We start from the raw sequence: 115097 nt of genomic DNA, 5'->3' as shown, positions 1-115097 counted from the left end.
TCGCTGCGGCCCCAGAATCGACAAAGGCTTGTCCTGTACGAGAGAAAGAACCAAACTCTAAAGTGCAGGGCAAGAGCATTTTAGACACTGCGGGGAGTACCTTAGCTCCTAGACCGTCCTCCCGACAACTGACTAGGAGCTGAAGATCTTCCGGCTGGGACTTCTTCCCGCAGTTAGCGACCCGATGACCAGGTTCTCCGCAGTACAGACAGAGGTTCTTTCTTAGTCGGTATTCCCTTCGCTGTTGAGATGACATAGTACCCAAATCCATGGGTTCAGCGAGGGAAAGTGGAGTGGACTGACCTGCAGATGAAGTAGTCGGACTGGTCCTAGCGGGTTGCCTGGCCCTCAGTCAGCGATCAGCTCGAATAGATAGCGACATCGCTTGTTCCAGAGTCCTCGGCTCCGGATGCGCAACCAGCAGATCCTTAAGATCTTCAGATAGGCCGGACAAGAACACATCCTTGAGGGCTGACTCGTTCCATCCCGACTCCATACAGTATTGCCTGAACTGAGAACAATAGTCCTCCGCCAACCTCCAACCCTGGCGCAAGGACAAAAGTTTTGAAACCGCGTAAGTGGCCCGGTCAGGTTCGTCGTAGATCTGCCCTAGAGCAGAGAAAAAGGCTTCTAGCGACAGTCGTGTGGGGGAGTCTGGGGATAAGGAGAAGGCCCAATTTTGAGGGTCTCCTCTCAGGCGTGAAATCACGATGCCAACTCTCTGGTACTCGGTGCCAGAAGAGTGGGGTCGCAGGTCGAAGTACAGTCTACAGCCTTCCCGAAAGGCAAAAAACTGTCTCCTCTCTCCCGTGAAAAAAATCAGGCAGCGTAGCCGGAGGTTCGGACACTGTCACTAGAACAGTGGGAGGCGTAGATAATGCCCGTTCCTGTAGCTGTATGCGAGAAGCCAAGTCTTGTACCAGGCCTGTCAGGGTCAGGACCTGGTTAGTCAAAGTTGATACAGCATCCATAGAAGGAACAAACGTGGCTGGTCAGATGAAAAAGTCTGACTTTTTTTTTCTCTCTTTTGTATGGCCAGTGTAACTGTCAGGGATCTGGGGTCTGGGTACGGGATTCCCTGAAAACAACCCACTACCACTGTCCCTACCTACTTGCCCCCCTGGGCTAAGCCCCAGGGCGACAACTGGGCGACGGTCCCTACACTCACTAGGGAAGCGGGGCACCGGGACCGATACAGACAAACACTGGAAACAAACTAACACAGAGGAGAGTCAGACAGTCCGAGTCGGCAACTGGAGGGTACAAAGTACAAAGGGGTCAGGCAAAGCAAAGTCAAGTCCAAAGTCCGAGGGTCAAAAGCCGGGAGCACAATCCAAATATGCGGGTGTAGCCTGGGGACAAACATACACTGGCAATGCTAGGAGGAAACAGGCACCTTTAAATGCTGTCAGAACTCCCGCCCCAGCAGCTAATTAGGGCGGGGCCCTGCCAGCAACGAGACCCAGACATAAGGCAACGAGTGCGGAGATCCAGACATCCAGCAGCAAGTGCAGATCATCCTAGTCAGGATGTCATGGCAACAGGGACGGCATCAGCCACATGCCCAGCAACTTGATTACCCAGGCACCGCCCCCTGAGCACAGGAGCATGCGCTCGGTGCCAGTGTCTGGGACCCCGACGGCCAGGGGAGATCACCAAGACCGGAGCTCCCCTGCGCCGCACCTGATCAGCTCGGGTAATAGGACCCGTGGTGTGGACACGGAGACCCCGAGAGCCGCCGGTCCTAACACTCACAGTACTAATACTCACACCTAACATCATCCAGTACACTGATAGGAAACCTCCTGGTAATGATACCCATCACCACCGTTATAGAGTACACTCATAGAAAACCTCCTAGTAATGATACTCATCACCATCATCATCCAGTACACTCCGAATAATGATATTTATCACCAAAATCATCCAGTACTCACATAAAACATCATAGTAATGATACTCATCACTACCATCATCCAGTACACTAATTGGAAATGTCCTTTTCATGATACTTATCACCACCATCATCTAGTACACTCATAAAAACCTCCTAGTGATGATACTCATCACCATCATTATCTAGTATACTGATAGGAAACCTCCTAGTACTGATACTCATCACCATCATCATCCAGTACACTTATAGGAAACCTCCTAGTAATGATACTCATCACCACCATCATCCAGTACACTGAGACAAAACCTCATTGTAATGATACTCATCACCAACATCATCCAGTACACTGATAGAAAACCTCCTAGTAATGATACTCATCACCATCATCCAGTACACTGATATAAAACCTCCTAGTATGGTTGGGACATCGAAAACCGATATATCGAAATATCGATATATCGCTAATGCTTTGGCGATACTTTTCATCGATATTGTTATCTCCGATATATCGGTAACATCGATAGTTCAAGGCGATAAAATATTGAATTTTGTAAAGAAGAGACGTGTCTTGTGGTCCGGTGACTATATATTCTTTCTTTACATTCCGCCCTTTCCTTTGTGTTGTACAGGATGTAGTTTTGCTCCTGGCACTAATGAACTTATAAACAAGTTCTAGAAACTTTTGGAAAGTGTGAGGCGACTCTTTATCACCAATAAGGTTTGCTCCAGGCAAAGCGACTCTTAGAAAAAGTGGGGTCTTAGGCCCCTTGTCCACATGCTTTTGTTCATCGCGTTAGACGCAGGCTGTGAACGCTTGCATCTAACGCGATGGCTGTGGGAAATGCTTTCTACATGAAAGATGGAGGGCTACGCTGAACGCACGAAAGTCATGTCCAGAAAAGGAGACGCGACATGTCGTGCGTTCAGCATCTACCGCGATTGCAGTGCCCATAGAAAAGATAGGATACCCATCTAACGCAATTACAATTGCGTTCGGGGCACTGTGTTAGCGTTACCAGGTCCTACATTGTTTACAAGTTGCCATGGAGACCGTTGGTCCCTCAGCAGCAACTTGAAAAAATGCAGGGCACGCAGCCCGACACACACACACACTGCTCGAAGGAGCATTGTGAAGGGAGAGCATGCAAGCAAATTAATATTTCTTGGCTCATTAGATAACGATTATTGGGGCCAATGATAAAAAACTTCTTTTCATATACCTAATTTTAATTATATGTTTCATCTGTAATTTCTTATTTTCATTTGTAACTCTCATATATTTTCATGCTATTAATAGTTAGAAGTTAATAATAAATTCAACTGTTTAAAGTTTTTAAAAAAAACTATAATTTTTTTTGTTGATTGTGTTGCCTTATTAACCCTAGACCTGTTTTATTTTTATACAGCATTTTAAAAAGTCGATATATCGAAATATCAATAGTTTTCCACCGATATTTTACAATAATCGATAGTTTGTTCAGCGATAGTCAATACAATCGACTATCGATATTTTTCTTTCCCCTTGAATTCCCACTTGAATTCCACAGGGATGGGTTTGGTAGAGAATCTTCGAAAAAAGGTTATTGGGTCATCTGAAGGGCCTAGCCCAATACAAATTATATTTTCAGAATCGGACTGGCCAGCTGAACAAAACGCATCTACACATGTTGCGCTAGGGAACTCAGTAACACCCCGAAATTGCATATCTGCATACCAGGGCATAATCTACGTGTCACGCTTGATATCAGTAAATAGCTAAATAACATTACTAAAAATATGCCAGGCCTATAATCACGATCGGAGGGTGTCCTGACGAGATCTGGCCAAAATGGGGAACAATGATTTTTCAGGGCCCCTAGGAATCCAACCCTCCCTTCTCTATATGATCTCAGAGGGGACAGGGAGAAGGTGTGTTCTAGGGGATTTTTTAAAATTCGGGGTTACACAAATCCCAGTTGTCAATCCACAAAGATATGCTGAGGCATATGGACTGTCCCTTTGTTTCTGTAACTCCACCATTCAGAACATAGGACCGATATCCCAGTCTGGTAGCTTTCGTTTAATTTCTCTTTTTTACTGCCTTGTGTGTATACCTGTATTTCATTATACTACCGTGTTACACGCCTTTTTGTATATCTTTTTTACATATCTATATTTGCACTGCTAGACCTTTTCTAGAATAAATCTACAATTTATTAGTTAAGTCCTGTCCATTTTCTATGAGTGCTCTGGATGATAACGGTTATGAATATTATTACTATGATGATTTCTATGAGTGTACTGGATAATGGGGATGATTAGTATCATTACTAGGAGGTTCTCTATCAGTGTACTGGATGACAGGAAAATCTGATACTAAGGACTCTTTCCCACGAGCGCAAATACGTCGCCGGCATTTTATGTTTTCACGCCTGATTCGTATAAGCGCCTGAATGGGCTTTTTTTCTGCAATCACGGCCAGCGTTTTGTCGTCCATTCACACGACCGCAAGCGTTGTTTTTAACGAAAAAATACGCCGCACCCCGGAAAACCCTGGCTCTGCCAAAATTCTAGGGATGCCTTCCAGTGCCTATGTAGAGGCACCTGTAAGCTTTTCGAAGCGTTGGACGCTGCAAAAATGCCTCCCCCTTCAGGACGAGGGAAAGAAGAAGCCCCGCAGGACATCAGGATTTCCTCATAGCAGGGAGAGAGAGAACGGGGCTATGGGAGATTAACCCATTGCCCTGCTCTCTCTCTCTGCTAGGGGTTTCCCTGAGGAAAATCCCCATAGTGCAGAGAGAGGGGGCGTGGCTACAGGGGATTCCTGAGGGATATCCCCATAGCAGAGAGGGAGGGTTGGGGCAGGGCAAGAGGGTGGATCCCTCTAGCTCTGCCTCGTTCTCAGGGAAACCCTCAGACCCATCCCCCCCTCTCTCCCTGCTAAGGGAAAATCCCTTGGGATTCCTATGCTGGGGGAAGAGGTGGAGGGAGTCCCTAGCTGTTCCCCGCTGCTGAGGAATTGCTCAGCAGTGGGGTTGGAGGAAGACATTAAAGGAAACCCCGGGGAGATGAATGGAAGCCTCTCTTTCCCACAGGGACTAACAGGAGTCTACAGCAGGATATTTAAAATGTGCTTCTGGGCTGTTTTAAAGTTTTAAATATCCTGCTGTAATCCTCCCAATGACTTCTAATCTTTTTTTTGCGCAGGAGTTTCCATAGACTCCTGCTCCCTTAGGAATCAATGGAAACTCCTGCGCAGCACGCACCAAAGATAGGTCAGGTCCTATCCTTACTCGCAGCAGGGAGCACAGATGCGGGCATTGTAGCCACGCATGTTCTATCTTTGGCAGCTACGAGGATTTTGAGTGTCTAAAAATCCTTCATATGAGCGCTTCTATAGGAAACTATTGGTTCCTATAGGAGTGCTTTCTGTGTGCACCTCTAATGCGCGCCCACAGCGCTCGTGTGAACCAGCCTACATACTAATAATACTAGTGATAAAAAAACCTCTACTGCTAATTCTACTGATACTAATACACTTCAGGGCTCTTTCACACAAGCATATATCGGCCGCCGTTTTCATGGATTCCAATGCATCAGATCACATGACCGTATTCTCGCGGCATAAAAGCGCCTGGCTGGGCCAATATAGCGGCGGGCGCTTTTATGTCGGGCCTAAAAAATAGTCCTGGAACTATCTTTCCGGCCATAATATGTCGGACACTGCATGGGATCCTATGAGAGCCAATCACAGTGGCTGGAGAAGGGAGGTGGGGGGGATTTTAGCAGCGTGACCAAAGATTGTAGTGTATATTGGCCGGTCGTGAAAATAGCAGCCGATATATGCTCGTGTGAATAAACCCTAATGCGAATAATACTGATAACAACCAACCAATAGCAATAACACTACTGATAACCACCTCCTAATATGAATACTCATAATCCTACTGATAATAATCCACCTAATATTTATAATACTGATAGCTTCTTCAACCTCAAATCATACTACTGATATTAATCCACCTAATATTAATACTACTACTTATACTTATCTTTCCAATATTACTGATAACAAACCCTAATACTAATGATACTTCTGTTACTAGCCCACCTAATACTGCTGATGCTAATCCACCACTGATAACAATCCCCCAATACTAATATTACTATTCATAAGAAACCCCAAATACTAATATTACGGATAATAATCCCACTAATATCTTTAATACTACTTTTAACAGCCCCCAATAGCAATAATACTAATAATACCTACAATACCACAGATACCAACCCCCTAATACTAAAAGTACTACTGATAACTATCCCATAATACAAATATTACTACAGTTACCAATCCACCTAATACTAATAACACTACCCTAATACTAAAAATGCTATTAATAAATATTCCATAATACTAATATTATTACGGATATCAATCCACCTAATACTAATAATACTACTGATAGTATCCCTCTTAATACTAATAATACTGCTATTACTAATCTACCTACTACTAATAATGCTATTCATACTAATCCATCTAATAATAATAATACTACTGATAATTATCCCTCAATACTAATAATAAAACTAATAACTACGCCAAAATACAAATAAAACTAATGATACTAATACATCTAAAATTAATACTACTGATACTAATCCCATTATTAATAATATAACTAATATAAAAACCCTAATACTAATAATACTGCTGTTCCTAATCTACCTAATACTAATGATGCTACTGATACTAATTCTTCTAATCGTATTGATAACAACCCCCTATAAATACTAATCACCCTATTACTAATAATACTATTGATACTAATCCTCCTAATACTAATAATACTACTCATACTAATTCACCTAATACTATGGATACTAATCTCCCTAATACTAATACTATTGATAACAACCACCTAATAATACTACTGACAACAATCCCCAAATACTAATATTACTATTGATAAGAACTCCCAAATACTAATAGCACTGATACTAATCCTGCTAATACCAATAATATTACTGATAACAACCCTCTAATACCAACGATACCACCCCCTTAAAATACTAACAATACTACTGAGAACTATCCTATAATACTAATAATACTGATAACATCCTAATACTAATAATAATACTAATAGTAATAATACGATTGCAGAGAAGTGGTACCATACAGTGTATATGCACAGGACAGGAGAAGATGCACAGTGTCCATATACAGACTACAGCTTATAAAGAGATGTGAGCCTTTCCTCCAGGTTGTACTACTATAGAATCGGAGCTGCAGCTGTAATCTGTGATCTACACTGGGCTGTTGCACAGCTTCACTGGTAACAGTTTGTCTTTTATCTGCTGTTCCTGATACGGATTGGTCGCAGTGTGACCACAATGTGCCAGTTGGGTAGAGTGACCTCTAGTGAATACCCAGGCAGCTGCAGGTCTCCTCATTGTTACCAGCTCTGGGTGATGCCAGCTGCACAGAGTCAGGGGAGGCAGCTGCTGTATCTGTTACTTTGTGACACTGACCCACTTTACTCAGGATAAAATGTAGCCAAGGTCTAACAGACGATTTAACCCTTTCGTCAAACTCCCATGTTTATCACTTGCTTTTTATACAACAAGGCATCTCACAAGTAGTCGGTAATATACAGTATCAGAATGTTCAAAGAAAATGGGGTTTCTCTGAGTAGGGGCTAATCATTGCATAATGAAAAGTCCTGCAACTTTCTTACAACTTTTATTCTTTGGTTCTTCACAACTTTCAGTATCTAAAAGTCTTCTAAAATATTACATTTCTTGTTGAAAAATTACTATATGGTTCCTTTTTAGTTTATCTCCAAAGATATCAGACCAAAATCAATAGTAAAAAACGTGTCTTATTCTCTGCTGGCTTTAACTTCTAGGGCACTGCTGCCCCCTTGTGTCTGCAGATTAAACCTACATCTTAGTAAACCAATCACAAACACAAAGTAAAGGCTTTGTAGCTATCACATGAGCGATCACAAGCAACGAGTATAAATCATACACTTCATCTCACCTAGATAAGCAATGAGACTGCAAACAGAGATATGTGCAAGACAGAAGAAACCTAATAAACACTGAGAAATCCAGAGAGTCCTCATTTGGAGTCTGTTATTAAACATTTATTAGTCGTAATTTTATAACTATTCATGTTACTGAGCAAGACGATGTAGTAATGCTATAATTATTAGATTACTGTACAGTGAATCCTATTGTTATCAAAACAGAGTACACGAATACAACATTCATACAAGCAACTGCTCTGATACAGAAGTGTCTTCTGCAACCCCATGAGTCTGTTATGCAATACTGCTGACCCTGTAACATACTAGTTAAATTCTTGTACAGAGAAGGAAGAATTATAGTAGTAATAACCTTGTACATAAAAAAACAGTATTCAGTACTTATATTCTTGTACATAGGGGGCAGGATTATAGTAGTTATATTCTTGTACATAGGGGGCAGGATGATAGTAGTTATATTCTTGTATATAGGGGCAGTATTATAGTAGTTATATTCTTATACATAAGAAACACTATTATTATAGTTATATTCTTGTACATAGGGGGCAGTATTATAGTAGTTATATTCTTGTACATAGGAGGCAGTATTATAGTAGTTATATTCTTGTACATAGTGGGCAGGATTATAGTAGTTATATTCTTGACCATAGGAGGCACTATTATAGTAGTTATATTCTTGTACATAGCGGGTAGTATTTTATAGTAGTTATATTCTTGTACATAGCGGGTAGTATTATAGTAGTTATATTCTTGTAAATAGGAAGCAGTATTAAAGTAGTTATATTTTTGTACATAGTAGGCAGTATTATAGTAGCTACATTCTTGTACATAGGGGGCAGTATTATAGTAGATACATTCTTGTGCTTAGGGGCAGTATTATAGTAACTATATTTTGTACATAGGAGCAGTATTACAGTAATTATATTCTTGTACATAGGGGCAGTATTATAGCAGTTATATTCTTGTACATAGGGGGCAGTATTATAGTAGCTATATTCTTGTACATAGGGGGCAGTATTACAGTAGTTAAATGCTTGTACATAGGGGGCAGTATTATAGTAGTTATATTCTTGTACATAGGGGGCAGTATTATAGCAGTTAATTTCTTGTACATGGGGGGCAGTATTGTAGTAGTTATATAGTTGTACATAGGGGGCAGTATTATAGCAGTTATATTCTTGTACATAGGGGGCGGTATTATAGTAGGTATATTCTTGTACATAGGGGGCAGTAATATAGTAGCTATATTCTTGTACTTTGGGGCAGTATTATAGTTAGAGATGAGCGAACCTACTCGTTTCGAGTAATTACTCGATCGAGCACTGCGATTTTCGAGTACTTCAGTACTCGGGTGAAAAGATTCGGGGGGCACCAGGGGGCGGCGCGGGGGGTAGCAGCGGGGAACAGGGGGCAGCCCTCTCTCTTTCCCTCTCCCCCCCACTCCCGCTGCAACCCCTCACTCACCCACGGCGTCCCCCGAATCTTTTCGCCCGAGTACTGAAGTACTCGAAAATCGCGGTACTCGGGCGAAAAAGGGGTGTGGCCGAGTAGGCTCGCTCATCTCTAATTATAGTAGTTATATTCTTGTACATAGGGGGCAGTATTATAGCAGTTAACTTCTTGTAGATAGGGGCAGTATTATAGTAGATATATTCTTGTACATAGAAGGCGGTAATATAGTAGTTATATTCATGTGTATATAGGAGTCGTATTATAGTAGTTATATTCTTGTACATAGCGGTAGTATTATAGTAGTTATATCCTTGTTCATAGGGGCAGTATTATATTAGTTATATTCTTGCACATAGGGGGCAGTATTATTGTAGTTATATTCTTGCACATAGGGGGCGGTATTATAGTAGATATATTCTTGTGCATAGAAGGCAGTAATACAGTAGTTATATTCGTGTACATAGGGGGCAGTATTATAGTAGCTATATTTTTCTACAAAGGAGGCAGTATTATAGTAGATATATTCTTGTGAATAGGGGCAGTATTATAGTAGTTATATTCTTCTACATAGGGGCAGTATTATAGTAGTTAAAATCTTGTACATAGGGGGCAGTATTATAGTAGCTATATAGTTGTACATAGGGAGCAGTATAATAGTAGTTATATTCTTGTACATAGGGGGCAGTATTATAGCAGTTAAATTCTTGTACATGGGGGGCAGTATTGTAGTAGTTATATAGTTGTACATAGGGGGCAGTATTATAGTAGTTATATTCTTGTACATAGGGGGTGGTATTATAATAGATATATTCTTGTACATAGGAAGCAGTAATATAGTAGCTATATTCTTGTACTTGGGGGCAGTATTATTGTAGTTATATTCTTCTACATAAGAGGCAGTATTATAGTAGATATATTCTTTTGCATAGGTGCAGTATTATTGTAGCTTTATTTTGTACATAGGAAGCAGTATTATAGTAGTTATATTCTTGTACATAGGGGGCAGTATTATAGCAATTAAATTCTTGTACATAGGGGCAGTATTATGATAGATATATTCTTGTTCATAGGGGCAGTATTATATTAGTTATCTTCATGTATATAGGGGGTAGTATTATTGTAGTTATATTCTTGCACATAGGGGGCGGTATTATGGTAGATATATTCTTGTACATAGAAGGCAGTAATACAGTAGTTATATTCTTGTACATAGGGGGCAGTATTATAGTAGCTATATTTTTCTACATAGGAGGCAGTATTATAGTAGATATATTCTTGTGAATAGGGGCAGTATTATAGTAGCTATATTTTGTACATAACGAGCAGTATTATAATAGTTATATTCTTGTACATAGGGGCAGTATTATAGTAGATATATTCTTATACATAGGAGGCAGTAATATAGTAGTTATATTCTTGCATATAGGAGTAGTATTATAGTAGTTATATTCTTGTACATAGAGGGTTAGTTATATTCCTCTACATACAAGTAGTATTATAGTAGTTCTATTTCTGTATGTAGGGGGCAGTGTTATAGGAGCTATATTTTTTCCATAGCAAGCAAAATTATAGTACTTATATTCTTAACATAGGAGTAGTATCATAGTAGTTATATTCCTGTACATAGCAACAGTATTATAGTGGTTATATTCTTGTACATAGTGGGCAGTTTTATAATAAATTGTATTCTTGTACATTCCGGTAGGAGCAGTATTATAGCAGTAATATTCTTGTACATAGAGGCAGTATTATAGTACTCATATTCTTGTACATAGGAAGTTGTATTGTAGTAGTTATATTCTTCTAGCTAGAAGGTAGTATTATAGTAGCTATATTCTTGTACATAGGAGGCAGTATTATAGAAGTTATATTCTTGTACAAAGGGCACAGTATTAAAATAGTTATATTCTTGTACATAGGAGCACTATTATAGTAGTTATATCCTTGTATAGGGAGCAGTGTTATAGTAGTTATATTCTTGTATATAAGAGCAGTATTATAGTAGCTACATTCTCTTACATAAGGGGCAGAATTATGGTAGTTATATAATTGCACACAGGGGGTAGTATTATAGAAGTTGTATTCTTGTACATAGGGTCAGTATTGTAGTTGTTATATTCTTGCTTATTTGAAGCAGTATTATAGTAGTTATATTCTTGTACCTAACTGCTTCGAAAAATCTCATCGCCTTTTTTCGACCCTTTTGGCAGGTCAGGCAATGTTCCTATGCAGGGGGTGACACTGAACACAGGAAAATGTTATATCCTTGTACCTAGCGGGTAGTATTATAGTAGTTATATTCTTGTAAATAGGAAGCAATAATAAAGTAGTTATATTCTTGTAGATAAGGAGCAGTATTATAGTAGTTATATTCTTGTACATAGGGACAGTATTATAGCAGTTATATTCTTGTACAAAGGGGTAGTATTATAGTAGTTATATTCTTATACATAGGGGGCAGTATTATAGTAGTTATATTTTTGTACATAGGGGGCAGTATTATAGTATATAGTTGTACATAGGGGGTGGTATTATAATAGATATATTCTTGTACATAGGAAGCAGTAATATAGTAGCTATATTCTTGTACTTGGGGGCAGTATTATAGTAGTTACATTCTTCTACATAAGAGGCAGTATTATAGTAGTTATATTTTTCTACATAAGAGGCAATATTATAGTAGATATATTCTTGTGCATAGGTGCAGTATTATTGTAGCTATATTTTGTACATAGGAAACAGTATTAATGTAGTTACATTCTTGTACATAGGGGCAGTATTATAGCAGTTAAATTCTTGTACATAGGGGCAGTATTATAGTAGATATATTCTTGTACATAGGGGGCAGTATTATAATAGTTATATTTTTCTACATAAGAGGCAATATTATAGTAGATATATTCTTGTGCATAGGTGCAGTATTATTGTAGCTATATTTTGTACATAGGAAACAGTATTAATGTAGTTACATTCTTGTACATAGGGGCAGTATTATAGCAGTTAAATTCTTGTACATAGGGGCAGTATTATAGTAGATATATTCTTGTACATAGGGGGTGGTAATATAGTAGTTATATTCATGTATATAGGAGTAGTATTATAGTAGTCATATTCTTGTACATAGCGGGTAGTATTATAGTAGTTATATTCTTGTTCATAGGGGCAATATTATATTAGTTCTATTCTTGCACATAGGGGGCAGTATTATAGGAGTTATATTCTTGTACATAGGAGGCAGTATTATAGTAGTTATATTCTTGTACATAGGGGGCGGTATTACAGTAGTTATATTCTTGTTCATAGGGGGCAGTATTATAGTAGTTGTATTTTTCTACATAGGAGGCAGTATTATAGTAAATATATTCTTGTGAATAGGGGCAGTATTATAGTACATATATTCTTGTACATAGGGAGTAGTATTGTAGTAGTTATGTTCTTCTAGATAGAGGGTAGTATTATAGTAGCTATATTCTTTTACATAGGAGGCAGTATTATAGAGGTTATATTCTTGTACAAAGGGCACAGTATTACAATAGTTATATTCTTGTACATAGAAGAACTATTATAGTAGGTATATCCTTGTATAGGGGGCAGTATTATGGTTATATTCTTGTACACAGGGGCAGTATTATAGTAGTTACATTCTTTTACATAAGGGGCAGAATTATGGTAGTTATATAATTGCACACAGGGGGTAGTATTATAGAAGTTGTATTCTTGTACATAGGGTCAGTATTGTAGTTGTTATATTCTTGCTTATTTGAAGCAGTATTATAGTAGTTATATTCTTGTACCTAACTGCTTCGAAAAATCTCATCGCCTTTTTTCGACCCTTTTGGCAGGTCAGGCAATGTTCCTATGCAGGGGGTGACACTGAACACAGGAAAATGTTATATCCTTGTACCTAGCGGGTAGTATTATAGTAGTTATATTCTTGTAAATAGGAAGCAATAATAAAGTAGTTATATTCTTGTAGATAAGGAGCAGTATTATAGTAGTTATATTCTTGTACATAGGGACAGTATTATAGCAGTTATATTCTTGTACAAAGGGGTAGTATTATAGTAGTTATATTCTTATACATAGGGGGCAGTATTATAGTAGTTATATTTTTGTACATAGGGGGCAGTATTATAGTATATAGTTGTACATAGGGGGTGGTATTATAATAGATATATTCTTGTACATAGGAAGCAGTAATATAGTAGCTATATTCTTGTACTTGGGGGCAGTATTATAGTAGTTACATTCTTCTACATAAGAGGCAGTATTATAGTAGTTATATTTTTCTACATAAGAGGCAATATTATAGTAGATATATTCTTGTGCATAGGTGCAGTATTATTGTAGCTATATTTTGTACATAGGAAACAGTATTAATGTAGTTACATTCTTGTACATAGGGGCAGTATTATAGCAGTTAAATTCTTGTACATAGGGGCAGTATTATAGTAGATATATTCTTGTACATAGGGGGCAGTATTATAATAGTTATATTTTTCTACATAAGAGGCAATATTATAGTAGATATATTCTTGTGCATAGGTGCAGTATTATTGTAGCTATATTTTGTACATAGGAAACAGTATTAATGTAGTTACATTCTTGTACATAGGGGCAGTATTATAGCAGTTAAATTCTTGTACATAGGGGCAGTATTATAGTAGATATATTCTTGTACATAGGGGGTGGTAATATAGTAGTTATATTCATGTATATAGGAGTAGTATTATAGTAGTCATATTCTTGTACATAGCGGGTAGTATTATAGTAGTTATATTCTTGTTCATAGGGGCAATATTATATTAGTTCTATTCTTGCACATAGGGGGCAGTATTATAGGAGTTATATTCTTGTACATAGGAGGCAGTATTATAGTAGTTATATTCTTGTACATAGGGGGCGGTATTACAGTAGTTATATTCTTGTTCATAGGGGGCAGTATTATAGTAGTTGTATTTTTCTACATAGGAGGCAGTATTATAGTAAATATATTCTTGTGAATAGGGGCAGTATTATAGTACATATATTCTTGTACATAGGGAGTAGTATTGTAGTAGTTATGTTCTTCTAGATAGAGGGTAGTATTATAGTAGCTATATTCTTTTACATAGGAGGCAGTATTATAGAGGTTATATTCTTGTACAAAGGGCACAGTATTACAATAGTTATATTCTTGTACATAGAAGAACTATTATAGTAGGTATATCCTTGTATAGGGGGCAGTATTATGGTTATATTCTTGTACACAGGGGCAGTATTATAGTAGTTACATTCTTGTATATAAGAGCAGTATTATAGTAGTTATATTCTTCTACATAAGGGGCAGTATTATGGTAGTTATATTATTGCACACAAGGAGTAGTATTATGGAAGTTGTATTCTTGTACATAGGATCAGTATTATAGTTGTTATATTCTTGTATATTTGGAGCAGTATTATAGTAGTTATATTCTTGTACCTAGCTACTTCAAAAAATGTCATTGCCTTTTTTTGCCCATTTTTGCTGGTCATGCAATGTTTCTATGCAGGGGGTGACACAGGTAAATAAAATATAGTATATTTGGATAGTGAAGAACGAGGGACATTTCTAAAATCATTAGCTTAGACTGGATTCTGAGACAGTTAATATGCAGGATGATCACCCTCCTTAACCTAGGAGTCGCCTATAGCCCAGGCCCCCAACGTGAATTCAGGCTGAAATCTTGGAAAGTAAATCATATTTCAATATGTTGACTTTCTGGAATGTTATAAAGTGACAAAATGAAATCCCTTACAGTTCAAGGATATATAAATACACACAGTGCTTCCACTGCTCTCCTTGTGGCCGTAAACTCCCTCACCTCGCTTCCCGCAGGATAACACCTAACAGAGTGGGACAGCCTGTGGGCTGGCCCTGGTTTGCTGTCCATTGGTAGATCTAGCAGAGTCTGTGACGCTGGGGATGGGGGAGGGCAACAGATGGCTGTTGTTGTGATCGTGCTGAAAGTCTAGGACTTCTTCCATAAAGGTCAGGAAGGATCAGACACCAAACACCTCACAGGTCTGTGATTGCTGCCTGTATACTGCTCCCTACTTTACCCCCTCTATATACTAATAACTGTGCACTATCCCTTCTCCAACCCTATATCCTGGGTGTTACTCTTAGTACCTGTATATATAGATGCTGCATAGTACCACTTCTACTGCCTTGTATATACATACTTATATATATATGTATATATATACATGCACAACTCTTTTGTACATACACTCTTTGTCAAAAACAATCCTCAACCCCAGAAGAAGTTGTCGTTTTGCTGCAAAACCCAACAGGCAGATATACAAATGATGAGAGTTGTTGTGTGATTAGATGAATGGTCTTGTCACCAGAGGCCTTAAGGTCTTATGTCCACAGAAGATTCGCAATTTAAAGTGCCCATAGGGAAGAATTGGCATCCTCAACTGAATCTAAGCAAGCAGATTTGATTTGCGGACCCTTTGGTTCAGAAAACAAATCGCAGCATGCTCCTTTTCCGTGCTCAATAGAAGTAAATGGGTGCAGGCGATCCACAGTTCACCTGCAAATACAATTGTGAATGCACAGCAGATTTGAAGGTTAAAATCAATTATGGAGGTGGGGAAAAGGCTGGGAGGTGAGGTTGCAGATTTTTTTCTGTGCAGATGATCCACAGTACATCTGTGTACATCCGCATGGAAGAACCATTACATCCGCGATCTCCTGCAAATGGTTTCCTCAGGTCTCCTGCTGCGGAAATCCGGATGCAGAATCCGATCTGCCTGTGGACATGAAGCCTAAAAGTGGTTCCCCCCTTGGCCTGTAAAAGTGTCCTTGTGTGTAGTGACCTCTTCTTCCACTTGTGTAGAGCTTGTTGACCACTAGACGCCTCTACAATGCAGAGAAAAGATTTCACCCTGTTTCCAGAGTCTTAAAGGGGGCGCATTATTGGAATGGGAGAAGCTGGATGGTTGTATCCATGAATTGTCCCCCACCAGGGTGTTGTGATCAGTGGATGTGTGAGGGCACACAAGGTGACCAGGCTCAGGACGCCCCCTACAGATCACCAGTAAAGGGTAGTGTCTGATCGTCCGACAAGCTCTAACTGTTCCGTTGTCCGCCATCCAGAGCCATCGTTACACCCTTGTGATGTTGGAACCATTTCCAGGCACTTGGCTGAAGGACATGGCAGCCGATATCTGATTTTTGACAATGAGTGTATATACAGTGCACAGTACCATATATATATATATATATATATATATATATATATATATACATACATACATACATATGTTTTAGGCAGTCGTGAAAAGAAAATGCTGCACAGTAAGGCCTCCTGCACACGGACAGATTTGAATTGAGAAATCTGGAGCAGGATTCCGCAGCAAATCCAGCCCATACCATGCTATGAGAAGGTGCGATTTCCTACCCACTAGTGGAAATCAAATGCGATTTTTCGCTTTTAGGGGAGAAATTGCAGAATGCTGCGATTTTGTGCGGACTACGCACAGCCAGCTTCCATTGAATTAATGGAAGTCGTCCGTCCCGCCGCCATTCTGCAATCATCATTGCAGAATGGTCGCAGGAGCCGCGTTGTCACCATGGCAATGGTGCAGCGTCCTCTGTACTGCGCATGTGCCAGCCGGCACATATGCAGCAGAGGAGAAGACGGCAAAAAAGGTAAGCTGGGGTCACCGGCCGCGGGGTCCAACCTTACCGTGTGCAGGCATCCTAATACTTTTAGAGATAGAACTGCTAGGTATTAGTGTACCTTGACGCCACCAGGCACTGCTGGTGGATTCAACATTCACAGGGGGTGACGCCCCCTGAACGTGATTGACTGCACAGTTGCTTGCGTTGTAGGTCCTGGAAGGGCACTCAAGGATTGGCAGCAGCGTAGCGTAGAGCGGGGTTGATGGGGGTGTGGAGCTGACATAATGGAGCCCCGAGCCGGCGGCCAGCACAAATAATGTTAGGACGGATAGCGGGACGCAGCCCGGATCATCAGCAGCAAAGCACATGCACATCTTGTGGCCAGCAATTGGGACCGTAGAGCGGGGGAGCTGATGTTATGGAGCCCTGAGGCGGCAGTCCGCATGGAGGTGACAGGGGGATGCTGGGACGCAGCGGACAGACAGCAGGCGGCTGTCCTGGCAGTGAAGCACATGCGTGGCTTTCTGCTGCTGTGGAAAGAATAAGTAGCGGTGAGCAGGGGAAAGGGCATCAAGGAGCACAGAGGTGGCAATCGCGCGGGGCACGGACCTGACAGCCGGAATCGCTGCGGCGCCTGTGTGTGTATTGATTAGTGCTTGGGCCTCAGCTCGAGTGTTACTTTTCTTCGAAACCTTACATTATTAGATGTCAGTGCTGACCTAAAAACAGCAACATTAACATCTAATAATGTACGCCTACGAAGACAAGTAAGCCTGTGACACTGTGCAGCTAGGACCTTCCTGTCTTGAAGCTAGGACCTTCCTGTCTTGAGCCAATCGAGAGCTAGGGGTGGGGGAGGGGCATTCTCCCTGTCAAACCCCTAGCTTCTGTTGGCGTCAAGATACACTAATACCGAACTGCTAATAGTCTGTTTCTGTCAAATAACAAAATGCAAAGTGAGTTAACAAACGAGAAATGGGTCATTCCATGCCAACTGGCCTAATGGTTCCTGCTCGACCACCTTCAATTTTACTGAAATTTTTAGACTGTTTATCCAATACCTGTATTAAGTTCTACTTGGTGGATAGCTTGGTTGAGGCACTAGAGCCATTTGCATAAAAGTTGCTCTTGCCTCGCAGGTCATTTCGAAAAAATATCCAAGTTTGTGTTGCCACTATTCTTGATCTAAGCAAGCTAACTCACTGAAACTTGGTGCACTTTGTTAAAGGGGTTGTCCCGCGCCGAAACGGGTTTTTTTTTTTTTTCAACCCCCCCCCCCCTGTTCGGCGCGAGACAACCCCGATGCAGGGGTTAAAAAAGAACACCGCACAGCGCTTACCTGAATCCCCGCGCTCCGGTGACTTCTTACTTACCGGTTGAAGATGGCCGCCGGGATCTTCTCCCTCCGTGGACCGCAGCTCTTCTGTGCGGTCCATTGCCGATTTCAGCCTCCTGATTGGCTGGAATCGGCACGTGATGGGGCGGAGCTACACGGAGCCCCATTGAGAAGATAAGAAGACCCGGACTGCGCAAGCGCGTCTAATTTGGCCATTAGACGGCGAAAATTAGACGGCAACCATGGAGACGAGGACGCCAGCAACGGAACAGGTAAGTGAATAACTTTTGATAACTTCTGTATGGCTCATAATTAATGCACAATGTACATTACAAAGTGCATTAATATGGCCATACAGAAGTGTATAGACCCACTTGCTTTCGCGGGACAACCCCTTTAACTTTTAGCATACAATTCGAAAATTTTACAAGCAGGACTCCCTAAGCATTGGTTTGATGACTAATAAGGCCCAAAGTGGCTGCTACATGTTTTCACAACAAAATTGTCCACAAGTTTAGGAACCTATAATTTATCAACGAATAGATTAAATAAACTGGGATTTGACGAGTGAAAAGTACAAGTGCCGATCAAAACACTGTTAAACTGGCTTGTTTTTTGCTTGCATACTTACTGTTTTATCCCCCACTGATATTGGTAAATAAATTCATTTTTGCAAATTATACAACTTTTTTCAACACGTGTAACTCAAAAAAGACATTTCCAATTTTATTTTGCTTTGTGTTAATAGAAAGAGCACATTTTAATCTATCTGTTCCTCTAGTTTCATGTTGGTGTCTTTCCACTTAAGGGGAAAAATTCAGTTAAAACTCCTTATGCTTACTGACTAGATAGTTCAAAGACAGTAAGACAATAAGACAATATAAGACAAGTTTTTATTGTACCGCTCTCCACCATGCTTCACTGCTGCCTTAAGACACTGATTATTGTACTGCTCCCCCCCATGCTTCACTGCTGCCTGCAGAAAGTGATCATTGTACCGCTTTTTCCCATGCTTCACTGGTGTCTGCAGATGCTCATTATTGTACCGCTCTCCACCATGCTTCACTGCTGCCTGCAGACACTCATTACTGTACCGCTCTCCACCATGCATCACTGCTGCCTGCAGACACTCATTATTGTACCGCTCTCCCCCATGCTTCACTGCTGCCTGCAGACACTCATTATTGTACCGCTTTTCCCCATGCTTCACTGCTGCCCGCAGACACTCATTATTTTACCGCTTTCCACCATGCTTCACTGCTGCGTGCAGACACTGACTACATTGTGTATTGTTGCCGTAGCGAGTCTTGCCATGGTGTACGACCTGTGACATGAAACTGTCTTCTACAACCTCTCCTTTCTAGCAAAGTTTGGCTGTTCCTCACCCAGTTTAAAGCCTCCTACACAGCTGTTTGTTTCAGCTAATGACTGTGTTTCAATCTATAAATGAAGATGATGATCATTATCACCTGTTTGGTATGATAGGTTAATCATACAACGTACTGTAATCCTACAAAATCCCTGACTGTGTACAAGTGTCCCTAGAAGAACTGATGCTGAAGGTGAAGAGAGTCACACCAAAAAATGATGGGACTTACATTTCGCTTTTGTTCAGTCACTTTGTATTTTAATTGACAAAAATAAACTATTAACTCTTCTATTTCTGGAAGTGTTCTTACCTAAAACCGGCCTAAAACTTAAAACTTTTGCATATATATGCACAGTACCATTTCTCTTGTCATATATATATATATATATATATATATATATATATATATATATATACATACACACACACACAATGCATATACATATTCTCCCAGTATCACTTCTGTATATACTGCACAGTACTTGCATATACTGAGTGTAATCAGATTATTACTGTATATAAATGCTGTACAGCCTGCAACCTGAATCTACAACTCCTGGCTTGTGACTGCAAGATTGTAAACGCAGCTCTGGGAGTGACTGCAGTATATCATTATAAGTACTCACACCCTGGCTCTATTACCTCTTGACCATGTGAATTCCAAACAGGTTTCAAATAATAGATGACAAACTGCACAGTAGGCCAGGAAGGGTTAGATGGCACTTGTGTAACTTTCTGGTCAGGTTCATTTATGACTCAGAAAGTTCCTCATTTCTCTCATGTATTTTCGGTTCTGCCGTGAACACAGCTGCTTTACTTCCTGTCCCAATACCTCGATCTATGTTTGTATATAACCGCCCAGCGTCTACACTACAGGCAGACCTCAGTGACAATGCTCAGTGACTTATCCCCTTGTATGACATTTCTATTGACCATTACGAAAATGCGATTGAAGCGTGGGATGTTCACACATACGTTAAAAGAGCATTACGGGGTAAACTTTTAGGGGAATGTCTGTTCAGTGATGCTAGTTTTCAAATTCTGAACTCTGAATGCAGCTATGGATATGAGCGGAGTAGAGGACATTTATGTACAAGATATGGTAGTGGCTGGAGTGGTTACTTGCTGGGGTCATGCAGGGTTTGTGTTGTACTCTGTCAGCAGACAATTGAGGACAAAGCTCTAGCCGCGGGCAATGAGAGGCTCTGCCGCTCAATCCTGTAACTTCATATACCGTAACTTTGCTCCGGCTGTGACCGCAGATATTTATCAATGTGGACATTAAATAGTTAAGCCTTTTTAGAGGGATGCTAGACCTGCATATTTCTGCCTTTCCCTTGCACATTGCTTACTGTTATCAGCCATATCTGGGTGTGATGCAGTCTATTGTTCCCTATGTTTTTCTGCCTCCTTCCAAGTTGCCTCAAACAGAATTTGGAACTTAGCTTTGGATGTGACCGGAGTAGAGGCCAGTGAGCTTTATTTATATGGATGGTTTTTTTTAATGATTTGTTTTTATATTTTTTCCTTTACAGATTAAGATACCCTAGAAGAAATCTCCTGAGGGAGCAGAACCAAAGGGGAAAGGTGCTGGGGATTGGTATAAAAACCCAAGGAAAAGAAGACAGCCTTAACGGATTTCTGATGTCTGATTGTTTAGATATAGAATATAACACCTATTAATGGTCCATTCAGGTGAGGTCACTACTTTAAGAGCTACTACGCCTCCCCCTTGTGAAGTAATGATATTCCTGTCCAATCTGTGGCATGACCATACAATTTCTAGTCTGATCCCGCTACATACACTGAACGATCACTGCATTAGCGACACTTACTCAATAACGGTTGATCCAGCTTTTTGGGCAATCACGGCTTTCAGACGTCGGAAAACAGATTCCACGGTGAACATCCTCCATGCTTGGCTCGCCCCATGCCCGCTGCAGCACCTCTATCACGGCAGATCTCACAGCCCTTTCCAGCAGATCCCAAGCATCTACAATGGGGTCACAGTCCGGTGAGTTTAAGGGCCAAGAAGGAGAAGTCATTGTGTTCCTCCAATCACTCCATAGTGACGTGAGCTCGAGCTGGAGACAGTGCAGTGGTCAGTGTAGGCTGTAAGGAGAATTTATGTGTTTATCAAAGAGAAGACGATCCCAGATCCCGTGCAGAAGTCTGGGCCCAGGAGAAATTCAAATCAAAACCCTATGTGGTATCAAGTGATTTCTAATTTATTCCAAGGCGTATTTGGTTCTTATACTGTAAATGACATCACAGCAAAAGTATATACCTCCAAGATTAATAATAATACATGATAGGTTAAACCAAAAATGATTAACATAAGTTACACCTCCTTAAGTGTATCTATTACATACAATAAGACCGTCATAAATTCAGGAGAAAGGAAGGCCTGGGAAGGTGCCATACAGTCTACCCCGTCTTCCTGTATACATTATCTATAAACATACATGGGTGATTTAGTAGACTGGCTGATCTTCTAATCTTTCTTCCTCAGAAGACATGCAGGCCTATAGAAGAGTTTCGTTTAACCCTTTCACTGCTATATATTCCTAGTCTACAATGCAATATAGAATAATTAACTGATACATTGATCTACAATTTTCTTAACATAGGCATTTAAAGGGTGAAGTTGTGGATGGAGTATACCTCCCTCCCAGGCTTTTAGTCTGGACTGGGTGGCGCTCCAGTCCACAACTTCACCCTAGCTCTCAGGAAATGCAGCTGTAGGCCCTGACCTCATTACTGGAGCATAAGAGACTGCAGCTCCAGGAAGTCAGGGCCTGACAGCCTGAGAAGGAAACCTCTAAGCACTTGGTATGGTGCAAACTGCGTTTTTGTTGTATGGACTTGAGCACTCTGCGCGGCGGTGCCTATGCTACGTTGAAGGACACTATTTTGTTTGCTGTGCTGAAAAAATAAAGCTTGACATCAGTTTATCTTTTTTTTTTTTTAAATTTAAATACTTTTTTATTGGTCGTGAGTTCATCTACTGTTTTGGAGTCCAGTGTGTCGCTGTTGCCCCTCCCCTGAAGGATACTATATCACAATTGGTGTTTCGGATGCGGGCAGCAATCCTGGCTGCTGAGGGCAACAGCGCGGCACCTGGATGTCCTGGATAAAGCCGGCGACCGCGATGCAAGCGCCAACTCCGGCTATGGAGGAACTATTGGCACAAATGGACCGGCTGACGGACGTCCTGCTGAAACACCCAGCCTTGAGGAAGGACGGAGCCCCAACTACAGCCAGGCCCAGGGAGACGGCGTAGAAGTTTCTGCTGAAGATGACTCCCGATGATGATGTTGAGGCCTATCTGACCGTCTTCGAAAGAACCGCCGAACGAGAGAACCTCCCCAAGGCTGAGTGGGTCGAGGTTTTGGCACCATTCCTCATAGCAGAACCTCAGAAAGCATACCATGATCTCAGTGCCCACGAGGTAAGCGACTACTCCAGATTAAAGGCAGAGATTCTGGCTCGTCTGGGTGTTACAGCGGCGGTCCGAGCCTTAAGGGCGCCCACCCACTTGCGATTTTTTTTTCTTTGCGTTTTGCGTTTTTCCTGCAGAGCAATTAGAATTGAATGTACTCCTGTCCACTGGCGTTTTGCGTTGCGTTGCGTTTTTTAACATAGGAACTGTCAGTTGCATATGTGTCCTTATTTTTCTCCTAATGCACCCATGAAAGTCAATGGAAATTAATGGAAAAGCCGCGAAAACGCGGGAAAAAACGCGGGAAAAACGCCGCGAAAACGCGGCGTTTTTCACGCACGAAAATCGCAAACGCCAGTGGGTGGGCGCCCTAAGAGTGCATAATTGGAGCTACACGGCCGACCAGTCAGCCAGATCGCAGATGTTTGACCTTTATCATCTGTTAAAAAATTGGCTGGAGCCAGATGGTTGACAAGTTCGTGGTTGACTGTTATACGCATGCCCTGCCAGCAGATCTGCATCGCTGGGTTGGCCATGGGGGGCCTAAGGACGCTAACCAGCTGGTGGAAATGGTCAATCGCTATACCGCAACAGAAAACTACCTCCGGGGCGTCCATTCTGTCCAGCCCCCTGTTACAAATTCGAGAACTGCAAGAGGTAAGAGACCACCGGTTGCCGGAGGGAAGCAGCGTCCTGGCGGGAAGGAGGTCGGGCCACCAGACAGGGCTCCATTGGAGTTGAAAGACTTGGATAGCCCCAACCAGTCTCCTAAGCAGAGGAAACCAGGGCCTTTGAGGTGCTGGAGATGCCAGGGGCTTGGGCATGTGTTGGCTCAGTTCCCCCGTGACCAATGAGCCTATGGAGTGTGATGGTGCTTGGCACCGGTCCTTGTTTGCATGACAGTGCCTCACAGAGACTGGAGACTGAGCTGCAGCTGTGTCGTATAAGTATAAACCACCATTCTGTGGAGGCTCTACTGGACTCGGGTAGCCTGGTCACCTTAGTGCATGCTAGCCTGACAGCAGAAGGCTTCATGCTGGGCAAGCACATTAGTGTGGTATGTATACACGGTGACACAAGGGTATATCCTATGGCACACTGTAACTTAGAGACCCATGTCGGAACTGTGACCTATGATGTAGGTGTGGTCAAAGGGTTAATGCACAGTGTGATTTTGGGTCGTGATTTTCCTGTGTTCTGGGATTTGTGGCGGAAAATGACAACCGCTTCTAAAGAGGCTGGCGCAAACCCAGCTGACCTTACACCTCTCCAGGAGAGCGGACATTGAACCTGGAAATATAACTTTTCCTTTACAGGTCTTGGCTGGAGACGATACTGAAGAGGAAGTCTACCCCTCGGTTCAGGATGTGTCCGATCTGGAGGATGCGCCTGAGAACTTTGGGACAGCCCAATTAAAGGACCCCACTCTTGTTAAGGCAAAAGAGAATGTCGCGATAATAAATGGTGTGTTACAGGAACCGGGTTTCCCCATTTTGCCATGAATAATAACTTGCTGTATAAAGTAACAAAAATAGGCGAGAAAGTGGTGGAATGCATTAGGGGGACATTTAGGAATTGATAAAATGCAGGATAGAATTCTTCAAAGGTTCTTCTGGCCAGGGGTGTACAAGGACATAAAGGAGTACTGTGAGTTGTGCCCCACCTGTCAGATCACCGCTCCTGTGTCGCACTTCCGCAGTCCCTTAATGCCTCTCCCGATTATAGAGGTTACCTTTAAAAGAATTGGAATGGATTTAGTGGGTCCCATAGTCAAGTCAGCTAGAGGACATCAATACATTTTGGTTGTGTTGGATTATGCCACCCGTTACCCTGAGGCAATTCCTTTGAGAAGCCCTACTGCCTAAAACATTGTAAGAGAATTGTCCCTTATGTTCTCCAGAGTAGGTCTTCCCAAGGAAATTCTCACGGACCAGGGGACCCCTTTCACGTCCAAAGTAACAAAAGAATTGTGTCTACTCTTTAAAACTGATCACATACGAACCTCAGTATACCACCCTCAGACAGATGGGTTGGTAGAGAGGTTCAATAAAACCCTGAAGCAAATGCTAAAGCAGGTAGTGGAGAAAGATGGTCGGGACTGGGAGCATCTACTACCTTATCTCATGTTTGCCATACAGAAGGTACCACAGGCTTCTCGCCATTTGAGTTGCTATATGGTCGGCACCTGAGAGGCTTGTTGGATATAGCCAGAGAAACCTGGGAGACCAAGTCTACTCCCTATAGGAGTTTCATAGAGCACGTGGCTCAGATGCAGGACTGCATTAATACTGTAATGCCCATTGTCAGGGAACACTTGCAGAGGGCCCAGGAAGCCCAAAGCAGAGTGTACAATCGTTCTGCCAGGGAGAGAACTTTTAGTCCCGGTGACCGAGTTCTCATCTTGGTACCTACAGTAGAGAGTAAATTCCTCGCTAGGTGGCAGCGGCCCTACAAAATCGTTGAGAAGGTAGGTGACGTAAACTATAGAGTGCACCAGCCGGGGAAAAGGAAGCCATATCAAGTGTACCATGTTAATTTAATAAAACTTTGGAAGGATAGAGAAGCTTTGGCTACCTCAAGCATTAAGAGGCATGGGCCGCAGCCCTCCCTGCCCGATGTTAAAATAGGTGAGGCCCTCTCGGTATGCCAACGGCAGGAGACAAAAGAGTTCCTGCAGAGAAACAGAGACAAATTCTCTGACCTGCCAGGTCGTACACATGTCATAAAACATGATATCGTAACTGAACCCGGGAAGAAGGTAAACTTAAAACCGTACAGGATTCCAGAAGCCCGTCGGGAAGCGGTTTCTGACGAGGTTAAGCACATGCTGGAACTAGGGGTGATAGAGGAATCTAAAAGCGAGTGGTCAAGCCCCATTGTGTTAGTTCCCAAACCGGACGGTACTTGGAGGTTTTGTAATGATTTCAGGAAGTTAAACGAAATCTCCAAATTTGATGCCTATCCCATGCCCAGGGTTGATGAATTAATTGATAGATTGGGTAATGCCAGATATGTCACCACACTTGACCTTACCAAAGGGTACTGGCAAATACCTCTGACTGACAAGGCCAAAGAGAAAACGGCCTTCTCAACCCCAGAGGGCTTGTTTCAGTATAAAGACATGCCGTTTGGGTTACATGGTGTGCCTGCTACCTTCCAAAGGTTAATGGATCGGATTTTGAGGCCTCACCAGAATTATTCGGCCGCTTACCTTGACGATGTCGTAATCTATAGTACCGATTGGGAGAGTCACCTTGGGAAGGTACAGGCCGTCATGGATGCCATAAAAGGGGCAGGTTTAACCTTGAACCCTGGAAAATGTGCAGTAGCCCTGGAAGACGCTAAGTACCTTGGCTATGTTATTGGTCATGGTGTCATTAAACCCCAGGTCAACAAGGTAGAGGCCATACAGGCATGGCCTAGACCGATGACAAAAAAAACAGGTCAGGGCTTTTTTAGGAATGACCGGGTGCTACCGTAGGTTTGTGCCTAACTTTGCCTCCATTGCAGCACCACTTACGGACTTGACGAAAGGGGGCAAGTTGGTAATGGTAGCATGGACAGCCGAGGCTGTGCAGGCCTTTCAAAATTTCAAGTCTGCTCTTTGCCAACAGCCAGTGTTGGTAACGGCCGACTTATTGAAAGAGTTTATTGTGCAGACAGATGCCTCTAATGTAGGGTTGGGTGCAGTGTTGTCACAGTCCATAAATGGGGAAGAACATCCAGTACTGTACTTAAGCCGGAAACTGTCTCCTGCGAAGAAGAATTATGCTATTGTTGAACGGGAATGTTTAGCGGTAAAATGGGCACTGGAAACATTGAGATACTATCTCTTGGGAAGAGAGTTCAGATTGGTATCGGACCACGCCCCCTTGACCTGGATGACGCAAAATAAGGAAAAGAATGTGAGGGTGACGAGATGGTTCCTCTCGCTTCAGAATTTCAAGTTTACCCTCGAGTATAGACCAGGCAAGTCACAAGGTAACGCTGATGCCATGTCTAGGGTGCATTGTCTGATCACCAAGAAGACGCAGCCCTCCGATCTGGAGAAGAGTGGGGGGATATGTAGGCATTTAAGGGGTAAAGTTGTGGATGGAGTATACCTCCCTCCCAGGCTTTTAGTCTGGACTGGGTGGCGCTCCAGTCCACAACTTCACCCTAGCTCTCAGGAAACGCAGCTGTAGGCCCTGACCTCATTACTGGAGCATAAAAGACGCAGCTCCAGAAGTCAGGCCCTGACAGCCTGAGGAGGAAACCTCTGAGCACTTGGTATGGTGCAAACTGCGTTTTTGTTGTATGGACTTGAGCACTCTGCGCGGTGCCTATGCTACGTTGAAGGACACTATTTTGTTTGTTGTGCTGGAAAAATAAAGCGTGATGTGAGTTCATTTACTGTTTAAGAGTCCAGTGTGTCGCTGCCGCCCCTCCCCTGGAGGACACTATATCACATCAGGAAAGACTTCCTGGATTTATGGGTACAGATGGTCAGCTAAAAGGTCCCTGTAGCGTTCACCAGTTATGGATTGTAGTATGCATCCCAACGGTCCTAGACCATGCCAGGGAAACGTTCCGCAGACCATGATACTGCCATCACCTGCTGAACTCCAACGGTGCGCCTATGGGATGCAGCTTCATGCTGTTAACACTAGATGTGGACCCGGGCATCCGTAAGGTTTAACAGGAAACGGGACTTGTCACTCAAAACGACTTTCTGCCACATGTTCAATAGGTCCACAGATGTCTTTCCTGGGCCTATGCGAGGTCATCAGCATCACCTTTGTCGGTCTTTGGCTATTGAAACTGAGTCGACACAAGGTACGCTGCATGGTGGTTGTGGAGATTTGTCTGACTTCCCCCTGATGGTACTGCTGGGTCGGTTGGTCAACTGTGGCACATTGTTGCTGAGATACCAGACATGCCACCCGATGCTTGCCTCTAGGATCAACCACACCTGGCCTGCCGCTGTGTGATCTTCTCTTGAATGTCTATCCATTGTTCAACCAGTCTTGGTACACTCTTGATACCGCGGTTAAGAAAAAGTCAACACAGATGACTATTTAAAAAATACTGACACCACACCTCCGGGTACCCACTATCTGCCCGCGGCCAAAGTCACTCAAGTCACTACACTTACCCACGACTGTCAATTGTTGCCTTCTACTGCGCTTAGGAGATGTCAGCGCATTATCTGAGAGCAGATTGTGATGTGCAATTCACGCAGTACCGTGTTACTGATCACAAGATGTCAAACATCAGCTGTTCCTAATTCAGCGATCGTTCAGTGCATATAGACTGTGACATCAAGATCGAATCATAGATTGATGCACCAACATATATAGATGGATTGTGACATCATCATCCAATCATAGACTGATGCACCAACATATATAGATGGACTGTGACATCATTATCATCCAATTACATAGACTGATGCGCCAACATATATAGATGGAGTGTGACATCATTATCATCCAATTACATAGACCTATGCGCCAACATATTTAGATGGACTGTGACATCATCATCCAATCATAGACTGATGCTCCAACATACATAGATGCACTGTGACATCATCATCCAATCATAGAGTGATGCTCCAACATATATAGATGGATTTTGACATCATCATCCAATTATAGACTGATGTGCCAACATAAATAGTTGGACTGTTACATCATCATACAATCATAGACTGATGCTCCAACATATATCGATGGACTGTGACATCATCATCCAATCATAGACTGATGCTCCAACATACATATATGGACTGTGACATTATTATCCAATCATATACTGCAATATCACCATTTAATCACATATATACAAGTGGTGCTTGAAAGTTTGGTAACTCTTCAGAATTTGCCATATCTCTACTTATATTTGACCTATAACTACATCAGATTTTCAAACAAGTCCTAAGAGTACTCAAATCTGAGGACTCAAATCTAACAAATAAGGGCTCATGCCCACGGTCGGGTCAGATTCCATCTGCGAAATCTCGCAGCGGAATCAGACCCGGCGCAACCCAAATACCCTATACTCACCTCTCCTGGTCCGCCATGAGTTTCTTGTCCGGTGAGCAGGCGCACATGCACAGTGCAGTGCATGACACGCCAGTGCTGGGCGGTGACGCGGATTCCCACAATACTTCCGCTGTGATTTCCACTCGTGAGCAGGGAAGAATCATTAAACACAGCATGTCTATGGACGGTTATTGCTGCGGAATTCGCCGTGGGTGTCTGGCCGCGATTTCCGCAGCGATAATCTGTCCATGGGCATTGGGCCTACGTCAAAAATATTCCAATTCTTTATTTATTTATTGAGGAAAATGATCCAATATCCCATGTCTGTGAGTGGCAAAAGTATGTGAACCTTTAGGGTTAGCAGCTAATTTGAAGGTGAAATTAGAGTCAAATATTCTCAGTCAGTGGGATGACAATCGGGTGTGAGTGGCAACCTGTTTTAAGGCCCTTTTACAGGAAATGATTATTCAAAAAATTGTTTAAACGAGCGATAATAGTTCAGTGTCAACATGGCTAACGATTGAACGATGAATGATAATTCGTTCGCTTAATGTTCATTTTATGCAAGCATAAAAATCATCTTTGGCTAATTGTTCAGTTGTTCTCATTCACCAGTAGTACAGAGAACTGAAAGATCCTTCGTGTCTAAACTGACCACTCGATAGAACGAGCAAACTGTGACATCGTTAATCTGTTCGCACGGGTTAATACTAATTCGTCCGTGTAAAAGATCTTCACAACGCAAACAAGGGAGAATTCTGAAGATCTCAGAAGAGTCGCTGATGCTCATCAGGCTGGAGAAGGTTACAAAACCATCTGTAAAGAGTTTGGACTCCACCAATTCACAATCAGACTGTGTATAAATGGAGGACATTCAAGACCATTATTACCCTGCCCAGAAGTGGTCGATCGACAAAGATCACGCCAAGAGCAATGAGAATAAAAGTCCGTGAGGCTACAAAGGAGACCCGGGGTAACCTCTAGGCAGCTAAAGTGATTTCTCACATTAGCTAATGCTAACGTACATGAGTCCACCATGAGGAGGACACTAAACAACAATGGTGTGCAGGATTACAAGGAGAAAGCGGCTGCTCTCCAAAAAAATCACTCAGATAAGCCAGAATGCTATTGGAACAAAGTTTTGTGGACAGATGAAACCAAAATAGAGCTTTTTGGCTTAAATAAGAAGTGTTATGTTTGAAGAAAGAAAAACATTGAATTACAGTATAAAGACCTCATACCATCCATGAAACACGGTAGTGGTAGTATCATGGTTTGGGCCTGTTTTGCTGCATCTGGGCCAAGAAGGCTTCTCATCATGGATGGAAATATGAATTCTACCAGCAAATTCTAAAGGAAAATGCCAGGACATCTTTCCGTGAATCTCAGAGTACGTGGGTCATGCAGCAAGACAACGACCCAAAGCACAAGTCCTTCTATTAAAGAATGCTTAAAGAAGAATAAAGTAAAAATTTTGTATTGGCCTGGCCTCAATCCTATAGAAATGCTGTGGAAGGACCTGATGCGAGCAATTCATGAGAGGAAACCCACCAATTTAACAAAGTTTACCATAAAAATATGCAAGCAGCACACAGGAAAGTCACTGAATAAACTATCGCATCATCAGATGCCTCTTTATTGTGTCCAGAGAAGCGACATTTCGGCCCACCGCAGGCCTTTGTCAAGCTTGCAGGACTAATCATCAATTACCGAAATCGTTTAGATTAAGATATTACTGCACAATTAGGTCTACTTGTGTAAAAATCTGATATAGATTTAGGTCAAATATAAGCCGAAATATGGATAATTATGAAGGGTTCACAAACTTTCAAGCATCACTGTATCCTGTAATATCACTATCTAATTTGAAATAAAACAGCAGGATTTATAACTGAGATATGTGATTTAAAGTAGTTATCACCTGGCAGTGAGATTTCTAAACCTCTGTCACTCATCCCATTGCAGATCACTACAGTCAGCCCCTTCCCGGCCTGCAATGGCTGATAACAGAGAGTAATAGTTTGTATTTAGCTGCACAGTAAATGTTGGAAAGACAGGGTATGTGTTTGGTGACCGTGAAGTTATTATTTCTGTAGTTCCTTCTTTCTCAGCTCAGGTTGGGTTTAGCCGCAGTGTGGCACAGAGGAAGTGTTCCTGCATCATATGACTGGGGGCAGCACTTTCAGGCTCATTGATACACAAAACCCGGCCATTCGTGCACAAAAAGGCATGTGCTGACTCAGCTGGTCTGGCCCTAAATCCCTGGTGTAAACCCTGTAATCGCACTCAAGGATCCACATTGGGTACGGTAGGATGCATAGATTTGCTTGTGTGCCATCCTCGCTGTGTGTGGGTGGCAGCGCCATCTCTTTGCAGATGTTCATCTGAGTTTTGCTCTGCTTGGAAAGTACCAGACATCGGGGTACTGGGGGGCACCGGGGAAGTAAATTCATGAGGTTCCTCTCTGTATGTACAGTTACTGGAGGAACATATGGATAATTCTCTGCATTTGCTGTGTGAGTGAATATAATCTAGTATTCCCTGTTATCATTTAAAGAATCTCTTAAACTCCTTCGTGACCTACCTATTTTGTGCCTTGAGAATCAAGCAATTGTCATTGCATGAGTCATACTTGTTGACAGCCATATGAGGGTTGTTTTTATTGGGAGGAGTTGTATTTTTTAATAGCGGCATTCTGGTGTCATATAATGTGTTGTAACTTTTTGGGGGGGAAAGGGAGAAGGGAGGTGGGGGATGGAAGAAAACACAGAAATTCTGCCATTGTTTTTGCATTTTTTTTTACTACTTTGGCACAATGAAAACACGTTTTTAAAGAAACATAATTGACTCTGCATCCCCGCGTTCTAAGATCCATAACATTTTGATTTTTCTGGCAGCGGAGCTCTGTGAGGGCTTGATTTTGCGGGATGATTTGTATTTAGGCTGTTTTTATTGGTACCATTTTGGGGTACATGTTACTTTTGGAATGCTTTTTGTTATGTTTTTTTGTGAGGCAAACAAAAGAGAAATAACAATTCTGGCATTACTGTTTACATTTTTTTTACAATGTTCACCGTGTGTGATAAATAATAAAATATTTTTATTTTCTGGGTCATTACAAATGCGGTAATCAGTTTATGTGCTGCTTTGTAATATTCTTTTAGCAATTTATCCCTATAAAACGTGTCTATGGGAAAAAAAACGTGTGTTTTATTTTTTTTATTTTTAACTGTTTTTTTTTTCTTTCAATTACAATTTATTGAACTTTTTTTTACACCCTTTTTTTTAGTCCCTTAAGGGGACTTGAAAATACGACAGTTGATTGCTAGGATAGTACACTGCATTACTATGTAGTGCATTCTACGATGCCTATGACTGAGGCAGGGCCTAATAGGCCAAGTTAAATGTCATCTATAAATGCCTTTGTCAGGCTCCCGCCTGCCATGTGAACCCACTGGTACGCTGCAAACGCATTCCGGGGTGCTGATGGGTGACAGAAAGGGCTCCCACCTATGTCTTCTGCTTGCATGCTGCAGTTGCTATTGATTGTGGCATGTAATGGGTTAAACAGCCAGGATCTGAGGTTTCTGCATTCCTGGTTGTTATAGCAGGAGCCTGTCTGTTAGTAGTCAGTCAAGCCATTGCCTTAAAAGTTTAAAGCCCATTAGTGTGGTCAGTTAAAAGGTGTACTGCAGTCACAAAAGGATTAATCCTTCTGTCAGTGGGTAGCCCGAATGTCTTGGCAGTAGAAGGAGGGCACAGCAAAGCGATAGGGTAGGATAAATGAGGGTAAACCTGGCTATTATAGGGACACAGGCCAATAGTAGGATCGTGTGATGTGGTCTGTAAATGACAGGGAAGTTGTATAAAAATACCCACTCACTTTTTCATCTCTTTGTTTCTCCAGTTGTAAGATAAAGATGTCGCAGTCATGGATTCTCCTTGTATTCTTGGTCGGTCTCAGTCACTGTTTGCCTATATGGGAGGAGAGGAACGTCCTTCTGGAGGAAGAGAATTCTCGCAGAGTCGGGGGCAACATCGTCTTGGGGGACAAAGAAGTAGAGGCCGATAAAAACCTAATGAAGATCAAGAATGCAGAAATGAGTCAAGCGATAAGAACTGGCATCTTCCCTCCCAGCATGCATTTTTTTAAGGCCCGGGTGCACATCCAGCAGAGCAAAGTGTTCAGTATTCTCCGAGAGATACCCAAAGGTGAGTGGTGAGGTCTATGGGCAGTGCCCCACAGTTTCTATTTGGTACATTACATATTATTCGGGTTCATGAATTGTGCTTGCTATTGACTTGAAAAGGGCAAAGCTGCAATATCGAACACAACCATGGACAAAAGTGGTGCTGTTTCTGATAGAAAAGCAGACACTTCCTTTTGATCTCAAACAACCTATTTAAAGGGCTCATCCAATGCTGAAAAAAATATAAACAGCTGATATTGGCAAAGGCAAAAAAAAAGAAACAGTGTTTCTATTCGTCTTTTTCTGGCGATCCAGCACGGTCCATAAAATTCATGAGTTTGTTACATTGTAACATTTGTTATATAAACTGATTAGAGATGAGTGAGCATACAGTACTCAATAAGGCAAACTACTCGAGCGAGTAGTGCCTTATTCGAGTACCTGCCCGCTCGTCTCTAAAGATTCGGCTGCCGGCAGGGGAGAGCGGCGAGGAACGGAAGGGAGATCTCTCTCCCCTCCCCCCCCCCTCACCGCCGCAACTCACCTGTCACCCGCGCCGGCAGCCGAATCTTTAGAGACGAACGGGCAGGTACTCGAATAAGGCACTACTCGCTTGAGTAGTTTGCCTTATCGAGTATGGTCGCTCATCTCTAAAACTGATACATTGTATCAGTGTATTTAATCCCTTCACACCCCAGGGAGTATGTGTCCTGGGTGGGAAGCAGTTCCTGTGAATAAGTGTACATATAGGGTGTACGCTAAGAAGCTAAGCCAGCCGGCCCCTCGATGCGACAGTGGGGATCAGTGAGAACACAAATCCCTGTTGTTAACCCCTTACATGCCGCAATCAATGTTGATCACAGCAAGTAAGAGGTCTGCAGCAGGAAGGCACTTCCTATGTGTTGTCAGCAGCCCTCCGCAGTGTACATATACATCGCACAGGGCAACCAGATGCCAAAGAATGACGTCCAGGTCTGCCATGGCCTGTGATCGCTATGAGAAGCGCAGGTTTAAGTCCCATACAGTGACAGAAAAAAAATATTTAAGAAACACATTAAACAGAAAAACCTTTTTGTGCACTTTGTTTAAAATAAATAAATAAATATATATATATATATACTATTTTTTAAAATTAAAAACCCTCGTGTTTGGTATCTTTGCATCCGGAACAACCCATACAATAAATCAAACACACTTTTTTCCTGTACGGCAAATGTTATAACAAGAAAAAAGCAGAAAAACAGCCAAACTGCTTTGTTTATTTTGCCTCCAAAAAATGCAATAAAAGTAATTTAAAAAGTCATATGAACCCAAAATGGTACCAATGAAGAGTACAGCACGAACACTAAAAAGAACAAGCCCTCACAGAGCTTCGTAAATGGAAATTATGGAACTAATATATATATAAATATATATTTTTTAAAAAGGCATTTTATCATGCAAAAACCTTAAAAAATGCATGTATACAATTTTGGCATTGTCATAATTGTACCAACCCACAGTAAAAATGTATCACGAGTCGACATTTATGTGGCATGATTAAAACTGTAAAAAAAATGGCAGAATTTATGTTTTTTTTTTCTCTATCCTCCAAAATAAAACCTATAAAAACTACAGCTCGCCATCCAAAACACAATCCCTCTTATGGTTATGTTGATGGAAAATAAAAAAAAGTTATGGCTTTTGAAAAGTGGAGGTAAAACCCCCCAAAAATCATTGTATCCAAAACCGGTTGTGTCACTTAAAGGGGTTGTCCCACGAAACAAAGTTGGGGTATACACTTCTGTATGGCCATATTAATGCACTTTGTAATGTACATTGTGCATTAATTATGAGCCATACAGAAGTGATTCACTTACCTGTTCCGTTGCTGGCGTCCCCGTCTCCATGGTGCCGTCTAATTTTCAGCATCTAATCGCCCGATTAGATGCGCTTGCGCAGTCCGGTCTTCTTTCTTCTGAATGGGGCCGCTCGTGCCGGAGAGCGGCTCCTCGTAGCTCCGCCCCGTCACGTGTGCCGATTCCAGCCAATCAGAAGGCTGGAATCGGCAATGGACCGCACAGAAGACCTGCGGTCCACCGAGGGTGAAGATCCCGGCGGCCATCTTCGCAAGGTAAGTAAGAAGTCACCGGAGCGCGAGGATTCAGGTAAGCACTATCCAGTTTTTTTTTTAAACCCCTGCATCGGGTTTGTCTCGCGCCGAACGGGGGGGCTATTGAAAAAAAAACAAAACCCGTTTCGGCGCGGGACAACCCCTTTAAGGGTTAACAAATGTTACAATGTGCCAGTGTATGTCACAAAGGTTACAATGTATTGATTTGCTGAACTGGATATGGTTTTCTCCAGCAGGTTTCGGGGTATTTTGTAGCTTCCAAATTGTGTAGAAGCAGTATGCGCACACTGACCAAGTCAAACACGAGGTATCAATCTCATGTTAAAAATGGCTCTTCTGGGAGAGACATCCAGACAGGCCCTTTTATTAAAAAGCATAACACCTGCCCTTTATGGGCGTTTAACAGATTACATCAGTAACATATATATATTCTTATTCGCTGGGTTATATAGAATTCCCCGCCTCCCCCCTGCCCACCTTCTCTCAACTCCAATGTATAAGCAAGTCTTTGTCTTACAAACATGTGCTCAAATCTGAAACTGAAAGTAGATATCTCTTTGTTGAAGAAGATTCTGTGTGGGGGATGGGGAGGACTGGGAAAACACTCAAGATGGACACGAGCAATGACATATAACACTGTGATTTAACTCTTTCCTTATGCAGCAGAGTTCCACATTAGGCTGAAGTCACAAAACACACATAATACGTCTATTTTAGTACAAATTGATAGACATTTTACACTGACTAATCATCATGTCTATCACAATCCCCCCTTAAAATGTCTATCCTCTAACTCTCTATCTGATTTTCACAGTTCTCTGCGCATGAGCCTATAACTGGAGTGCGTTGAAGGTTCGTTTTAGGGTCTTCAAGGGGGTGTAGGACTTGTCCACTCCTTCTGGGGATGCATCCAGCGAGCTCATTGTGGGAGCGGCTTTTCCAGCATCAGTTTCACAGGTCTCTCTGACACAGGGGATAACACAGCAGACTAGAACAGAAAAGGTAATCATCAGTTCACATACAACAGCGATGCCCGTCTGTGCCAGGATCCTCTACCACCTGCTCATCCATGGCGAGTGCTGGTCCCAAAAGTTAGCTCTTTTTAGTTAGTGCGGTCAGCTTCTTAATGGCAACTGCGTCTTTACCCGCGGGTCACGTGTCGTCTGGGATGTAGGTACAACAAGTCTCCCCTATCATCTTACAGACACTCCCCTTTTTAATTAAAATCATATCTAAGGCCATTCTATTTTGAAAAGTCATAGTCGAGGTAGGTCCTATTGGTCGACTAGTCCCTATAAGGCGTCTCTAGTATAATTTATAAACCGCTGCTAATTATAATAAACATAATTAATCCAGTCAACGTTTATTTACCATAATGATCAGGAAAATGGGCTCGAATCTAGTTTTAACTTGGTCTCTAATTTTTTTTAAACTCGTCAGGTACCCCCCTTGGCTATCCTATGACGTCAATGTACACGTGTAGATCAAAACTACCACCAGGGGTCTCTCTTCTCGCTCTAGTATAATGTTACAATACTAGTAGTGTGCACAGGTACGCACGGCCTGGGACTCCCTAATCTTCACCCACACCAATGTCCCTCCTGGAGATAGTCCGGATGGTGAACACGTCCAGGCCGCCTCACCCTGACCCTACACTACCTAGTGACAAGACTGGAAGGAACCGCCGTACCTATGCGGAAAACAAGGATAGACCAACATGACAGGATAACCACAAAACACAGCAGAGTCGGATCGAGATAAATTAACTATTGGGGGTAACCTCATTATCCTCAATGCTGTCTGACAGGATGTGGAGGAGCATAAGCGCTTTACTAAGGCACACTCCCCTGTCCAATTACCCTCCAGGCGGGTCCTCTACCTCATGTCTCCACAAAGCCAGTAAACGTCTCCTAAGGACTGAACCTGATTCTGGATCCATTCCCCTCCTATTGTACCGTAGGAGGAGCAATACCCATTGGTGAGTTCCCCAAAAATCTCCCTCCACCCTGCCTATTTGCCTGGCAGGTGTAGTTTCCAGGGTAGTCAGTAATACTCTTTCCGGTGCAAAACACTTAAGTAGTTATAGAGTATTGCTTCTTCCACTTCTCACGGAAAGTGTAATTAGCGGAAATGTTCGTAAAGAGACTAAGAAACCACTTTTCAGCATCTACAGGGAGATTTAGGGGGACCATCCCCGAGTGTAGTCGGGCACTACCGCACACGCAACAATTAGACTTGTTGCTCCTGTTAGCATCGTACCTCATCAACTCCAACCAGAGATTCTGGTCAGAGTAGCCAGTCGCTACTGTCAAGGTGTCTTCAAAAGGTAGGGTTGGCTATGATCATCATGTTCGTCATGGTCTTTATCTTACGGCGGAGGGGGTTAATTATGGGCACGGGACTAAGTGAAGGCTTCCATTCGGGTGCATCTACCATATCCCTTATTTTAAACTTCCCTAAGGGATCTGTCCTCCCGTACAAGTATGTCCCCAGACTGTAAGTCCCCCCCATTCCCCGGGCTTGGATCTCCCATGGTTAGTGTAACAAACGCATTAAAACCAAGCAGCATACTAAGTTCAGCCTCCCAATACCTGCTGTCCTTATTATTCTCAAGGAGGGTTATGCGACTAATTAGGGATTTCCCGCTCTTATCTTTCTTATTTAAGGCACTTTGCGGTTTATAGGACCAGTCTGTTCCTGTGTTACATCCCACTAATCCCCAATAACGGCAGTCTTCTCCCCAGACGTTATGAGTGGCACAAACATATTGTATTCCCCGGGTATGTAAGTCATATAACCAGCTGGACTGAGCTAAATCTGGCCTGCGGTGGGATCTTGCGCCTAGACACGGGACCACAGTACAACAGTCGAAGGAATATGCGGCTACTTGTGCATTGAACGAGTTATACCAGAAGGTAACCATACCCTCATATTCTTCCGACTAAGGATTCCAGTTGCCACCCTCCTCTCTCACTAGCCCTAACCAGAGTAATGTCTTTGGCACAACTAAGACTGGTCTCCCAGATCTGAAGCTTTCTTACAGTATGAAGCATGGATCCATGTAAGTCTTTCGGCTAGTTTCACAGCTGTGGCAGTAGTCAGAAGCACCTGGTAGGGACCATCAAATCGGGGCTCAAGAGGGTGCTTCCTGAGGAACTTCTTGACGCACAGCCAATCCCCAGGCTGCAAGATATGTGTCCCAGTGTCTGCCTCTGAGTCTGGAAGAGAACACCTGTGCATAGGCTTTGGTTAGTTCTTTAACAACAGAAATCACATACTCAGTCAACACATCAGATTGTAATTGTAACTACTGAGGATAGTAACGACCTAGCCTTGGGGCTAGCCCAAACAATCTCGTAGGGAGATAATGTATGATCCCCCCTGGGTTCATATCTAACACTGAATAGGGCTATTGGATGACAGTCTTTCCAAAGTGGCGTCATTTTTAAGTATCTTACTTTTTAGCGTGCCACTAAATCTCTCCACCTTTCCACTACTCTAAAGATGGTAGAGTATGTAAAAGGCCTGGGATACACCCAGAGCAGACATGACGTGTTACATTCACCTGCGAAGTTTATACCTTTGTCTGACTCTGAATCACTTCTGGTACCCCATATTCACAGTTTACCTCGTTCATGAGCTTCTTTGCGGTTACCTACTTGTTTGCCTTGGTAACAGGGTCGGCCTCCAACCTGCAAAGACATCAACAACAACAAGCACGTATTCATACTTCCCAACAAGTGGGAGCTGAACGTAGTCAATTTGCAATCCCTGAAATGGGTAGAGTGGTCCCGGCAAGTGTGATGTGGCAAATTTACTTCTGCCCTGACTCACCTATGGCATAGATCATGCTAAACTGGACAAATGATGCAGCAGCTACAGAGAACCCAGAAGTCGCCCATCCTCTTTCAAGCGTCGTCGTCATTGCTGCTTTACTAGGTGGGTCTTTCCGTCCATCAGCTGGGCCATCATGGGATACAGGAACTGTGGTGGGCAAGTGCTGTTGACTGTTCACCACACGCTGCCCTGTTTCTGCTGCTCCCATATTAGTCCATTTATCCTTTCCTTCCTTGCTGGCTTGTAACTGTAAAGTCTTTAGCATATCAAAGTCCACGTTTTTGTCAATGTCCAAAGTTTTTACCACTGACTCATGCTGTCAGTATCTTTCTTCTTTCTTCCACGGCTTGAGGGCCGCTGCCTTTGCTATGCTGTCGGCGAGGGTGTCGTCTCTCGCTTCTCCAGTGTAGGAATCGGTGCGAACTCTCAACTTTGTCAGGTAGAAGTAGGGCCTCCATGCGACTCTGTACCGCTGCACCATTCTCAATTGGTTGTCCTGCTAAGGTAAAAAACTGTCTGGCCTTCCATATTGGGCCGTAATCATGAGCTATGCCAGATGCATACCAGGAGTCAGTGTAAATGGTTGCCGTCTTACCTCTCGCCACTCTACTCGCCTCAGTGAGGGCCTTCCATTCCGCTTCTTGTGCTGAGACATGCGGATGCAGAGTTTCTGCTTCTAGGACATCTTGTTGTGTGACCACTGCATATCCGATGTGGAGTCATCAATCCTCACCCTGGTACCATCTGCAAAAAGCTCAACATATGCATTATCAACAGGGGTTCCGGTAACTGTTTGCATACCTGCAGTTTCTTACTGTATTAGTACTAAATAATCGGGTTTTTTTTGTTTTTTTTTAAACCCAATAGCTGATCTACAACACCTAGATCATCTATGACCCAGATCACCTATGCCTCCCCCCTTTTGAACCGGAATACTCAATGGGAAAAAGAGTAATTGCGTTCAAACTAGTAAACCAAGAGGCACAAAAACAAGCACTTTGTAGGTCAAGGTGACATTGTATGCAGCGAAGTCTGAGCGAAAATATCCTTTAGATTTTTTTTTTTTCCTTCAGGTCGCAGTTAGCATTTTTTAACACAAGGGGGCGCAACACAAGTAAAATTTTACGTCACCCAGTGTAATAGTATTTCAGGGAACGTCCAGCGTTTAACTTTCACTCTCCTGTCGGAATATAATTATAGCTTCAGTGTAGACTGACACTAGAATATACAAAAGACTTAGGGAAAAAACTAAAGAATACGGATGACTTAACATCCTACTCTGGGCAATTAATTCCTCTTTCTTCACATAAAAAGTAAAATTACTTCATCAAATTGCGTGAAAAAGTTTGTTGGGTGACTATAGGGAAATTATTTCATCTGTAGGAGCCTTCCATAACATCATCTGTCTGAGCATCCATTGGAGAAGCGGGCAGTGGAAAACAGAGCCCCTGGGAACATGACAGAGCGTCCCCTGTCATGTATTCCCGGCCTCTGTCCCCTATGCATCAACTCCAATCTTCCATACACTATAAACCAGCTTAGTCATCTACTATGTCCCAAGCTGCATCTTCACAAAGGTTTGTTTCCCTGAACTTATCACACATCCAAAGTGGCCACATCTTGGAGTGTAACAAAGTCCGGTCAAACAAGACCTTGCTTCAGACAATCATGAGGTTAGCACTGGATACAGTGGCATTGGGGAATATAGGCCTCCCAAGTGCGGCAAAATGGCCGCCAGAGGCAGAAAGGGGCGGAGCTACAAATCTCCCAGGTGAGGCAAGATGGCTGCCGGAGGAAGGGGCGGAGCCAGGGGCAGCAGCACTTCCAGGTGAGGCAAGATGGCCGCTGGAGGAGGAAGGGGCGGGGCTAGGTCCTGTCCAGGATGGGGAGGGACCGGAAGTAACATCACACACCCTGAAAGTGAGCGCATGGGGGGAAGTAACTTCAGGGTGGGGGCAGGGCTCACCACATTTGCTGCAGAGTCAGACTATGTGGGGTTGTAAACATTGCAAGCACGGCCGCCATTACAGGGAGGGGCTGTAGTCAACACAAAGGCATTACATTGTTCATAAGCAATACACATACCCCACTACATGCTTTCCTCTCTTGAATCTCTTAACTACGTTATACCAAAGAACTAGCTAAAACTAGCTAAAACACCTTTCTTTCTGCTGGGTTTCCTGCTCGTCTTCTGAAAACTTTCTACAGTCTATCTTAGCATACTCATTTCTGCTTATCTGTCCATAACCCGACATTCCTTTCTGCAACTTTTCCTGATCCTTTTCTTTGTAAAACGTTTCTACATGTTTTGCATATTCCAAAACATCCTGTACTGATCCCTCATTCTATTCTACCTGCTTATTCTATCCTATCCGAAGTTTCTGGACACAGTAGTGTTCCTCTTGTAAAATCTGCTTTCTTCAAATCCTTCCAATATAACCTCTCTTTCCCACTCAGATCACAATGCACATTAATTCTACAAAATACAAGACAACGGGAACGGAAGGGTTAATTGAGAAATGCTTTCATGGCTTAACTTCAGTCCACTCTCTTATCAGCAACCCTCCCCCAATAATAAACACTGCACATTCTTTAAATTGTCTGAAACACACAAAGACTGATGATTATTTTCAATGACCAAGAGCTTGTGGAGACGTCAGCCGTCACAAAGCACGGCTATACTTCCCGCGTATATACCTTTTCACATATGAGAACATAACACGCTCAATCATAAAGGTAAATATGCGTATCATAAATCTTCCTAACCTCACACTAGTTGCCTAGGAGTGTCTCTGGCGTGCTCCCTCAGACTTAAACAGCCGAGTCCGCCCTTCTGACACATTAACCCTCACAGAATTTATCTCTTGGTCTTGTATACACAGTTTTTAACCGTCTCAGACATAGCAGCCACAGCATACAAAATACCCCTAGACAGGTAACATGGTGATTTTTTCCGAGTAGAAAGAACTATATTACCTGCCTTTCATTGATTTATCACTCTGGATCAGAAACAGGCAGATTAGCAGTTAGAATTCAGCTCACATCGGTAGATTTACATAAAGCAATCTTACCGTGTTCTGTAGATTTTCCGGCCCCTGAGTTCTGCGTGCTATCTGCCGATCTCTGTATTTTTCCAGAATGAAAGAAATCAAAATCTCTACTCGAGCCCACCCAGAGACGCCACTGAACTGGATATGGTTTTCTCCAGCAGGTTTCGGGGTATTTTGTAGCTTCCAAATTGTGTAGAAGCAGTATGCGCACACTGACCAAGTCAACCACGAGGTATCAATCTCATGTTAAAAATGGCTCTTCTGGGAGAGACATCCAGACAGGCCCTTTTATTAAAAAGCATAACACCTGCCCTTTATGGGCGTTTAACAGATTACATCAGTAACATATATATATTCTTATTCGCTGGGTTATATAGAATTTCCCGCCTCCCCCCTGCCCACCTTCTCTCAACTCCAATGTATAAGCAAGTCTTTGTCTTACAAACATGTGCTCAAATCTGAAACTGAAAGTAGATATCTCTTTGTTGAAGAAGATTCTGTGTGGGGGATGGGGAGGACTGGGAAAACACTCAAGATGGACACGAGCAATGGCATATAACACTGTGATTTAACTCTTTCCTTATGCAGCAGAGTTCCACATTAGGCTGAAGTCACAAAACACACATAATACGTCTATTTTAGTACAAATCAATAGACATTTTACACTGACTAATCATCATGTCTATCACATTGCCACTTCTCAAATTGATAATAAGATGAATAATACATTGGATGCAGAATACCTCCACAGGTGCAAGTGATTAATGACCTTTACTCTGTCACCTACAGGGGGCGCTCTGCACTTACACGACTTTGCAATCTTGAGTGTGGATTGGATGGTGAAGAATGCCTCCTATCTACCAGACTGCTATATTTGCTTCACAAACACTGCAGGAGTCAGATTTATGTTCTCCAAACCGGCCCCGGTGGGGAAGTTGCCGCCCGGCTGCTCCGAATGGGTCCTTCTCGAGACATACAGGAAAAAGCTGGGGGACGTCACGGAGTTTGATAGAAGGTCAGTGAAGAGAGAACTAAAATGCCCATAAATCCTGTTCTATTGTAGGGATTTATAAAGAATTTCTGTTTATTTTGGGGGGGCGATGCTCTGAGGGGGCTGCAGAGGTATCAGTGCGGTGGGTTCCTGTATGTTTTCTTCTATTTTAGTCTTATACGTAACCTCACATTGCTGACGGACACACCAGAGCTGGACTATCCGACCCAAGACGTAATATGGCGCAGGTTTGAGGGGGCATTTATCGCTGGTGCAGGCCTCATCCTCTACACCCCCGTCTTCAAGGCGTATATTTATGAGGGTCTCAATGAGCTTTATCAGGACAACATCCAGTACGTTGAGCTGAGAGCAATGCTTCCCCCGGTAAGTTCAGCGGTCAATCTAATTGGGTCTGTTCAAATGGGTGAAATCCGCTGCAGAAATTCCGACTCCGAGCCTTGGATTCCTGATGTAAATTTGCAATGACGTTCAGATAATCCGATGTGGAGTTCATGTCAAGAAGTGACATGTCACATTTGAAATCCATGTGTGGAAAAATCCAGGACATAAACTACAGTGCAGATTCCCAGCCGGATGAATGGCACACGAGAATGAAGTCTTCCTGTATAAACGGAGCGGCCAACACACTGCTGCAGCTCCATTCATTTCAATGGGACCGCCAAAAATAGGCAACTCAACTTTCTCTCACAGTCTCATAGACATCAATGGGCATTCATTCTCAGGATTGCAGTGGTCAGACTCCCACCCCAATGTGCTATTCACATATCCTGTGAACAGGGAATTACTTATTTTAGTGGCACAGACCCTTAAACCCATTAAGAACCAAGCAAATTTACGGCACTTGGCCCTGGGCTTTAATCCCAGCCAATAGTAAAAATATAGCGTGAGATAAAGGCCGTTTTTAAACGGGTGACATAATCACGCAATTTTGCCACAATGCGATAGCGCGAGAAAACGCATCTATGTGAAGTCCATGCTTTCCAATAAGTACCTTCACATTAGTGCTGTTTTCTCTGATGCTATCTTGTGAGGAAAAAAAAGGGAATGTTTACCTAACAGGATCGATCCAATTCCTCCAGCCACCCTCCGGAGCTCCACTAGGTTTCCTGCAGTCATCAGTTGCCCACAGAGGATCACTTTCTGGTTGCAGTATTCATAAATCCTGCCTCCAGGAAGCGATGGCTCTGATTGGTTAATCAGTCAAACAATGCAGTGCTCAATGAACCAATGTGATGACTGGGATTAGTTCATCTAGCGCTGCTCAGCCAATCAATGCAGCCCTGGATGAACCAATCAGAGCCATTGCTTCCTGGAGGCGGGATTTATGAGTCCCACAACCAGGAAGTGATCATCTGTGGGCAAAAGAAGACTGCAGGACGCTGGTGGAGCTCCACAAAAGCAGCGGGTGGACCCGGACCGAGCCTTTTAGGTAAGTATTCCTTTTTCTTGGTGAGCAGCTAGGGCTTAACCTTCTCGCGATAAAATTGTGCAATTTTATCATGGACAGCAGAGATGTGAAGCTGATTTTTCATAAAAAAAACACACACTGACACTAAAAATTGCAGGGACAAAGCTGCGATATTGCCGCGATTTTGTAGTGGTGATATCGCTGTCGCCCGGGTGAAAGAGGCCTAAAGCTCCAGTTCCTGAAATGTAGCAGGAGCGGGTTGGGTCCTCGGTTATTAGCCACAGCTGAGGTCCCAGAGAAGAAGGCACAAGCATTTTTTAACCACTTCTGCCACCTCGCTCAAAGGCTACATAGCACTAAGGGCTCCCACACACTTGCGATTGCGTTTTTTGTTAACGTGATTGTCAATGGGACTTTCTATTGTAAAAAAACGCAATGCACGCAACTGCGTTTTTGGTGTATTGCGTTGCATTTTTAACATTAGAAAGTCCCATTGACAATTACGTTAACAAAAAAAAGCAATCGCAAGTGTGTGGGAGCCCTAAATGAGCACTATATAGTGAATAGAGAAAGAAGTGCTGCTTCCGCTATTCGACCAGATGATCTCCTGACCACTGAATGGCCCCTGCCATGGCAGAGCTGCAGCATCCTAGCAGAACCAGATTAGCTCTGCCTGTAACTACTGTCACTACAGAGGGATGTTTTCCCCTGTAACTGGGGCTCCTATGGATGCAACTCCTATGGACCCGTTAGCTACAGTGAGAAAGTGTGAAATTAAAAAAACAATGTGAATGACCCCCAGAGGTCTTATATGACGTCATGGGGTACAGAGATGTTATAAAACATAGTTACAAAAAAATTAAAAAAACATTACAGAATAAAATAAAAATATACATATATAAAGAAATGACCCACTGCTGACACCAACCAAAACCCTGTAATATAAAACGATACAAATTATATATCATAATGTCTGTACTTTATTTCAGTGTAGATATAGAAATTATAAAAATAAACAACTATAAATTAAAAAAAATCAACCCTCCAATAAAACTAAAAAAGGGGAAGAAAATTCTGTGAAATAAGATGAAAAATGTTTGAAAATAAAAGGCAGTAAAACCACCACATGGGTAAAAACCCTAAAAACTCTCTGATCCTTAAGGCGTTAATTAAGTACACCTAATAGACTGCATCCAACCATTCCCCACAGGTATATGAACTGGATGGTACGACCCACGATCGCGCCTGGTTAGTGGCTACTTATAGAGATGTCGCCAATTGGTTCAAGGAAGACCATCCAGATTTCTTAGGATTAAAGATCATTTATACCGTACACAGGTAACTATACTATAATATGCAGCCGTGTATCGCAGCACTCTTGTATCATGGTGGGACCTAGAGCTCCTTCTGGTTCATGAAGAGAATTCTAGATCTGCCGCGAAAACTGACAGACAGACAAAGCAGTAGAAGGGAAAAAGTGGGAAGGGCAGATGTAAAAAAAACCATTCAGATCTGTGGAAAGTTGTATGACAATCCCAACTGGCATGGCAATGGCCACCAATTATAGTGGTCAACCAAGGTAGGTAACAAAGTTTACCGAGGACCAGCTGAACACAATAGTATAAGATTGCAAGTACTTGCTGTTGTCTTTTGTTAGTTGCAAGTACAAGTTGTCTTTTGTTAGTTGCTTTTATGAATGGGGCCACCATCATGACACATGCAGATGTCACCCACCTTTCCCAGGCTCCTGAGGAGTAAATTGCTATAAGCTGTGCAGTAGTGCAGATGGGACGGACGTATAATTAGGAAGAATAGAGGCATTGCTTTGATGGTACAGGGTAGGAGGGATGCCTGGCAAACATTACATGTTACTAAGTGGCCCTTTAAAGGGAACCTGTCAGCAGATTGTACTAATCCAGGCCGCGACCTGTGCTACAGTGTGATAGTTCTCGGGTTTTCCATGCATATTTTAGTTCGCCTGTTGATAAAAGCTTACCTAAATAATCCTGTTCAATTTCTCCCAAAATCTGATGACAAGTTCCCTTTAAGTGAGATTCAATATGAAGGTTTAAAGGGGTTGTCCGAGTTATATAAAGTGCATTTTAACAGATCCCAGTGGTGTAAAATAACAAAGCAGCTGATACTCACCACTCCCCGCTGGCGGCTCGTCTCCACTATGCTGTTTGTTTATAGGTTGCAGATGGCATGTGACATCCTGTGAACCTCCTTCTGCAGCCAATGACAGCTACTGAATACAGTATGTACAGATACAGTCAGCTATGAGACCCGGAGCAGCCAGCGGGGGACGAGAGGGGAGCAGTATATGCTATTTTGTTATTTTACACCATAGGGGACCTGTTAAGATGCACTTTATATAACTCGGACAACCCCTTTAAACCTTCATATTGAATCTCACTTAAAGGGAACAGGCTCACAGAAACGTGTGGTGACAGTGTATCACGCGTGCGGATTTTGCGTCCGTAATACACTGTACCAATCTGCCATAGGCTCCCATGTTGCCACTCACACATATTGCTAGAAATGCATGCGCAAGACAAATCGCAGCATGTTCTATCTTGGCACGTATTATGCGCACTTACACACCAAGATAGTGCATGGCGATTAGCGGCATGCGGCAAGTACATGTGAGTCTGGCCTAAAAAATACTGATCGCATGCGTCTTTCCCCTTCAGACACGAAGAACTTCCTCAAGTGAAAGAAGCCGTTCATTATGCAATGCAGCTCATGACTCAGTTCCCCGACACCATGGCCGGCTTTGATTTGGTAAGAAATCACAGACTTCTGTTGACCATTATAACAAGGGTGGTAGGGGCAGTGTATATTGGGATGTCAAGAAATTGGAGGGAGAAGGGGGATCCACACTGACTACCTGATAACTATCCAGGCCAATCTCTCTCTTTATAAGGTTGGCCAAGAAGATGCCGGTCACTCACTGTACCAGCTGCGAGAAGCCCTCAGCATCCCCAGCAAGATGGGAGTTACCCTGCCGTATTTCTTCCATGCTGGAGAGACGAGTAAGCAAGTGAGAGGTTGTGGCGTCATGAGAGCCGCCATCCGTCCTAGTCAGTCACTTGGAAAGTTGAAGATTTGATCAAAACATTTTTTTTTAAACTCGTTTTATTGACAGGTTAACAACATATCAGATACAGTAACAGAACATTCTGCAGTACATAATCTTGAGTATGGGGTATAAGCCGGTCGGGCCTGTGCTTTACAGTGTACATCATGTCTGGCGTTTCATTAGTCAGAAGTGGTAGGGGGGTTGGTTAGGATTAAAGGGGTTCTGACACAAATAATGTTTTTATGCTTTAGCAGCCATTGTTCCCTGGTGTGCCTAATGGACCCAGGGAACCAATGGTTTAATGGCTGCTAAAGCATAAAAAGATAATACTTACCTTGTCTTCTGCTGTTGTTGACATCGGGGGGGTCATCTCCCAGCAGGCGCTGCTCCTCCTCTTCTGTCTGCATGATCCGCGCCGCTCCGGGATCGCGCGCATGCGCAGTGGAGAGGTGCCCTCTGACAGGAGTCAGGACGGGCTGCGTCTCCACTGCGCATGCGCAGCACTCCGGCGTTCAGCCGGACGGACGGGCCGCCCACAGCAAGCACTGCTTGTGACGTGCTTGCTGTGGCGGTCCGTCCGTTGACCTCGGAAGTGCCTGACGGACGGACCAGAGCAGGAAGCGGTCTTTTTGACCGCTCCTGCTCTGCTTTAAAGGCACAGAAGATGCCAGCTGGAGGGGACATGCCTGGTGATCGGGCCAGGCCAGGCAAGGTGAGTACATTTTTTTTTTTTTGATGTCAGAACCCCTTTAACAAAAAGAAAGAAACACGGGCATACTGACATGGGGTGGATGGGTATGCGAGGGAGGGTGGAAGTGGCGAGGGGTCTATATAGAAAAATGTAGCCGTGCTGAGACATATTTTAAAGCATATGTCTGCTATAGGAGTCGCCATAAGTAGACATGTATACCTTTACACCAAATTATAATTATTAACCGGTTATGTTGCAGTACGGAGCCGGGGCCATCAAAGTACTTTCCTCCCCCCTTAAAAAAGGAATCAAAAAAAAAAAAAGGGAGGGGGGGGAGGAATATTATTGCACTCCGGGTGGCCGACCGAGCACGGGGCAGACTCTCCCGATCCCATCTCGACCCCTCCGGGGGCTTTACCGTCTTTGTAACGCTGATATGGCTAATGATAGCGGCTGCGGAGGGAACAGGGTCAGTGAGGAGTCACACCATTGGCCCCACACCTTTTGGAATTTGTCCGGACATTTGCGGGCTTTGTATACTATCTTGTTGTAGGGTATAATCGAATTCGTGGTTTTCTTCCACATTGTCACGGTCGGGCCTCTCTGGTCCATCCATCTCATTGCGATTACTTTCCTAGCTATGAACAGGACTTCCCGTAGGAATATTCTGTGGTAGTGTTGCCACTGCTCCTCATCAAGGATTCCAAAAAGGCAGATTGCTGGGGTGGCGGGGACCGGGATATCGAGGACCGCGGAGAGCAAATTTATAACTTCGTCCCAATATGATCGGATCCGCGGGCAGTCCCAGATCATATGCCAGAAATCGGCGTATGTGCAGGTGCATCTAATGCAGTGTGTGGAGGGGATCCTGCCCATCTTATGTAGCCTCGCCGGGGTGAGGTAACATTGATGAACTATGTACAGTTGGGTTAGTTTATTATTTGCTGAGGGGGAGACAGATAGAGGCGATTCTAATATCTCTTGGAAGGTTTCTTCCGTCAGCGTTGGAATCAAAGATTTCCACTTAGTCAGGGCGGGAGGGATTTCCCTAGCGGCTTTTGAAGTGGTTAGGTGGGCATATAGTGTCGAGATGAGTCCTCGGGGCCCTTGTGATTTTAATATTCCGATTAATGGGTAATGAGATATGGTGCTACTCATTGGCGGGAATTGCGTCTGGAGCGCATGCCGGATCTGTAGGTATTTGTAGAAGTGGGATCGGGGTATTTGGTATTGGGCCTGGAGTTGCTCGAAGGATATCAGGATATTAGAATTATATAGGTCTCCTAGATGAGCTATCCCATGCTGTTCCCATACCTCTAGGTCTGTTAATAGCCGCAGTTCCCCTAGCCCTGGGTTCCTCCACAGCGGCATGTCGGCGGCTATGTCAGAAAATCCGCTCGCCTCTCTAGTCTGGCGCCAAACTCGCATTGCCAGCCTATGGATGGGTAGTATTTTACCCTTCACTGTGGCGGGTAGTTCCAGCAGCGGCCAGAGGCTGGAGGTGTTTAGAGCCTGGGCCAGGTGAGCCTCTGAATTGGGCAGTGGGCTGTCATTCAGCCAGCATTTTAAGTGTATCAGCTGACCAGCAAGATAGTATAGGAATAAATCAGGGAGTGCTGCCCCGGCCTCATCCTTGGGTCTCTGTAGCGTGGAGAGCTTGAGTTTTGGGCGGGAACCTCCCCATATGAAGGAGGTCATAAGGGAATTCATAATGCGAAAAAACTTCATTGGGACTGGTACAGAGATGTGTTGCAGGGTATAAAGGCACTTTGGTAGGACTATCATTTTTATCAGATTAATACGACCTGCAACTGATAGGGGGAGTGATCCCCATATTTTAAATTTGGATCTATAAAGGTCTATTAACGGGTATACGTTCAGGTCTAGGGTTCGGGAAATTATGTTGGTGATCTGGATACCCAGATATTTGAAGTCTTTAGAGACTCGTAGTCCGCACAGTGAGTCCGTGTGTTGTAGGGGGTTTTGTGCCGAAATGAACATTAGAGTGGATTTTGACCAGTTGATCTGCAGACCTGAGAAGGTTCCAAATTTATTAATGATGTCTATGGCACGGGACAGGGAAGTCGTTGGGTCCGACATAAATAGCATAAGGTCGTCGGCGTATAGCGCCACACAGTCCTCCCGATTTCCTATTTTTATCCCGTGATACAATGGGCACGTCCGTAGCATGATGGCCAGCGGTTCCATAGCCAGGGCGAAGAGAAGCGGGGAGAGAGGGCATCCCTGTCTAGTACCTCTGCACAGGGGAAAGTACGTAGAACAGGTGCCATTCACGGAGATTGCTGCCAGTGGTGTTTTGTAGATTAGGGAGATCCATTGAATGAACCGGTCTCCGAACCCGAATCTCTTCAGCACCTGGAGCAAGAAGGGCCACTCTATGGAATCAAAGGCTTTAGCTGCGTCTAGTGAAGCCAGGGCCCAGTCCGTTTTGTCTACCGCTCCGATTTGTGTTATAGCCTGAACTCTTCGCAGATTTTCTCTTGTAGATTTGCCCGGCATGAATCCGGTTTGGTCTGGGTGTATCAGGTCTAGAATAACGCCATTAAGGCGTCGAGTTAGCATTTTTGTCAGGAGTTTATAGTCCGAGTAAAGGAGGGAGATGGGTCTGTATGAGCCGCAATCGAGAGCGTCTTTTCCCGGTTTTAGAATCAGTACAATTGTGGCCTCATAGAAGGATGGGGGCAGAGTCTTGTTGTCGTAGGCAGCATTGTACGTATCAAGTAGTGTGGGTAATAGTGTCTCTTGGTATTTTGCAAATACCTCTATTGGTAGGCCGTCTGGGCCTGGGGCTTTACCGTTGGACATCTCCTGAAGGGCTTCTGATAGTTCAATCAGTGTGAATGGGGCATCTACTAGGGCCTGTTGGTCCTGGGAGAGTGTGGGGAAATTGAGGTTAGATAGGAGGCTTGTTAGTTCCTGTTGTGTGGCATGGAATCCAGTGGCGTACAGGTCCCTATAGAAGCGTTGGAATCTTGCTCCTATCGAGTTTTTTTCATGGAGAATTTCTCCTGTATCCGATGCGATACAGAGTATTGCCGGTGATGCCGAATTTTGATGCACCAGGGTGGCCAGTAGGCTGCTGGATTGGTTGCCCAGTTCATAGAATCGCTGTTTTACAAAGAAGGAGGCTCTACGGGCTTTCTCTTGTAGGTGGGTTAGGTATTGCCTGCCCTGTCTTAGCCACTGCTCCCTACGTTCGTCCGTTGGGTCTGCGATGTAACTTGCCTCCAGGCGTTCATATTGTGACGCCATCTCACGCTCTAGCTTAGAGGATTCCCTTTTGATATATGATATAGATGATTTCAAAGCGCCTCTTAAGAAGGCCTTTAATGTCTCCCACAACACTATCGGGTCGGTGTCCGGCCGATTAAGTTCTAGGAAAACGGAGAGTTGATCGGGGATTCTATCACTGCTCCAAATAGGTTTAACCAGAATGGGTGTACGCGCCAGTTATGCCTATGGGCATGTGTGTCAAGGGTGGAGATTTCTATAAGTATAGGGGAGTGATCTGATATGCCTCTGGGGAGGTAGTTAATATGGGTTATTGCAGTGCATAATCTGGCGTTCCCGAGGCAATAATCTATCCGGGAAAGAGTATTCCTGCCAGCAGAGTGACAGGAGTATTCGCGGGTCGCCGGTCGCCTAACTCTCCAAACGTCTCGCCACCCAACCTCTTGCAAAAATTGCGCCAGAGGTGACGGGTTGGTATGGGCTGGGTGAGCGTGTGGGGCGCTGAACCTATCCAACTGGGGGTCCAGTACCAGGTTTAAATCGCCCATGCATATTATAGAGGCATTGGGGTATTGGGTGGCGAATTGGGCCGCCTGGTGTAGAATTGTTATGTTGGCCAGTGGGGGAAGGTATATCCCGATTAGTACATAGGGCAGGGACTCTATCCATGCCTGGATGAACAAGAATCTGCCCTCTGGGTCTCTAACTGTGCGTCCCGGTTCCCACCGCAGTCGCTTGTGGATTAGTATGGATACTCCTCTGGCGTATGAGGAATAGGTTGAGTGCATAGCCCATTGGACCCATGGTTTCTGTAATTGCCCTGTTTTCTCAGAGATCATATGTGTCTCCTGTAGGCATACTATGTGTGGCTTATGGTTTCTGATGTAAGAGAAGATCATAGATCTTTTCCTAGGAGCTCCCATCCCTCTCACGTTCCAGGAGAGAATATTTATATTGGCCATTTGGTTCGTGTGGTTCTATATTTATGCGGATGGGGGTTCCCCAGTATATCAAGCTGAGCCCGCGCTCGGTCCGCCACCCGGTCTCCCCGAACAAAGGTCGAGGGATGTGTCCCCCAGCTCCGACCGAAACAGATTCCATATATTGTACTGCAGTAACTTAACCAAAACTTTACAATTGTGATTACATCAACAGCAGGTTGCCAAAATGTTACAAACATCATAACATTTAACTTAACTTAAACGTGCGTGTGATAACGGGGAAGACTGTGCACCCAATAAACGATGGTAGATCTGGGCACAGTCAGGCAGATTAATTCTGCTTAGAGCTCTAGGCCCCCATTATCCCAGGTACATATGCTTCTCTGCCCGACTGGAGTTTCTTGTGCTTGATTTAACCGGTAAGAATTTTTCTAAATATGTAGCAGGTTCTTTCTATAATTTCCCCTATTTAATTAGATCCTGCTGCCTAGAAGTGGCACTCAGGGGGGTGGAAGGATGGTGGTGGCGGGGAGGGGGGAGAAAGAAGACAGACAGGGAGCAGACGCCGGTGTATGCGTGTACGATCTTAGAGGCCATGGGGGGCGTTGAATTGATCGTGGTCCGGCGTCCAGGCCCCTCATCTCCCTCCTCTCTCCCAGGCAAGCCTGTCAAGAGGTCGCCGACGTCTAGGTCCGAGGGGGGGTGGGGGGATACTGGTAGTCAAGAGGGTGAGAGGTGGGGCAAACAGGAAACGGGCACAGGTGTATACATTTGCATTCTTAAAAAACATAGGGGATATCAGACTGACCGTAACCGAGCGCCCAAGTCCTTCGTCCCCCCTCCCCCTCCCGGGTAAACCTGTCAGAAGATCATTGACGTCTGGGCGATCTCGGCATACGGTTGAGCCAGTCCTCAGCCTCCTCTGGAGTGGAGAAGAAGGTGGCTCGTTCATTATGTACCACGCGCAGGCGAGCTGGGTACATCATGGAGTACGGTATGGCGGCCTCTCTCAAGCGGCGCTTGACAGCCACGAAGGACGCTCTGGTTTTCTGAAGGGCGGCCGAAAAATCTGGGAAAAGAGAAATGTTAGCGTTCTGATATTGGAGGTTCTGCACTCGCCTCGCTGCCTGGAGGGCAATATCTTTATCTTTGCTGCTGAGGAGTCTTGCCAGCATCGGTCTTGGGGGTGCTCCTGGAGGTAGGGGGCGGCCCGGGACCCTGTGGGCCCGCTCAATGGCAAAGGCCGCGGTGAATTTGGCCTCTGGCAAGAATTCTTTCAGCCAGGTTTCCATGAAGGAGCAGGGATCTTGACCCTCGGCGCGTTCCGGTAGTCCTATTATTCGGAGGTTGTTTCTGCGCAGCCTGTTTTCCAGGTCGTCTGCTCGCTGGGACCAGGTGTTCACCGCTTTGTCGAGTTCTGTGAGTTTGTCTGGTATTGGAGCCATGATGTCTTCGAGTTGCGATATACGTGTCTTGGCCTCTCCTACTCTGCTGCTGAGGTTGTGCATATCTTGTCGCAACAGTCCTACATCAATTTTAACCTCCTCGATTTTACCGGTTAGGGAGGTAGTGCTGGTTTGTATGGCCTCTAGGAGCTGCGCTGTGACCTGCCTGAGCGTTGGTTCCTTTTCGGTCTCTGGGGAGAGGGCGGAGCCTGAGGCCCCGCTCGCATCTTCGTCTGATCTGGGTGATCAACGCGGGGTGTCTGCTGTCGTTTCGAGTGCGTAGGCTTTGAGACGCTCCGTTATCGGTGGAGGGGTATTGCGGCTCATCTTGGAAGACTTGCGGTTGGCCCGCTTGCAGGAGGAGAGCGGTGGCGGTATGTTTGCGGTCTTCGTGCACCGGGAGGTCAGTAGAGGTCCTTCTTGCGAGCGAGGGTTTGAGATGTATGAGCGCTCTCCGTTGCGTCGGGGTGGGAAGTTTGGGATTCAGAAATTACTGAGCTGGCCCGCTTGTGGGAGGAGAGCGGTGGTGGTATGTTTACGATCTTCGTCCACTGGGAGGTCAGTAGAGGATCTTCTTGTGAGCAAGGGTTTGAGATGTATGAATACGCTCCGTTGCGGCTGGGTGGGAAGTCTGGGATTCAGAAATTTCTGAGCTGCTTGCTTTGGTTAGTTGTCAGTGGAGTATATTCAATATTCGCTGTTTGCCACAGTCAGAATTACGGCTTAAGGTCGCGCTGGGTTGTGAGTATAGCGGCTCTAATGGTCAGAGTTCAGCTGGTGTGGCTGCGTTTTCGCGGGACGTCGGTATGTCGTTGGTCGTGCCTCAGCACCTCCTTGCAGGAGAGATGGGTGCACCCGAGTTGTTCCGCATGTTATTATTCGCCCGCTTCAGGGGTAGGGTGGCTGCGGGGTCGTCAGCAGACAATGCGTGCGGCCTGGTGGCAATTGCCGGCTCCGGGCTGAAGTGGTGTACTGACGGGTGGGGTGCCGCCCTACCCCTTATGCTGGGGTAGTATGGGTTGCAGACGGTGCCTGTTGCGTGCTGGTTCCCTGCTTCAGGGGTGTATACGTTGTGGGGTGGCCAATCACTTTGTCGCTGGCAATCACTTTGAGTGGTCTGGTGGTACTCAGAGCAGTGCCTAGACGGATGGGGTCCACCCTGCACCTTATATTAAGGTGGTGCGGGTTACCAATGGGCCCTATTTGGTTGTGAGGGTTCTTGCTCGTTTTGTCCGTAGGGTGCTTTTTGTGCCGGGCTACTGTTGTGGCTGGGGGGGGGGGGCTGTACTCCCCTCGGTCCCTGTAGTGCAGAGGGGGCAGTCCGGTGGCCGCTGTGCCGCTTCCCCTCTTCCTTCCCGCACCCCACCGCCTCTCACCGTTGTATCGGGTGCCCTCTATGTCAGGGTGCCAGGTCTGGAGCCCGGCGCCGGCCGGTCGGTGTCTGCCTCTCACCGAGGCTCCTCCTCCTTCTCTATGCCGCGAGGAGCCTCCGGGTATTCAGGGCTGCCAAGTCTCGGCTTTCCTGCGGCTCTCGCCGCTCTGCTCGGTCTCCCGATCCTGCGCTTTGCCGCCGCAGAGGATTCCGGCGTCCCGCCGGGTCTTCTTATGTGAGGGAGCTGTGGAGCGCGCGCCGTCCGCCGCGACCGGAAGTGCCGGAGTCCAGGGAGCAGGCCCGCGGCCGGTATCTGCCGATTTCGCCGTCGGATGCCTGCTAAATCTCTCCTGTCCTCGCTGGGGGTGATCACCTGCGTCCAGGTGAGTTCTTTTGCCGTTTATTTTCGTCGGGCAGTCAGGATGGGTGCAGGATAATGGGGATTGTCACGGAGCTCAGGCTCTGTGCGTCCTCACAGCATGGCTGCTAGACACGCCCCCCGAGCAAAACATTTTAACAGTGCTGGATACCGGGTGGTGCCTTAGCGGCAATAAAAGGGTGGGAGTGGCACAGCATGGTGTGGGAGTGGCATAGCACGGTGTGGGAGTGGAATAGCACAGTGTGGGAGAGGCATAGTACGGTGTGGGAGTAGTTGGAGCTACTCATGCTTGTCGGAAAATCAGATGCTCCTCTCTACTGGTGGTCTGTAGGGGGCGTCCTGAGCCTGGTCACCTTGTGTGCCCTGACACATCCACTGCCCTAATCCCAACACCTCCTAACAGTCTGGTCAGAACGGCCCAGTGGGGCATAATTCATCGATACAACAATCCAATTTCTCCCATCCCAATAACGTGCCCCATCTCAGACTCTGGTAACGGGGTAAATCTCTTCTCTGCGTCGTAGAGGCGTCTAGTAGTCAACAAGCTCTACACAAGCAGAAGAAGAGGTCCACTACACACAAGGAGCCTCTGGGAGCCTTTGGTAGTCTCTTTTAGGGCTTCGGTGACAAGACCGTTCATCTAATCACACATCATTTACATATCTGCCCGAGATGGAACTGCATGTTGACAACTTCTTCTGGGGATGGATTGTTTTTTGACAAAGAGTGTATATAGAGTAAAATAAATTATGCCATCACCTAGTGTTATATGTTGCTACTGCAAACAATATTTCTAAGACAGTTACTGCATCTGAGATTTCAGGTTTTCACCATTGGGCGGAGGTTATCAGTGATTATATTTAGATAACATACAACTCCACATTTGTCTTACATTTTATGGTGTCCTTTGGGTGGATTATGATTATATTACTGTGTATTAATATTTTCAGGCTGGCAAGGCATGGATGTTGATGAAAATGTGCTGGATGCCTTGTTACTGAACACTTCCCGGATCGGTCATGGATACGCCCTCCTCAAACACCCCGTGGCCCGAGAGATCTCTCTGAGGATGAATGTTCCCTTAGAGATCTGTCCAGTTTCTAATCAGGTCAGCTGTGACACCACCATCTTGACTGTATGTGACCAAACACTTCATCTCGCGCCTCGTCCACATTGACCCTTGCTTCTCCTCTACAGGTCCTCCTCTTGGTGTCTGACCTGCGCAACCACCCAGCGGCTAATCTACTGGCCAACAATCATCCCCTGGTCATCAGCTCGGACGACCCTTCCATTTTTGGTGCCCAGGGATTGTCATATGATTTCTATGAGGTGTTCATGGGAATTGGGGGCTTGAAGGCCAATTTGAAGACACTCAAACAGCTGATAGTCAATTCAATCAGGTAAGTGACACTCACCTATTTTCACTCTGCGGTTGCCGAAACCTTTGAGCCAGGCTGTGCAGTCTGAACAAAGCCCTAGTCAAATGTGTCACTCAGGACTGCAGGGAACCTCTGTAGCCCCCTCTCTAGTGGTCTCTATAGTACCTGCACCCTTGTCACACATACTATAATTACAGGTTCAGCTCTTTGTCTCCAGAGGGAAAGGACAGATTGATGGACGTCTGGCAAAAGAAGTGGGATAAGTTCATAGAAGACTTAGCCAAGAAGACCTGGGAGGAGCAGCAGTAAAAGGCAATATTTTGCAATGTGAGATTTTATTATGCAGCGTCACGTCTGTCAATCTGCAGGGCAATGAAAAGTTCATATCTGAGAAGAGGAGGAAAAAAAGCAAAAAAACACCCAACCAAAACTGTACACAATACTGAACAAGATGAAAGGAGAATGAGTGCGTGTGAATGGGGATCAGTGTTAGAGAGATAATGACACCTAGAGAGCGGGAGTGCAAAGACTGAGGGGAGATCGAAGCGACTGTATACAAGATGTAGACATTTTACTAGGTAATTTTGAATGCCGGGACTAGACCGACAGGGACAAGCCCCAGAATCAAGAGATAATTACCCTCTCTTGGTCTGGTTGCAGCATAAGCTACCTAATGTTAGAACTAGTACCACGTAGTAATAAATCTGAGAATGCGCTTCTGGGCAGGACCCTATTAAATAGTTGTTGGTGGTAGAGTGGAGAGCATAGCTGCCTTCCAAGCAGTTGACCTGGGTTTGATTCCTGGCCAACGCATCACTTCTCCCATTAGGCTACTGTTCACATGGATGACCTCATGTTTCTTCCCATAGTCCGTACCTATACTGGTAGATGAATGGGCCCTGGCCTGTAAGTGTGGCATATGGGAACTAGATGGTAAGCTCCTCCAGAGCAGGGACACATGGGAGTGAATAAGTTTTCTGTACAGCATTGCTATATATGTGTTTTAATAAATGATCCTGATCATACGTACCGAAATGCAGCCATGCTTCATCTCCACTGCCAATCTCTGAGTCATTTCGATTATTTATACCTGGAAAAAAAAAAGATTATATGCATACTTATATACAGCGGATATAAAGTCTACACAAGCTTGTTACAATGCCAGGTTTTTGTTGTGTTTAAAAAAATCGAACTAAGATGAATCATTTCTGATTTATTTTCCCCTTCAGTGTGACCCGTTATCTGCAGAATTCCACTGAAAAACAAACTGAAATCTTAAAGGATGGAACAATCAAAATAATTAAACTAAAACAACGTGGTTGCATAAGTGTTTACACCCTCTTATATTTAGGGATGTGGTTGTGTTCAGAATTAGCCTATCACATTTAAGCTTTTAATAGTAGTCAGTACTCCGCGGCTGTTGTTTACAGTGAATCTGATTTGCTCCATACAACGTTCGACTCTGCGAGGAGGATTTTCCTGATCTTTTCTTCGTTAGTCCATCGTTGGTCTTACAGCATAGCAAAGAGATCTAATTGCTGAACGGCAGAGGTGTAACTAGCTCTCGGGCTCCAAAACAAATTCTGTAACAGGGCCCCTTCCCTGCTATCTATAAGGGAGGCTTCACACGATAGCTATTGCGGAATCCACAGTCGGCATCTGCACGGAGGCTACACAGAAAGTCACACGCATTGAAAGGTGTGTACTTTCACTTTTTCCTTCACACTCGCCAATACGAATTGTGTATTCCGCGAACAGAGGAAAAATTGCAGCAAGCTCTATTTTGCTGCGAAGCTGCACAGATGGCCTCCATTGAAGTCAATGGACCACCAATACCTGGATCATCGCCTAGTGACACTGGGGGAAATATTATTTAAAAGAAAAAAATCTGTACTGCCCATGACGATGGCGAGTGTCCGTAGTCATCTACATTACAGATAATACAGGTATGCGGGGTCGCCGGCCGGGGTCACAGTCGGATTCCGCTGCGAGAACTTGGATTGTCGTGTGGAGATGCCTATATGTCCAACTACGCTGGCTGCTATGGAGCGTAGTTGCGTATGAATAGCGTTTTTTCCCTCCTCTGGTTCTTCAAACTCCACGCCATAGCGCAAGAGTTTGAAAAAATAGCGGGAAGATACGTGTCGCCAGATCTTTCTCGCATGTAGTATTAACTACGTGCGGGAAAGATAGGGCAAGTCCTATCTTTTCTAACCCTTACTATTAATAGGCGAGAATACCACTAATGAAAATGAAATGATTGAAATCAATGTTTCGTTTCATCCCATTATGCAGCAGTGATTATCACGGCCACATATCGGCACTAAATCGCTCACATGTAAAGAAGCCCTTAGGCCGGCTGCACACGAGCCTGTTTGCAAAAAAGTTTCATTCTGTGCGCAAGTAAGCTGTGTTTAGGCGCGCCTGTATGAAGCCTGTCCAAGGGCTCCTTCACACGGGCATATTTGTGAGGACAATACGCAAGTAAAATCATTGGATGCTATCATATTTCCGTATTTTGTGCACGCATTCAAGTCACGCAAAAGAAAATGCAATGTGCTCTACTTTTCTGCACATTTGCACACCAAAGTTCCCTACAGAAGTGTATAGGGGTGCGCATATGTGTGTGCAATACACAAGGAGATGCGTAATTCCTCCGAAAAAGAACACATCTGGAACTCATTAGACAAATTAGCCGTTTCCAGCAGTGCGTCCTTATTTTTTATGTGAAAAATGAACAAGCCCTGGGCGAGGAAAAAGTACAGCAAAATACGCCAATACGCACGCAAAAAAACATAGCTTGTTCCGCTAAATCGCGGCACACGGACACGCTCAAATGCGCATATACTCATGTGAAGGAGCTCTTAAACCTGCGTTTTCTGCTGCATTGTGAGAAAAAAGGCATTTCAGCTATGCAACATGGAATTTTCAAGCGCATATTGTTGACTGAATGCAAAAAGAAGAAAAGTCACATCACAGTCGCATGAAAATAGGAAATAATGGGCAATTTTGAAACAGAATCGACAAACAATTGGACTTGCAGCGATTTCTCAATCTCTGACCATCGAAAAATCACTCATGTGAATAAACAGCAATGTGGCATTTTTGAAGCTCGATATCTGACCGTATTGTGCGCAAAAACCGCCCGTCTGTATGCACCCTCATAAACGCAGCAACTAGACAGCGTATTCAAGAAAAGCTACAGGTAGAAAACTTTTTTTTTTCCCCTTGACGTTCATGGATGATGGCGAGAGAACGCCAAAAAAAGAGAACCCTGAGACAAGATGCAATTTCTGGACACATTTGGGGGATATGTACTAAGCTAAATATGACGACAGTGAAGTGTGGACGATTTATGAACATTTTAGGCACTAATTACGTCTAAACTGATAGATCGTACGCTAATCTGTGTGTAAATGGGATTTAGTCAATACAATGGCGAACACAGTAGTTTACACAAAATATCAGTAGAATGATGCGTACCAGCATAAAAATGTGACTAAAACCTCCAAAGGAGACTGTATAAAATGTGACAAACGGTGAACTTTGTGGACTATGAGATGCTGGGTATAAACGACAATATCATATCCGTCTTCTCGCCGACCTCCAGTTTTGGGTAACTACAGAGGGCGACTCAATCGTCGGAAGAGAGCGCGCTGCATGTGAGCCCTGGTCTCCCCCGTAGGAGCCATATTATGGAAGATAATCTCAAAGACAGTGAGGATGAGTGGTCTCCAGAAACATGGCCGCCAGAGCCGGAACCACCTGCCTTACAAGGCTTGGATGTTTACGGTTCTCCAAGGCCAGTTGGCATATATTTATATTCCACAACACTTCTGCTCGATTCAACCCAAATAACCAATCACTGTGAATCAGCCAACCCAAACAACCAATTACTGTGAATCAGCCAACCCAAATAACCAATCATTGTGTATCAGCTAACCCAAACAACCAATCATTGGGAATCAGCCAACCCAAAAAAACAATCAGGTTGTGAATCGAGCAGAAGTGTTGTGGAATATAGATATATGCGGCCCGGTGATACGTTTATCTCTGATAGTCTCGCGGTTCTCCTTGTAATTACTTCTGATTTCCATGGTAATTGACAATGGGAGATCTCGGACTACAACTTCTGACTAGATTCTGATCTGGACTACACATCCCGTCAGGCTCCTCGCTGTTGTACGCTGGAATCGCCGGTAAGTGCATGCTGGGAGTTGTAGTTTTAGTACTGACTCATAGAATCAGTGACTTTACAAACCGGCGGGTTTGTATGAGGCTCTTTTTGGGATAGTTACACAGTGAGAGGAAAAGGACCCTTCAGTATTGCCAGTCCGGCAGGGGGCGAGGTAGGATGTTAGTGCCAGTTTTATGGCAGTGCTAGTCCGGTAGGGGGTAGTTGTTAGTTATGCCAGCATAGAGGAGGGTGAGGTATTGTGAGAGTGCCAGTGCCAGTCTAGCAGGGGGATGAGGTATTATAATAGTGCCAGTCTAGCAGGGGGTTGAGGTATTATAATAGTGCCAGTCAAGCAGAGGGTGAGGTATTATAGTAGTGCCCATCTACTGGAGGGGGAGGGGGTGAAGTATTATAACAGTGCCAGTCAAGCAGAGGGTGAGGTATTATAATAGTGCCCATCTACTGGAGGGGGATGTATTATAGTAGTGCCAGTCTAGCAGGGGTTCAGGTATTATAATAGTGCCAGTCTAGTGGAGGGTGAGGTATTATAGTAATGCCTGTCTAGCAGAGGGGGAGGTACTATAGTAGTGCCAGTTTAGCAGAGGGTGACATAATTATAGTAGTGCCAGTTTAGCAGAGGGTGACATAATTATAGTAGTGCCAGTCTAGCAGGGGGTGACAATTATAGTAGTGCCAGCCTAGTGGAGGGTATTATAGTAGTGTCTGTCTGTCGGAGGGGGAGGTATTACTGTAGTGTCCATCTAGCGGAGGGGGGATATTATAGTAGTGCCAGTTTAGTAGTGGGTGAAGTATTATAATAGTGCCAGTCTAGCAGGGGCTGAGGTATTATAGTAATGCCAGTATAGAGAGGGGGGGGGGGGTTATAGTAGTGCCAGTCTAGAAGAGGGTGAGATATTATAGTAGTGCCAGTCTAGCAGGGCGTGAGGTATTATAGTAATGCCAGTCTAGCAGGGCAGAGGTATTATGGCAGTGCCAGTCTAGCAGGGGGTGAGGTATTATAGTAGTGCCAGTCTAGTATAGGGGGAGGTGCCTGAGTAGTGCCCATCTAGTGGAAGGGGAGGTATTATAGTAGTACCTGTCTAGCAGAGGGTGTGGTATTATAGTAGTGCCGGTATAGCAGAGGGAGGTATTATAGTAGTGCCAGTCTAGCGGAGGGTGAGGCATTATAGTAGTGCCTGTCTAGCTGAGGGCGAGGCATTATAGTAGTGCCTGTCTAGTCGAGGGCGAGGTATTGTAGTGTCCGTCTAGCGGAGGGGAAAGTATTATAGTAGTGCCATTCTAGCAGGGGTTAAGGTATTATCGTAATGCCAGTATAGCGGGGGGGGGGGGGGGGTATTATAGTAGTGATAGTCTAGAAGATGGTGATATATTATAGTAGTGCCAATCTAGCAGAGGGTAAGGTATTATAGTAGTGCCAGTCTGGGAGTGCAGAGGTATTATAATTGTGCCAGTCTAGCAGTGGGTTAGGAATTATAGTAGTGCCCGTCAGGTGGAGAGGGGGAGGTATTATAGTGGTGCCAGTATAGCAGAGGGTGACATAATTATAGTAGTGCCAGTTTAGCAGGAGTTGAGGTATTATAGTGATGCCAGTATAGCAAGGGGGGAGGTATTATAGTAGTGCCAGTCTAGGAGAGGGTGAGATATTGTAGTGGTGCCAGTCTAGAAGAGGGTGAGATATTATAGTAGTGCCAGTCCAGGGGGTGACATAATTATTGTAGTGCCAGTTTAGCGGAGGGTGAGGTATTATAGTAAGGCCAGTCTAGCAGGGGTTGACGTATTATTATACTGCCAGTCTAGCGGAGGCTGAGGTATTATAGTAGTGCCTGTCTAGCGGAGGGGGAGGTACTATAGTAGTGCCAGTCTAGCAGTTGGTGACATAATTATAGCAGTGCCAGTCTAGTGGAGGGTGAGGTATTATAGTAGTGTCCGTCCGTCTGTCGGAGGGGGAGGTATTATTGTAGTGTCCGTCTAGCGGAGGGGGAGGTATTTTAGTAGTGCCAGTTTAGTAGTGGGTGAAGTATTACAATAGTGCCAGTCTAGTAGGGGCTGAGGTATTATAGTAATGCCAGTATAGCGGGGGGAGGGGGGGGGGGGTATTATAGTAGTGCTAGTCTAGAAGAGGGTGAGGTATTATAGTAGTGCCAGTCTAGCGGAGGATGAGATATTATAGTAGTGTCAGTTTAGCAGGAGGTGACATAATTATAGTTGTGCCAGTCTAGCAGGGGTTAGGGTATTATAGTAATGCCAGTATAGCAGGGGGGGAGGTATTATTGTAGTGCCAGTCTGGAAGAGGGTGAGATATTATAGTAGTGCCAGTCTAGCAGGGTTAAGGTATTATATTAATGCCAGTATAGCAAGGGGTAGGTGTTATAGTAGTGCCAGTCTAGAAGAGGGTGGGGTATTATAGTAGTGCCAGTCTAGCAGGGTGTGACGTATTATAGTACTGCCAGTCTAGCAGGGCAGAGGTATTATGGAAGTGTCAGTCTAGCAGAGGGTGAGGTATTATAGTAATGCCAGTATAGCGGGGGGAGGTATTATAGTAGTGCCAGTCTACCGGAGAGGGAGTAATTATAGTAGTGTCAGTCTAGTAGGGGGTGAGGTGGTGGGGTAGTGAGGTAGTGAGGTATTATGGTGTTGCCAGTCTAGCAGGGGGGACGAATTATAGTAGTGCCAATCTAGCAGGGGGTGAGGTATTGTGGCAGTGCCAGTCTAGCAGTGGATGAGCTGTTATTCCAATGATGTTTAATTTATGCTCTCTTATATTGGATTTTGACAGTTTTTATTCAATATTTAGGAGGTCTTTATGCCTGACAGCTGACGATGGGCGCCCTCTGTAGTTGGCAGCAAATCCTTTCCAGACTGGTAAAAAAGACATCATCATTAGGCTGGGCCCAAGGAGCATTGCCCTCTGCGCCACCTCTGGGAGTGCGAGGATTCTCAGCTTCTCATGTAAGTGGGTGCGCTCTATTGGGGATGGTGGTGGTGGTGGGAGGTGTCCGTGGAGGGACAGAGTTACTATAACTTGTACCATCACAATAGGCTATGAAGAGCTGTCTCCTGCTTAGAAATTTGGCAACTTTTCCTGCATTGAACTTTTGATTCAGACTGCCGTATGTAATGCCAGGCTTAGTGAATAGCCCCCAAAGTGTAATAAAATAGTAACATAGTATGTTAGTTCAGCCTGTTTTAATTTCCCCCCTGTTGGTCCAGAGGAATGCAAAAAACACCCAGCGAGCCAATTAGCTCCTATGGAGGAAAAAATTCCTTCCTGGCTCCATAATGGCAGCCAGAGTAATTCCTGGAACAACATTTGAGATCAACAACACCGCTGGTCACCTAATGTCTATATCCTGTAATACCCTTCCGGTCTAGAAAGACATCAAGTCCCCTTTCAAACTCCTCTATGGATTTTGCCATCACCACATCCTCAGGCAGAGAGTTCCGCAGTCTCACTGCCCTTACAGAAAAGAACCCCCATTCTATATTGGTGATGAAACCTGCTTTCTTCTAGACGTAGAGGATGCCCTCTTGTTACCGCCGTAGTCCTGGGTATCAACAGATCATGGGAGAGATCCTTATATTGTCCCCTCATGTATTTATACATAGTTATTTGGTCGCTCCTTAGCTGTCTTTTTTCCAGGGTGAATAATCCCAATTTTGATAACCTCTCTGGGTATTCCAGTCCCGTCATTCAATTTATTAATTTAGTCGCCCTTCTTTGAACCCCCTTAAGTAATGCAACATCTTTCCTGAGCACCGGTGTCCAGAACTGTACACAGTATTCCATGTGGGGCCTGACAAGTGCCTTATATAGTGGGAGAATAATGTTCTCGTCCCTCACCCCTATACCCCTTTTAACCCCTTCCCTCCCCATGACGTAAGGGTACGTCATGGGAGCAGGGTACTTCCCGCAAAATGACATACTCTTACGTCATAGGAATAGCACGAGATCATAGCAGATCTCGCGCTATCCCGCAGCGGGAGCCAGCTATCACTAGTAGCCGGCCTCCCGCTGCGACAGCGGAGGGGAATTGGAGATGCGCTCACCCGCCGTTAACCCTTTCCCTGCCACGATCTAAATAGATTGCAGTGGGGAAAGGGTTCACAGAGGGAGCGCGCTACCTCTGTGACTCCAGCCGACTCTCGCGATAACATCGCAAGAGCCCAGCTGGTTGCTATGGCAACAGGACGCCAGATACTGGCGTCCTGTATTGCCATTGCCTAAGATCGCTATAGTAAGCGTTAAGGCATGGCAGGAGAGAAGTCTTGCCATGCCTTATTGTAGCAATCTTCAGTCCTGCAGTGTAAGTCCCTCAGAGGGACACAGATTGTGTAAAAATAAGAGCAAATTAAAGTACAAAAAATAAAAATGTTAAAAAAAAGTTAAAAAACCCTTTTTGAATGCTTTTTCTTATATTAGTATAAAAAATCCCACATATTTAGTATCGACGTGTCCGTAACGACTCATACAATAAATTGAACACGCTTTTCATCCTGCACGGCAAAAAGCGTTTAAAAAAACGCTAATAAACCTAGGCAAAATGCTAATTTTTAGCATTTTGCCTCCCAAAAACCGCAATAAAAGTGATTAAAAAAAGTATGTACCCCAAAATGGTACTAATAAAAACTACAGTTCGCCAGGCAAAACACAAGCCCTTATACGGCCGCGTCGACGAAAAAATAAAAAAATTATGGCTGTTGAAAAATGGTGATGAAAAAATACCAAAAATCGTTTGGTCCTCAACGCCAAAATAGGCCATGTCCTTAAGGGGTTAATGCACCCCAAGACCTAATTAGCTTGTGCAGCAGCTGACTGACATTGGTTGCTCCAGTTAAATCTACAATCCACTAGTACCCCCAGATCTTTTTCCATATCAATTTTCCCTAGCAGTACCCCATTTAGGGCCCATTTACACGGAGCGATGAATACTCAAAGATCGCTCAAACGACAGTTTGAGTGACAACTTTGAGTGATCATTTTGCATAAACTTTTAAGTAGCTACTCAGCTACTTAGGAGCAATTAAGTGTGCAAATGAAGCCTTAACTGAAAGCAGTTAATAGCCCAAGGGCTCTTCTCTGCTTTCAGTTCTTGTTCTCCAGTGGGAAAAAGTGCTATCAGCACTCCCTGCAGAGAACTGCTGATAAGACTGAAGGATGACTTTTAGGTTGGACTGACTTTACCGATCAGCTAGCAGTGCACGAAATGTGCACGATGGCCGCGCATTTAGATGCAATGATTATCACTCAAACAATCGCTTTTTAGCGATTTTTGAACGATCATTGCTCCATGTAAATGGGCCTTTAGTGTATATTGGTGACATCCGTTTCTCCTGCCCATGTGCATAACCTTACATTTATCAACATTGAACTTCATTTGCCATTTTTCTGCCCAAGCCCCCAGCTTATCTAGGTCCTTTTTTAGCCGCATATTGTCCACTGTTGTATTAATTATTTTGTATAATTTTGTATTATCTGAAAATATTGATATTTTACTGTGCAGTCCCTCTATCAGGTCATTGATAAATGTGTTGAACAGAATAGGGCCTAATACTGAACCCTGTGGCACACCACTAGCAACGGTGGACCAATCAGAGTATGAACCAGTTATTACTACTCAGGGCTTTCTATCTCTGAGCCAGTTCCTTACCCAGATACACACATTTTGCCCAGACTGAGCTGTCTCATTTTATATATCAACCTGTTATGCGGCACGGTGTGAAATGCCTTAGAGAAATCCAGATATATGAAATTAATAGACTCTCCCAGGTGCAGCTTAGAGCTTACTTCATCGTAGAAGCAGATCAAATTGTCTGACATGATCGACTCTCTTCCCCCGCCCCCCATGAACCTGTGCTGGTGAGGAGTTATGCAGTTTTTTTCCTTGAGGTATTCTATGATGGTGTCTCTCAGAAACTCATCTAATATTTTTCCAATTATTGAAGTTAGACTTACCGGCCTGTATTTACCAGGCTCTCTTTTAGACTCATTTTTGTACATTGGAACCACATTTGCAATGTGACAATCCAGCGATACAACCCCGGTCTCGGTAGTGTCCATAAATATAAGAAATAGCAGTCTAGCTATCTCATCACTTAGTTCTCTTGGGTGTATTTCATCCGGGCCTTGCGATTTATCAATTTTGATCCTTCCTCCTCTGTTAGGCATGTAATATGTAGTAAGGGGTTTCTTTTTATTTCCCTGCATCTCGTCTGGCATTTCATTTTCATTGTGAATACACTAGGAAAAAAACTATTTAATGAATATGCCTTCCCCCTGTCGTCTTCTATGTTCTGCTGCATTATTTGTTAGCGGGCCTGTGCTCTCAGTGCAAATGCTTTTATTGTTTATATAATTGAAGAATAGTTTAGGATTATTTTTGCTTTCTTTGGCGATCAATCTTTCTGCCTTCTCCTTGATCTTTTCTTTACATTATTTGTTTTTTTCCCTGTATGATTTTAGCGCTTCTTCGCTGCCTTCTTGTTTTAGTAATTTAAACGCTTTCTTTTTTTCGTTTATTGCCCCTCTTACAGTCTTGTCGAGCCACATTGGTTTCTTTCTACTTGTAGTTCCCTTTTTTTTTTAAGGGTTTGAACTGCTCACATGAGGTTGTTAGGATGTTTTAAAACTTCTCCCATTTGTCATCTGTACTGTTATTTATGAGGACATTATCCCAATTAATTTTACTGTTAGCAGTTCTGAGCTGATCAAATTTTGCTTTACTAAAGTTTAGCTTTTTGTCGCTCCCTGATAAGGCTTCTTGTTAAATGACAGCTGGAAGTTGATTATATTGTGGTCACTATTTCCTAGTGTCCTTGCACCTGCACCCCCGTGATTCTGTCCAGTTTGTTAGTTAATACTAAGCCCAAAGTGGCCTTCCCTCTAGTTTACTCCTGCACAAGTTGGGAAAGGTAGTTGTCTTTAATTGTTCTCAAGAACTTATTGTCCTTGTGAGATTTGTAGGTTTCATCTTCCCATATTATATCTGGATAATTAAAGTCCCTCATAATAATTACTTCATTGTGGTTTGACACCTCTTCTATTTGCCTTAATAATAAGATTTCAGTTTCTTCTCTTGCTTTTGGTGGCCTATAGAAAACCCTTATTAGGATTTTGTTATTTTTTTCCTGTATTTCTATCCACAGAGATTCCATGCGTTCAACCCCTGCACCTATATCTTCTCATAGCTTCGGCATTAAGTGCGATTTAACATACAGACATACTTTTCCTCCTTTCTGGTTTCCACGGTCTCTTTTGAAGAGATTGTAACCCTGTAAATTCACCGCCCCAATCGCACTTATCATCAAGCCATGTTTCCGTTATTCCTATTATATCGTAATTTTCATCAGACATTCTCGCTTCAAGCTCACCCACTTTACCGATCAGACTTTTTGCATTTGTTGCCATACAATTTATACGGTTGTTGTTGTTCTTTGTATTCATTTTGCTACTAATGGTACTATTGGCTGTTCTGTCATTTCTAGCTGTACTAACCCCACCCCCTTCTCGACCCCTGTTTCCATTTTTTGGTCCCAGGTCAATATCTACACTGCCTACCCCACTGTTTCTGTTTTTGCCCTCCCCTCCAGTCCCTAGTTTACCTCTGTGAAGTCAGCACCCCATCTTTCAAAAAAGTTATTTTTTTTATGAGTTCTGGATGCACCCCAAAGAGTTCTAGAGTTCCCTATTAATTTTTAAAATAGTTCTAGCGAATTAGGCAAAAAAATCAACAAATGTATCTCTGCGGTGCTAACTTCCAAAAATGATATTAATAAATCAGCGAGAACTTTGTAAATATGGGTATTAGAGCTTCGAGCATTAAGAGTTTTCTTCAGAACTCTTGAGGTGCTACCCAGAACTCTTATAAAATCGCGGGATTTCCCCAAAAATTATTTACACATAATAACTGAAATTTTTTTGATCCGGCATCTAAAAATCAGCGAGAACTTTGTAAATATTGGTTCTAGAGCTTCAAGCATTAAGAGTTTTCTTCAGAACTCTTGAGGTGCTACCCAGAACTCTTATAAAATCGCGGGATTTCCCCAAATTTTTTTTTTTTACACATAACTGAAATTTTTGGATCCAGCATTTGAAAATCAGCGAGAACTTTATAAATATTGGTTCTAGAGCTTCGAGCATTAAGAGTTTTCTTCAGAACTCTTGAGGTGCTACCCAGAACTCTTATAAAATCGCGGGATTTCCCAAAAAATTATTTACACATAATAACTGAAATTTGTAGATCCGGCATCTAAAAATCAGCGAGAACTTTGTAAATATTGGTTCTAGAGTTTCGAGCATTAAGAGTTTTCTTCAGAACTCTTGAGGTGCTACCCAGAACTCTTATAAAATTGCAGGATTTCCCCAAAAAATATTTACACATAATAACTGAAATTTTTTTGATCCGGCATCTAAAAATCAGCGAGAACTTTGTAAATACTGGTTCTAGAGCTTCAAGCATTCAGAGTTTTCTTCAGAACTCTTGAGGTGCTACCCAGAACTCTTATAAAATTGTGGGATTTCCCCCCAAAATATTTACACATAATAACTGAAATTTTTTTGATCCGGCATCTAAAAATCAGCGAGAACTTTGTAAATATTGGTTCTAGAGCTTCGAGCATTAAGAGTTTTCTTCAGAACTCTTGAGGTGCTACCCAGAACTCTTATAAAATCGCGGGATTTCCCCAAAATGTTTTACACATAACTGAAATTTTTCTGATCCGGCATCTAAAAATCAGCGAGAACTTTGTAAATATTGGTTCTAGAGCTTCGAGCATTCAGAGTTTTCTTCAGAACTCTTGAGGTGCTACCCAGAACTCTTATAAAATCGCGGGATTTCCCCAAAAATTATTTACACATAACTGAAATTTTTGGATCCAGCATTTGAAAATCAGCGAGAACTTTGTAAATATTGGTTCTAGAGTTTCGAGCATTAAGAGTTTTCTTCAGAACTCTTGAGGTGCTACCCAGAACTCTTATAAAATCGCGGGATTTCCCCAAAAATTATTTACACATAACTGAAATTTTTGGATCCAGCATTTGAAAATCAGCGAGAACTTTGTAAATATTGGTTCTAGAGTTTCGAGCATTAAGAGTTTTCTTCAGAACTCTTGAGGTGCTACCCAGAACTCTTAAAGAATCGCGGGATTTCCCCAAAATTTTTTACACATAACTGAAATTTTTGGATCCAGCATTTGAAAATCAGCGAGAACTTTATAAATATCGGTTCTAGAGCTTCGAGCATTAAGAGTTTTCTTCAGAACTCTAGAGGTGCTACCCAGAACTCTTATAAAATCGCGGGATTTCCCAAAAAATTATTTACACATAATAAGTGAAATTTGTAGATCCGGCATCTAAAAATCAGCGAGAACTTTGTAAATATTGGTTCTACAGCTTCGAGTATTCAGAGTTTTCTTCAGAACTCTTGAGGTGCTACCCAGAACTCTTATAAAATCGCGGGATTTCCCCAAAATTTTTTACACATAACTGAAATTTTTGGATCCAGCATTTGAAAATCAGCGAGAACTTTGTAAATATTGGTTCTAGAGTTTCGAGCATCAAGAGTTTTCTTCAGAACTCTTGAGGTGCTACCCAGAACTCTTATAAAATTGCAGGATTTCCCCAAAAAATATTTACACATAATAACTGAAATTTTTTTGATCCGGCATCTAAAAATCAGCGAGAACTTTGTAAATACTGGTTCTAGAGCTTCAAGCATTCAGAGTTTTCTTCAGAACTCTTGAGGTGCTACCCAGAACTCTTATAAAATCGTGGGATTTCCCCCCAAAATATTTACACATAATAACTGAAATTTTTTTGATCCAGCATTTGAAAATCAGCGAGAACTTTGTAAATATTGGTTCTACAGCTTCAAGCATTCAGAGTTTTCTTCAGAACTCTTGAGGTGCTACCCAGAACTCTTATAAAATCGCGGGATTTCCCAAAAAATTATTTACACATAATAACTGTAATATTTGGAGCCGGCATTTGAAAATAAGCGAGAACTTTGTAAATATTGGTTCTAGAGCTTCAAGCATTAAGAGTTTTCTTCAGAACTCTTGAGGTGCTACCCAGAACTCTTATAAAATCGCGGGATTTCCCCAAAAATTATTTACACATAATAACTGTAATATTTGGAGCCGGCATTTGAAAATCAGCGAGAACTTTGTAAATATTGGTTCTAGAGCTTCAAGCATTAAGAGTTTTCTTCAGAACTCTTGAGGTGCTACCCAGAACTCTTATAAAATCGCGGGATTTCCCAAAAATTTTTTTTTACACATAACTGAAATTTTTGGATCCAGCATCTAAAAATCAGCGAGAACTTTATAAATATTGGTTCTAGAGCTTCGAGCATTAAGAGTTTTCTTCAGAACTCTTGAGGTGCTACCCAGAACTCTTATAAAATCGTGGGATTTCCCCAAAATTTTTTACACATAACTGAAATTTTTGGATCCAGCATTTGAAAATCAGCGAGAACTTTATAAATATTGTTCTAGAGCTTCCAGCATTAAGAGTTTTCTTCAGAACTCTTGAGGTGCTACCCAGAACTCTTATAAAATCGTGGGATTTCCCAAAAATTTTTTTTTACACATAACTGAAATTTTTCTGATCCGGCATCTAAAAATCAGCGAGAACTTTGTGAATATTGGTTCTAGAGCTTCGAGCATTAAGAGTTTTCTTCAGAACTCTTGAGGTGCTACCCAGAACTCTTATAAAATCGCGGGATTTCCCAAAAAATTATTTACACATAATAACTGAAATTTTTTTGATCCGGCATCTAAAAATCAGCGAGAACTTTATAAATATTGGTTCTAGAGCTTCGAGCATTAAGAGTTTTCTTCAGAACTCTTGAGGTGCTACCCAGAACTCTTATAAAATCGCAGGATTTCCCCCAAATTTTTTACACATAACTGAAATTTTGCGCAGAATTTCCGTGGCAAATCCGCCCCCTGTGAACCCAGCCTTAGAAAACTGATTATATCAAGCAAACATGGAGTGGGAATAGAAGTGAAATAAGATGAGAGAGAGAAGGAGAAAAGAAAGAAATGAAACCATGTGGTTAGGTCCAGAGAAAATCGAAACTGGTTCCAGATCATCCAGATAGAGGCACATTTCTCATGTCCTAGTTCGTCTCTGGCACTGAGCTCTTCCATATCTTTCAGGTGATCTAAAGCTTCCAACCACATTATTCTAGAGGGAGGTGTCGTAGATTACCATATTCTGGGGATTATCTGTCGCATGGCCAGTATAAAAAATCTGAGTAGGGAGCTTTTCAAATGTGCCACTGATCCTGGGAACATAGACAGTACTACTATTTCTGGCGTAAACTGGACCTGAGTTCTGCATACCGTGGAGTAAAGAGTGTTGATCTCCTGCCAGAATGGGCGCATCAGAGGACATGACCACCAGAGGTGAACAAATGACCCTCTTTCCGATTGGCATCTCCAACATTTATCGTATCCCCAAATGTGTCATTTGGGGGAATATCCTGGCTAGTTTCACTGGGGTCTCGTACCATCTTGTTAGTATTTGGTAGTTTAACTCCTGCACCTTGCTAGAAACCGACATTTTATGTGACAGGATGTATGATTTTTTTTTCCAAGACTCCTCTGGGGGCGCCACCTAGTTCTCGCTCCCAATTCCTTTCTATGTCTTTCCCGCAATTGCGCGTGTCCTCCTCAACCAACATCTGATATAAAGTCGATATTGTTTGTTGTTCAAATGCCGCGATTGTATGAGTTCTGGGTAGTACCTCAACAGTTCTGAAGAAAACTCCTAATGCTCGAAGCTCTAGAACCCATATTTACAAAGTTCTCGCTAATTTTTAGATGCCGGATCCAAAAATTTCAGTTATGTGTAAATAATTTTTTGGGAAATCCTGCGATTTTATAAGAGTTCTGGGTAGCACCTCAAGAGTTCTGAAGAAAACTCTTAATGCTCGAAGCTCTAGAACCAATATTTACAAAGTTCTCGCTGATTTTTAGATGCTGGATCCAAAAATTTCAGTTATTATGTGTAAATAATTTTTGGGGAAATCCCGCGATTTTATAAGAGTTCTGGGTAGCACCTCAAGAGTTCTGAAGAAAACTCTGAATGCTTGAAGCTCTAGAACCAGTATTTACAAAGTTCTCGCTGATTTTCAAATGCCAGCTCCAAATATTACAGTTATGTGTAAATAATTTTTTGGGGAAGTCCTGCGATTTTATAAGAGTTCTGGGTAGCACCTCAAGAGTTCTGAAGAAAACTCTTAATGCTCGAAGCTCTAGAACCAATATTTACAAAGTTCTCGCTGATTTTTAGATGCCGGATCAGAAAAATTTCAGTTATGTGTAAAAAATTTTGGGGAAATCCCACGATTTTATAAGAGTTCTGGGTAGCACCTCAAGAGTTCTGAAGAAAACTCTGAATGCTCGAAGCTCTAGAACCAATATTTACAAAGTGCTCGCTGATTTTTAGATGCCGGATCAGAAAAATTTCAGTTATGTGTAAAAAAAAAAAAATTTGGGGAAATCCCACGATTTTATAAGAGTTCTGGGTAGCACCTCAAGAGTTCTGAAGAAAACTCTTAATGCACGAAGCTCTAGAACCAATATTTACAAAGTTCTCGCTGATTTTTAGATGCCGGATCAAAAAAATTTCAGTTATTATGTGTAAATATTTTTTGGGGAAATCCTGCAATTTTATAAGAGTTCTGGGTAGCACCTCAAGAGTTCTGAAGAAAACTCTTAATGCTCGAAACTCTAGAACCAATATTTACAAAGTTCTCGCTGATTTTCAAATGCAAGATCCAAAAATTTCAGTTATGTGTAAAAAATTTTGGGGAAATCCCGCGATTTTATAAGAGTTCTGGGTAGCACCTCAAGAGTTCTGAAGAAAACTCTGAATACTCGAAGCTGTAGAACCAATATTTACAAAGTTCTCGCTGATTTTTAGATGCCGGATCTACAAATTTCAGTTATTATGTGTAAATAATTTTTTGGGAAATCCCGCGATTTTATAAGAGTTCTGGGTAGCACCTCAAGAGTTCTGAAGAAAACTCTTAATGCTCGAAGCTCTAGAACCAATATTTACAAAGTTCTCGCTGATTTTTAGATGCCGGATCAAAAAAATTTCAGTTATGTGTAAAAAATTTTGGGGAAATCCCACGATTTTATAAGAGTTCTGGGTAGCACCTCAAGAGTTCTGAAGAAAACTCTGAATGCTCGAAGCTCTAGAACCAATATTTACAAAGTGCTCGCTGATTTTTAGATGCCGGATCAGAAAAATTTCAGTTATGTGTAAAAAAAAAAAATTGGGGGAAATCCCACGATTTTATAAGAGTTCTGGGTAGCACCTCAAGAGTTCTGAAGAAAACTCTTAATGCTTGAAGCTCTAGAACCAATATTTACAAAGTTCTCGCTGATTTTTAGATGCCGGATCAAAAAAATTTCAGTTATTATGTGTAAATATTTTTTGGGGAAATCCTGCAATTTTATAAGAGTTCTGGGTAGCACCTCAAGAGTTCTGAAGAAAACTCTTAATGCTCGAAACTCTAGAACCAATATTTACAAAGTGCTCGCTGATTTTTAGATGCCGGATCAGAAAAATTTCAGTTATGTGTAAAAAAAAAAAATTGGGGGAAATCCCACGATTTTATAAGAGTTCTGGGTAGCACCTCAAGAGTTCTGAAGAAAACTCTTAATGCTCGAAGCTCTAGAACCAATATTTATAAAGTTCTCGCTGATTTTTAGATGCTGGATCCAAAAATTTCAGTTATGTGTAAAAAAAAAAATTTTGTGGAAATCCCACGATTTTATAAGAGTTCTGGGTAGCACCTCAAGAGTTCTGAAGAAAACTCTTAATGCTCGAAGCTCTAGAATCAATATTTACAAAGTTCTCGCTGATTTTTAGATGCCGGATCAAAAAAATTTCAGTTATTATGTGTAAATAATTTTTGGGGAAATCCCGCGATTTTATAAGAGTTCTGGGTAGCACCTCAAGAGTTCTGAAGAAAACTCTTAATGCTCGAAGCTCTAATACCCATATTTACAAAGTTCTCGCTGATTTATTAATATCATTTTTGGAAGTTAGCACCGCAGAGATACATTTGTTGATTTTTTTGCCTAATTCGCTAGAACTATTTTAAAAATTAATAGGGAACTCTAGAACTCTTTGGGGTGCATCCAGAACTCATAAAAAAAATAACTTCTTTGAAAGATGGGGTGCTGACTTTACAGAGGTCCCTAGTTTAAACACTTCTCCAATAAGTCACAGAGGTTTTCTTTTGTTGGGTATGAAGTTTTCTGTACGTAAAACTGGGAAACCCTCTGAAGGATTTATTATTGCCCTGTTTCCTTTTTATGTCTTTTAGTTGTCTCCGAGCTTCGGCCTGTTGTTTGACATAGATGGAGTGCTAGTCAGAGGCAGAAATCCTATTCCTGGGGCGGCTGAAGCTTTTAGGAAGCTGCTGGACCGCAGTGGGAAGATGGCAGTGCCTTGTGTGTTTGTGACTAATGCAGGTAATTGCCAGCGCCAGGAGCGAGCGACAGAACTGAGCAGAGTGCTGGGGATTGAGGTAAGACAATCCATGTAACATCCCTGTGTGGGTATGGCGGCTGCACTTCACGGTGCGCCATGGAGGTCCTTTGTGTGAATTTTGCCGTGGATTTCACCAACACAGCAGGTAAAATCCATGTCATAAATTGACGTGCTGCAGATTTAAAATGTGCACTGCATGCCAGTTCTACTGTGGATTCCAAGCATTATTTTCTGCACCGTGCGGCCGAGTTTTATTAAGATCGCATCCATGTGGCTTGTTCTGTAACGTCTGCATAGATAATCTGCATTTGTGCTATGTGTGAAGTATCCTAAAGCTACCTACACATGGGCGAGCGAGATGCGTGCGATTTAACCAGGGATGCAAGGCGTTTTTCAGTCAAAAACCCCTTGCATTGCAAATATAAAGTTCCAATCATCTCATGAGAGTTTCACACGTGATAGAGGATCGGAAGTGTTTCCCATTGATTTCAATGGGAAATATCACACCGCACTCGTAAGCACATTACACGGTATGCAAGAGCCATGCGATACATTAAAGTTACCATTGAAATCAAAGGACAGTGTGTTCTGATAAATGAGATAAGATATTGAATGCCATGATTTTTTTCCCGCACCGCGATGCGAGAAACCATCGCTCATGTATTGGACTCCATTCAAAAGAATGGAGTTCATATTCACCCGGGATTTCTCGCTCGTGTCATTGGGGGACACCGCAAAGACCGTGGGATATAGCCACTGCCACTAGGAGGCGACACTAAGCACAAAAGTGTTAGCTCCAGCCGCTAGCTATGTCCCTTACTGCCGACACCCGGCTAATCAGTTTTTAGCTTGGTGTCCTTAGGAGGTGGACAGTCTCGCCCGCAAGGGCTGAATGGTTTTGATTCCGGATGGGCCAGGGCTGACGGGGAGGCAGGACTCTCCCCATTATCCCAACCGAGGAAGGTGAACAGTTAGGAATTAATCTTCTGTTGTCTGCCTGGCCCCTTCAGAAGAAAAGGAGGCACATCCAGGTTCTCCTGCATGTTGACTCGCCAGCCACAGAGCTACCCGTTTTTCTTCCTGTCGGTCCACATCCTCTCCCCGTGCAAGGGCAGGCAATGGTTGGGATTGAGCTTTACTGGAGTTGAGGATCCGTCTTAAGAAAAAAGGAAAAGAGAAGTGAGTAGAAAGGAGCAGATAACAAAATAGCTTCCCTTGCTGCTCTGTCCTGCTCAGGGTCCCCTCCTGTGTCATGGTGCCTGTCAGCTGTGTATTTGTCGCATAGGGTATTTTCAGCCTTGCAGTTTGTGTTATGCCTTTGGGGCCATGTTAGAGTTTGCTGATCGGATCTGCTGTTTCTTGGAGGCTCAGCTTCACAAGTGTGGTTGATTGTGCTGGCCGAGTGTGGTTGATTGTGCTGGTGCTTCAGTCAGCCAAGGGAGCTCCTTGTCAGTTGTAAGCAGTGCACTCTCTGGTATGTCCTGCTGTAATCAGTATCATTCATCTGTGTTTCTGCGCAGTTTCTGTGCTGTGTGAACTGTCATACTTCGTTATGTCTGTTCTGTATGTCCAGCTATAAGCAGTGTAATTTTCTGCATTTCTGCGCAGTTTCTGTTTTGGTGTGAAGTGTGTCATACTTCAGTATGTCTGTTCTGGTATGTCCTGCTGTGAACAGTGTCATTCTCCTGCATATGTATCCAGGAGGAACTAATTGCTGCCGTCAGGCAGCATGCCTGCGAGTCACTATGCAGGGTATAGACCAAACGCCGTGCGGCTGGGTGGCTTTTAAGCTATGGCGCGGCCACTGGTTAGGGTAGGTGCTGCGCGACGGTTTCCGTGTAGCCAGGCGTGTTCTGCATGCGGTCATACGGCTTAGTTTGTGCCGCTATGGGCATGTAGGTATTGGCCGTCGCACATTGTATTGTATTTATTGCACAGCAGTGCAGGGTTTGCACAATTCGTGACGGCTCCCCCCCCCAATGGCCATTGGCCCCATTCCTAGGCGTCTACTTATCGGTAGCTGCCCTGTTGCCCCTCCTGCAATTTCCTGCAGCCAGCCGTACCGCAGTGTCGGAGTCTAGGAGGACACGCAGACAGGGGCCGGCCAGAGCCACATACTATGTGTGCTCTTGCTACAGTACGAGATTACATCCAGCCACAGAATATCTCTTCTTTACGAAAGACAGTGTTCGAACTAATTGCCAGCATGGCTCCGGCCTTGCTGAGATCTGTCTCCAGACTCATCGCTTCCCAGGTCTGCTTCACACCGGGTGAAGCCTTGCCTATCGATAGCTCCCCGGTTGCCCCTCAGGCAGTTCCCTGCAGGCAGCTTTGGCGCAGTGTCCGTGTACTCGATGACACGTGTACAGGCGCTGGCTAGAGCCACAGATTATGTGCGCTTTCGCTACAGACATCTGGCCGGAGAAGATTGCGTCTTTCAAACTAATTGCCAGCATGGCTCCTGACACCTGTGGTACCCTTCATGTGGAAGGAGTACTCGCACAGGGAGCCTCCGGACTCATCGCCCCTCAGGTTTGTCACAGACCGGGTTGAGCCTTGGCTAACTCACTGAGGCGTGCCACCTGCGGTTATCGGCAGGCTGCCTTGGCGCAGTGTCCGTGTCCAGGACTATAGACAAGAGACACGTGTCATGTGCGCTCTCAATGCAGTACAAGATCGCATCCAGCCATGTTCAGACTGGTTATCAGCAGCACTCCGGGCTTACTGACATTAGTAGTTCCTTCCATAGGGAAGGAGTACTGTGCACAAAGGGTCCACAGACATATTGCCTCCCCTAACCTGATTGCTAGCTTCCCTATGGTGGCCCGTCTGCACTGTCCTTGCAGCCAGCTTTAGCGCTTTCCTCACTTACAGGAGTAGAGGGGGGCTAGGGCCGCCCAGAGCCGCGTACTAAGTGCACTCACGTCGCTATGTGGGACATCCAGGCAGGATATCACCTCTTATTTTATCTAAGTATAGTGGTAGGCCGGGGGGTTTGCCCTCCAACAGGGTGCCTGGGGGCGGTAGATCCATCTACTAGCTCCCCTCCAGCCAGCTTTGACATGCTGATCCACTATGGGTCCGGACCTTCTCCTGACGGCCTCGGAACCAAACCAGCATCCGTTGCTTTCTAGGAGGACTGTGCGGCAGGCTCAGTTAGCTGTGTCCATGCGGACATGGGTTACTCATGTCGTAGGGGGTGCATGAGTGGTCCTGTTTAGGCGGAGTCTGCCACTGACCCTAAATTGTAACAGCAGAATGAGCCTCGCATTCTCCCCTATTAGGTATGTCTGGGCTGCTGATGTTAGGAGTACTCTGTAGTCAGAGCGGTCTACGACATTTCTCCACGCAGCCTTTCTACGCAGGTAAGCGTGCGGCCTGGGAGACAAGCATTTAATCACACGGAGTGCGCTGCGATCGTCCTGTGCTATTTCCTCCTGCAGGACTGCTAGCAGGAGAACGTGAGATGGTATACACTAATAATGTTTTCAATTCTTAGCGCTCACCCGCCTGACTCTGGAGGATTTCGCAAATCACCAGCGAGGCTCACATCTGGCAACTAGGTCGCCTGACAAGGGGCCCCAGCTCTTTTGCTTCATCCCCCCTTTCTGATGGTGCTGATGTCACGTTCAGCTCATGCAGTCTACTCATCTCTCTACTAAGTGGGATGCGCTATTGGGCGAAAGTCAAATTTGTTCCTCTCTAGTGGCATTCTCCGGTCACCCTGGCTCTCTGCTGTTGCTCCTGACAACACTGGTGGAGCCTTGGGTTTCCATGGTGGGTTCCTCGCACTGACGCCACTTTGCAGTAGTGCAGGGTTACTGTGCCAAGAGACATCATATGTTGAGACTGTGTTACGGCACATATTTCTAGAACGCGTGCCTCGTTGGAAGCTCCTCGTCAGGAGCCCCCTTTATGCTCTGTCTCTGAGCATGCTGGATGTCTAAGCACCTATTAACGCTAGTTGCGGTTAAAGAGCTGATTTTGCTTCTTACCGATGCGGCTTCTTATATATTTTCACCCCTTGGGTACTGCTCTCGAATGTCCCAAGGTCAAAGCTATGTCCCCCAATGATATGGGCGAGAAAGAGATGTTAGGTAAGTTCCTTACAAAATCTCGTTTTTCAGACCCCTGTCATCCAAACGATGATTAAGACTAGGAAGCCGTGCTAGTCAAAGGTGTATCATCGTGTGTGGAGGGAGTTCATCCTTTGGTGCGAGCGGAGGGGTTTTTCATCTTTATGCATTTTTTCCCTGGCCCACCTCCTCTCCTTCCTCCAGGATGGGCTGGAGATGGGGTTCAACCTCAGTTCCCCCAAGGGACAGATTTCCACCTTGTCTATCCTTTTTCCCTTTGGCATTCAGATCAGCTGTGCGCACCTTCCTGCAGGGAGTCGCCCACGCCGCACCCGTTTCACTCCTCGGTACCACCTTGGGATTTGAATCTGGTCTTGGACGCCCTACAGGTTCATCTGTTCAATCCATTAGCAAGGGTACCAAGGCGGTTATGGTTATTGTTCTGGAAGGTAGCCTTCCTGGTGGCGGTTACTTCCCTCCGAAGGGTCTCCGAGATCGCGGCACTGTTGCCGAAGCCACCCATTACGGTGTTCAACCAAGATAAGGTTGTATTGCATCCGGTTCCTTCTTTCCTCCCCAAGGTGGTGTCGGCTTTCCTTATCAATGAGGACATTGTGCTGCCGTCGTTCTGTCCAGCGGCAGTCTACCCAAGGGGACGGGCTCTGCAGACTTAAGACCTAGTGCAAACTCTGAAGATCTATTTGGAACAGACTTCATCAATCCGACGCTCTGATTAACTATTCGAGGTACCGAAGGGTCTCAAAGCCTCTGAACTTGTCATCCCACGCTGGATCCGCTTGGCGGTGGTTGAGGCCTGCCGGGCTAAGGGTAAGGCACCGCCGTTTCAGGTGACTGCACACTCTGCCAGGGCAGTGGGAGACTCATGGACGTTCTGCAATGGTGCCTCAGCTTTGCAAGGGTGTAGGGTGGCTCCTTGGTCGTCTCTACACACTTTCTCTAAGTTTTACCAAATTCACACTTTTGCGTCAGCCGATGCTTCGCTAGGTGGAAAGTTACAGACGGCTATAAACTGACCGCATGTGTTTATGATTTGCCTTTTCCCTCCCTTGGGGACTGCTTTGGAACATCCCAGGTCTTTGCTGTGTCCCAGAATGACACTAGCGAGAAAAGAGCATTTTTTACTCACTGTAAAATCTCTTTCTCGTCTTGTCATTGGGGGACAGAGCACCCACCCTCTCTTCCTTTCTATAGGACACCGTTTTGTTGTCCTGGCCAGGACCCCGGTTCTGTAAGTTGCACGTGGTGCTGTGTTTTTGTCACAGTTACAACCTTTGTGTCATATTGCTAACTTTTGTTGTTTTTTCGTTCCCGCGTGATTGCTCCTACTGCTGGCATACAAACTGATTGGCCGGGTGTCGCCAGGGAGGGATATAGCCAGCGTGTGGAGCCAGCACTTTTGTGCTTAGTGTCACCTCCTAGTGGCAGTGGCTATATCCCACTGTCTTTTTGCTGTGTCCCCCAATCCTCTTTTGTGCGTCTTACAACTCACAAATCTCAGGCAAGTTTCATGGGTGTATTCTCACATACCAGATGACTCCAGTAGTGTCCTGCATTAAGGAGGAGATTGAATGAAAGGGTGGAGCTGCTACATTCATTTTCAGTAGGACTTTCGGAGATAGTCGAGTGTTTGTACTCGGCCATTTCTGTCCTATTAAAATGAATCGCGCAGCTCATGCGCGACCGCTGCTCCATTCAATATCCTTATGACTGCAGTGCAGGGTGCAGTGCAATATACGTAGAAGAACGATGGCAGCATAAAAGGCGTAGTAATTTTCTTATACTTTTTATTCCTCCATCAAGACTGCAACGTTTCGACCCTCTTGGGGTCTTTGTCAAGCATAAAATAACTGCACAACATCAGCAATTATATCATGTGCCCATTAAACCACCACCAATCACCACTGCAGAAGTACAGGTGTAATACTACATTTATTACCTTGCAGCTCAACCTCTTTCACTGGTATTTTTCCATCCTTGACAAGCAGACCTCACTGCCCCTGGCTCTCTCCATGGCTGATTTAGTACTGAGTTGCTAGCATTTCTCATTCCATATTGCACATGCGTCAGATGTCCAGAGCTTAGCTGACGTCAGTGTACCGGGGCTTACCCCTTCTCTGTAACTACGGTCCCTTCATGGTATCTACGAGCCGGCGTCTCTCTCTTGCCACCACGCATACGCGAGGTGTTTAGAGCGCCACGAGAACCTCACAGATAACGTGAGGGCTCAGAATTTTCCTATGCTACTGCGCCTGTGCACAGAACTTCAGCTATAGTGCCGGGAACCTGTAGTAACCTCTATCCAGTACTGATAGTAACATTAACAGGGCAATATAAAATCTTATATAAAGTACCAAAGTATGTCAATTTATCTCGGCTTAAAAGGCTGATTCAAAAGAGCAGGGCATGTAATGTTTTATCCTCAACTTAGTGAGAGAGCAACTCTGCAATGTCAAATAAGTGTTGTTGCAGTACAGACTTGCATATGGGATATTTAACCCCCTGTACACCAGAGTGCTTTAAACACTAGATCATCAGATCAAAGTTTTTCCATATCAAAAATGCACAAACTGCACTGAAGGATGCTTAGTGAAATTTATTAATAGACAGAAAGATTCTTCTTCTCCGTACATTTTTTTTTTAAACTCGTTTTATTGAACAACATATATTTTGTACATTGCATGAATAAGCAATTACTTAAACAGTGTGCATTTGCATACACAAATAGTTAAACTTTGCATACATCAGAAAATTCTTTGGTAACAGTGTTCGGTACACAAGTACGTTACATTTTCTCTATGTTTATTCAGCATATCTCAATACATACATCTGTAGTGTTCGTAGTATTATTGCTCATTTTACCTGCCAAGCCTGGGTGTGGTTTGTCTTAATAAATTTTGGAACATTTCTTGCGTGAAGTTTGTGTTTGTTGTCCCGCACCAAATCCCCCACACCTTGTCGAACTTTTCAGGGTATTTCCTGTTTTTGTAAACTATTTTCTCGTATGGTAGGATGGTATTGATAATACTCTGCCATTTTGTAACTGTCGGAGGGCGCCTGTCCATCCATCTTAGCGCTATAACTTTGCGGGCATAAAATAATACTTTAGTAAGGAATATTTTATCATAATGTTGCCATTGTTCCTCATCTATGATCCCTAGCAGACACATTGCTGGATCCAGTGGTACTGGTATTCCCATCAGTTGGGTCAGGAACTCTGTGACCTCTTTCCCAATACGTGTATACCATCGGACATCCCCATATTAGATGATTGAAGTTTGCGTTTGTTGCGCGGCATCGGTGGCACTGACTGGTCACTGATCTGTTCATTTTATAGAGTCTAGTTGGTGTTAGATAACATTGATGCAGGATATATAACTGGGTCAGTTTGTTGTTCGCGGTTGGTGAGACCCTGGTGTAGGTGGCCATTGCGGTCTCCCAGTCCTCATTAGTCAGTGTTGGGATAAGTTCCCTCCATTTCTCCAGTACCACCATTTGTGTATTGGGGATCTTAGAGTATAACAAGTGGGTATATAACTTTGAGATTAGGCCCCTAGGGCCCTGTGTGCGCAGTATACCTATTAATGGGTATGTGGAGAAGGGTCTTCTGGGTTCTGAGAATTGCGCTGTCAATGCGTGTCTGAGTTGCAGATATCTAAAAAATCCTGTTCTAGGTACACGGTATATTTGCTGCAATTGCTCAAAGGAGACTAGTGTCCCGTCAATGTATAGGTGTTCCAGTGTGGTAATTCCCAGATTTAGCCAAAATTGTCTGTCTGGAAGATTCAATAAATGCGGCAACGCTCTATTGTTCCATAAGGGGGTTTCCAGGGGGGTGTCCTCTTGCCCCGTCAGTTTCCTACATGCCCTCCAGACACTTATTGCGAGTCTGTGAATGGGCAGCATTGGTTTCGTCAACAGCCCTGGTTTTTCCAGGATGATCCAGAGGGATGCCTCCGAAAGGAAGTACATCAGGTGGTGCTCGGAGTTCGGGAGAGGGGCGCCCGACAGCCAGTAACGTATATATCTGACTTGCCCTGCCAGGTAGTATATTTTGAAGTCCGGCAGCGCCATCCCCGCCAGCTCTTTAGGCTTTTGTAGGGTTTCCATACGGAGTTTGGCTCTAGCCTTCCCCCAAACGAACGATGTTATTAATGAGTTGGTTGTTTTAAAGAATTTTTGTGCTACAGTTATTTGTGCATGTTCTAGCCGGTATAGATATTTGGGGAGAATTATCATTTTAATAAGATTTATTCTTCCTGCCACAGATAGTGGCAGGGAGCTCCAAGCTTTTAGTTTTAATTGCAGGGTTGTTATTAGGGGTGCGATGTTTAGATTAAAGCTTTGAGTGTGGTCCCTGGTAATGTAGACTCCCAAGTATTTAAATTGGGGGACAATTTGCAGGTTGTGGTATACCTCCCCCACTCTCCACTCCTCCTCTCTCAGCGGCATAAGGGTAGACTTCTGCCAGTTGATACGTAGGCCTGAAAAATTCCCGAACTCGTCTATCTGGGAGACGGCTAAGGGCAGGGTGCTTTGGGGTTCCGACATGTAGAGTATTATATCGTCCGCATACAATCCTATCTTGTCTTCTCTGGGGCCAATCTGGATCCCCCTATATAGTGTGTGTTGTCGAATTTTTAGTGCTAGGGGTTCTATAGCAATCGCGAATAGAAGGGGGGAAGGTGGGCAGCCCTGTCGGGTTCCCCTGTGAAGTGGGAGGGAGGTGGAGATCAGGCCGTTTGCCATTACTCTCGCCGTCGGTGCAGTATATAAGATAGAGACCCACCTGATGAACGGCTCCCCGAATCCAAATTTTCGCAGAACCTCCATCAAATATGGCCACTCCACTGAGTCAAATGCCTTGGCAGCATCCAATGAGGCCAGGGCCCAGCTTTCTCTCCACCTCCGTCCCACCTGCGTAATTACCTGCGTCCTCCTGATGTTGTCTGACGTGGACATTCCCGGAATAAATCCGGATTGGTACGGGTGTATGATATCCTTAATTGCTTGGTTCAGCCTGAAAGCCAGTACCTTGGCGAGGATTTTATAGTCTGTATTTAAGAGGGAGATAGGTCTGTACGACCCACACTCCTCCGGGTTCTTTTCAGGCTTTAGTATAAGCACTATATTAGCCTCTAACATTGACTCTGGAAGGCGTCCTTTCTCAAATATATCCTCATATAGTGAGAGTAGTTGTGTTATTTCCTCTCTGTACTGAAGATAAACTTCCACTGGTATGCCGTCTGTACCCGGGGTCTTATTTTTTGCCATGCCCTCCATTGCCTCCTGTATTTCTTCTATTGTGACAGGGCCATCTAATAGGGATCTATGTGTTTCTTGTATTACTGGAAATGTTATGTTGGTTAGGTAATTCTCTAGCTCTGCTGGGGTGTAGTTAATCTGGGACTGGTATAGATCTTGGTAGAATTGTTGAAATCTTTCTAGTATATCTTGGGGGTCTGTGAGTACTGTGCCCTCGGTTGATTTGATCCTTAATATAGCCGGGGAAGTAGTCTCTTGCCGGGCCATATATGCTAGCAATTTACTGGACTGATTACCTAGCTCAAAAGGACTGGCGGGTGAAGAATAGTCTCCTCTGAGCCTTTTCTTTCAAATGCATCAGATACTCTCTACCTACTTGTAGCCATTTATCTCTTTTATCGTTTGAGGGGTGGGCTATAAATTATTTTTCTAGTTGTTGGCATTGTTGCGCTAACTGTTCTTCCTCTTTAGCTGCGTTTTTTTTAATGAAGGAGATTGAGGATTTAAAGCATCCTCTAAGGTATGGCTTAAAGGCTTCCCACACCAGCATCCTATCCCGGCTTTCCTCATGCGCCTCGTAGTATAATTGAATTTGGTCTATTATTCGGTCATTTGGGCCAAGCAGTGAAAGCCAGAACGGGTGTATCCGTTGCTTCCTAATTGCAGGGGGGCCTGGTTTTTTAAGGACCATGCAGATCGGTGAGTGGTCTGAAACCCCTCTTGGCAGAAATTCTATGGACTCTATTTTTGCAAACAATAAGGGGGATCCAAATATATAATCTATTCGGCTCAATGCATGATTATGGGCTGCATGGCAAGAAAACTCCTGTTGGTGGGGGTGAAATGTTCGCCATAGATCCAGCCATCCCGCCACCGAGATCATAGAGGCCAGGCGGGTCGGGCCCCCGTCTCCCGCCCTCCGAGCACCCCCCCCAAATCTGTCCAGGTGTGGGTCCATGACCATATTCATGTCCCCCATACAGATAGTCGTTACATCTGGTGTAAATGAGGCAAATTGTATGCCTTCTGCCAGCAGGGCTGTTGACGTTGTTGGTGGGTTATAGTAACATAGGAGTACATATGGTTCATTGTTTATTTTGGCTCTTACGAAGATGTATCTACCCTCTGGGTCTCTTTTTAATTGTTCTACCTCCCATCTGATGGACCTCTCTATCAATAGAGACACCCCCCTGGAATATGATGTGTGATGTGAGTGTGCTGACCACTGAACCCATGGCTTTAGCAGGCATTTAGAGGTTTCGGGTGTGAGGTGGGTCTCCTGTAGGCACAACACATGTGGTCGCCAGGAGCGTATTAAGGAGTTTATTATGACTCGCTTCCTGGGGGATCCCATGCCTCTGACGTTCCAGGACACAAAAGTTATCTCAGCCATTGGCAAAGATGGTTTAATTGGGTCCGGATGAAATTGTTTATGTCATTCTGTCCGCTAGGAGACCCCCCATCACGCCCCACTACATCTCCATTACCCGCTATGCAATCGCACTTCAGTACATTTATAGAAAAAACATTGAACATCTGATGCATACACTCTAGGAACATTATGGTAGCGTACTACCAACTTATAACTCTTACAACAACTTGTAACTGAACAGGTTTTGAATACTGATTATAACCTCGTTGCGTTAGTATTCGTGGCTAACTTTAACTCGGGGTAACCAACTTAGCATAGCTCCATCGTCGCTATACTTGTGGTTTTGTTTGGTTATTGGTACAGTGGTGTGAACCGACCATGTCATATTGTGTTTTAGTTAGGTGGACTCCCTTCCGGGGAGGCGGAAGGGAACAAGAAAATCTGGGGGGGGGGGGGGGGGCGGGAAAGGGGAGAGGGGGGGGGGGGAAGGTGAACACGGGGCGGTTATTGCCAGGGGTAACCTGGAGGGGGGTGCTTCCCCCCCAGGCTAGCAGCCTGCAGCACAATTAGGCGGCCTTGATGGGCCCTTTATATGTGGTATGAAAGTCCCGTCACCTAAAGGAGGACAAAAATAATGGTTAGGTTTTGGTATACATTACAGTCTTTCTGGCCGTCGTCTGGTGGTCAGCCATTCTTCTGCCTCGGATGGTGAAGAGAAGAATCGGGTGCGGTCTCCGTCAATCACTCGTAGTCGCGCTGGGTACATCATAGAGTACGGGAGCTGCAGATCTCTAAGTTGCCTTTTAATGTTGAAGAACGAGGCTCTTTGCTTTTGGAGGTCTGCCGAGAAGTCCGGAAAGATGGAGACTGTGGCGTTATCGTGGCGTAGGGGTCCTCCTTTTCTGGCAGCTTGCAGAATGATATCCCTGTCACGGGAATTGAGTAACTTTGCCAGTAGCGGTCTGGGTGGGGCACCGGGTATGGGTGGCTTCATCGGCACACGGTGAGCCCGTTCGATGACAAAGACCTGCGATAGTTCTGCATTGGGAAGAAGTTCGCGGAGCCATTTCTCTAAGAATTCTTCCGGTCTCTGTCCCTCGGTTCTTTCTGGCAGGCCGACTATGCGCAAATTATTGCGTCGTGAACGATTTTCGAGGTCGTCCGCTTTCTGTCTCCAATAGTCGGCCTTCTGCGTAAGATCTCTTATTGCGGCTGACATTGGGGGGACGGTGTCGTCTAGCGTAGATATTCTATCTTCCGTAGCTGTGACTCTTTCTCTCAGATTTTGAAGGTCTTGTCTAAGAAGACTGACATCCATTTTAACTTCATCAATTTTACTGGTAAGAGTAGTCGTGGATGTCTGGATTGCTGTCAGTAGCTGTTCGGATAGTTGTTGTAGGGTTTGAACTGTCCCTTCTGTTAGGTTTGGATTAGTGTTCTTTGTTGGAGGGGGTGAGCCCCCCGGGGCCGGCGGCGCGGAATCGGAGCTTGTATCTCTGCGATTTTCGTTTCTGACAAATGCCTTTAATTTATCTGCTGCAGCGTTCTGCCTGGTAGGCCCCATGCTGTTCTGTCAGAGGTATTTAGCGGCGTATTCGGTTGCTTGCCTGTGTTTTATAGTGCCGGTTCACCAGTATACTCGGTGCAGGGCTTATGTACGTGGCGTCTGCCCTATTCTCTGTTATCAGCAGTGGTGGTCTCTTGCAGGTCTTACGCTCTTTTCCCCCTTTGTTTGGGGGGGTGTTCTGGGCCTGTTTCTTTGGCCTTTTCTCTAGGTATTGTGGGGGAGGGGGGTCCCACTCTCTAGCGTCTTGTTTATATAGGGTACAGTAGCTGCTGCTCCTTTTCTCCCCTTCCCCCCTAGTGCACTTAACTGGTTACTGCTGCTGGCGTTGCTTTTCTCCTCCAGGTAGGGGATCTCTGTGCGGCCTCTTCTCCTGACCCCTCACCGCCAGGTCCGCCGGCCCAGCCCACTAGGTGGTGGTTGTGTCAGCCGCGGCAGTGCAGATCTGCCGTTTGTATTGTTGTGGTTGCCGGTGCCCTGGCTGTTTCGCCCGGCGTCCGATCCCCTCTTTATGCTGGTAGAGGCGCGCCGGGCCCGAGTTATTGCCGGCTGGCTGGGTCTGCCCCGCAAGATGGTGGCGGCAGCTGCGGCACCGCGTGTTCACCCTCCAAGTCCCTCCGCTCGGGGGATGCTTTATAAATGCCTCGGTGCTCCGCTGTGCCGCCGGTCGTCTCAGCCTCCCGCCTCCCTCTATGCGGCCTCTCTATGCGACCTTTCGCTGCTAGGCCCGTCTGCCCCGTCCTCAGGATGGCGGCCGTGTCAGTCGCGGCGCTGCAAGTCTGTCGCCGGCGTCGCTATGGCTGCCGGCGCCACAGACACCCCACTCAGCGCTCGATCCTCCTCCTCTCTGTGTCGGTAAGGGGGGAGACAGGCTTGGGCAGTCGCTCGCCGATCGGGAGTCTTCTCCACAAAATGGCGGCCGCAGCTTCCCGCGCTCACCCTCAGGGTCTTCTTGCTGCGGCGTCGGGTAGGTGCCACAGCGCTTCGCAGCCCCGCCGGTGGTCTAGGCTCCCCGTTCCTCACCCTCCGCTGTGTGCAGCGCTAGATCCAGAGCCCGCCAGTCGGCTGATGACACAAGCTCTGTAATGGCGGCGCTCCCAGCTCCACAGGCCTCGTCCTTAGCTCCGATTTTCCTGCGCCTCGTTCGTCAGGGGTAAGTGTCTTGGGGTCCACTCTCTTCCCCCTCTCCTCTGGTGGTGTTATGTCGGGGTTGGGAGTCCTCAGGATCAGTGCGGGATTACCGGTTGGTCGGTTTGAGCAGGAGCCCTTCTTACATGCGGCCGGTCAGGTAGGCTGCTTGGCCACACCCCCTTCTCCGTACATTTAATATAATCTTCTCTCATTTCCACAAGTATTATATACACCCAACTACCAAAATTATGGAAAAACCAATACATCAGTGGAGGTATAGACAGCCTCTTCTGCTCTCAAAAAAATCAAGTGACATTGCAATCCCATATTAAAATATATTCCATATATATGGGGAGAGGCGTGACAGGTAATCTTGTCTGCTTGCGGATGTCCAGGTCGTGTAGAGGGAGCCAAGGGATGAATTTCTGCAACATATAAAAATCTGTTAAAAACATCAAAATCAAAGAATGGACAAAATACAAAAATCTTTCCCCTATGGTGAAGCATAGGAATTATATATGTGGCATATAATCATAATCTAATTTCAAGCCTTTAGGCGACATTGTATCCAGCAAAAAATTCCAGCGCAATTCACATTTTTGTAATAATAGGGTTCTGTCTCCACCCCTTATTAGGGGTGGGACCGAGTCTATAACCCTAAACCTGAGTTGGCTAACTAAGTGTTTAAACTCAGAAAAGTGTCTAGACATGGGAAGCACTTTATTTTGTGTACGAATAGTGCTTTTATGTTCGTTTATCCTTTCCCGTACTTCTATGGTGGTGTGGCCTACGTAGCCTTTCCCGAAGGGGCAGGTAAGTAAATATACTACGAAGGATGAGCGACACGAGTATCTCCCCTTAATTTTAAATTTCCTTCCAGTCAGGAGATGAGAAAATTCTTCGCCCTTTGTCAGGTTCCCACAGCATGCGCATGATAGACATGGGAAATTACCCCTCTTCATTGGCGCTAATACTAGCTGTGTCTGTTTTTCCCTCTCCGACAAAAAGGGTTTAACCAGATGATCCCTTAACCCCTTAGTGACCAAGCCTGTTTGCGCCTTAATGACCAGGCCAAATTTGGCAAATCTGACATGTGTCACTTTAACATGGAAAAACACCAGAAAGGTTTTGCATATCCAAGTGATTCTGACACTGTTTTTTCGCCACATGTTGTACTTCATTTAGGTGGAAAAAAAAGACCGATAGAATTTGTGTTTATTTATTAAAAGCGCCAAAATTGGGAAAAGTTTGAAAAAATCGTCATTTTCCAGAGCGTCATCCCGACGGCCCCATTACGTATGGAGGTTGACCTCTGACCCAGGTAGGGACAGGAAGAGTTTAAAAGCACCTCCCCTTTCCACCATGCTTTAGTGTCTTCCTGTTCCTACGGTGGGACAGAGGAGCAGCTCCAAGCAAGCTGCGGAAAAAGAAGAGAAGAAAGAAAAACTTACCACACGCTGTGCGATCCCCCTGGAGGGGTAGAGGTCGGGGCCGCACACTCACGAGTCCCTGCATCCCTGACCTGCGCCGCCGGCGGAGCCGTAAGTCGCCTCAGCAGCGCTGGTCTCCCTCGTGCGGTTAGCATGTTTGGGCCGCCGCTGCCGCGATGGAATAGTTCCTCCTGGCAGGGGAACGGCAGCGGCGGCCTCCCTGGTCCTCGGCGCGCATAGCGGTGACGTCATTCGGCGTAGTGACGTCACGCGCTCAACGTAGGGGGCGTGGCTACCGGCGAGAACCCGGAAATGGGCGCCAAATTCAAAAATCCTCCCCATATAAGCAGGCTAAGCTCCATGGAGGATCCTGCTGACTGCCAGACAGTGTATGTGAGTATGTCTACCCGCGACAGCTCAGCACGTGAGGGAGAGACTGATACCCTACCAACTGTAAGTAGGCTATATGCCAAAATGCGCAAAATGGTCACTTGTACAAGTCGGATGCATATATGTTCCCTTTTTCTCTCCCCTCTCCCCCACTTTGCATGGGTAGATGGATAAGGAAGGTCCAAAGAAAACGGACCCGAGAAAAAAAATCGAAAAAATGCGTCCTTTGCAGCAAAAGGCTCGAGGAGAGCTACAAAAAACCCCTATGCGAGGAATGCACGGGAAAAATACTTGCAGAAGAAAAAGCGGCGTTTAAATCTGACATCCACTGCATGATCAGGGAAGAACTGCAAGCCTCCATGGCGTCCCTTCCCCAGGCCCAGCCAGGTCCGTCACGGGTCCCTAAAAGGCCAAGGAAGACTGAATCGGCGAGCTCACTCTCCGGTGAATCACTGGAGCTCCTGTCTGAAGGAGAGTTAGAGGACCCACCAGTTCCCATAGAAGATGAGAGAAAATATTATTTCTCATCTAGCGACATTGCGCACCTCATCAAGGCAGTGAGGGAAACAATGAAAATTGAAGAGGATAACCCGCCTAGGACAATCCAAGATGAGATGTTTGGCGGCCTCCGGTCCAGGAGAAAGACCATGTTCCCGGTCAATCAAACCCTGCAACAAGTAATTACAAACGAATGGCAGGAGCCGGAAAAAAGAATAGCGGTTTCAAGAGAAATCTGAAACCGGCTCGCGTTCGCTACTGAGGACGTCTGCCTGTACAGGGAGACCCCTAAGGTGGACATCCAAATTGCAAAAGTGGCCAAGAAAACCCTCTTGCCCTTTGAGGACACTTCCCAGCTGTCCGATCCGATGGATAAAAAAAATCGACGGATTAATGAAGAAAGCCTGGGAGGCAACATCCCTTACCATTGAGGCCAACATAGCCTCAACTTCTGTGGCCAGATCCATGGTGCTATGGCTAAACAGGCTGGAAGCCTCTATCAAGGATCGGGCCCCCAGAGAGGAGTTAGCCAGCTGTCTCCCCCTCCTAAAAATGGCTACCGCCTTCCTGGCTGACGCATCAGCGGAGACGGTGAGATACGGTGCAAAAACCGGAGTCCTCAGCAACTCTGCAAGAAGGGCATTATGGCTGAAGACATGGGCCGCAGATATAACGTCTAAAAACAAGCTCTGCGCCATCCCCTTCCAAGGGGAATACATGTTTGGGCCCGTCCTGGACAAAATCCTAGAGAAAGTCGGCGACAAGAGCAAGACCCTGCCCGACAGACAACCCTTCAGGAAACCATCCTTTCCGAGGAGGACACGCCAGCCACCTCCCGAAGTTAAAGGAAAAAGGAAGACTGGAAGATGGTCGTACCCCAAGGGAGGTCGGGGTAAGGAAGCTTAACCCTTTCCTGAACAAACAGGGGGTAGATTAGCGGGCTATCTAAGCCAGTGGCAGGGGATAACCTCTAACCCCTGGGTACTCCGAATAATCGAAGCTGGGTACCGAATTGGGTTCCACTCTCTACCCCCTAGGAGATTCCGCATAACCTCCCCTGGGTCCCTACAGGAACAAGGGAACCTCATAAAAGGTGTGCAGGAACTCAAGGACTTAGGGGTCATTACACAAGTCCCTGATCACGAAAAGGGTGAGGGATTCTATTCCCCCCTATTTCTAATCAAAAAACCAAACGGTTCCATTAGGACTATCTTTAACCTTAAAGCCCTAAATAAATTTATTTCGTACAAAAAATTCAAGATGGAAACAGTAAGATCTATTGTCTCACTAATAGACCGGGATAGTGTAATGTGCATTATAGATCTCAAAGATGCATATTATCACGTCCCAATAACTGCAGCCCATCACAAATACCTGAAATTCGCTCTGCGGGAGGGGGACAAGATCCAACATTATCAATTCATGGCCCTTCCATTCGGAATCTCCACCGCCCCTCGGGTCTTCACAAAAATCATAATAGAGATGGTAGCCTATTTCAGATGGAACCAAATCCGTATATTTCCATACCTGGATGACTTCTTGTTAGTATCAAGGACAGAGAAGTCTATACGTATAGACCTATCCATGGTCTTATCTACCCTAAACAGTTTAGGGTGGATAGTCAATAAACAAAAGTCCGACCTGAATCCAGATACACAGAAGGTATACCTGGGCGTATTGCTAGACTCCCACATCCAGGAATCCCGGCTTCCATCATCTAGGAAGGAAGACCTCATCCAAAGAGTAAACTCCCTCTGTCAGGCTACGAAGGTTTCTATTAGAGAAACAATGAAGGTGCTGGGCATTCTGAGAGCCTGCATTCAGATAGTCCCGTGGGCACAAGCCCATACCCGGCAACTACAAAGATTTATCCTTGCCAACTGGGACAAACGACAGACATCCCTGGATAAGAAGGTGAGCCTGTCCGTCCGTGTCAGAGAGTCCCTATGCTGGTGGACCTCGCAGAGGAACCTGAGCAAAGGTACCTCCTGGTCACAAGAACCTACTGTACCCATCACAACAGATGCCAGCAAAACGGGATGGGGAGCGCAAGTAGCCGACCTAAATCTACAGGGAATCTGGGACCCCCAAGTAGCTAAGCGCTCATCCAATTTCAGAGAATTAAAGGCAATCTGGGAGGCGCTTCAGGTAGCAGAACCCCTTATAAGAGGAAGGCATATCAAAATTCTAACAGATAATATGACAGCTCTGTCATTTGTTCGTCACCAGGGGGGAACGCGACACCCACACCTGCAACAACTGGCGACAAAGATACTCCGCTGCGCAGAATCCAACGTGCTGTCTCTCTCAGCGATCCATCTAAAAGGGTCCACAAACGTCGCCGCCGACTTCCTGAGCAGACAGAGCATTCTTCCAGGAGAATGGGGACTGAACCAGCGAGTCTTCGACCAACTAATCTGCCAGTGGGGAGAACCGCAGATAGACCTGTTCGCCACGAGGAAAAATTCAAAGTAACGGGACTTTTACTCGTTGAATCCCAGAGACAATCCGTGCGGGGTAGATGCCCTGTCCCAAAGCTGGGACATGGACCTAGCCTACGCCTTTCCCCCTTTCCCACTGATCCCCCGCACCCTCAGGAAAATCCAAACCAGCCGGGTGGCAGTCATACTAGTTGCCCCTATGTGGGACAAAAGGCCCTGGTATCCCCTGCTAAAAGCCTTGACTATTCGAGGTCCACTCCTACTACCAGCCGTGGAAGATCTCCTGCTCCAGGGCCCGCTAACATACCCGGGGGTCGAGAAATTGAGGCTAGCAGCATGGATGCTGAAAGCATGATACTGCGTGGGAAGGGACTCTCCCATAATATAATTACTACCGTGACAAAAAGCCGTAAGCCTATCACGACAGCCATCTATGATAGGATATGGAGGAAATTCACAGATTTCTGTAAAATAGAGCCAGGGAAAATCCCAGGGATTGACATACCTGTAATCCTGGAATTTTTACAGGCAGGCTTAGAGAAAGGCCTTAGCCCTAGAACCCTTAAAGTTCATACAGCAGCACTAGGGTCCTACCTAGTCTTCCCTTTGGCAGAACACCGCTGGGTGCGTAGGTTTCTCAAAGGGGCAGAAAGACTTCGACCCTTTGTCAGAGAAACTTTCCCTACCTGGGACCTAAATATAGTCCTAAATAGTTTTTGCCAACCCCCCTTTGAACCCCTCTCCCAACTCTCCTTGAGACTACTCACGCTAAAAGTTACCCTTTTAGTTGCCATAACTTCGGCTCGGAGAATAGGGGAATTACAATCGTTATACTGTATTGAACCATACATGGTAATACAAGATGACAGGATTACCTTCAAATTGGATCCAGCCTTCCTACCGAAGGTAGTGTTAAATTTTCATAGGGAGCAGACGATCACTCTGCCCTCCTTCTGTCAAAATCTCCGCAATGAAAAAGAACGAGAATTTCATAGCCTAGACGTTAGGAGAGCCGTTCTAGCGTATCTGGAGGCTACCCGCTCTTTCCGTAAAAATAATAACCTCTTTATCCAATTTCAGGGGTCGGCAAAAGGAAAGACGGCATCTAAGAGCACCATCGCGAGGTGGATCAAGACTGCCATCCAAGAGGCATATAAAGCCAGGGGTCTCGATCCTCCAGGGAAAATTAGAGCCCACTCCACACGCTCTCTCTCCTCCTCTTGGGCAGAAAAAGGCCAGGCGTCTGCCGAGCAGATCTGCAAAGCAGCCACCTGGTCTAGCATACATACATTTACCCGACACTACGGGGTTAACGTCCAGTCGGACAAAGACCTGGACTATGGACGAAAAGTCCTCCAGGCAGTAGTCCCGCCCTAGGGCCACGTATAATTTGGTATACTCCATACGTAATGGGGCCGTCGGGATGACGCTCTGGAAAGATACGGATTACTTACCGGTAGTCCCATTTCCAGGAGTCATCACGACGGCCCATAGTTTCCTCCCTTTTAGTTTAATTCATGTTTTTCAAATGTAAATATGACCGAATAAAGGTAAAATTTGGTTTAGTAAACATTGTCCACCGTAATAATTTGTAAGTCACTAAAGCATGGTGGAACGGGGAGGTGCTTTTAAACTCTTCCTGTCCCTACCTGGGTCAGAGGGCAACCTCCATACGTAATGGGCCGTCGTGATGACTCCTGGAAATGGGACTACCGGTAAGTAATCCGTATCTTTTTCACATTTCCAACTGCAATATCTAAAAATATGTGCAAACATAATATAGAAATTTTTGCTAAGATATATGTTTCCATCTGTTTACTTTATTTTGGGCGTACATTGGAAAAACTTTCGTTTTTTTTTTTTTAACCATTTAGGAGACGTACAAATTTAACATTACTTTTCAGCATTTTGAGGAACACTTTGTTTTCCTACACCAAGCCAAGATTGGGAAGGCTCATAGGAGTCAAAATGATAGATACCCCCACAAGTGATCCCATTTTAAAAAACTACACCCCTTAACGTATTCACTGAGGGGTGTCATGAGTATTTTAACCCCACAGTTTTTTTTCAGGAGTCAATGCAATTTAGAAGAGAAAAACAAAAATTATATATTTTTGCAAATATGTCATTTTAAAGACAGGACTTTTTTCTATAATACACATGAAAATGAGGATTTGCACCCCAGAATAAATACCCCTGTTTGTCCCGTGCTCAGAAACATACCCATTGTGGCCCTAGTATTACGTCTGTATGCACAATGGGGCTCAAAATGAAAGGAGCAACCGGTGGCTTTCGGAACAGAAATTTTGCTTGAAGGAGATTTAGGCCCTATTGCACACTTGTAGAGCCATTGAGTGACCAAAACGATGGAGAACCCCCACAAGTGACCCCATTTTGAAAAGTAGACCCCTTAACGAATGAATCTAGCGGTACGATGACTTTTTTGACTTCACAGTTTTTGAATGAATCTAAGCCAAGCCGAAGGAAAAAAATTATGTTTTTCATTTTTTTGGCAATTGTGTCAATTTAAAAACAGCTTTTTTTGTACATTGTACATAGCAATGAAGATGTTCACCCCAAAATGGATACCCCCGTTTGTCCCGTGTTCAGAAGCATACCCATTGTGGCCCTAATCTACTTAAAGGAAACATAACTGGCCTATAATGGAAGGAGCACCCATTGGATTTCAGGGTACAACTGAATAAATTCCAGGCCCCATTGCCCACTTGTAGAGCCATTGAGCGGCCAAAACGATAGAGAACCCCCACAAATCACCCCATTTTGAAAACTAGACCCCTTAACAAATTCATGTAGGGGTATACTGCGTATTTTGACCCCACAGTATTTGAATGAATCAAAGCAAAGCAGAAGGAAAAAATTACGATTTTCATTTTTTGGGGCAATTTTGTCAATTTAAAAACAGGTTTTTTTTGTACAGTGTACATAGGAATTAAGACGTTCACCCCAAAATGGATACCCCCATTTGTCCCGTGTTCAGAAACATACCCATTGTGGCCCTAATCTAATTACAGGACACATGGCTAGGCCCATAATGGAGGGAATGCCCGCTGGATTTCAGGGTACAACTGAATAAATTCCAGGCCCCATTGCTCACTTATACGGAAAAAAAATTGACTTCCTAAAAATAACCCCCCCCCCGCCATCGCCATTTTTTGGCATTCCCTAAATATTAGATAAAAGTAATAATATAAACTGCGTTTTATGTCCGAAGACAGGGGTAATTATGGAGGCTGGTTGGGGGTATTTCGTGACCTCAGCGGCAGGGATGGGGTGTAAAAAGTGGCGCTGTGAGGCTTTGTAATCTTGCTGTGGTGCAGCGGTCTCACACAGAAGGCGCTTAACAAGCTGCTCCTGGAACTGCATGAAGGCGAGCGTTCCCGGGGCTTCTTGTAAATTACGGATTACAGGTAGCGATCTGAATAACACCGGGCTCTCACGGCCGTATGCAGAATACGCTTGCGGAGGCCCACAGCGGATCCCAGCTGTGAGCCCGGCTGTGACCCTGCGTACAGCCACGTAATGTACTGCGCATAACTGCCTACTCACACAGGCAGTCATGCGCATTACACAGTTTTTTGTTTATATTTCCCGCGCCGTCGCTTAGAGATGACTTGGGAACCTGCAGCCCGTACACAATGTATTTGCATATGGGCTGCGAGTATATCCGCAGTCATAGAGCACAATGGGATCTAGGTCGCTGATATCCGCGGTAAAATATAGCATGCTGTGTTCTGTTTCTGCGAGTGGATTACGTAATTCCGACCCGCTAATTGGGGGGAATTGTGTAATCCAATGCATGTGATTGATCCGTGGATTACCGCTGATCAAGCGCATGCAGAACCCGTAATTCCTCTCCGGTCATGCGTGACCGGCCTAATGTTATATCGCTAATTTATCACGTGACCGGGGACCACTCAACGAGGCCTCCGGTCACTGCTCCAAGCACTCAGCGACTGTTGGTCACTGGGAGCAAGGAGATTTAAAATTTTCTGGGCTCCCCGGCTCCTGTGAATGTGTCTGCCATTTTGCTGGCGGGTGCATACCCAGTAGCCGGCAGGATCCATGGAGGATAATCGCATCTGGATTCAAATGCGGAAGCCTCCGAGAAGATGTTTCATCTCCTCTCACCGATCGCATCGGTGACGGGAGATGAAACTTCCACTTTTTAAAGAACTTTTACGTGATCGCCATTATGCATTGGGTAACGGCGATCACGTGACCAGTAACCGCATACCACGGCTCCCCGTGACATCTCCAGGCTCTTGGCTACCTTTGGTAGCCAGCAGCAGGGAGATTTTAAATTTCTTGGGCAATCTTTCACTTTTGCGCATGCGTCCGCCAGGGTTAGGTCCACGGATCAACATCCCACCAGGGAACACATCCGGGACCTTGAGTATGTAATTACATCCCCCCTTACGGATACGATCCGTAAGGGGAGATGAAACTTTAACTTTTTAAACTTTTTTTTTTTACTTTTAACTTTTTTTTTTTTTACTTTTTAACTTTATATGATCACCGTTACACCGTTATCCAATGGATAACGGTGATCATATGACTGAAAACCTCATACAGCGGTCCCCAGTCATATCTCCCTGCACTCGGCTATCTGTGACAGCCGGGTGCAGGGAGATTTTGAATTTGCCGGGCTCGCCGGCCTTCTGCGCATGCGCGCCACATCGGGGAGGTGATCCATGAGGGGAGGTGAAACTTTTATTTTTTTACACTTTTCGTAACATTTTCGTGATCGCCGTTATCCATTGGATAACGGCGATCGCGTTACCGGGGACTGCTCACCGCGGTGCCGGGGACTGCTCACCGCGGTCCCCGCTAACATCTCCTGCCTCCCGGCTACCTACAGGAGCCGGGAGCCAGGAGATTTTAGATTTCCCGGGCCGCCAGGCCTTCTGCGCATGCGGCTGACGTAATGCCGCCTGGCGCGCATGCGCAGAAGGCCGGCTTCGGGGCCCAGAGGACCAGGAGAGCGGGGAGCAGTGCGGCGGATGGGGGTGAGTAATTTCAGCTGCCCTGATGGATCCGATCCATCAGGGCAGCTGAATCTTTAACTTTTTTCAAACTTTTTTAAACTTTTATGCGATCGGCGCTATCGATTGGATAGTGCCGATCGCATTGCCGGGGGGGGGGGGTGGTCCCTGCAGCCCGGGATGACAGCTTCATGCTGTCGGCTACCTGCGGGCACCGACAGCATGGAGCTGTCACGTCCAGTGCCCACGGGGCTTTATTCTCTGCAGGACACATGTTTTTACGTCCTCAGAGAATAAAGCCGACTTGGGCAGGACGTAAAAACACTATGGGCTGGTCGTTAAGGGGTTAAGTTCCGACTTCTGTGATAAGCTATCATAGGAGGAGATGAAAATTCCTTGATCTCACAGCCTCTTTGTATAATCAGCCAGTGTTTTTTGATAATTTTTCTAATGTCATTACTTTCAGGGCTGAATGTCAAAACCAAAGGGATCCTCTCATTCTGGCAACGCGTCCTTGTTTTGCGTATCTCGGATCTTGGCAATGTTCTTATCTCATCAACTGTCTTGGTAATAAGGGGTTTGGGGTACCCCCTATCCAAGAAATTTTTTGCCATTTGTTGTAAACGTTCATCAACGAACTCGTCATCAGCTATCTTACGTACTCTAAGGCACTGGCTCCAGGGTAAGGATTCCAGGTTCCTTCTCGGATGATTACTTTCATACCGAAGGAGATTATTCATGTAGTTGTTCTTCATCTCCTGTCCAAATCAGAAAAATATCATCAATAAATCTGTACCATCTTTTGACAAGTGGCCACAGTTCTGATGTACGCAACAGCTCTTCCTCTAAGTATCTCATATACGCGTTAGCGCCAACATACGCTAACGCGTAGATACCATGAAGGGGCCGTAATTACAGAGAAGGGGTAAGCCCCGGTACACTGACGTCAGAGAGGAAGTCCCAGCTAAGCTCTGGACATCTGACGCATGTGCAATATGGAATGAGAAATGCTAGCAACTCAGTACTAAATCAGCCATGGAGAGAGCCAGGGGCAGTGAGGTCTGCTTGTCAAGGATGGAAAAATACCAGTGAAAGAGGTTGAGCTGCAAGGTAATAAATGTAGTATTACACCTGTACTTCTGCAGTGGTGATTGGTGGTGGTTTAATGGGCACATGATATAATTGCTGATGTTGTGCAGTTATTTTATGCTTGACAAAGACCCCAAGAGGGTCGAAACGTTGCAGTCTTGATGGAGGAATAAAAAATATAGGAAAATTACTACGCCTTTTATGCTGCCATCGTTCTTCTACGTATATTGCACTGCACCCTGCACTGCAGTCATAAGGATATTGAATGGAGCAGCGGTCGCGCATAAGCTGCGCAATTCATTTTAATAGGACAGAAATGGCCGAGTACAAACACTCGACTATCTCCGAAAGGCTCTGACCCCCATACCTTGACGCGCATATTATGGACTTTTGAGTTTAATTTGAAAATCCAGAAGTGTGCTGTGAGTTGCTGCGGTTGCAGTGCAGGGTGCAGTGTGCAGGATCAAGTCTTTGGCAAACTGTGTTCTGCCATCGTCCATCATGAACAAGTGTTTTTGCATTGGTCCCACAAAATGTCCAATTTCTCATATGTGGCCACGATTACACAAAGGCTGCAGCTCCACGGTACCTTTGCTCGCCTGATGGCAGCGATAAAGTGAGTATTTCCTTATATGAGGTTTTACCGTGTCACCACCAAGCGCCAAAAGTTTTACAGCTTTTATGTACAGCATTTTGCAGTGAGCTGCCCTGTATCTTATTCCCACAGGTCTTCGCCAATCAGGTGATCCTAGCGCACAGTCCGCTGCGGATGTTTCCTCAGTTCCACGATAAATGCGTCCTTGTATCTGGTCAGGGTGCAGTGGATGAAATTGCTAAGGAGTATCCTTATTTCTGATTTTGGAAAGGGTATGATTTATTCTTAAAGGGAACACGTCCCATTACAGGGTCCAATCTGACGTAGGTGTTGCCATTACATCAGATGCCCCAAGGAGAGCCACCCCCCAACCCCTCATAGATAGAGTTGTGTCCCTATAAAGTCTTTCTGTGCAGACTCCTTGACAGATTGCAGCTTGGGCTTTAGGAATGTAGTGACAATTGAAGATGTGAGGCAGGCGTACCCGCTGCTGGACATGGTGGATGAGCGGCGGAGGCCGAGGAGCGCCGTAAGTACAAGGTTTCAGCAGTGATTCCTGTGTGTGAGAGAAGCGTTGACATAAATCACACAAAAGTCTGTGATGGTGATCTCCAATGTCCGCTGCTGTAACACTACAACTCCTAGAGTGCACTGACACTAGGGTTGCCACCTTCATCACAAAAGAAAAAAAAAACAGCCAATGTAAAAGGGGTGTGGCTTATCCCAATGTTTTTAGCTACGTTATTCTAGTGGCTTCAGTAGTAATAATGACACCCCCCCCCCCCCCCCACGGTGGCTCTAGTAGTAATAGTGATCCCCACGGTGGCTCTAGTAGTAATAGTGATTCCCACGGTGGCTCTAGTAGTAAAAGTGACCCTCACAGTGGTCCCAGTAGTAATAGTGACCCGCATGGTGGCTCGAGTAGTAATAGTGACTCCCCCCCCCCCCCCGGTGACTCTAGTAGTAACAGTGACCCCCACGATGGCTTCAGTAGTAACAGTGACCCCCAAGGTGTCTTCAGTAGTAATAGTGACCCGCACAGTGACCCCAGTAATAATAGTGACCTTCACGGTGGCCGCAGTAGTAATAGTGACTCCCCACGGTTGTCCTACTAGTAATAGTGACCCCCTACAGTGGCTCCAGTAGTTATAGTGACCCCTACAGTGGCTCTAGTAGTAACAGTGATCCCCACGGTGTCTCTATTAGCAATAGTGACCCCCACGGTGGTCCCAGTAGTTAAAGTGACCCAGTCTATTGTCGTAGTAGTAATAGTGATCCCCATGGTGGCTCTAGTACTAATAGTGACCCCTCCCCACGGTGACTCTAGTAGTAGTAATAGTGACCCCCCACAGTGACTCTAGTAGTAATAGTGACCTTCATGGTGGTCCCAGTAGTAATAGTGACCTTCACGGTGGCACCAGTAGTAATAGTGACCCTGACGATTGTCCTTGTAGTAACCGTGATCCCCCACGGTGGCTCCAGTAGTAACCGTGACCCCCCCCCCCCCCACGGTGGCTCCAGTAGTAACCGTGACCCCCACGGGGGCTCCAGTAGTAACCATGACCCCATGTTACGGGGGCTCCAGTAATAACCGTGACCCCATGTTACGGGGGCTCCAGTAGTAACCATGACCCCCACGGGGGCTCCAGTAGTAACCGTGACCCCCACGGGGGCTCCAGTAGTAACAGTGCCCCCCACGGTGGCCCCAGTAGTAATAGTGACCCCCACGGTGGAGAAGTCCAGGGTCATTTATGAGTACAGCAATGGCGCTGGAACGAAAACTCAGTTAAGTGAATTTGCAGGTTGGTCTGCCTGCCGCCTCGCCAGAGCTGCTCAGTGCAGGGAATTATTTTTTATCAGCCTCTAATCTGATCAATAAAAAATACACAGCAGCTTTGCTGGTCGAGTTGATGGTGTAGATTTTGCGGCAGCCACAAATTGTTTTTTGTTTTTTTTTAGGAGCACAATCACTAGTAAATATCTGTACAGATGATGTTGATGTGTTCCTACTATAAAGCCACAGAATGATTAATATTTCTGTTCTCTCCAGGTCACAGTCAGTGTGAAGCTTCCAGCTTTAGAAGGTGAGAATGAACATCTAATCCACAAATCTTCCGTATTTGCAAAAGCCAAGAATTACGTCTGTTGTTATGCATTTTCCATGTCCATACTGTTAATCTGCAGCATATAAATAAAGCTTTAGCATCGTATAACGAAAAGTTCAGCATCTCGCTAATAAACTTTGTTTCAATTGATCCCTGCTTGCTGTCAGTGAATGGAAATGGTTGTATTTGCATCCAGAGGCTGAATACCCATCTTGACCTCCTGCTGACAAAGCTGTGTGGTTTGTTAGTGAATCGGAGCTTTGTCTTGTTTGGATATGATCAGGATTCCTTTTCAAGCTCTTAATGTAAAGAAGATTTTTTATTCGACATGACAGCAAGCAGAGATCTTGAAACTTGCAAAGAATTGAAATACAGAGAGATAAGTTTACTTAGGTTGGTGTTTTATATGTCGGTCTAAGTAAAGAGTGTCATGGAGTGAAGTGTAGAAAATATAGTAGGAGACAAACAACTAAAGGGGGATTCCGGTCATTCAAAGTGGAAGTTATTTGCTTCATAAGGCGATAACTTGGAATTTTCCAATATAATGTTAGAACTAGTTTTACAAATCTGCAGAGATATTGCTTTTCCTGCGGTCCCTTGGTTCTGCATTGGTATGCAATGGTTATGCTCTGCTGTTTTAGTGGTCAGACACAGTCACATTCTGTAATGATGGCACAGTTCTTTATGCACTGTCGTCAGTAACTGGCAGTGGAGCATTGTGGGAGATGTAGTTTTTGCAGTCCCCGACAACCATTTTAAGTAACAATCGGCACAGGTTGGAGAAGAAAGGTTTAGGCCCAATGTCCACGGGCGGATTTTAATTATAAAATCCGAGCGTGTTTTCTGTGCGGGAGACCCACACCTTGCCGCCCGTAGGGATGCATTAACATCCGCACAGCAAGTAAAAGCATGCGGATGTGATTTTTTGTTTGTTTGTTTTTGTTTGCCTGACGTGCAGCTTACAAGCACGGGAAGAAATCGCAGCATGCTCCATTTTCCTATGGATCTGGCAGGAACGGCTTCCATTGAAGTCAATAGAAGCCGCCTCTGCCGCGGCACACCTGCAGCTGTCACTGTGAATGTGCTGCGGATCTGCGGGAAAGCAGGACGATCGAAAAGAAAAAAGAAAGCACTGCGCATGCGCCGGCCGAGTTTCCCCAACGCTCCCAGACGCATCCGCCGTGCTGAAGAAAGAAGATCCGTTCGGCTCAGAGGAGACCCGCACTAGATCCGGAGAGCTAAGAAACTGTCTTTTCCTCTCCATGTCCGCGGGCACGCAAGGATACCACATGCTAGTTCTTCTTGTTCTTTTGGCCTTTTTTGCAACCTCCTCCTCACTACTTTTCTAAAGAAAACGTAAATTTACCAAAAAGAGCCTGTTAAATTTACTATAATTTATACCAGAAGCTGACATCAATTATCTAGCTCATGGCGGTCATAGATTTTACAATCTGGTGCACGGACCGGCCAGACAGGCTCTTCTGCACTTCTTAATAAATTTTGCGCAGTTCATTACATTGACTCCACCCATATTGACTTATGACTAGAGATGAGCGAACACCAAAATGTTCGGGTGTTCGTTATTCGGAACGAACTTCCCGCGATGTTCGAGGGTTCGTTTCGAACAACGAACCCCATTGAAGTCAATGGGCGACCAGAACATTTTTGTATTTCGCCGATGCTCGCTAAGGTTTTCATGTGTGAAAATCTGGGCAATTCAAGAAAGTGATGGGAACGACACAGCAACGGATAGGGCAGGCGAGGGGCTACATGTTGGGCTGCATCTCAAGTTCACAGGTCCCACTATTAAGCCACAATAGCGGCAAGAGTGGGCCCCCCCCCCTCCTAACAACTTTTACTTCTGAAAAGCCCTCATTAGCAATGCATACCTTAGCTAAGCACCACGCTACCTCCAACAAAGCACAATCACTGCCTGCATGACACTCCACTGCCACTTCTCCTGGGTTACATGCTGCCCAACCCCCCCCCCCACCACCACCACCACAGCGCACACCAAAGTGTCCCTGCGCAGCCTTCAGCTGCCCTCATGCCACACCACCCTCATGTCTATTTATAAGTGCGTCTGCCATGAGGAGGAACCGCAGGCACACACTGCAGAGGGTTGACACGGCTAGGCAGCGACCCTCTTTAAAAGGGGCGGGGCGATAGCCCACAATGCTGTACAGAAGCAATGAGAAATAGAATCCTGTGCCACCGCCATCAGGAGCTGCACACGTGGGCATAGCAATGGGGAACCTATGTGCCACACACTATTCATTCTGTCAAGGTGTCTGCATGCCCCAGTTAGACCGGGCTTTTTAATTCATAGACACAGGCAGGTACAACTCCCTATTGTGAAGTCCCTGTCGACCGACAGCATGGGTGGCTCCCTGGAACCCACCGGCGGTACACAAAAATATCCCATTGCATTGCCCAACACAGCTGAGGTAGTAATGTCGTGCGTAATACAGGTGGGCTTCGGCCCACACTGCATGCCCCAGTCTGACTGGGGTTCTTTAGAAGTGGACACATGTAGGTTACACTCCCTGTGGACCCACTGCCTGGGTGGGTGCCAGGAAGCCACCGGCGGTACATAGAAATATCCCATTGCATTGCCCAACACAGCTGAGGTAGTAATGTCGTGCGTAATACAGGTGGGCTTCGGCCCACACTGCATGCCCCAGTCAGACTGGGGTTCTTTACAAGTGGACACATGTAGGTTACACTCCCTGTGGACCCACTGCCTGGGTGGGTGCCGGGAAGCCACCGGCGGTACATAGAAATATCCCATTGCATTGCCCAACACAGCTGAGGTAGTAATGTCGTGCGTAATACAGGTGGGCTTCGGCCCACACTGCATGCCCCAGTCAGACTGGGGTTCTTTACAAGTGGACACATGTAGGTTACACTCCGTGTGCACCTACAGCATGGGTGGCTCCCTGGAACCCACCGGCGGTACACAAAAATATCCCATTGCATTGCCCAACACAGCTGAGGTAGTAATGTCGTGCGTAATACAGGTGGGCTTCGGCCCACACTGCATGCCCCAGTCTGACTGGGGTTCTTTAGAAGTGGACACATGTAGGTTACACTCCCTGTGGACCCACTGCCTGGGTGGGTACCAGGAAGCCACCGGCGGTACATAGAAATATCCCATTGCATTGCCCAACACAGCTGAGGTAGTAATGTCGTGCGTAATACAGGTGGGCTTCGGCCCACACTGCATGCCCCAGTCAGACTGGGGTTCTTTACAAGTGGACACATGTAGGTTACACTCCGTGTGCACCTACAGCATGGGTGGCTCCCTGGAACCCACCGGCGGTACACAAAAATATCCCATTGCATTGCCCAACACAGCTGAGGTAGTAATGTCGTGCGTAATACAGGTGGGCTTCGGCCCACACTGCATGCCCCAGTCTGACTGGGGTTCTTTAGAAGTGGACACATGTAGGTTACACTCCGTGTGCACCTACAGCATGGGTGGCTCCCTGGAACCCACCGGCGGTACATAGAAATATCCCATTGCATTGCCCAACACAGCTGAGGTAGTAATGTCGTGCTTAATGCAGGTGGGCTAAAAATTTATTTGATTACACTGTAGGCGAGGGCCCACAAAAATTGCTGTATCAACAGTACTAATGTACATCCCAAAAATTGGCCATGGCCAGCCAAGAGGGCAGGTGAAACCCATTAATTGCTTTGGTTAATGTGGCTTAAGTGGTAACTAGGCCTGGAGGCAGCCCAGTGTAACGAAAAATTGGTTCAAGTTACAGTTCCAACGCTTTTAAGAGCATTGAAACTTTTAAAAATTGTTTAGAAAAATTATTTGAGTGAGCCTTGTGGCCCTAAGAAAAATTGCCCGTTCAGCGTGATTACGTGAGGTTTCAGGAGGAGTAGCAGGAGGAGGAGGAGGAGGAATATTAGACACAGATTGATGAAGCAGAAATGTCCCCGTTTTGGATGGTGAGAGAGAACGTAGCTTCCATCCGTGGGTGCAGCCTACGTATTGCTTACGTATCGCTGCTGTCCGCTGGTGGAGAACAGAAGTCTGGGGAAATCCAGCCTTTGTTCATCTTGATGAGTGTTAGCCTGTCGGCACTGTCGGTTGACAAGCGGCTACGCTTATCTGTGATGATTCCCCCAGCCGCACTAAACACCCTCTCCGACAAGACGCTAGCCGCAGGACAAGCAAGCACCTCCAGGGCATACAGCGCTAGTTCAGGCCACGTGTCCAGCTTCGACACCCAGTAGTTGTAGGGGGCAGAGGCATCACCGAGGATGGTCGTGCGATCGGCTACGTACTCCCTCACCATCCTTTTACAGTGCTCCCGCCGACTCAGCCTTGACTGGGGAGCGGTGACACAGTCTTGGTGGGGAGCCATAAAGCTGGCCAGGCCCTTAAAGACTGTTGCACTGCCTGGGATGTACATGCTGCTCGATCTCCGCACCTCCCCTGCTACCTTGCCCTCGGTACTGCGCCTTCTGCCACTAGCGCTGTCGGATGGGAATTTTACCATCAGCTTGTCCGCAAGGGTCCTGTGGTATAGCAACACTCTCGAACCCCTTTCCTCTTCGGGAATGAGAGTGGGCAGGTTCTCCTTATAGCGTGGGTCGAGCAGTGTGTACACCCAGTAATCCGTTGTGGCCAGAATGCGTGCAACGCGAGGGTCACGAGAAAGGCATCCTAACATGAAGTCAGCCATGTGTGCCAGGGTACCAGTACGCAACACATGGCTGTCTTCACTAGGAAGATCACTTTCAGGATCCTCCTCCTCCTCCTCCTCCTCCTCAGGCCATACACGCTGAAAGGATGACAGGCAATCAGCCGGTGTACCGTCAGCAGCGGGCCAAGCTGTCTCTTCCCCCTCCTCCTCATCCTCCTCATGCTCCTCCTCCTCCTCCTGTACGCGCTGAGAAATAGACAGGAGGGTGCCCTGACTATCCAGCGGCATACTGTCTTCCCCCGCCCCCGTTTCCGAGCACAAAGCAGCTGCCTTTATGGTTTGCAGGGCATTTCTCAAGATGCATAGCAGAGGAATGGTGACGCTAATGATTGTAGCATCGCTGCTCACCACCTGGGTAGACTCCTCAAAATTACCAAGGACATGGCAGATGTCTGCCAACCAGGCCCACTCTTCTGAAAGGAATTGAGGAGGCTGACTCCCACTGCGCCGCCCATGTTGGAGTTGGTATTCGACTATAGCTCTACGTTGTTCATAGAGCCTGGCCAACATGTGGAGCGTAGAGTTCCACCGTGTGGGCACGTCGCACAGCAGTCGGTGCACTGGCAGCTTAAAGTGATGTTGCAGGGTGCGCAGGGTGGCAGCGTCCGTGTGGGACTTGCGGAAATGTGCGCAGAGCCGGCGCGCCTTTACGAGCAGGTCTGACAAGCGTGGGTAGCTTTTCAGAAAGCGCTGAACCACCAAATTAAAGACGTGGGCCAGGCATGGCACGTGCGTGAGGCTGCCGAGCTGCAGAGCCGCCACCAGGTTACGGCCGTTGTCACACACGACCATGCCCGGTTGGAGGCTCAGCGGCGCAAGCCAGCGGTCGGTCTGCTGTGTCAGACCCTGCAGCAGTTCGTGGGCCGTGTGCCTCTTATCGCCTAAGCTGAGTAGTTTCAGCACGGCCTGCTGACGCTTGCCCACCGCTGTGCTGCCACACCGCGCGACACCGACTGCTGGCGACATGCTGCTGCTAACACATCTTGATTGCGAGACAGAGGAGGAGGAGGAGGGTGCTTTAGTGGAGGAAGCATACACCTCCGCAGATACCAGCACCGAGCTGGGGCCCGCAATTCTGGGGGTGGGTAGGACGTGAGCGGTCCCAGGCTCTGACTCTGTCCCAGCCTCCACTAAATTCACCCAATGTGCCGTCAGGGAGATGTAGTGGCCCTGCCCGCCTGTGCTTGTCCACGTGTCCGTAGTTAAGTGGACCGTGGCAGTAACCGCGTTGGTGAGGGCGCGTACAATGTTGCGGGAGACGTGGTCGTGCAGGGCTGGGACGGCACATCGGGAAAAGTAGTGGCGACTGGGAACTGAGTAGCGCGGGGCCGCCGCCTCCATGATACTTTTGAAGGACTCAGTTTCCACAACCCTATACGGCAGCATCTCAAGGCTGATGAATTTTGCTATGCGGACGGTTAACGTTTGAGCGTGCGGGTGCGTGGCGGCGTACTTGCGCTTGCGCTCGAACACTTGCGCAAGCGACGGCTGGACGGTGCGCTGAACTACACTGCTGGATGGGGCCGAGGACAGCGGAGATGAGGGTGTGGGTGCAGGCCATGAGGCGGTAGTGCCTGTGTCCTGAGAGGGGGGTTGCATCTCAGTGGCAGGTTGGGGCACAGGGGGAGAGGCAGGGGTGCAAACCGGAGGCGCTGAACGGCCTTCGTCCCACCTTGTGGGGTGCTTGGCCATCATATGTCTGCGCATGGTGGTGGTGGTGAGGCTGTTGGTGTTGGCTCCCCGGCTGAGCTTTGCGCAACAAAGGTTGCACACCACTGTTCGTCGGTCGTCAGGCGTCTCTGTGAAAAACTGCCAGACCTTAGAGCACCTCGGCCTCTGCAGGGTGGCATGGCGCGAGGGGGCGCTTTGGGAAACACTTGGTGGATTATTCGGTCTGGCCCTGCCTCTACCCCTGGCCACCGCACTGCCTCTTGCAACCTGCCCTGCTGATGCCCTTGACTCCCCCTCTGAAGACCTGTCCTCCTGAGTAAGCGTTGCACACCAGGTGGGGTCAGTCACCTCATCGTCCTGCTGCTCTTCCTCCGAATCCTCTGTGCGCTGCTCCCTCGGACTTACTGCCCTTACTACTACCTCACTGCAAGACAACTGTGTCTGATCGTCATCGTCCTCCTCACCCACAGAAAGTTGTTGAGACAGTTGGCGGAAGTCCCCAGCCTCATCCCCCGGACCCCGGGAACTTTCGAATGGTTGGGCATCAGTGACTATAAACTCCTCTGGTGGGAGAGGAACCGCTGCTGCCCAATCTGAGCAGGGGCCCGAGAACAGTTCCTGGGAGTGTTCCCGCTCCTGAGCAGGTGTCATTGTAGTGGAGTGAGGAGGCTGGGAGGAAGGAGGAGCAGCAGACAGAGGATTCGGATTTGCAGCAGTGGACGGCGCAGAACTGCGTGTTGACGATAGGTTGCTCGAAGCACTTTCTGCCATCCAGGACAGGACCTGCTCACACTGCTCATTTTCTAATAACCGTCTCCCGCGTGGACCCATTAATTGGGCGATGAATGTGGGGACGCCAGAAACGTGCCTCTCTCCTAATCGCGCAGCAGTCGGCTGCGACACACCGGGATCAGGAGCTCGGCCTGTGCCCACACCCTGACTTGGCCCTCCGCGTCCTCAGCCGCGTCCACGTCCTCTAGGCCTACCCCTACCCCTCAGCATGCTGTATTACCAGTGATTTGATTTCACAGGCAGGAAATAAATTGGCGCAAGACTGCAGGCCAAATATAATTTTTTCCCTTTTTGGAAAACGAAAGGCCCCACTGCCTCTAGTGAATGAATAATCTAAGTTTAATAACTGTGCTGTGTCCCTGCTAATGTGTCACAGAACGTGAGGGTAGCAGAGTTATTATAACTCTGGCAGAGCAGGTATTTTTTTCCCAATTAAGGAAAGCAAATGGCGAAGCCAGCAGTAAAGCGTAGCTGGGTGCGTCTGATTTTTCAACGTTGTTCACGCAGCTCACACGTGTCCACAGCCCTTAGGACGGACAGAGGCTGGACAAATAGATTTGTTTTCAGTTTTTTTCCACCAAAAGGCAGCACTGCGTATATTCAATGAACATGAGAAGTTTAATAACTGTGCTGTGTCCCTGCTAATGTGTCACAGAACGTGAGGGTAGCAGAGTTATTATAACTCTGGCAGAGCAGGTATTTTTTTCCCAATTAAGGAAAGCAAATGGTGAAGCCAGCAGTAAAGCGTAGCTGGGTGCGTCTGATTTTTCAACGTTGTTCACGCAGCTCACACGTGTCCACAGCCCTTAGGACGGACAGAGGCTGGACAAATACAATTTTTTTCAGTTGTTTTACAAGCAAAAGGCCGCACTGCGTATATTCAATGAATAATAACTGTGTTGTGGCCCTGCCTATACAATTCTTTCCCTGCAGTATCAATGGAGGGTGCAATGCTCTGCAGAGGCGATTTTGAGAAGAAAAAAAATATGCAGCACAGCTAACAGCAGCCAGCACAGTACTGCACACGGTTAAATATGGCCCTAGAAAGGACCGTTGAGGTTCTTGAAGGCTACACTCACTCCTAACACTCTCCCTGCCTATCCAACACTTCTGTCCCTAATGCCGGGTGCAACGCTCTGCAGAGGCGATTTTGAGAAAAAAAAATAATTGCCACTGCTAACAGCAGCCAACACACAGCTATCAGTGGCCCTAATAAGGACCTTTGGGGGTCTTGAAGCCTACACTAACTACCAATTCTTTCCCTACAGCAGCTCCGGTACAAACAGCACTGTCCCTCATCTAACTCACCAGGCATCTGAGGCGAGCCGCGGGAGGGGCCGACTTTTATATTAGGCGGACACCTGATCTCCCCAGCCACTCACAGCAGGGGGGTGGTATAGGGCTTGAACGACGCAGGGGGAAGTTGTAATGCCTTCCCTGTCTTTCAATTGGCCAGAAAAGCGCGCAAACGTCTCAGGGAAGGAAGTGAAAGTAACCAGAACACCGCATGGTGTTCGTTACGAATAACGAACATCCCGAACACCCTAATATTCGCACGAATATCAAGCTCGGACGAACACGTTCGCTCATCTCTACTTATGACTAATTTTTCAGGCATAGAAAAGTTGCAGATGTTTGACCTTTTGGCTCCCTGCTTACCACTTTTCTAAAAGTGGGAAGAGCTAAGCAAAAAAAAAAACTGGGGACAAGACTTGAGCAGCCTGAGAGTTTTACTGTAATTTAGGACAGAAACTGGTGTAAATTGCAGTCAAATCTTCACTAGCGTAGCTGGCGTAGACTTCACATTCTTGGGCACGGACTTAATCAATTTGGCCCACTTTACTCCAGTGCACTTTATAAACCTTTGGTCTAAGTCAACTTTTTCCCGAGTGTGTAGCTTATTGATATAACTTACTGTGTTCATCATGTGGTCTGCTTGCAGCTGTTGTCTTGTTGGGGGAGCCGGTCCGTTGGGAGACGAGCCTGCAGCTGATCCTGGATGTATTGCTGAGCGCAGGGCAACCGACTGAGTGGAAGACCAAGTCATTGTATCCACACCTCCCAGTATTAGCCTGTAATATGGATCTGCTCTGGATGGCTGAGGCGCAGATGCCCAGGTCAGTCACAAAGGATAGTGCTCCTTAGTTTTCAGTAATTTTGTTGGTTTTTTTGTGATCTGTGGGAATTAAAGTGTAACTATCATCTGTATTTTTATGTGTAGTACTCCATAAAATATAGAAAGCAAGCTTTATTAATAAAGTTTTATAGGGGACAGTTGTGTCTGCACTACAGAGAACAGTGTCGGCACAGCTGGAGCGCTGCCTTCTGCTATGCAGTTAGGTGAATACAGATTTCCCTAGCAACGACTTCTAGCTGCATAACAGAAGAGGTAAAAATGTCCAGAATAGGCTAACAAAACCTGTTACAAAAATGCTTAGAATCGCCTATACTGTACATTAAAAAATAAATGACAGTTAGGCCGATCTCACACGTGGATAGTAATTGCGGATTCTGCGAGCGATTGATCCGCAGTAATGCCAACGTCAATCAAATACATTGAATTGCACAGTTCCACTAACAGTGGGTCAGAATTCTGTAATCTGCCTGTGGAAAATAAAACACAGCATGTTCTATTTTACCGTGGAATCCGCGACATAGAGCCTACACAGGGTCATGGCCACGCTCACAGCTGGAATCTGCTGCGGGCCTCTGCAAGCGGATTCCGCATATGGCCATGTGAGCCGGGCTTCACATTTTATTATAAACTTTGCCACACATTTCATAGCGGTCTGTTTGCTGTTCTGCCACTAGAGGTGCTGTTCTTTGAAGGCCTGAAGATTTATTTATTTTAATTTTTGGGGCAGGTTTGGTCATGGCGCATTTCTACTCTGCTTGGAAACACTATACCATAAAATCACCGGACGACAACTGAGGTACGAGGCGCTGATCGGGAAACCCAGCCCTGTGACCTACAACTTTGCCGAACACCTAATTCTCAGCCAAGCGAGGGAGCAAGGGTGGAGCAATCCTGTGCGGACACTGTATGCCATTGGGTGAGTCTGAAGAGAAAAGCTTGTGATAATATGGTGAGTTGTTTTGTGGGAGATGTGTTTTCATGCTGCCCTTTTATCCCACTCCAGGGATAATCCGATGGCTGATATATACGGCGCCAACCTTTATAACCGTTGCCTGCATAGAGAAAGAGGAGAATCTCCGCGGCCCCACAGCTGTCAGTCAATCCTGGTGTGCACCGGGGTGTACAGTAATCAGTGCACGGCACCCAGCGACCCGAATGCGAGCGTCACGCAGGCTGTTTTCCATGGACATAGGGACTTTCAATTCGACCCCAGTCTGGTGGAGGCGTCACATATTGTGCGAGATGTCGGAGAAGCTTTGGAGCTGATATTGAAGAAGGAGGGGTGGCGGTCCAGATGTGACAGCATTCATGATGGCACTCTGCCGCATTAACCAGGATGGCGCCCGGGAGGTCGCAGCGTGTTCTCCATATCAGGGATTTTTATGCCTTTCTAGTTCTGAATGACAATTTTCGACCCAATCTTGATAACTTCCAATCCAACCGTTTACATTGCAAAGCCGTCACTTATAGGGTCCTCCTTTTTTATATAAATGCTGGTTAATCGTTGAGTAACAAAAAGTTCTGCAAATTTCTGAAAGAGAAATTTAATTCTACACAGTTTCAAGCTGTCTGCTTGCTGTCAGTGAATGGAAACATTACTTTCTATATCCTGAGGCTTACAAAGCCTGTACACACCTAACACTTCTCACAGCTGAGGGTTTGTTAGTAGAGATGAGCGAGCGTACTCTTTAAGGCAAATTACTTGAGCGAGTATCGCTATTTTCGGGTACATGCCTGCTCGCCCGAAAAGATTCTGGGGCCGGCGGGGTGAGCGGTGAGTTGCGGGATTAAGTGAGAGTGAGAGAGAAATGGTGATACTCGCTCGAGTAATTTGCCTTAGCGAGTACGCTCGCTCATCTCTATTTGTTAGGCCACTCTAACACAGACATTTTTTACAGCATTTGGCTTTCAAATGCCACGCTAAACGCTATAAAATGCCTCCATGGATTTCAATAAGGCTTCTCAAACGGGCATTCAAGTGCAGCGTTTTCCAACTCCGCAATATTCGAACGCTGTCTGCTCTATTTTAGTGCATTTCAGCCATTTTTTTTTTATTTACTTTTTGATCAATTAATGGAATACTTTGCATGATAATAACAAATTGCATCAGTTTACATATTGATATAAAAAATAACATCTTTCTTACAAACGTCAATGATAATAATTCATACAGTATATTCCTGCCAACAACTTTTCGTTTCTGTACTTTGTTCCTACATTCTTTGTTTTTTGGGGGCTGGAACAGTAGCATCTTGTCCTCTTTATCAGGAGATAGTTTCAGAACAGTCTTGACTCATATTGGCCTTCACCTACTCCTGGTGTTTCAGTGGGAGGAGAGGGGGGAGGGGGGGTATGGATAAGGAGAGGGTAATTGAAGTAAATATGTCTACATATGAGACAAACCAGGAGCTGTTCTGCCTTATGATCAGAGTTCTCTGTCCCCTGCTTGCTCACCGCTAGCCTGCCCAGCGTTCCCCTTAAAGGGGTTGTCCCGCGGCGAATTCCAAATTTTTTTTTTTTAACTTACCCTCGCATTCTGCCCTGTTAAAATCAATTCCGTTCGTCTTTTTTTTTTTTAAATCACTTACCTGCATCCCCGTTCGCGCAGCATCTTATCTTTCTTTTAAAGATGGCCGCCGGTCCTTTCCCAATGATGCACCGTGGTTTTCTCCCATGGTGCACCGCGGGTCTTCTCCCATGGTGCACCATGGATTGTCTTCTCCT

General features: G+C 45.3%; 2 protein-coding genes across 6 annotated transcripts; both read left to right on the top strand.

Annotated features, from left to right (window-relative positions):
- Positions 1-15328: 15328 nt before the first annotated feature.
- Positions 15329-58391, top strand: ADA2 (adenosine deaminase 2). Of its 4 annotated transcripts, XM_066590985.1 has the most exons (11): positions 15329-15427; positions 21279-21438; positions 33119-33423; positions 43191-43416; positions 43566-43776; positions 46032-46159; positions 47515-47605; positions 47748-47856; positions 56934-57091; positions 57181-57383; positions 57560-58391. In XM_066590985.1, exons 3-11 carry the CDS (start codon positions 33132-33134, stop codon positions 57669-57671), a joined length of 1530 nt encoding a protein of 509 aa, XP_066447082.1. In that variant the 5' UTR covers positions 15329-15427; positions 21279-21438; positions 33119-33131; the 3' UTR covers positions 57672-58391. The 4 variants fall into 4 exon arrangements, with proteins under 4 accessions (XP_066447082.1, XP_066447084.1, XP_066447081.1 ...); XM_066590987.1 differs by lacking the exon at positions 21279-21438 and having other exon boundaries at positions 15350-15427; XM_066590984.1 differs by lacking the exons at positions 15329-15427; positions 21279-21438 and adding an exon at positions 21450-21757.
- Positions 58392-61442: 3051 nt separating this feature from the next.
- HDHD5 (haloacid dehalogenase like hydrolase domain containing 5) lies at positions 61443-114686 on the top strand. 2 transcript variants are annotated; one of them, XM_066589786.1, is made up of 9 exons: positions 61443-61561; positions 64355-64509; positions 75906-76109; positions 101077-101189; positions 101380-101473; positions 102995-103028; positions 112179-112353; positions 113101-113289; positions 113377-114686. In XM_066589786.1, exons 2-9 carry the CDS (start codon positions 64381-64383, stop codon positions 113702-113704), a joined length of 1266 nt encoding a protein of 421 aa, XP_066445883.1. In that variant the 5' UTR covers positions 61443-61561; positions 64355-64380; the 3' UTR covers positions 113705-114686. The 2 variants fall into 2 exon arrangements, with proteins under 2 accessions (XP_066445883.1, XP_066445884.1); XM_066589787.1 differs by lacking the exon at positions 61443-61561 and adding an exon at positions 61609-61711.
- The last annotated feature ends 411 nt before the right edge of the window (positions 114687-115097 follow it).

The sequence above is a fragment of the Eleutherodactylus coqui genome, chromosome 2, assembly GCF_035609145.1.
Source record: "Eleutherodactylus coqui strain aEleCoq1 chromosome 2, aEleCoq1.hap1, whole genome shotgun sequence".
NCBI lineage: Eukaryota > Metazoa > Chordata > Amphibia > Anura > Eleutherodactylidae > Eleutherodactylus > Eleutherodactylus coqui.
The sequence above is the reverse complement of the archived record's forward strand: the minus strand, read 5'-3'. Positions and strand labels throughout refer to the sequence as shown.

Bases quoted from the DNA above. Each gene is read 5' to 3' on its own strand.
- ADA2 (XM_066590984.1), top strand. From the start codon at position 21,486: ATGATATTCCTGTCCAATCTGTGGCATGACCATACAATTTCTAGTCTG. The intron at 21,758-33,118 runs GTGAGTTTAAGG...TTGTTTCTCCAG, and splicing joins TACAATGGGGTCACAGTCCG to TTGTAAGATAAAGATGTCGC. The intron at 46,160-47,514 runs GTAACTATACTA...TTTCCCCTTCAG, and splicing joins ATCATTTATACCGTACACAG to ACACGAAGAACTTCCTCAAG.
- HDHD5 (XM_066589786.1), top strand. From the start codon at position 64,381: ATGGGCGCCCTCTGTAGTTGGCAGCAAATCCTTTCCAGACTGGTAAAA. The intron at 64,510-75,905 runs GTAAGTGGGTGC...TATGTCTTTTAG, and splicing joins GAGGATTCTCAGCTTCTCAT to TTGTCTCCGAGCTTCGGCCT. The intron at 101,190-101,379 runs GTATCCTTATTT...GACAGATTGCAG, and splicing joins GTGGATGAAATTGCTAAGGA to CTTGGGCTTTAGGAATGTAG.